The sequence below is a fragment of the Mustela putorius genome, unplaced genomic scaffold (genome assembly GCF_011764305.1).
Source record: "Mustela putorius furo isolate JIRA1106 unplaced genomic scaffold, ASM1176430v1.1 tig00003853_pilon_pilon_pilon, whole genome shotgun sequence".
Lineage (NCBI taxonomy): Eukaryota > Metazoa > Chordata > Mammalia > Carnivora > Mustelidae > Mustela > Mustela putorius.
Window position 1 is genome coordinate 17340748 of NW_025422005.1, and position 140514 is coordinate 17481261.

Here is a 140514-nt window from a genome sequence, read left to right on the forward strand (position 1 = left end):
GAACAAATTCTTATTATTTGATGGCATATGAAAAGTCCAGAAGGTAAAATTATAAGAGTTCCCAACTCTGTTAAGATCAGCAGGAAATAACCCAAAAAATGTTAACAGGTGGTGTGTGAATTGGGAATGCTTTCAGCTCTAAGGAACTGAAAATCTGACTTATAGTGCCTTAAATACAGAGGGGTTTAGTTTTCTCTGATAAGTTGTCTAGAGGTTTGAGGGAGTGCCATTGGCAGCTTGGTGATATTAGGTATGGCATCTCGCAATGCTGTTTTCTTTATGATCACAAGATGATTGCCTCAGCTCCAGGCATCATGTCCACATCTGAGATAGGAAGGAAGAAGAGGAGTAGCACGGTGCTCTAGGTACCTCTAGAGCCTACCGAGGTGCCCCAGCAGATTTCTGCTTAAGTCTCTGACCAGAATTGGGTCCTGTGGCTGTCTCCATCTACAGGGGAGCCTGGAAAAGGGAATATTTAGCCTCCCAGTTTCCAGAGTAGAGGCTGCAGCAGGGAAGGAGTAGGAATATCTGTTATGTTAGTTAATAAACAATGTCTTCTACTCTGCTTATTTCTGGGTGGTGGGCTTATGAACATTTTTGCTTTTCTTCTTGGTTCTTTTCTGTGTTGTCCAATATATCTGCAACCCACATTTATAATTTCTATAATTGAAAAAAGATATTTCCATTCTTGCAAGCACAGATACAACAGTTATTCTTTTAGAAATTCCTTGTGAAGTTGGGGGCTTCTGTCTCTGGAAGCATCTGTATTGTCATCAGTCACAAATGTGCAGAAACAAGTGCTGAACTCTGTGGGAGCCAGACTGACTCATCTGTCTTCCCCCCGCCCCTGCCCCCACTTAGGCACTGTGCTAGTTCCTTGGACAACCTCCCTTTACCCAATTCTCACAACAGCCACCTTTTCCAGAAGAGATACAGGAAGGTTGCATAATTAAGTCACACACAGAATAAAGCAAAGCCAAGTCTGTGCTGGTGGCACCAACTTTAATTTTGTATATTCCTTCCATGCAGCAAGCTCAGTAAAGATTGTGTTGAATGAATGCAGAGTAGATGAGTCATTTGGATGTACAATTTTTTTTTTTGGATGTAATGGATTTCATAAAAATTTCTAAAAACTATGCTCCTCAAAGAATACCACTAAATAAATGACTATCCAAGCTACAGACAGGAAAATATATTTTGCGAAACATCATACAGATGGGTATGCAATTTTTTAAAACTACAGCTATTACTTGATAATGATTTCTTGTAGTGTATCTGTGTTAGCACTAATTTTAATCAGTGCGATCGAAAAATAACAGACTGTGCTAGATTGCCTGCAAGAAAAGAACTCAGCTCTCTTGTCTGTGTCTAATATCCTTGACTAATATCTGGATAAAAAAAGCTTACTATGACTCCAGATGAATGGTAGTAGAACTGCCTGTACCCACCGAGCTTGATGAATCATCAAGATTTTGCTAACTTTTTCATTTATCTCCCTCACTTCTACTTAAAAAAAAAAAAGAAAGAAAGAAAGAAAAGAAATCCCCCAAACCAAAGAAACCCAATAAACTGGAGTATTTTAAAGCAAGCCCAGAGACTGATTTCATCATGAACATTTCTGTAATTGGAATAAAAAGGCTTTTGAGTGGCCTCGTGTTTCTTTCTTTAGATCTGCTCACATAGGAAGCAGTGACGTGCGTGTGGGCCGGCTCCATGACCTGAAAGAGGCCCAGGAGTGGAGGGCACGTTCCTTCCAGGCTCTGCAATTTGTTTTGCTCCCAACCCAGGGCCCTTCTTTGCTGAAACTCCTCTGGCCTCAAGATTTATCCTTTTTTTTTTTTTCAAATGCTCTAAGTAAAAACTATCTGGCTTCCTCTAGCTAGAGACATCTGGGGAGTGTTACTTCTGAAAGTATTTTTGGCATGAAAACGTCACCCAAGTTGCTGGAAGTGATTTGGAAATTTTAAGGTATTGAAAACATCTGACTAGTGTGGTAGCTAAGGCCGAGTGGCTAGAGGTTAATTATTACACTGGCTGGTCATTTCCCATTAGGATTCTTGCTCCCTGTGCTGTGTGTTTCTTCTTAGGTCTTAAGGCTTTAGGTCAAGGATTCTCCCCAGGCTGGTACGCGGAAAGTGACAGAACAGGTACCTGTAGGAGACGAGTGGCTTGGGGGTCTGATAAAGGGGGGAAGGCACTGCCATTGTTCCCCTAACCCTGCCTGGCTCCCTGGAAGTCCAGCATGTTGGGAGATCCACAGAGGGATCCTGGGGAATGCTTGGCTCCTGTGTTCACTGATGGGCTCCACCAGATAAGAGATGCAAGGTTCTGCCTCTCTGAGTCCCACACAAGGTACCGGGGATCAGGCTAGACCAGCTGAGATGTTTCCCAGGATGAACCATTATAAGAAGAACACAAGGAGCGAGTGGGAATTGCAGCTAAGGAGGAAGCACTGGGGTCCAGCAAGCAGGTGCTGAGAATAGCCTAGGCCGGGGGATGGGGGGGCAGGAGGCCATTGGGGGCAGGAGGCTGGGAAGGGGAGAAGAAGGCAAAGGTGAAGTCCAGTGGTTTGGACATTGCTTGGGGGTGGCGTGGTAGAGCAAAACATCCTCTGAACCAGGACCCAGGGATTCTTGTTCTTATCTTGACTCTGCCACTTACCATTTGGGCACTCAACAACTCAGTGATGCTGTTGCATTTGATCAGAGGAGAATGCTGCCTAACCTTTGAAGTGTTGTATGCACGTGACCATCATGACCTCTGCCTACCTGCTCCTTGGGTGGAGACAATCTCGTGGAGGAGATGCGAAAGTGCTTTGTGTTACAATGAAGTACATACATGAGCACATGAGCCTCATGGGAATTAGCAGGAAGAGCACGGTTACTGTGCTTCCTGATTTCTTGGAAATGTGTGCCATTCTGCAGTGACTCATGAAAGAAGCCACATCTTCTCTGAGATGCCAAGTACAAGAGTGGGGCAGGGGCTTGGATACAGCCTTCTTTTTCACCAGTTAGGAGATGAGCAAAGCAAAAGAGAGTGAGGTTCGGGGAGGTAATAAAACTCTTAGGTCAGCTAGAAGGGCCTTCAGAAATCATCTTTCAGCCTTCTTGTTTTATAGATGGGAGTGAGCCGCAGAGAAAGGAAAAGAATTGCCTAAGAGCACACAGCGAGGTGTGGCTTCAACCCTAGGCATGTGTGTTTTCCAGATCTGCACCATTCCCATGCTTGTTCCCAGTCAGGGACAGTCATGTTCCCCCAACACCCTTTGCTGAACAGCAGGTCTGGCTCCCCCAGGCAGCCTGGAATGGGAGCCGCGGGGCATGTAAGTTAACCTGCCACGCTGCCCTCATGTGTAGTGGGCACATGGAGGAGGCATTCATTTCATCCTCGAGGTTAGAAGCCATTTTAGAAATCAGAGGCGGGGGTTATCTCCTGGTGGTGGGAGTATTGATGATTTTTATTTTATCCTTTATAATGTTCAGGATTTTCCAAAATATTACAACAAACATTTATAATTTTATAAACCCCACTCCCTCCAAATCTTATTATTTTTTAAAAAGATTTTATTTATTTATTTGATAGAGATAACAAGTAGGCAGAGGCAGGCAGAGAGAAGGAGGGAGAAGCAGGCTCCCACCGAGCAGAGAGCCTGACGTGGGGCTTGATCCCAGGACCCTGGGATCATGACCTGAGCCAAAGTCAGAGGCTTAACCCACTGAGCCACCCAGGCGCCCCGTCCCTCCAAATCTTATTTTGAAAAAGAAGGAAGTGGGACGGCTGTGACATGCCCCAGGTCTGGATTGAGGTCCGCTGGGCAAGGCCAACCATATCTGTCACACCAGTATCTGCTCCCCGAGCTGGGAGACGTCCTGAAGTCGTCTACCTCTCCAGCCTGGCACACAAGGCCAGCCAGGTAGCATCTCCCCACCTCCCGAAATGTCCTCCTCCCAACACCACTGCCAAACTGAACTCGTTCATCAGGGTCCAACACAGTTCTGCTAGGTCCGTGAAGGTGTTTTAAAGCCCTCCCTCCCCCGCTGGGACGAGCATCTTTCTCCCTCCTCTGACCACTAGTGGCACTTTCTTTGGATCCATTTTGTCGTCCTTATCTGCCTTGTCCTGGAGTCTTTTGTACCCAGGTCTGTCTCTCCTGCTGGGCTGAAGCCTCGAGGGTTGGGCCTGCATATCATCTTTCTTTCTGCTTCCACGGATCTCCCCAGCCTGACACTGGGGCTCAGATCAATGTTTGCTGAACTGCAGCGAATTGAAAATATGGCCACCCAGTGGTTTACAGCAGGGCTCCTCACCCTCAGTGCCCCTGCCCTTTGGGGTCCGATAATCCTATGTGATGGGGAGCTATGGTTTAGTAGCGTCCTTGGCCTCTACCTACCCAATGCTAGCAGACACCCCCGGTTGTGACAAGGACATGGCTAAATGTCCCCCCGGAAGACAAAGCGCCTCCTGTTGAGCACCCCTGGATATGGTTGATACAGGGTGTTTCAGAAACAACCCCTTGGGTAGGAATTCCCAGATGAGAAAGGCCAAGGCTCATGTAAAGTTTGGATGGAGAGTCTTGCCCATCCCACAACCCCGAGACCCCCCAGAACCCCGGTAATGTCTTTAATTCTGCGCTTTGGCATGCCCACTCCACTCTCACCTCCCCCACCCCCCTGTCCTGGGTTCCACCCTGTCCCCTTCCCCACTGCTGGCCCCGTGGCCTGTGCCAGGCTGTGACCTACTGGTTGACCCCGCTGGTCCACGCAGACTAGACCACAGGTGGAACCTCGGCCTGCACTCTCTTCTCCAGCACCTTGGCCTCCTCCCCGTGCTTGAACACGCTGATGGTGACCTGCCCCGTCTCAGAACCATACTTATTCTTGACGAAGACACCGTAGCGCCCACTGTCCTCACTGCTGACCCTTTCGATGGTGATGGTGACCTCCGAACCCCTCACTTCCATGCGGTAGCGGTCAAGGAAGGTGACAGGCTGGTCATTCTTCAGCCAAGAGATTTCAGGGGTGGGGTCTCCCGAGATGACACAGGTCAGGCACAGGGTCTGTTAGAAAGGACAGGAAGGGAATGCTCCATCTCACCTCCTTATAATCATACTTGGCATTCACCTTCACTCCCCCAGACAGCTCCCAGTACAGGTTGTTCCTGGTGATAAATTTATTATGTGAGTTCTATTATAGCCCATAAAAGGATAACATTAAAGGGAGAGACGTTTTATTTTAATCCCACATCCTCCATCCTCAAGATTTCTACAGGAATGCTTACTAGTTAGAATTTCCATCATTACCCTAGCAATCATCTGTCCCACACGGGCCTGAATTTTGCTTTATTGCTTTTTGTCGCATATATGCCGTTATGATTTTACCATGCAAATAAGACTATATTGCTTTAGTAAGAAGATTTATGAACGGGGTTTGAAAATTCTCAAACAAGCTCGAACACAGAGCACTACAGTGTAAGGGTCAAACACGCTCTGGAGCTGGGCACTGGCAGACTGACTCTCAGCTCTGTCCCTTCAAGCTGTGTGACCCTAGGAAAGTCTCTTGACCTCTCTGGGTCTCAGTTTGTTCCCCTATAAAGAGTGACTAATGGTAGTACTAATATTGTATTTCCTGTGGCCACCTTGATGATTAAACAGACTACAGTATGTACACACACAGGGAGCAGTGTCTGGTACAAAGTAAGCACCACAGAGACATGATCGATCATTTTCTAGAACACAAGGCTTGCATACTTTCAGGTCAAGAGGGGCTTTTAGGAATCATGTAGTAGAACTCCTATGGGAATGGAAAAGGAAGTTCATAGACAGAAGTCTGTGATGCCCAGGGCCACCTGGAGAGGTGGGGCGAACACCCCCACAGGCCTGACACTAGGCTCAGTGTTTCCTCGTGACCAACAAGGTATGGTCACTCGGCCGGACTCCGGAGAGCCGGCTCTTTCCGCCCTTGAATCCATGGTGCTACTTTGTGCCATGATCTCTGATGGGTACAGAACAGTGGGAGCACAGGGTGGGCCGGCCGGCCACGGGCTAGGGTCGCTCAGTACCTTGTCTTCCATGATGGTGGCTACATCTGGCAGGCCCCTCACCACTTTGGCACGATCTGGAAGGGAAAAGAGAGACTCCAGTGATGAATGGTTTCCTGCCAGCTGCTTCCCAGAATCAGGTTCCACAGAGCTAGGGTTTATTTTTAAGCCACGTTTTCTTTTCTCCCTTTTCATCATTTTGGGTGGAAATCTTTAAATTTGCATTACGTGTTTCCTTGCCTTTCCCAACAGAAGACGGGGGACATACTGCGCTTGCGGTATGGACTTGAAGTGATCCTGGTAATGAATGGTACCTGGAGGGGACAGGGAGGTGCTCCTGCCCTCAAGAGTGGGGAAGGAGGAACTGGCTGGGGACACGTGATGAAGCTCAAGTAGGTGGATTTGGCGGGGGCGTTCCTATTGCTCGGCGGCCAAGCCACGTCCCTCTGGGGTTGGGCCTGTGTCCCAGACCAGGTGAGGCCTCAGTGTCCGCACCGGTCAGAACCAGCTTCAGCTCCGAGGCTGTCCCTTCCCCAGGCCTCATCCAGAGAGCCCGCCCAGCCTCATTTCTGTCTGTGCGGGCCTTTCAGGCCCCTGCTGCTGCCCTTGACCTTGTCCATGAGCCTGCTTGGTCCACACCCACCATCTCCCTGATCCTTGGACCCTTATCCATCCATCATCTGCTGTTGGGCTGCTGCTGCCCATGGCTGCACAGACCCCATGGGGGACCGGGACTTTAGAAGCCTGCCGGGAGGTAAACTCATGGGAAGGTGCCCCAAACCCAGACACGGAAACACCAGAAATATGAGAGGACTTACTCTTCTCAATGATGGCCAAGGCTCTGAAAAACAGAAATGGGTAAGAGGTTTGAGTTCCATTTGTGAAAGATCAGGCCCGCCCCGGGCAGGGGTGAGGGGGTGACGAGGGAAAGGTGGAGCTGGCCCAGGCTCCCAGGAGGGGGTCCTGTACCCACCTCATGCCATACCCTCAGGGGCCTATGATTCACCCAAAGGGTACTTACTTCAGTCTCTGGTGCTCAGCCAATGCATCATCAAAAGCTGCCAGAAGGAAAGAGGGGGAGGGGAGGGGAGCGTCAACCCCTCAGCCCCTGTGACCTACAGGAACAGGGCTTCGTGCTCACTGTTCCTCCGCTGCCCTCCCCGTCCTGTGTTCTCTCAGGGCAGTGCCTGGACTGGATGGAGAGACAGGAGTCCCCTTCCCTGCAAAGACTAGGATTCTCTAAATGGGTTTCTCTGCAGACAGATAGGTGGCTGGCTCACCTTGTCCCGAGAGATCCGCTGAGAGTTGCCGGGTGTCCTTCCCTGCGGCTATCTCCAGGGTGTATTTGCCTTTGTCTGAGTCTTTCGGGTCCAGGATGTGGAGCCAGATCTCATCCAGGGTGGTTCCAGCCCTTATCCGGTCACCGCTCTCCAGGCGCTTTTCTCTGAGTATGAGGACAAAGAAATGTGTGACTTGGCTCAGCTCATCATGCTGGCTGGCTGTGGGGCTATAGGCACTCCCTGTCCCAAACCCCTCTCCTGGGGTTTTGTTTCCAGATCTGTGAGCTGGTCAACCATCCATCCATCCTTCCATCATTCATTCGTTGGCTCATTCATTTGTTTGTTCAGCAAATCTGTGGCACATCAGGTAAGTTCCCGTGCTGAGTCTACCTGTGACACGTCCTTCAGGCTCCCGGGTCAGTGCCTACCACCTCCCCCACCCTTGGGGGTCACTTCCCCATCTCTTCCTTCTCATCAGCTTAAACCCTTCCAGCATTTCTTTGAACAATCATCCTTCCCCAGTCCTTAAAAACCATAGAAACTCCCTTCTGTCTTTACTGAAACATCATTCCTAGAGACACTTGGTCCACGTCTTCAGTGTTGGGTCACAGAGGTGACGCCTCTGGTCGCCTCTGGTCTTGGTCACTAGGCTCAGTAACTCTAGTTGGGAAAGGAGCCCTTGGCTTTGGCTCTCACTCATTTGACAAACTTGACCAAGTCAGTCTAGCCTTCTCCATAGGGCAGGTGCCGTGATGTCTGCTCTGCGAGGCTGAGGCATGCAAATGACAAGCAGCCCTGGGAAAAGATGCTCTCAAGCTGTCTGTGCTCACTTAGCTCCTGGCTGAGTCTCTATGGATTACTTATCCATCCTGCCTTCAAGCCCTGACACTCAGTCAGTCGTCAGCCCCACAGGTCCCTCTGCCTGCACCTCTCCCCTCAGCCTGGCTGCCTGAGTTGCCTGGGGCTGAAAGACCCATAGGAGCACCGTGACTCCCCTGACCATCTGGTCTTCCTTTCCTCCCCCAGTTCCCAGATGCTGCTTTTAGATAATCATCCTTCTGTGGTCACGGATGTTCAGGAGAAATGGTTTTACCACCAGGGTTCTGACCTTTGCTGGGGAACCTCCCTTCTCTACCTTTAATTGCTGTTCCCTATCCCCGACTCCCTCTGCGGACAGCACGACTGGTGGGAGACCCTGTGTCTGCCAACCCCTTGGGACTGGGCTCGGGGGCAGATGCCCCCTGTCCTTCCCCACCCTCTACCCCCTGGCCTGCAGGGAAAGGTCAACTTACTTGTGGAACCAGGTGGTTTTCATATACTCGATGTCAAAGTACTTGACCTTACTGAAGATCCGGATCCCCTCCTCGGTCCCTTGGATCTTCAGTGGGGTCGCAGAGAGGGCTGGGGAGGCAAAGGAAAAGGCCAAGGTCCTTTGGGCAGAGCATGCTGGGGCCAGCCAGCTCAGCCCTGCTCTGGGGGTGTGGTGGTGGGGGGAATGTGGCATTGCGAGGAGGCAGGGATTCTTTGAGGTTGGAAACAAAACCCAGGCCCGGTAGCCCAGGCTGGCTGGAGGGGCCCTGGAAGCTGTCTGCCTCAGGACAGGGCTAGCGAAGCAGGGAGTGGGGCTTGCTTACCACCAATCCTGCCCAGCTCAGTGAAGATGGCATCCAGGGCTGGAGGAAGATGGAGAGAATGGTCAGCTGATGTAGGGACCTCCCAGGGATGTGCCTGGGGTGGGTATGTCCCTGGGAAAAGCTGGTGGAACCATGAAGAGCTCAGCACACAGGGGGCACAGCAGGATGACTCCCATGGCTTGGGGGTGGAGGGGGTCTGGGGCACTCACTGATTGATGGGGCAGGGGGCACCATGGAGGGAGGACAAATGGGCCAGGCTGACCATTTTCTTGAGGCTGGGCCAACCAGCCTGATGAGGAGAGTCTGGGGCCCAGTGTGGGGCGGGGGAGTGAACTCTGGCTTTGGCTCACTGTGGTATACTACAGAGAACGAGGGCGTCGGTGTCGCAGACCAGGCCCCTGCCACTGACCAGCTGTGCAGACTTGGGCAGGTCACTTAGGCTTTCTGTTCCCTCCAAGTGATATGGGGATCCCATAAATTTGACCCCACATCTTCTGAGTCCGTGTGATTCCCTGGGTCCCCGTGGCCCATGTCTAACCTCGCCAACTCCTACCTTCCCCTGTGAGGTCCAGAATCGTGTCATCCTCCCCTCGGTCATCAGAAACCGTTGCTCTATAAATTCCCTTGTCCTCTTTGGACAGCTGGAAAGAAAGATGAGAGATTTCATGGTGTCAGCATGGGTTCTGGAAGGAGTACCAACCAGCCTGGACTCCGGGCCTGCTCCTAACTCTGTATGATCTCAGGCAAAATTCCCCCCTTTCTCCTCTCTGGGCCTCAGTTTACCCATTTGGAATGCGTGATTGCTGAGGCTCCTTCTAGCTCCAGAGCTCTTTGAATCCAGGTTTGGGTCGTCTCTGGGCCTCGGGGTGGGGATGAGGGGGAACTGAGGGGAGAAGCAGACACCCCACATGTGGAGTCACAGGCCGCTGCGCCAACCGGAGCATATGATGAGCTCTCCTTGCAGTCACCTGAGCTGGACTCCTCCCTGGGGGTCCCTGGATGGAGGGACCCGGGGACCCCTCTGCCCTTATCCAATAGGAAGTGTGTTATCTTTGGCCCAGGACAAGGGCATCCCCAAATGAAGTCTGAACTACCCCTCGGCCCAGCAAGAACTTGGGTTGGACTTTGAAGCCTCTCCTTCAGGCCTTGGGAAGTGCTCTGTTTCCCTGTCCCCTTCAGGGGGCCCTCCCACCTTGACCGTCTCTACATAGTATGTTTTGAGGCAGAATCCAAGGCAGAGATAGCTCTTAACCTGGGGACAGAAGGGCTGAGCCCCACTAGCCTTCTCTTATGTCTCCTCACCCTTTCCCCAGGGAAGGTTCCAAAGTCCCAGCAGAACCTGGGGGGAGAATGACTGGAGTGACTTCTGAGCCCGCTCTTTAGCCTTGTGTCTTGGTGTGTAAACCCTCGGGGCCTCCATTTACTCATCTGTAGAATGGGGGCATCATCCTTGCCTGGCTATGCACTGTAGTTGCTGTGCGGATCAAAGGAGGTAACCCTTGGAAAGCCAGAAAGTTCTGTGCCAGCTGGACAGACTGTGAGAACAAGCCTCAGTTGCTAGGAAGCACCTACTTGTTGATCATCTCTGTTCAAGGAGCATGTACTGTGGTGACAAAGGCCAAGTCCTGGCTGGGATTTGGGGGGAAAGACCCTGAAATCATTATTTCCTTCCTAGTCAGCAAACCTGTATGTGCTCCAGTCCTCCTGGACACCCTGTGAGGCCACAGAAACCAGCAGCGGGGCAGAAAAGCATGGAATGTTTGAGAAGAAGCCTTGTGCTTCTACTGTAACCAGGCCACCCTCCTCTGGAGGCCAGGAGGAGATCGTGGGCTGGAGAATGGGCCTCCAGCCCTGCTTTGCTCTGCCCAGCCCTGCCCCACAGAGAGAGCCTTCCTGTCCCGAATCCCCAACTGTTGACTGAGGTAGGACCAAACCTTTGAGAGACAGCATTCCTTCTGACCCAATTAATGTTCTAGATGAAAACCAAGGTCACAGAACGACAGTGACCAGCCCCAGGCCACATAGTGGCAGGCCCAGAAATGGAATCCAAATGAAAGGAAAAATCAGTATTACTGTTTCTGACTTTATTTGAAATTTTGCTATTTCTTCCACCATGGGCTTTTTTTTTTTTTTTTTTTTTTGCATTAATTTTGATTAAAAAAAAAAATACTGCCTGAAATATTAACTTGATTACTGAGTTTTCAGTGCCCCCCCCTTACATTTTGTGCTTCAGGTGAGCGCCCCACTTGCCTCCCCCTGGCCCTGCTCCTGACTCTGCCTGCTGCTCTGGGTGCTGCCAGGGGGGGTATGAGCCCTGAAGTGGGAGCTGTACTTTTTTTTTTACCTCCTCGATGCACAGAGTTCCCACTCCAGTCTCTGGGTCGTACTGACCATCCGGTGTCTCTCTCTTCTGGAAGAACCACTGGAAGCGGGTTTCCTTCTTGGTGTTGGTCGCCTGAGGGGCAGTCCATGAAGAGGGCGATCCATGAAGAGAGACTCCCTCATGTTTTCTCACATTTTTAAGTAAAAATGCACCAGCTCTTTTTTTTCCTCCCACAAACCTGACTCTCTCCCACCTCCATACTCACTCTTAGCTGATTCCTTCCTAGATCTCAGCTAGCCCTTCCTCACACCGTATCTCCTCTGCTGGTTCCACATTCTGGATTTTCACTAATGGTGTTCCCTCTACCTTTTGCTCACTTCCCTACTCCATTTGTCCTTGTAAGTCCCGATGCATCTTAAGAAAGCAAGGAAGATGTCACCTCCTCCAAGAGGCCTTCCTTGAAGCACCCCAGAGTGCCTCAATCATGATTAACTGATTTCTTGCACGTGCCTGCATCACAGCAGGAGACATGCTGTTTTCTAAGGATCCTGCCTCAGACCCCTGGGCTCCGAGAGACCCAAGGAGACCCCACTTCTTCATCTTTGTATGTCCAGGGCCTTGGGGAGTGCTTGGGGATTCCCGGAGCACACTCTCCAGCCGTCTGTAGAGGCTGCAGAGTGCTGAGAAGGAGCCCCAGCTTTGTCGCGTTAAAACCATGCTCTAGACTCTTCCCGCTTGGGTGTGGTCTTGAGCTCTTTCTCTACTTGTTTTCGGATCCATGCCCATCTCACAGACGATCGTGAGGCGGATGAATTCCGAGCACTGGGTCTGGGAAGGCTACTAATAAACGTCAGGGAATCCCCCTCAATCTATGGACCCCTCACCTTTCCCAGAGGCCCACGCCCCACAGCACCCCTTGCCCGAGCAGTCAGGAGATCTGGCTGGAGGCTGATCCAAACCACACTAATTCGGCTCCGTGGGCTCTTGCGGGGGTGGGGGGCGTAAATTTTGTTTCCCAGTTAAATGTAGTCTCCCTGGGGCTACTTCTCCTCCGGGTCAGCCAAGCACAGAAACTCTGGAAAGTGGGCAAGGACAGCCACCAGGACGAGCCATACGCGCCCCGCCCTGGGCCAGGGGGCGGGGCTGGAGGCGGGGGCGGGGGGCGGGGATTTGCCTTGCAGGTCAGCAGCACTTGGCAGTCCTCGGTGACCTTCCACTGCAAGGGCTCCACGAAATGCGGACCTGGGAGCGCAGAACAAACATGCCCACCGTCAGGGCGCCACCTGGTGGCCAGGTGGGGGGGCAGCCGGCGGTGGGGTTGGGCAGCTAGTGATTACAGGCCCCTCAGACTCGGCCCCCACCATGGCAGGGACTGCGGCGACGCAAGGGGGGTGCGTAGGGCGCGACATTTACGGAGGTGTTACTCTCAGGGTTGGATCGACTCTCGGGGGTGTCGCTCTCTGTTTTGTTCTTGCACGGGGACAGAAGTGGATTGCATTGCAGTGGCTCCCTCTGGGACCCGGCGGAGCTGAGGGATGGATTAGCCGACCTGCCCCGCACCCAGCAGATCCCCAGCACGGAACACTGGCCTCTTTTGAACTCCCCTACCAGCAATTCTTACCCTGTTTTCTCTTCCAGTCTCTTCTCTGAGCCTCTGCTTTCCTCAGAAGTTTGTCAAAATCTGTGAACACAGAGGAGCGAACTAGCCTGAGTGGGAGGCGCGCAGGTCCGGAGAGGGGCAGCGGGAGGGACAGAAGACCCCAGGCCAGAGAGCAGAGGGCTGAGGTCTGGCGTGTGGGGGTTGGGCAGTGGGCGTGGCTGACCGTCATCCACCAGCGCCAGGGTGATCTGGTTTTTGGCTTTTCCATCCTGGAGCTGGGCGGTGTACGACCCTTTGTCATCCTCCGACAGGTTCTGGATGATCACTTCCACCAGGCCCTTCTCTCGGACAAAATTGATTTTGCGGTTCTGGGGAGAATAAACCCGGAGAATCTTTTTTGCCCTTTTCCTGTCCCAGGGGATTTGTGCTGTGGGGCACAAATCAGAGTGTACTTGGACTTGGGGGGTGGTATGTGCGGAGCGACAAGCCTTCTGAGGCCGGGGCAGGGTCCTGGGAACAACTGTGGGGCCTAGCAGGCACAGGAAAGAGTCTTGGGTGCTTGAGTTAATTGCAATAAATAATAAACCCCTGCCCCCCACAGTGCCACATTCTCTACTTCTTTCTACAAATCCCCCTAAACGAATGAAGGATAATGTGAAAAATGCCTGTGAACTTGCTCCCCAGAATTAACACTCACATTTTGTTGTGTTCTAACAGTTTTAAAAAATTTTATTTTCCACATTTAGGATTGTATTCCCTCTGGATTTATTTGTATGTAGGATTTAAGGGAGGCAGCTAGGTTTATTTTATTCTTCTGTAGGGACAACCAGTAGTCCCAATGCTGTGCATGGCAGACCTCAGACTTGGTCACACATCCTCTACCATGTGCCAAGGTCATGATTAATCTTTATGCAGAACTTTTGGATCAGTATTCTCATTTGCTTCTTCTGATTCTGGGACAAACCCACAACCCACTATCATTGTACAGATACAGAAACTGAGGCACAAAGAGGTGAAGGGCACACAGCCCACAGGAGGTGAGTAGGAGTCCTGAGCTCCTTTTTCTCTTAAGAACCAGTGCCCCTCTCTGTAACGCATATCCTCTGATGGTAACTTTGCCACCCAGAGATGGAATGTGCAAGTAACCAGATGTCATGATTGACTCTCTCCTGAAATCAAAATCGCCATGCTTGTAAAAACATGATTGATTATGGGCAGTTCATGGCTCAATCTAATACAACCTACACACATGATTTCCACCCCCCCCCCCGGAAAGCAATGTAATACCACAACTGTCAAATGAAGAAGAAATAAAAGCCAAATAAAATGTATTTCAATAGTAGCTGCTCAGACATAATCTCACTCATGTGCACTGCTTTATAATGAACTGGTTTGAATGTAAGGGAAGTTAAGTAAAGCAAGAAGGTCAAAGTGATTTTTAGGAGAAGTAGAGGAAAATGAATGAAAAAGCATAAGTAAAGTGGCTTATAGGGAAAAGTCTCTGTTCGGTGTATATTAAAACTGTGCAGGAGCACCTGGGTGGCTCAGTCAATTGAGCGTCTACCTTCCACTCAGGTCATGATCTCAGGGTCCTGGAATCGAGCCCCCCCTCGGGCTCCCTGCTCAGCGGGGAGTCATCTTCTCTCTCTCCCTCTGCCCCTTCCCACAGATTGTGCTCTCTCTCTCAGGTAAAAAATAAAATGTACTCGCTCTCTCTCCCTCTCTCTCTCTGACAAATAAATAAATAAAATCTTTAAAAAAAAATAAAAAAAATAAAATAAAATATTTAAAAAACCCGCAAACTAAAAGCAGAAGTTCTTTGTATTTATATTACCAGATTAGGGTCTAGGCTTGGATAATCATGAGCATGAATGTAGGTTTTTAATCTTAAGAATGTCTGGTAGGACATTCAAAAGTTGTGTGTCGGGGGGCATGCGGATTCTTTATTTGTGGGAGAGTCCCTTGCATTGGCGGGCATCTAGCCAGGAGCCTCCCCCACCACCAAAAGCCAGGTGTCCCCACCCTCACGCCATCCCTAGGACCGCAAAAGCATGTGGCTGTTTCTGAAATGTCCACTAGGGGGCGGTGCTGGGCTGTGGCGAACCACCGCCCCTAGAGGCCACGTCCCGCGCAGCGGAACTTCCCACAAGCAGTCTGAACCCCCAGTTACCGGCGAGCTGAAGATCTCCTTCTCATTGAAGATGAGATGCAGCTCAGCGGCCGGAGATAATTTTTCTACTTCCAGCCACAGCCGCACCTCTCCTTGTTCAAGGATGTCGACGTTCCAGCCCGAGATGAGCTTGATCGCTGGGAGGCAGAGGACACGGAGGGGGTGGGTGGGGGACCGGTCTCCCCTCCGCACTCCCCACCAGCCCCACCTGGAGCACACCCTGGGCATTTAAAGGGCAAAGTGCCTGAGGCATCTGAAGGCCATGCAGCTCATTCATGTTGCACTGATTTATAATGACTTGGTTTGAATTTAAGAGAAGTAAAGCAAGAAGATCAAAAGCTATTTTACACAAGAAGAACGGGGAAGTAGAGGTTTAAATAATCCAAAATCAACTAAGGGGCCAGTGATAATGATTATAAAGAGAGGAAACCCAGTCAGCGCCCTGCCGCCCACGCCTTTCCCTCTCAGGGGGGAGGGGAGGCCCCTAACCCTCCAACCCCATGACTCTCCCATCCTCTGCCCCTCAGCTAGGTTCTGGCTCTCAGCCCCATTCAGCTCTGCTCCGGAGACCCCAGTGGGCCCAGCTTACTTGGGTTTCTGATCTCATGGCTCAACTTCTTCAGCTTGCCCAACTCTGGGACAGGAAGGATCAAGGGGGGAAAAAAACAAACAAGACAAAAACACAGAGAATGAAATGCCTGGGCAGTGGGGTCCATGTGGGTCATCCCAAGAGACTCCCCCCCCTCCCCCGCATCCCGGAGTCACTTGCTACACAGGGGGTGATGGTGAGCGCTGTGGGTCTTGGCCCTCAGGCACTGACCGGGATCGGGGATGTTGCTGTAGGACACCCTGAGATCAAGGGCCACCTCCTCCAAGAAGTGGGTGCCCACCAGGGCCAGGCACCACATTACCTCACTTGTCCTCACACAATGCTGTGGGGCAAGCGCTATTGTCTACCACCATCCCCACTCCAGGCTCACTGGTTCCTGAGCCCCAACGCTCACCCACTGTACTCTGCTGTCCCATCTTGGAGGGCCTGGCCCCCACCCTGAGCACTTCAGTCTACAAGCCTCTAGAGCAGCTTGGTGGCGTGCTGTCTCTTCGCTTACTGCCTCTGTGGGTTAGGTTTGTAGATTTGTCTCTTCTGCTAAGCTGAGCTCTGGACCTCCGGGAGTGTCTGCACATGGCACATAGTAGGTGCTCAATAAATATGTGTTGATGGGGGCTCAGCCATTAAGCGTCTGCCTTGGGCTCGAGTCATGATCCCACAGTACTGGGATTGAGCCCCAGTATCAGGCTCCTTGCTTGGCAGGAAGCCTCCTCCTCCCTCTCCCACTCCCCCTGCTTGTGTTCCCTCTCTCACTGTGTGTCTCTCTCTCTCTGCCAAGTAAATAAATAAAATCTTAAAAAATATATGTGTTGATAGAAGAATTGGCAAGGGTAGAGCCCATACTTCATTTTCCCTTATAAACCCCAGAGTCCTTAGTATGAGTCTGGACTCGTGGCAAGTGAAAACAAAATAAAACAAAACCCAAAAGGTATCCTGTGTGTGGACGGCTTTGGTGTGCCTAGAACATTGTGTTTGAGTAACAAAACTCCCCTTATAGATGAGCAAACTGATGTCCAGAGAGGTGACGTGACTTGCTCAGGATAAGAAAGCCAGAGAACGATGGAACTGGAATTGGACCCTGAGCCTATCTGGCTTCTGCTGCTTCACAGAGTCAGAGGGTCCCCTAAGCAATCAGCAGGGAAGGCCCTGGGTGGTCCCCCAGTGACTCTGGAGACAGCAGAGCGTGAGTCTCATCAGTGCTCAGCACTGGTTTCGGTTCTGCTTAAATCATCAAACGTGGATGACCCTTGGGTTGCAGCATCTACTCTCCGGTTTGCCACAGTCCACACCGCTCCCCGTTGTCATCCTCGCTGCGCAGACCAGCTACCATCTGCAATTTATCCTGATACTGCACTGTTATACTTCTCGGGCTCCAAGAGAAGGGGAAAGGATCCTGGTACCCTTGCTTTTATCGGAAGTAGAAAAAGGAAGGAGAGACCTGAAGGACGTGAACTCCACCAAGCGGGGACTTTTGACTGTTGCGCCCCCCCCCCCGCCCCCGGTGTACTGCCCAGTGCCTAGGACAGTATCTGGCTTAGGGTAGTGCTCAATGAATCCTGGGTAACTGCCTGGCTGGCTGAACGGGTGGGTGAGGGCCTACTTCTCTGGAAATCACTGCTTTATTAATTTTTGTTGCTTCTCGCCGGGCTCTGGGGCCATTTGCGTCTAGGACTCTCAATCAAAGCCTCTCTGGGGAGGGGTAGTAGAACAGAGGCATTACCTTCCTCTGTCAGTGTGTGGCTGGCTGAGATGTCTTCATCAGCATCGGTGACCATGACGGAGTAGGTGCCCAAGTCCTCAAGGCCAGGGTCTTTCAGGATGACCTTGGATCTGGCAGACAGAGGAGAGTAGAGCCTCAGTGAGGCGCCTTGTGCACTGGAGGCCTGGGAGCCGGGGGCCCTGCACCCGAGCCACAGATCCGGCCATGCTAGGCGGCAGGGATGGTTGCCTCCTTGCGTCCCCATGGGGAGCCCGACCCAGGGCAGCTCTGGCTTGGCTCCTTCAGTGGCCCTGTGAGCCAGGCTCTCTTCTTACTGGCTGCACTGCCCAGTCTCTCCCCCTAAACCCCCAGGACTCCAGTCATTGTCTGGACAGGGCTGAAGCCAGAGCGGCTGAGGTTGGGGGAGTGAGACACGGGGCAGCTGACCTCTGGTCCCAGGCCCCTTCTTCTACAGATGAGAGTGCTGGGCCTAGACAACTTTCAGGAGCAAGTCACCATGTGCAAGTGCCCAGGCTAGAAACCAAGGGCTTTGAGCTTCCCTAGAAACACAGGTGCAAAGGCACACAGCATTCCTTGCAGAAGGAGAATCGCTAGCGAATGTTGTTCTTTCTGCCCTTAAATCCACTGTCCCCTCCTTGTTCCCTCAGGTGGTACGTGGCATCCTTGGTGAGGGACCGGGCAGCCCCTGGCAGGTGCGTTATCTGTGAGTCCTGCCAGGTGGTCTCACCCATGAGCTTCTGCAGACTCACCTGCGGACCAGTTAGACCATCCTCTCTCCCCTCACTTACTTGTTAGCCTTCTCCTCGATCTTGACCCTCTGGGGGTCTGGTGGGCCCTTGTAGTCCTTGGACCACTGAAACTCTGCTGAGTCAGGGGCCTCGGGAGCTTCGAAAGCCAAGTAGATAAGGCCTTCTTCATCCACACCAACCTTGATCTCTGGGGCATCTGAGGGCAGGATTCAAGGGTGGGGGCCAGGAGATATTTAGAAGTGACAAACCAGGTCATACACCTTCCATGGCTGCCCATGGCGCTTGAATAAAATACTAATGCCCGTCCCCTTGCCATGGTCTCCAAGGCCTTGTGATCCTCCTCAGGGATGCCCTCCCTGATTGCTCTGGCTAAAGTAAGCCGCACCCCGCCACACCACCCTGTTCATTTCCTTTTTAGCACTTACTAGCCTCTTAGATCATCACTTTCACGTCATTATTTCTCTGCTTCCTGTCCATCCTGCCTCTCCCCCAAGCTTGAGCAGGCCCCTTGCTTTCTCGTCACTGCTGTGTCCCCAGTACAATGTGGATGTCCCCCAAGATTGGTTGAATGAGTGAATAAGTAAAAGAATGGAAAGAGAATGTGCTTTATAGTTTGCAGAGTTGAGTGATTCTGTCATGGACCAGCTGTGTGACTAGATCACTCAAATTCAGAGCTACAAAAAAAATCAGTTCTAAGGTCAGGGCGATGATCCCTCACGCAGGGGCTTGTGGGGAGGGCCAGGGCCGTGTGAGGATCTGCCTTAGCACCTGGTGTGTGTGGTAGGAGAGGACCTCAGGAGTTGTGACTGCAAGAGAGACAAAGCCTCATGGGGCATCTGGAATGCAGCTGGGTATTATTTTAAACATTGAGGAAGAGCTGTGTGAATTTATGAATACGTATGAAAGAAAGGAGAAAGAAGTGCTCATATCTTGGGATCCCAGAGAAAGAAATGGGAGTGGGGCATGGGGCAGAAACAGGCAGGAAGGAAAGTCAGAGCTGGGTGACATGTGGCAGGGGGTAGTGGGACGGGGTCCCCTCCTGCTATAGATCCTTGTGCTCCTCCCGACCCTCCTCTGACCTCCACCCATCCTAGGTGGCACAGCCCGGCCCTATGGGGCTAGCACCTCTGCCCGTTCCTACCTGGCTTGTCTTCCAGACGTATGGGGTCGGTGGGCATGGATGGTTGTCCCAGACCTGCCGAATTCACGGCCTGAACTTGGAACACGTAACTCTTCCCCTGCTGCAAGTCAGAGATCTGGGGGAGGTGGAGGGGTGGGCAAGCGTGAGCACAGAGGACAAAGAAGACCAGACCTTTCTTCAGCCTTGGCCATGGGCTGAAGGGAGCCTTTTCCTCCTGGGACTCAGCAGGGTGCAGGCTGCCCCGGCGTGCACTCCCTGGACCCAGGTCCCAGTCCGTAGTGGGTCCCTGCATGGGGATTGCCTCCCACCCCCGTGGGCCCTGGAATTCTGCCCGCTCAACTCATCACCTGCCTCTCCACAAGGAGACTCTCCCCCTTCCTGTGCCCCAACTCTCCTCCATCCATCACCCCAGAGAGAAGCCGGGGGACCATCTCTGGCATCTTTTTCTGGAGCCCTATACATCTAATCAGTGAGTTCACATTTTATTTTCCTAACATGTCTTGAACGTGACTTCTCTCCGTGGCCCAGCCATGGCCCCGATCGAGGCTTCATTTCTCCTCACCTGATTAGTCCAGCAGTTTCCTAAATGCTGTCCCTGACTCTAGGCCCTTCTTCCCAGTCAGCCTTTCCTTCTGCCAATTTTTCTAAGACGCCGGTCTGTGTTGAAACCTCTCAGTGGCCTTCAGGGTAAAGTTCAGATTTTGTAGTTTAGTCCCTGAAGTCTTCCTAACCAGGCCTTAGCCTCCTGTGTCCTTCCTCTCTGGGGGTCCCCTTTACTCCATGGCTCCCTCCAGGTGCCCGTGTTCATCTCCTGTTTCCCCTTTCGTAGCTCCCTGCCTTTGCCCTGGCCGAGCCCTCTCCCTGGAATGCCCTCCCTTCTTTCTCGGTCTAGCCAACGCCAACTTGTCTTGGCCCGCTCAGCTCAGGCAGATCCGAGGATTCCAGGAAGGGTATCTTATCTTCCTCCATGGAACTCCCAGAATCCCGCTGGACCCCCTCAGTGGTACAGTGCACAGTCTGGTAATTGCCTGTTACCCTAAAGACCAAGATTTATTTAACTCTTTCTGTCTAAGACCTGGTTCCAGGCCAGGCGCTCAGTTGGTGTCAAGAAGCATTTACTACATGACCGAGTGAATGCCGGTCAACGACCCGCACTGCAGAAATGGGCCAAGTAACCAAGGCTCACCCAGCCCTGGCCTGGGCTAACCGATGTGGGAGGCAGAGGGGCCGTCCATCTCACAGGGCTCTCTCGGACCAGCTGCCCCGGGGCTGGCTGATTTAACCACAGGGAGCCTGGCCCCATGGGGCAGAAACCACAGAGTCTCAGAGCATCCCCCTGGCTAAGGCTTGTTTTCCCTGCTTCTGTTTTAGGTGGGTTTACTGTTATTTTTTTGAAATGAAAGGTTCCCCCCCCCAGTATAAAAGACACACACAATTGTTGGGAAAATATTAAAGCAATAAACAACATAAAAAGAAGGGTTATTGCCTCCCTGGCAGTCCCCTTCCCCAGAGATGGCCAGAAATAACAATTTTGTAAAGATCCGTTTAGACATTGAAATGCACATAAGCCGTGAGAAGCGTGGAGTGCACACTGTTTGTTAGTGTGGTCTTGAAAACCCCTCACCCTCCCGCTCGCTGGAAAAACACCTCATCGAAGTGAGCTGGAGAAGACATTTCTCCTTTCCCTAGAGCTCCAGAAAACAAAATCCAGTCCACATCACAGAACTGTCGCCCCTGTTCCTCAAACACAGGGGGGCCGTGAGTCAGGCTGGCTGCAGAGCTGGGCTCTGGGTGTGCTGCAGATGGGGTGGAGGGGGTGGGTGCGCGGGCGGGGCGGCGTCCCCACCCCCTCCCCCAACCCCGAACCCGGAAGTCGGGATTCTCACTGATGGTCTAAAGTGATTTGCGTCCTCTAGGAACACTGCGATCCACACTTATTTTGTTTTCTGGCATGGGCAATTTCTGGGAGTTAGTAGAAGTTAAAGCGACCATCGACCATCGCAGGTGAATAACACCGATGACTCTGCTAAATTTCTTATTTTATCCCAAGAGTTGAGAGTTTCTCATGTAAATTAAGAAATAGCTATCTGCGTAGATGTTTGTTAATGTATGAAATATAGATGTAGTATGTTTTCTAATGTGAGTAGCCTACTTGTATTCTGATTTTTTTCTTAGCCACCTATGATGGATATATTTTCATGTCAAAACATACCTGCAGGGCCAACCCATTGTCCTTAAAATACCATAGTCTTGATACTACTGAGCACAGGATTCCGTCTGAAGGATACACTGATTTATTTAAGCGAAGCCCCTACAGATGGACATTTAAATTGTTTCCAACTTTTACCTTGATAAATAATACTGCAGTGAGTATCTTTGCCCTTAGATCTTTGCCCATTTGCTTAATTCTTTCCCTACAGTCTAATCCCAGAAGCAGAATTCCTTGCTCAAGGGAGATGCATGTCCAGTGCTGACCTACCTGGCTGATGGGAGTTTAGGGAGGAGTCTGCCCAGCCTGGAGCAGGTTAAGACAAGCAGCCATCCAGCCAGCCCGACTGTCAACTTACTGTGTGACCCTGGGTGGGGCCCTTCCCCTCTCTGGTCCTCCGCTGACATTAAGTGAGGGCAGTGATCTCTGAGGGTGATCTCACTCTGATCCTGCCATGTCCAGTGGCAGGGAAGGCTCAGGGTGGAGTTTAGGGGGTGAAGGGGCAGGGACTCACCCTCAGATGGGTGCCAGAGATGAGGTCTGGGGTGACCGGCTTCCATTCTTCAGAGCCTTCCTCTTGGACACTGATGCTGTAGCCCGTGACCGGCCCAGCCCCAGTGTATAGTGGGGGCTCCCACTTTAGCATCAGGGAGGTGGCCCGCACCTCGAACGCCTGCACATCATACGGGGGGCCTGTGGGAGATGGGGCAGAGGAGGAGTGGGCCAGCCAGAGAGGTGGGCAGCGAGCTGGGTGGTCAGTCTCCAACCCTTGTCAGTCTGTCAGTTACAGCCGGGCCGGGAAGTGCCTGTTCTGGGCACGGCAGGGACCTGGCAGGTCTTGGTTTCATGACAAAGCTTGGTCTTAATCTGGGCCTGAGACAGGGTTAACTCTTCAAAACAGGCCCAGCCTCACTTTTTCTAAAGTATCCTTGATCTTCCCTATCCCAGGGGGCCATAATCCTTCTAACACCTTTGCTTTCTCAGTGATCAGTGTAGGGCAAAGATGTGACCTCTCCGGGGTTCGTGCCCCAGCTCCACCTTCTCAGGCTATGGGGACTCTGGACAAGTTATTCGGCCCCTATGTTTCTGTCTCCTCATCTGCAAAGTAGGGATAATAATAGTTCTTAAAATCCAGTGCTGTTATGAGCATTGATGGCAAAACTTGTGGAATCTGTGGTACATGGTAAGTACCCAACAAGTATCAATTGTTCATAATTATTGTCTCAGGCATCCCACATACTAATGATCTGCCCTTCATTTGCAAAAACCAGCAAGAGCTGAACAGAATGATGGAAGGTTGTGATCCTTCCTTCCTAGGGAGGAGGTGAGGGCTCATTTGGGGAAAAGCTAACGGGGTTGTGGGAGTGGTGTGCAGGGTGAGGGTCGCCCTAGCGGTGTGCCCTTGGGGTTTGACATTGGTCTGTGGCCAGAGCAAGAGCTCTGATGGCATGTTGAGCTAGGGGATAATTATTGGTGAGGATACAGAGCCAGTAGATGGCCAAGGTCACGGGTCCTCTAAGGCGCGGTTAAGGCTGTCTGTGTCAGAGGTTATGGGGTCTCTTGGTGGAAAGGGCCAGTGGTCTGAAGTCTGGGACCAACAGAAAGCTCAATGGTGCTCATCTCACTGGTTGGACTTGGGGTGGAGGGTGGGGCAGGGGCAGGTCCTGGACTTCGGCATCTTTGGACCTCTCACCTGGTTGGGGCATCGTCCACTCTTTGCACTCAAACAGGCTACTGGGTGCCGACAGCTCGCCAACCCCTGCCCAGTTTGCTGCCCGGGCACGGAACTCATAGAAGTGGCCTTCACGAAGGTTACTGACCTTGAAGAACAGAGACAGATGGTGAAAACCAGGGCTGGGACCAAAGGGGAAAGAGGTACGGTGGCAGGGGAGACATCAGAGCAGGAGGTTCAGGGGGCCTTAAACGAGGTCAGTTATGTGACTTTGCACTTGAGAATTAGCCAGATTATCAGGCTCAGGGAACCTGAGGCCTCTCTTGGCTTTAGGACCTCCAATAGTGACCTCTGGTCTCCACCTGCCCAGGCCAGTGGCCCCATTCCGGGCTTACCTTGCAGACCCGGGTGGGGATGGGCTGCTGGTTGACTGGGTGCCAGTCCAGCTCCTCTGAGTCATGCTGGTCCAGGAAGTAGCCCAGGATCTTGCCACCTCCACAACGTTTGGGGGGCTTCCACCCAATGACCATATCATTCTTCCCACAGTTCAGGAGCATGAAATCATATGGTGCAGATGGTGTGGCTGTGGGGAGGAAGTAGGTGAGGACTGCTGCTTCCTGGGGGTGGCCGGATGGGGCAGGGGGTCCCCAGGGAGCCCACTTTGCTCAGGTGGGCACTGGATTTGCCAGGGGCATTTGCTGGTAACCTTGACTCTGCTCCCTACAGGACACCTGGGTCCAGAGCTGGTCAGATATCGTCCTATGATCTCAGGCCATTGTCCTTTCTCCCCAAAGGAAAGGGGGAGGTCAGGATCTGCTCTAGATCCCCTCAGAAGACATACGGTCCCTTGGTCTCTGGGTTACACCCTCCAAGATGTGATCTATAAGCCCCTGCTCTCTGCCCAGCCCAGGGCTTCCCCCAAGAGACTTGTAGGCTGCACCTGCCCTTCAGACTTACCCAGAGCCTGCTTGACCCTGATGGGGTCAGTGGCGGGTGAGCTCTCGCCTACCCCAGCCTCGCTGACTGATCTGATGCAAAACTCGTACTCCTTCCCCGTCCTTAGCCCGGGAACTGTAAACCTGGAAGAGACATGGGCGAGCTTTCAGGGAAGGCCAAACAGGTTGCAGACATCCCTGAACTTTCTAGAACAACTTGTGGGATAAGTGGCCCCTAGCAGTGGGATTTAAGGGTTTGCGACTAGCTCTTACCTAAAGATATTGGCCCTTGCCCTCACAGTGGTGTCCGCACTCTAGACAGTGATGTTCTTAAGATTTGAAAGGCTGGAGGAAGGTAATCAAAAGGTACAAACTTCCAGCTCTAAGAGAAATCAGTACTCGAGGTGTCATACACACCACAGCAACCATAGTTAACCCCATTGTGTGATATACGAGAAAGCTGTTAGAGAGTAGATCCTAAAAGTCTTCATTACAAGGAGAAATCATCTCTTTCTTTAAAAAAAAAAAAAAAAAGGAGAGATTTTATTTATTAATTTGAAAGAGGGACCCTTGGGTGGCTCAGTTGGTTAAGCATCTGCCTTCGGCTCAGGTCATGATCCCAGGGTCCTGGGAAAGAGGCCCGCATCAGGCTCCCTGCTCAGCTCTCTCTGGCATATAAATAAATAAAATCATTTTTAAAAATCTAATTTGAGAGAGAGTGAACAAGAGAAAAAATACAAGTGGGGTGAGGGGCAGAGGGAGAAGCAAGCTCCCCACTGAGCAGGGAGCCCGAGGCAGGAATTGATCCCAGGACCCTGGGATCACAACCTGAGCGGGAGGCAGACACTTAACCAACTGAGCCACCTGTATGTCCCTCTTTCTTTCTTTTCTTTTTATTGTATCTATATGAGATGACCGACGTTGACTAAGCCTCTGGTGGTCATTATTTCGTAATATCTGTAAATCAGACCATCATGTTCTCCACCTTGAACTCACACAGTCATGGCCCAGGGAGCCAACCCCAGACCTGTGCCACCTGGCGCATCTCCAGGACTTGGGCTTCGTCCCTGAAACACGACAGTGTCCCTTATTCCGAGTGCTGTGATTCTACAGCCTGGTGTCCTTTCCAAGCCCCCCAAGGAGAACTGTCAACCAGAGACCTACATCCAGATACGTTCTGGTTTAAAGAAAAATATCCCCATCCTGTCCCTTCTTGATGAAACCCAAATGGCAGACCCCTTTCTCTCTTTTCCCTTACCAACAGCGTCCTGCAGCAAATCTGGCCCTACAGGGAGCTTCTCCCAGCCAGGCATCCCTGACGAGACCCGAGGACCGAAATCAAGTGCTGATGGCTGACAGAGAAACCAGTTCCCTGCTCGGGGACACGCACTCCAATGGGGAACATGCCTCAGTAAGACAGACGGAGCACCAAGTGGACAAGGCTCAGGGAGGACCTGAACGAGTGAGGCCAGAAGGTGACGATGACAGCACACATGCACACATCTAGCCACGGCGCCCCCTGTCATCTACGGAAACTCGGGCCTTCGTCATAACACCCCTGTTTTGGACATGAGGATGAAGATGAATGTTGGAATGTTGGGGGGGGGAATCTCGAGGGATCAAACTGTCCCATTTCTTCATTTTACAGGTGGGGAGGGAGGGCCTCCCCCAGAAGGAAAGAGGCGAGCCGAGAGTACACAGCCCGTTAGGAACAGAGTCGGGACAGCCCAGGCCTCCTGAATCAGAGCGCAGAGCTGCCCGTCTGTTACTCATCCATTCAGACGTTCGGATGCTGTCTGAGCACCTCCAGTGAAAGCCTGGTGCTGTGGGGCCGGCCATAGGGCAGGGAACCGGACCCCCACAGCCCTACGGGGCTCCCTTGATGCCTTCACACAGGCAGCACTCCCCGGCGGTGGTGGATGCCTCTTTCCAGGCATGACACGTGTCACCAATGGCATGCACACACGAGTTCTCTAGACATTCCAGAGGACCCTGTGCCCCCTCCCCCCACACCGTGTGTGATAAGTGTCCCAGACAGGCCACTCCCTTCCAGTGACTCCCTCATGGAAGCACACCAAATGCAAGCCGGGGGGAGATGTTCTATTGACAACCTGGTCAAATCTATCCGAATCTGTAAAAACTTTGATGATTCTCCAACTTGGGAACTTTAGCAATAACAAGTTGTGAGTGACCCCTCACAGATGACCATGAGACACCAACGACTTGTGGGGTTCATGGTCCTGTCCCTTTTTCTGGGTCAGATGGTCAAGAGGCTCCTGGCCAAGGGGGACCCAGGTGACTGTGCTCCGGGCTCAGCCAGCCGGCTGATGGAAGGGTGGGGAGAGCCCTCGCCACCCAAGCCCTTGACCCCACAGAGCCTCAAAACGTGAGCCCAGAAGCCTCACGGTTCACTGCCTGCAAGGACCAGGGGCTTGTGAGGCGGGAGCTTCAGCGGGGAGGAGAGTGTGGTGGCTCCATAGAGCGGGGGCTCTATGTCTCCCCCAGGCTTGGGGAGGCAAGTGTCAGTGCAAGAGCCCCAGGCAAGGGAGGGGTGCAGGCAGAGCCTGTGGCCACATCCTCTGCCTCTCTCTGTCTCTAAGCTCCAGGACGGACGAGACTCAGTCCATCTCCTCTAGAGACAGGATGCCCTCAGCCAGTGTGTGCCAAAGACAAGGTCGTCCTGGCCAAGTCCCAGTGTCTCCATGACTAGCTAAGGGAGTCTGGGCAAGTTACTTAAGCACTCTATGCCTCCGTCTGAGAAGAAGAAAGAACAGTGCCCAGCAGCACACTCAGAACGGCAGGTGTGGGCAGTCCCTACGGGAGGGGTGGGGCAAACTCACTTGCGGCCCTGGATGGGCTTGTTGTTCACAGTTTGCCACTCAGATGATCCCGCCTCCCGGGAATAGATGTAATAACCCAGGAGTTCTGGGGCGTCTTTCAAGGGCTCCCAGGTCAGGGATACAGATGTCTGCGTGTCTCGGAACGCTTGAACTTGAGCTGGAGGAGGGAGAGTAGCTAAAAAACAGAAACGTGGGCTGTGTGAGGATGCTGGCCTAACAAACTGGAGAGGAGGGGGGAGTGGGGAAAGGCTGGGAGAACCCCCCCAACCCCTGCAATCCAGGGGGCGGGGACGGGAGGGCAGGCATGACCCAGGAGCCTGGAGGGGGGGGGTGCCCTTCCCGGGCCCTATTAGTCACAAGTCCTCTCCCCTCTCACCTCCAAATATCTCCGCTTCCTCACGAAAGCCTCCATTCATTCATCTTCAGTCTCTGTCCCTTTCTCCTCCCCGGCCACTCTTTTTTGCTTTTTTTGGTGTTTTCCCATTTTTGTATAATAATCTTACTTTTCTCATACAAGTAAACGCTTTTTATTTTTTCTTCCCTTCCCTCCCCTCCCCCCCCTTCTTCTCTTCTTTCTTTTACTGACGTGTACGAGAACTTTGCCCTAAAACTTCTTTGTGCTTCAGAGACTGTGATCACACATTCAGTCATAAACCGCTCATAGGTCAGACCCCGAATTGTGGCTAAATGTTAACTGGGCCAGAATCAAAGGAAAACATCACTTGCTCACCAACCCGTTCGTATTTGCTATGAATGTATATATGCATATGTATATACACACACACATACACAAATACACATGTAATACATATGTATATACGTGCGCACACACATATATTTCCTATATTATTGGAACAGAGCAAATCTAGGCCCAGGCTCCCCTGGGCTTGGTAGTGCTGCAGCTGGGCTCCTTAAAGGGCCAGTCTCAGTCGTGACAGCTGCAGGGAACCTTCTGATCTGATCTTATCAAAACTCAAAGAGCCCCAGAATCCGGAGGCCTCAGGAGAGGGAGGGGCCCCGGAGTGGGGACCAGGACGGAGCTGCACCTGGGAGACTCAGGGATGGAGGTGAGAGCCATAACCAGGCCTTGGGAACAGCACATTTGACAGCCGAGGACAGCAAGGTTTGCGAGTAGGCAATGACTCGCCCAGGTCCACACAGTGTGGCTGCTGAGAGGCATCCGGCCTGGGGAGCTAGAGCTTGGGTGGGACAGCGTTAGACCTGAGGGACACCCCTGCTCACACTTGGCCCCTGCACTGGACCAGCTGGATTCTGCAACATATGAATTGTTGAGCTGGAAAAAAATCCCCGAACTCTCACGAGCTCCCTACCCAGAGAGATGCGATTCCTGGTGTTCTGAAACTTGACAGGCCTGAGATCATGTTGCTTTGCCATTTCAAGATGGGAAGAAGGGGTCAGGGACAGGGAAATGAGCATGGTTTTGTCCCTGCGGGCGATGGGGCCCTGGCCGTGGAGGCTGACAGCCTGGCCTGGCCTGGCCTAGCCCCCATCTCCGGCATCACATCAGTACCTGGCTTCCCCCTCAAGGCGATGGGCTCACTGGGCTCCGAGGGATCGCTCATGCCATACTGGTTTATGGCTCGCACTTTGAAGACATACGACTTCCCTTTCTCCAGATCCAAAAGGGCGAACCTTGGGGATTTCACAGGAGTGTCTGTATGGATGGCCTCCCAGGTGCCACTACCTATGACTGACTGTGACAAAGGAGAGAAAGGCACATTGGTGAAGCAGCTGCCTGGCACTGGGCTCTATGCTGGGGGCTCTCATTCACTTCTGACCCCCGGCCCTGGCTGCCTCTGAACACCGAGCTCTGGACCCTTCTGCCTCTTCCACATCTCTGCCCGGTGCCTACTGAGCACCTCACATCCTCTGTGTCCGGAACTCCACTCTGGATCTTCTCCCCAAATCACCCACATTTGGTTAATGGGACCTTAACCAGTTAAGGTTAAGTGGCTCAGGCCAAAAAAATCCTTGAAGGTATCCTGGAGTCCTTCCCTTTGTCCCTCCAACCCCAAATAGGCTCCATCAACAAATCCATTTGACCCCATCTTCAGAATTCATCCAGAATCCCACCCTGGCTTACCACCCTGATGCCCTTGCTACAACTTTGATCCAAGCCACCATCATCTTTTACCGGAGCTACATCACTCTTTTCTCCAAATGATGGTCAGAAGATCCCTTCACTACACAAGTCAGATCCCTGTCCCCGGCTGCCCACAACCACCATCTCCCTTAGAGCCAAAGCTTCTCTGTGGCCTGACCCTTGCTACCTGTCTGGTCACATTCACTCCCCCTTTGCCCCATGCCTCCCTGCTATTCCCGATGGCGCCAGGCCCAACTCCTGCCTCTGGGCCTTTGCACTTGCTTACCCCTTTTGTCGGGGATGTTCTTCCCTGCAGAAATCTCTGGTGGGCTCCTCCTTTCCTTTAGGTTTTTATTCAAAACTCACCTTCTCAGGGAGAACTCCCAGCCTCTAAACTAAAATGTCAGCCACCCCTTCCCTCAACACTTCAGACCCTTTCCCCCCTTTTAGTCTTTTGCCTTTATGCCTACCACTAGCTAATGTGCTAAGGATCTTCCTGATTTATTTCCTTTACCGTCACACCCCTGACTCGAAGCTCAGCTCCATGAGGCAGGGGTTTGCCTGTTTTATCCACTGCCATGTCCCCAGGGCCGGGAAGAGTCCTGGCACATGGGAGGTGCTCAGTCTATGTTTGGCAGGACCCATAAATGAGAAAAGGAATGAATTTTCATGATAACCTTGAAGGGGGGTATTAATTTCCCCACCAGTGAGAAAACTTGTGCTCAGGGAGTTTAAGTCCCTTGGCTGAAAGTCATGCATCTAATAACTGGTGTATTCGGTATTTAAGCCCAGCTGTGGGTGTCCCAAACCTGTTCACTCTCCCCAGCATAAGGGGCCCAAAAGGTAGCCACAAATCCTGCATCTCTGGGCAGATAGAGGGTGACAAGCTGAGGGCAGTGCAGGTGCCAGGAAAGATCCAGAAGCACTGGGGGAATTCGCTGACCCCGCCGTGCACCCTACCTCCCTACCTGCCATGCTTTCCCCTCCCAAGGCCCACCCACCTGCCAGGAGTCCAGAAATCAGCTTGGCCACACACACACACACACACACACGCACACACACACACAAAACCCCACAATAAAACCAGCAAACATTGCTGAGCACCTCCTGTGTGCCTCTATGTGTGTTCTCTATTCTAAGTCCATAGGTGCCTTACTTGGTCCTTGTATTGGCTCTATGAGGTGTGTATGGTTATTATCTCTCTTTTACAGAAGAGGAAACTGAGGCACAGGGAGACTCCATAACTGGCCCAAGGTCACACAGATTTGAACTCCCTCCCCTCCCTCCCCCCTCCCCCGCCCTGAGTGTGCCAAGAGAGGCCCGGATGAACAACCGGAGGTGGAGACTCCTCCCTGGGACTTTCACTAACTCTGTACTGTCCACCTGCTGTGTGCCAGATCCTGTGCTGGGCACGGTGAGTAATGAGAAGCAAACCTCGTCTCTTCCTCTAGGGGGGTTAGGGCCAAAAATGTGTCCTCGGGGCATGTTTTCAGGCCTGGAGCTGCTGGCCCAGCTGCGTGTGGCGTCTTATTTCATTCTCCATTTGCCGCCGGAGGAAACTGAGGCTCAGGGAGCTCAGGAACCTGGCTTGCACAGCAGAAGCCAGGATTTGAGTTAATCTTAACACCACGCTGTTTTTCACCCTGCCAGCTGCCTCAGCTCCGCTATGAGATCCGCCCTGCATGCACGAGCGGCCCACAGCCCCAGACACCTGCCCCTGCCCCATGTGGGTGGGAACTGCCTCCAGGCAGCCCGCCCCCAACCCCCTGCTATGGGAGGGCTGCCCACTGTGACCCTGGCTCGTGGGTACCCTCCCAACATGGCCTTGGCCAGGAATTCCTGCTGGACCCGATGTGTGGCCTCATGCCAGCCAGACCCGGGGGTGGGGAGGTACCCAGGAAATGGTGGATTGTACTGTTGTCACCATCATCTGTATGTCTTAATTCTGGGCATTTCCACGAACAGCCCCAGGAGCTGTTGCCAGTCACTGGCCACACGGGGCTCAGGTCACTTTGGAAGGTCTGCCCCCATGGAGGGGCAGGTACCTTCCAGGTACAGATTCTCCTCTAGTCTCTGAAAGCCACCCAGGGACACTGTCTGCCGTCTCTCCAGCTGTCCCCCTGCCCATGCCCCCCGATGCCTCCATGCGCCGGCGGTGTCTGCTTTTCAGCCCAGCCTGGGGCTGGGGCCCATGGGGTCTCTGTACCTTCTCCAGAGTGTATGTCAGGGGAGCTCTGCCCCGAGGCCTTGGCTCCTCCCAGCTCAGAACCACGTAGGCTTCACGGATCTCACTGGCGTGGACGTTGGTGGGGGGCGAGGGGATGGTCACAAAGTCTGGAATCAGAGTCATCGAGGAGGAGATGGGGTGGGCCCTCAGAGACCCCTCATTTCATAGACGAGGAACTGGGCCCAGAGAGGGGCAGGAACTTGCTCCTCGTCATCTAGCAGGGCCAGGCAGAGCCAGGGCCACAAGCCTCGTCTCCCGATGTCCTCCCCAGGACTTTCCCCAACATGCCACCTCCTCCACAAGGGGCACGGCAAGACGGGCCGAGGTCACCTGAGGACCCTGGCCTCCTCCAGATGGACCTCACCCGCCCTCGCCTCCCCATAGCCCGCACACAGACACCTTCCGCCTCTCGGCCACTTTGAGTTTCCAGAAACAAAGGAGGCTGACTCACAGCTCGAGTTTCCAGAAACAAAGGAGGCTGACTCACAGCTCGAGGCAGAGTGTCAGGAGTTTCACACATACCTTCAAAATCATCTGTGTTGATTGTGATCTTGTTTCCCAGGTCAAAGGAGATCTCTAGGGTGGAGAACAGAGCACGTTGGGGGAGAAGCAGGGGGTGCAGGGTATGTGGGGGTGGGGCCGGGTCAGGGAGGATCAGAGCAGGACCTGTCCACTCGGGGTGCTGATTCCTCACCCTCTTCCCAGTCCTGGCCTTTGGGCCCCTCATTGTGTGACCTCAGGCAGGTGCTCTCTGAGCCTGCATTTCTCCAGGGTCCAAAGTGGAACACTGCTGTTCTAGACCCTGAGAGATGCCCTGTCTCCTTGCAACAAATGGGGACAGAGGAGAAGTGATGGGCCTGGGGTTGGCTAGCTAGGGTAAGGCGGAGCTGGGAGGCAAACCCAAGTCAGGGTGACCCCTCAAGGCTGAAAGGGTGGTGCCTGCACCACCACCCCCATATCTCTCCCAGCTCAGGGCTCCTGAGGCAGGGCTGTTTTTCTCCTTTAGGGTATCTGAAGAAGGTGCTGTGGTTCCCCCCTCAGATTAGCATCTCCTGTGGACAGATTTGTGTTTCTTCCGTTAGACTAGTTGTCCCTTCCCCCTCAGGCTAGGGGTTCCTAAGGACAGCACTGTGCTTCCTCCCACAACCTAGGAGTGCCTGAGACTGTGTCTCCCTCATCAGACTAGCAGTTCCCGAGGGCTGTGCCTTGTCTCCCCCAACCCCTTGGAATAAGGCTTGGTATGGGGTCTGTGCTACCTGTGTCCTGCATGCAGCGGTCCTCAGAGTGCCCTGATGGATGCTCTAGAATGTTCCTCAGGGCCTCTGCACCCACCTGTCTTTCTCTGGTCTTCATCATGGTCGCGCATGACAACCAGTTCTGATGCCTTGGAGGGGAGGCTGCTGCCTGCTCTCCTGACGGCTCGCACCCGGAACCGATAGCTCTGGCCTTCCAGAAGGCCTTGGATGGGGCACCGACAGGTCCCGCCAGGGGCCTCGTGCCAGGGAACCCACTGCGCAGACTCGCCCTGGCACCTGCAGGAGAGAGGCCCCAGCTTTCAGGCCCTGCCCCCGACTCACACCTGCCGGGTCTGAGCCCCTACCAAGGCCATTCCTTCACCCCAGGCTACCAGTTCGAGTCCTGCTCTCCTCTCAAAACCTCGTGAATGATAGAACTCGGATTTTACCCAAGGGCCGCCCACTCCCTAACTTGGCGTGCGGTCCAGATGGACCCTCCAACTTTGGGCTCTCTGTGCCATCCGGGTACCACTGTCCTCACTTGGTACGCCGGCACGCACTGCCAGCTGGATGGGACAGTGGGCTCGTGGGGTCAGAATCCTGGCCCTACCACTGAAAAGCAATGTGACTTTGGGCAAAGTCATCACCTCATGTGCCTCAGTTTCCTCATCTGTAGAATGGGGCACCACAGAGTCCCCTGCTGCCCTGGACAGGATCGCAAGGACTCCATGAGGTTAGGCACGCAGCTTCAGTACCTGCTGTGAGGCAGGGCATCTGTCACCTCAGACTAGGGCCAGGACCTGGCAGCTTGTGCAGGGGGTGGGATGTTCCGGGCCCTCCCCTCCCCTCCGGGTCAGTGCTGTCCTGTCTCTCTCTGTCACTCAGAGAGGAAGGGAGCCAACATACCTACTCAGGCTCACTTCCAAGCACGTCATGTTTGCCCCTCCCAGGGTCCACACGGCTGACTCCAGTGGTGGAATTCCAGGTACCGGAGGTGACAGATTTGGAGGTGCGGATACCTTTCTCTTGCCCCTATATCATATGACCTGGTCTCCTTCCCGCCCGGTTCTGAGGCTAGGCATGGGGCTCCCTCTATCCTGTGGCCCCCGGAGGCTCTGCCCCTCAAGAGGCTGACTCACAGCTCGATGGAGTAGCTGGTGATGGGGTGGCCCCGGGTGTCGCTGGGTGGGGTCCAAGTCAGAATGAGGCAGTCTCTGTTCACATTCAGGCATCGGACATTCAGAGGGGAACCCGGGGCCCCTGGCTTCTCGGCTGCTGCATCTGAGACCCCGAGTAGGGGGTGGGAGGAGGGGAAGAGGAAGGTTCCTCACTTGGTGTCTCTTTGGCCACAGACCGTCCCACTCCCTCCCAGCAACCACTTCAGGGGAACCCTCCAGGGCTCACTTGTGATCTTATGGTCCTCAAGGACCTGAACAATAGCTTCCTTTTTTTTTCTTTTTTAAGATTTTATTTGTTTACTTGACAGACAGAGATCACAAATAGGCAGAGAGGCAGGCAGAGAGAGAGAGGGGGAAGCAGGCTCCCTGCCCAGCCCTCCTTTTTAACAACAGCATCTGGGAGGCTGTGGGAGTACCAGTCATTAGGGGCCCATTGCACTCTATGCCCCTGAATGATCAGTGTATTGAAACTGAGCCCTGTAGCATCCCTCCATTTTGTGGTTGGGAAAACAGAGTCTCAGAGGAAAAGTGACTTGCTCAAGGTCACCAGCTAATGAAGTGGCAAAGTCAGGATTTGAACCTGAATCAGTTTAAAGACCAAGAGGCAGAACTTACCAGGTACTGGAATCATCCCAGCCCATGCTCAGTGCTCCCTCCACACCTCCCATTAGGTCTGAGACTCAAGCTGTATCTTTTTGGAGGGTCATAGGATGCCAAAGGGATTCTTGGAGACTCTCACTCAACACCCCTATTTATAACAGGGAAACTGAGGCCCCGAGAGGGCAGGGAAACTTGCCGAAGGTGCCACAGCCCATCTGGTTGCTGGGCTCCAGCTACACCTTTTACCCTCCAAGCCCCCACTCACCTCTCACAAACACGTAAGTGCTCTGCTCCTGGAGCCCCAAGGGGGAAGGCACCTGGACTGTGTAGAGCCCCTCATCCTCCTTATAGGCACAGGACACCTTCAGGGATGCCTGGCGGTCTTCATAGAGGATCTGCCGGCGTCCTGAGGATCTCAGTAGTCTCCCTGAGGAGAGGAGGGGTCCAATATGGGCCCTGGCTTCCCCTGGGTACCCTTAGATGGTCTGAGTTGAGGCAGCAGTGTGGCTGGTATGGCTGGTGTGGGTGGTGTGGGTGGTGGGGCTATAGCCTGAGGCTTAGCTGGGGAGTGGGGGAGGGGTTGGTGATCTCCAGGGCTCTGCCAACGTGGCCCCGAACTCTCCTCTGCTGAAGGTTTGGGGAGTGGGGCCAGGTCGGGGGGGGGGGATGGTGGCTCAACATGGGAGTGAGCATTTAGAGAAGTGGTCAAAGGCCCAGGGAGGAGTTGGAGGTGACAAAGTGGAAATGAGAGACGGGCCCTTTTGTGAGGGTCAGCGTCTCTGCATGGGGGTTGGGGGGTCACTGTGGGTGTTGGGGGCTCAGTGGGTGGGGGTTGTAAGCTCAGTGAAGGGAGTGGGGGCTTGCTGAAGGCATGGAGGCTCGGGAAAGGGGTTGGGGGCTCACTGAGGGAGTTGGGGCATCCGTGCGGAAGGGAGAGGGCCTGTTGAGGGGTGTGGGGAGAGTGGGGACTCAGCAGTGTAACCTCAGTGAGAGGGACAGGGACTCGGTGAAGGGGCCTCTGGGGCTCAGGAAGTGGGTCCTGCCCTGAGGCCACACCGAGGCCACACTGTGGGGCCGTCCTGCTCTGTGTTCCCCTCTCCTGTCAGGACCTCCATTCTGGAAGGTCTACACGTTTGGGAAGACATCTCAGCCTTATCACAAATGTCTCTCAGGGCTTGCTGTGGCTTTCCCACTCTTCTGCCTCCCCCGCCTCCCACCCCCTGCCCCCAGCCCCCAGCAGGTGCGGTCTCCCTAGGGGTGTTTGTCGGCCACTGTGCTCCTTGTCCTTTGGCTGCAAGCCTGGTCACAGGTGGGGAAGGAGGGTCAGACATCCTTCCCCTCCCTGGCTATCAGTGGGCAGTGGCTGTGACTGCGCCTTGGCCTCCCCTTGCCTCCCAGATGAAGAGCAGCGTGGTCCCTCTCTGGCTTCCATCTCTGCCCCTGAAGGCTGAGGACCAGGACGGAGTGGGGGGCGGGGCTCACCATCTTGGCGCCACTGGATGTTCTGCTCAGCATCCAACACATCTTCCGAGAATAAGCAGGACAGGGAGAAGGGCTCCTTCTCTCGCGCGAAGACTGGCTTCAGCACTGACGTGAATTCCACGTTGGGGACCAACATCAGTCCTGGGGTGGGAACAGATGTTAGGGCAGCAGTCTTCAGAGGCCACCTAGCCTAGCCTGGGACATTTCCACTCCTCTGAGTCAGGATGCATAGTTTCTGGGGTGCTCTTAGCCAGGAAGGAGGGGCCCTGTCCTGGGAGTGGGTGGAGGTGGGGCCGAGATTTATCTAGGTGGGATCAGATGAGCCAGAAGAGCCGCTATCCAAAGGCCATGCCCTTTTGTCTGTTTGGCTTTGCCTTTCTCACTCAGTTTTGGCTCCTGGATAGCTCGGCAGTTGGGGGCCACTCTGGGGTGCCCGGGGAGCCCCAGAAGCCAGTGGGCAAGTGTGAACAGCTCATAGGCAATGACATGTCTCTGTGGACAATGGTTGGTTAATATTCTGAAGGGGGTTATGGAAGAAGGTATGACAAGGAGCCCAGACACCCTCTTCCCCGAAGGCCGTGGCTCCCTGAGCCTCCTTACTTTTAAAGATCTCCGAATCGAAGCCAGCATCCTTCCCCACGTAAGCTGAAAATCCAAAGCAAATGGAGTTTGAGAAAGTTCAGACCTCATATCCCTATTAGATTAGAGGCAAGGGTTTGGCTGTGGGTTTCCATCCTGGTCTATTGGTGAGTCTCCCTCTGGCCGCTGGAAGTTCCTTCACCCCTCTGGGCCTCTCCTTTCTCGGTAACTTGGGGGCAGTGGCTCCTTGCTCCTGATGGTGGGGTTCTGAATAAGTGAGTTCACATGAACGAAGCCCTCAGCCAGAACCGGGCACACAGTTAGTGCTCAATAAATGGCGATTTCCATCCTCTGCCCAGACCCACTGTCAGGATCATGCAGTCTGCATAGAGGCCAACTCTGGTCTGCATGGGATTTCTGGTGGGGACAGAGAGCAGGGGAAGGGCGGCGCTAAGACTAGGGCCATCTGGGGGCTTATGGGTGATATCCAGAGCGATGTTGACAAAGACCACAGAGCCTAATAATAGCTCTTGTTCACATGGGACATATTAATTCACATATTAACCTCACAGTGCCTTGTCTGTTAGTGCCATTTCATCCTCTTGTACGGATGAAGAAACTGAGGCATAATCCCCCAGCTAGTACCCCAGCAGCCTGAACCCATGTTGGGACTGGTCCCTGGTAAGGCCCTTCCTGAGTGATGCCTGGAGGGGGCTGGGAGGCTGCCCAGAGTCACACAAAGTCAGTGAAAGACTCAGGATTAGAACCCAGACCTCCTGCTTCCCAACCCGGGGCCTTTTACCAGTTGCTATGGAAATGAGAGCAGGGGAGTGATGGTAATGGCTGTGAGTGGATCCCCTTAGGAGGAGGCTGGCTGGAGTCTGAGGGTGGATCCCAGAGTTGCTAGCCTTGATGGAGAGAGGGGCAGGGGTCTGGAAGAAGGGATGGGAAGGATGGGTGGACAGAGGGAGGCAGGGCCCTGATCCTTGACCTTGGGCTTGAATCTAGGCATAGCCTATAAGGGCAGCCCAAATGCCAGAGAGAGCCGGACTGGCGGAGGGGACAGCTGCCTTCCAAGAGCTATTTGGGGAACAGGGCAGTTGGGAGGGAGAGGACTGTGAAGGACAAGGTCTGATGAGAGGCAGGGAGGGGGCTGGATGCCAGCCTGTCTGCTGCCCAGGGAGTGTGTGTAAGTGTGTGTGCGTGCGCGCACGTGTGTGTGTGTGTGTGTGTGTGTGTGTGCAACCTCTCTCTCAGGGGCCCTGAGGACAAGGCAGCAGTTTCCTGGGCCCAGAGACATGGCCTGCTGGCTGTGCTCCGCCCTCCTCATGGTGCGGGGAAGAGAGAATTACGGCTTCCCCAAACCCACTACAGGCCACGCTTTACCTCTACCATCTCTTTTAATTCACCTGAGCACCTGAGCGCAATGGGGGGAGACCCCCTTTACAGACAAGGAAGCTCAGAGAAGTGAAGCGAGGTACCCCAGGCTCACACAGCCGGTCAGCGGCAGAGCCAGAATGCGGACATGGGCCTGGCTGACTCCCGAGTGTCTCCCCGGCCTTGTGCCTCTCAGATGCCCCTGGGAGAACCCCACCAGTCGGGGAGCTGCTCCACTGGGAAATATGCACCAGAACCCAACTGGGGAAGTCAGGTCCAGGGGGGGAGTTGGGAAGGCTCAGCCTTTCTCCCTACGGACCCCCTCAGGAGGGCTGGCAGGACCAGGCCACCCTCCTGGGGGCCATAAGCTGGGTCCTGACCCCCAGCCCAGCCCAATGAAGTGAACACGGCTTTTGGAGATAGTTGTATAGGTTGTGCAATCTCAGGGACTCTCCCTTGTTCTGTAGGCTCCAGGGAAGTGAGTCTTTATGGCTGTCTTGGTCACTCGGTCCCAGGTCCAATAGCCCTGCATCAAGGGCCCTCCCAGGCCTAATACCCCTGCATCAAGGGGCCGTTCTCCAGTCTAAGCGCAGATTCACGTCCTCCTCTGCTCACCCTGGGGGTGCTGCGGGCTAGCCTGACTGGTGGGAATGGGAGTGCTTACTTCGGACAAGGACTTTGGCAAAGGAGGAGGCCTGGCCATAGGCATTCTTCACCTTCACCGTGTATGTGGCTGCGTCCTCCACGGTGCATCTGAAAAGGAGAGAGGAAGGGCCCCCCGAGACTGCTGGGCTCCATGGGAAACTCAAGTCCCCACGTGTGGGTGGGAGAGGCAGGCATTCACATGAAGACTTGGCAGGGGGTGGGGGTGGGGACTTTAGGCTCTGGTTCAGGCCCCAGCTCTGAAATGCTGTGTGCCTTTGGACACACAGGCACTGTGTGCCTTTGCTGTGTGCCACTGCCCTTTGCTGGACCTCAATGTCCTTCTCTGAAGAACTAGGGACACAATACCAGCCTATCCCAACTCAGGTGAAAGAACTGTGAAAATATGATTGTCATTCCCGAGTTGGTAGGATCAGACAGGTTAAGTGACTTGCCCAGAGTCACACAGCACCCAGAATTCAACCCAGCATTAAGGTGACAAGTTCGCTCCCAGGCATAGCCTCCTGCCCTGTCAACACCTCCCAATCAGAGTCCAGGAGCAGGAGCAGGGCACAGACTTAGAGCAGGAGCGGGGCACCCCTGCCAGTCTGTGTCAGAACTGGGCCAGATGCCCAGGTGTGCTCAGTCTCAGTCCTTGGTCTCATCACTAGTCAGGCCAACCCCATCTCATTCCCAGAGCTTGTGCCGGGTCCATTCCAGGGCTACACTGGGGACACAGAGAGTCATTGGGTTGTGGCCATCTGGCTCCATCAGCAAGCAGAGAGGTTCCTTCGAATCCCCACTCTTAACTCGACTGCTTGGGGTGGGAATCTGTCCTGCTTCAAGGACTGGGCCCACCTGCCTCTCCAGGCAACCTTGACCCTGCATGCCTTCCCTGATTGCCCAGCCCACGGCCCCCACCCTCTGTGGTCTCCTATGGTCAGATACTTATGTCCATGTCTCCCCACTTTGCTTCTGGAGGGTAGGATCGATGTCCTGTCCAGATTTGTGGCTCTGAAGCCCAAGTTGGTTGAGAGGAAGGGATTGGTGTATTGGAAGGAACCCAGCGGGAGGGAACGGCCTCAAACTCAGGTCCTGCCTTATACAAGCCATGCAGAACCCTACATCTTTTGGAGCCTGGGTGTCCTTTACTGCACCACGGTCAAGGCTTCCCTGCGGGAATGGTGATGAGCAGCATTAATTGTATATGTGTGTGTGTGTGTGTGTGTGTCCCCTTATACAGGGCTTGGCACTGGCAGGAAGTCAGCACGTGGTGTCTCATGGGAGCCCTAATGTGTGCTCTGGGGATCACTGTGCTCACAGCCCCTAGGGCCTGCACTCCATGCGTGCTGCTTCTGCCTTCATTTTTTTTTTTTTTAAAGTAGGCTCTGCACCCAATGTGGGGCTTGAACTCATGACCCTGAGATTAAGACCTGAGCCAATATCAAGCTCAACTGCTGGAGCCACCCAGAAGCCCCACTCCTTCTCCCTTCAAAACCATGCTTAAGAGTCACTATCTCCTGACAGGCCCATCCAGCTGTCTCCCCTCCAGCTGCCTCTCCTTGCTCCTATGCCTCTGTGTGTGTGTGTGTGTCTGTTTTCTCTCCCCGGCAGGGAGCACCCGCAGCATTCCCAGCTCAGCCTTCAGTCTATCCAGCTGGCCTCTGGCTCTGAATTTCTTCTCGTGTATTCCAGGGCATTGGAATGACATAAGAATATCTGTTAAATACTGATTTCCAGGCCCCATTCCAGAATAAGACCTACTTAACCTGACTCTCTGGAGGCAAGAGGAGGCCCCATGTCATGAATGAGCACCCCAGATTCTTCTGAACACGAGGCTGACTCAGTTAATAAGGATTTGAAGTCTTGCTCGGGCTTCGGGTGGGTGGGGGGTTGGGGCTTGGAGGTCATGGGTCTCTCTAGGGGTCTCACCTTCTAATCTCCAGCGTCAGGAGCCCATAGTTGTTGGTGATTCGGTACTTCCCAGCGGGAAAGAGGCGGGGATCGATTCTCATGTCATTTTTGTACCTGTGGGGACACAAAGGTCTGTGGCAGGCAGCGTGCCTCTGAGGGGACAGGACTCGGAGGCTCTCAGGCCTGGATTCCAACCTCAGCTTTGTGCTGTTCCCTTGTCTATGGGACGCGAGACAGCACCTCTCTGCTCTGAACCTCAGTTGTCCTCATCTGTGAGATGGGAGTAATAAGAGCACTAACTTCATAAGGTTGCAGGGAAAATCAAACGCAGCAAGATACGTAAAGCTTTTCTCTAGTGCCCCGAGCACTGTCCACACTCCGGGGTTCATTTTCCTTCTGGGAAGGGTCGGGGGACAGAGAAGACGGAGCCTATTAGTGGCAGCTGCCCTCTGAGGGGGTTGCCACAGAAGGTGCCCCATTCTTCCTCCCTTGTCAGCCTCTCAGGAGGACGGTTCTTTATCTTGGCGCTCATTAGGGTGCTTTGAGACAGCTTGCCGGGGTTCTGAACAGAAGCCTTTGGAAATTTGTATAAGAAGCTCTTTATTGGTCTCCAGAGACCATTCCCCCTTCCTTCCTTCCTTCCTTCCTCTCTTCTTTCTTTCCTTTTTTTTTTTTTTTAAAGATTTTATTTATTTATTTGACAGGCAGAGATCACAAGTAGGCAGAGAGGCAGGCAGATAGAGAGAGAGGAGGAAGCAGGCTCCTCACTGAGCAGAGACCCCTATGCGGGGCTCGATCCCAGCATGCTGGGATCCTGAACTGAGCTGAAGGCAGAGGCTTTAATCCACTGAGCCACCCAGGTGCCCCTTTCTTTCCTTTTTCTCAAGTTGGCTCCATGCTGGGTGTGGAGCCCAACACAGGGCTTGAACTCACTACCCTGAGATCAAGACCTGAGCTAAGATCAGGAGTCCAGGAGGCAAAACCACCTGAGCCATCCAGGGGCCCCTCCTTCTTACTCTAAAGGAACAGGATTCATCACTGAACCGCCCAGTGTGACACCAACTTCCTGCCCTCTTTTTCTTTTTTTTAAGATTTTAAAAATTTATTTGACAGAGAGAGATCACAAGTAGGCAGAGAGGCAGGCTGCAAGAGAGTGGGGGAAGCAGACCCCTCACTGAGCAGAGAGCCCGATGCAGGGCTCGATCCCCAGACCCCTAGATCACCACTTGTGCCGAAGGCAGAGGCTTAACACACTGAGCCACCCTGGCGCCCTCCTGCTCTCTTTCTACTAGGTGTGGCCATGTGACTAAGACTTGTCACCACAAAGTAAGCACAAGTGCCATGTGGCCGCTACTGATGACCCTTTGCCCCCTTCTGTGTCATAGTTCCCTCCATGTGACGGCAAGAATGTGGCCCAGACGGTGGCCATCTTGCACAAGGAAACCCAGGGCTGTGCCCTCCAGCAGTGAGGGGAGCAGAGTCTGTGAGCATAGTCACACAGCTGCCCCAACCTGTCCAACTCAGGCGCACAGACAAAAGAAAAATAAACTCCCGTCTTATTAAAGCCATTAAGAAAATCTCCGTGCCCAGCCTGCGTCCCAGATCATTCTGGAGTCAGAATTTCTGGGGATGGGGCTCTGTCCACAGCCCCTTGTTGGGGTTTGGAGGCCTAAGGAGTCACAGCTGGTGAGTGAAAGTCTGTGAAGTCTGGGAGGCCTGGGTTCTTGACCCAGCTGGCTGGGTGACCTTGCCCAAGTCAGTCCCCCTCTCTGGGCCTCTGTGTCTATGAGGCTGTTGCGGGCACAGTCAGTCCCAGTGGTGTCTGAGGTCGAAAGGAGGCCACAGCCAAGAGAGGGCGCCCTGGGCTCAGTGCATCTCCTTCCTGGGACTCGGCTCCCCCCCACACCCTGTTTGTGTCCATGGCAACCAAACAGTGCCACACCCACACCCCATCACCACCCCCCTTCCAGGCTGCACCCTCTTCTGAAAGAAGCCCAACTAAGTCTTCTTTGGGGAGGGCAGTGCCGTATCTTGACAACCAATCTTTCTACCTCTCCTAGGCCTGGGGGCCAAAGTCAGTTCCCCCTACCCCCACTTATCAGGAACATTCCAGACACCTCGGCCTGGCCAGCTTCCAACTTTCAAAGGAAAAAGCAGCAGCTGCAGCTCTGGGCAAGGCCTGGACAGCCAGAGACTTCGGTGTTCATCTTGCCTCTCGCTGGGGCCCCGTCTCCCACCTCAAGGCAGCCCCGCGAAGACACAGGCTGTGCAGCTGACCCTACGGGACAGCCAGTCATAAAACAGTGCCCAGATGACTGAGGCGCGGCGTCGGGCCCACAGCCTGGCTCAGAGAGGCCCTCATAACACAGTGAGGTTTTTATTATTTATCTCAATGTTTTTTTCTTCACAGATTTCCGTCTTGGGTTTTACTTTTGAAGGCTGCTGGGCCTGGGAGACTGATACCGATATCATCTAGAATCATGGCCAGGGCCTACCTCTACTACCTTAATGTGTCCAGACTGGGCCTTGCCTGACTTGTCTTGTTGTTGTCCCTGCATTCAGGAAGTGCTCAATAATTGCTGAATGAATGTACTCGCCTGACGAGCTTGGGTGTGCTGGGATCTTCCTTTTGACCAGGGGGAGGGTGTCTGCCAGGAGCTGGTCAGAGCCTGGGGGCCAATGCCAGGACAGTGCATGACCCTGTCCAAACCGACAGCCGACGGTGGAAAACCGGATCCCCAAAACCAGGAGCACCGGGGGCCACCTGTGTTGCTTCTGCTGGAGGGGTGCCTGGCCTTGCTTCTACCACTTACCACAGTCAGCTTCTACCACTTACCACACTCAATTCCCTGTTGTGGCAACACTGCTGGCAGGGTGGACAGGAGTCTCTTCTCTGAGAGGCTCCTCCGGAATGCCTTAGTTGTGGGCCTCAGTGCCAGAACAGCACAGGGCGGGGCGGGGCCACCGGGCAGGACAGCTGAGGCACTGACCCCCTCCTCAACCCAGGCCAGCTGGCAGGAGCAGTTCTCCTACCTAGCCAGCTGCTTGCAGCCAGGGACTGCCTTGGTCCCCATAGAAATCCAGTGCCCAGCACGAATTCCAGCTCCCTGCACCCTTTTGTGATTGCATGTCATCTGGCAAGGACCAGCCCCGAAGCCCGCTTCCTCGATGCCTCTTCTGATTGCTCCTGGCCTAAGTGCTTTCTCTGTCTCTGACTTCTGAAGCATTACATGTGCCTCAAGGAAGAACAACAAGCCCAATTTTCACTTTCGAACTCTCTAGGCTGGTAGCAACACTGACGGTTGGGAGGCAAGAGATCCAAGTTTGAATTCGGACTCAAACTGGCTGTGTGACCTTAGACAAGTCACACTACCTCTCTGACCCAGGGGTGGCCCCAGGGCTCAAAGGAGAAGAAAGTGGTGGGTCAGTAAAAGTGGGTTCAAGGATACAATGTTGCTTTTTTCCTTCATGATCTCCATTGTTTATGTGCTTATCCTCTCTCTCCTACTAGACCATGGCCTTATTCACCCTCAAGATCTGGTTTATGTGTCACCTCCCCTGAGAAGCCTTCCTGGATCCTTGAGAGAGAGGCAGCCACCTCGCTGTCTTCATCTTTACTCTTGTATTCCCAACTGCACCCATGAATGTACTTCTCTGTACAATGACATTTCTCTTTGGGGCTGAGCATTCTTTGAGGGGAGGGTGTGTGGTTCATTTCTATGCCTCAGTGCCCGAGTCTGGGGCTGGGGCCGATCACTCTGCTGGTAGCTATTTGTTGAAATCCTCTCCTTATCCCCCAGCATACCTGCCCCTGGTCTAAGACCCAGGGGGAGCCCCCTAAACAGTGGGAGCCACTTGCCACCTCCCTCCCCCCCCCCCCCCGTCCCCGCGGTCAGATTCTGCTGTGGTTACACTTCCAGGAATGGCGTCTTCTACTTTCCCAGCCCCTCTCAAGCTCTGAGGCTTCCCCGTAAGTGTGGCATTAAATCCTCACCACACGCAGGCTGGGCAGGAGGCCTTCAACCCATTTTACAGAACAGGAGAAAGGAACAGGACCGGAGAGGTTGAGATGTGGCTGGAGTCACACCTTGCGTTTGTAGAGAGAGTAAGGTCTGGACTGGACATAGGGCTCTCACTCCAGGTCTGAGTTCCTCGCTATGGGGCGGGGGCGGGGGCGGGGGGGGGGATGCCCTCCCCGCCTCCTGTTCTGCTCCTCTGCCCCCTGCCTGCTTCCCGCCATCATCTTCCAAGCCTGGAGACGCCCAGCTCAGAGCAGCTGCCTTCTGCCACCAGAGTCCTATTTTTCCAAGGGCTGGCTCCCCAGTGGCCCCGTCTTCCTGCCCCAGGCTGGCCGGGAGGAGGCTAAGAATAACCCATCCTGAGCCTTGGAGCAGCTGCTGCTCTCTCGGGGGAAGGGGGGGGGCGGGCCGAGCTCAGGGTTTGTGGGGTTGCAGCTTTCCTAAGGCAGCAAGAACTTCAGGGGGGGGGAAGTGGGCTCCTGGAAGGAGGTGCTGGGATGTAACGTACACACACTCCGTTAACCCTGCGAGCTCAGAGCCTGGGGGCAGGTGAGGACCCCCTTCTCTCCGGCCGCGGTGGCTTACCAGGTGACCTGGGGTGGAGGCGAAGCCTGGACAGTACAGGTCAGCAGGACCGTGGCGTGCTCCCAGACGGCGTGGGAGCGCAGAGGGATCCAGAACCAGGGCCCCCGGCCGGAACACAGCTCCCTCAGCTCCTTGGCCTCCCGGACCTTCTCCTCTGTCTGGAGGTGGGAGGGATCTGTGACTCCCATGAGCCAGGGGATCACATCTCCCCATCTTTGCTGTCACCGTTCCCCTGCACATGCAGGCTCTGGGAGGGTCAGCTGAGCGGCGAGGTGGCACAGAGGGCAGGGCATGGGCTTTGGAACAGCTGGCTTGGGGGGTCAAGGCCAGATTCTGCCACTTCCCGCCTGTGAGACCATAGGCAAGTCCTCAGTTTCCTTATCTGTAAAATAGGCGTGATAATAATATTCCCCCACCTTCCTGTGGGGTTGTGGTGAGGATTAAGGGAGTTAGAATGTGAAAAATCACGGGCAATGAGAAAGCCCATGTGAGTGTTAGCTATGCTCTCCTGCCCTGGGAGGGGGCACCGAGGGTGGCTTCAGATCCCTGATGTTTGTCAGGAATAGTATTTCCAGAGGTTCTTCTGGGAAGGTCAGTTTACAAGCCCAGTCTGGTTTAAAATCCCCACCTCATCCCTGAGAGTGTATACACCACACACATCTGTTTTACAGGTGAGAAAACTGAGGCTCAGGAGGGGTCAGCTGCTTGCCCCCAGGTCACACAGCAGGAGGGCGGGGACGCCAGCCTTCAGACCCAGTCCTAGACCAGGGCCTGGACTCTTTCCGGGATGTCCAGCCACCCCTTGGGAGGAAGGCAGGTGAGGTGGGTGGCCCGTGATGGGTCGCAGGTCCCCAGACCCCCTCACCCGCTGCCTCAGCGCCTTCCGGTCGCGTCTCTGGCGCAGCAGCCACTGGGTCTGCAGGAAGGCGATCTCCGTCTTCTCCCAGTCGTTGCCGAAGCCCACTCGCTTCTGCCCCCGCTCCTCCAGCTCCACGGCGGAGGTCTGGCGCCTCAGCTGGGACTCCCTGCGCAGCAGAGGCCGGCAGCGGCCGAGGGCCCAGGGTTCGTGGGGGCACCCTGGCCAGGGCCTCCCGGCCTCCCCACGCCAGCCTTGCCAGCTGCACTTGAAGGTTGTTGAGGACAAGAGCAGCTTTTAATCCTCTCTTGCTTCCAAAATACCTGAATGCCCTGCTTTCAGTAGGTGCATAATAAGTACTATGGCTACAGTCCCAAGGCCCTTTCACAAGTCTTTGTTCCTCTTGCCTTCACGACGACCAAGTGGTTAGGAGTAGTCCCCCTATTTTATAGGGCAGGGACTTGCTTCAAGCTGCTAGGACCAGGAACTGGGCCTTCTAACCCAGGTCTCGGCCTCCCAATGCTCTCTGGCAAAGCCCTGTGGTGATGTGTGGCCCCCACCCTCTCCCACAGGGGTGGGTCTCACTACTGCCGGGGACCCACCCAGAGAGTGTTCTAGGCCCCTGTGCTAGATGTAACTCTGGGCAGAGTCTGTAAGTCCAATGTAGGAGCCTAGTAGAGGCAGGGGACTGGCCCTTTCTCAGCCCAGCGCTGTCTGAAAAGGTCACCTGACTTACCGAGATGTCTCTGAGGAGGCCGTCAGAGCCAGGGCGGCTGCGAGGGCGTAGTCTGCAGCGCTGAACTGATACTCTTCCTCACTGCCCGGGGGAAAAGGGAGTTAAGGGCTGGTGCAGGATTGCCTGGAGATCTGGTCCCAGTGTCCCTGAGCTTACGGCAGCATCTACCTAACCTGTCTCAGGACACTAGCAAGCACAGCTTTGCCTCCCCCCTCAGACTGGGACCTCCACAAAGCAGGGCTGTGTCTCCCCCCTCAGACTGGGATCTCCACAAAGCAAGGCTGTGCTTCCCACCTCAGGCTGGATTCTCCAGAAAGAAGGGTCTCCAGATGACAGTGGTGAACTTCTTACCTCAGACTGGCTTATCCGGAAAGCAGGCTATGCCTCCCCACTCAGACTGGGGACCCTTCGGGGTGGGGCAGTGGCCTGGGTGAGGTCCCTGATGATCCCACCTGCTGCGGAAGGTCCTCCTCCGCACTGAGGAACCCATGTGCAGGCTGTGCTGCCGCTCCTCCTTGTGCTCCTCCTCCTGGCGGTGTTCCAGCCGGTGGACCTCCACGGCCTGGGGGGGCCGGGGCTCCCCCACATTTCCAGGGCTGTGGGGCAGAGTCATGGCTGCGAGAGCAACAACCTGCCAGGTGGGGCGCACGGTCATTCTACCAGGCACCTGCCCATCCCTTCCCCACGTGGTCCCGGGCATCCCTGGGAAGTTTGTGGGGTGGGAGTTCTCGCTCCAGGGGGCAGACAGCAGGGAGACCAGGGAGGGGGCAGGGACCTGGCCAACAGGACAGAGACAGGCTTCGCACTCTGAGCCTGGCTAGTGCATCAGTCCTTGCACTCTGCGGCTGCATGAGCAACAGCTCTGCCTTTCCCTGCCTGTGACCTGGGCAAAGTCTTCCCTTTTCTGGGCCTCCACTGATGAGTGATCCAACACTGTGGTGTCCGAGGGCTGCTCTGTGACTCAAGATGGGCGGATGTCCTCACTCTTCCTGCACACGCCCACCCAGCCCTACCTCGGAGCCTTTGCCTGCTCTGGTTGCTGCTCTGGGGGGAGCCTTTCTCCACTTCTGGCTTGCTGAGCCCCACTCAGGCTTTACAGCCCAAGCCAAGAAAGCATACTTCCGTTGGTGCAAGGGTCAGGGGTGGGGACTCTGGGTGTGGTCCCGCTTCTCATTCCAGCTATGGGTGTGTGCCCTTGGGCAAGACTCTGTGACTTAGTTTCCTCATCTGTGAAATGGGTCTACTGACTTTCCGGGGTGGTGGTCAACGTTAGAAGAGTGCTAGGAGCATAGCAAGTGCCATGGAAGCGTTAGATATTAGCATGCTTTTTCGTAGTAACCCTGCCGAAAAACTACCCGCCACCTAGAATTTTTCTCTCCTTTAATCCTTTTTTATGCTTTTTCTGTCTGCACTCCACAGTCTAGCTGTGATTCAGAAAACACCTCCCCTTATGAAATTATTTCTTATTTGTACATCGTCACTCTCCAACAAGACTGTAAGTGAGTTAAAAGTAACAACAGTGAGTGTTTTCAGTGTGCTGGCCCCATTATCTTCCTGTCTTACTGATGAGGAAGGAACGTGCTTGTCCAAGTTCACACAGCTGGTTGAGGTTGGGACTATGAGTGGCACCAGACTCTGAGCTCTTTTGATATCTATGACACATGTCTACTAGAGACCAGGCCTTGACTGTGGCTGGGCACACAGTAGGCCACAGGGCCGTTCTTCTCATAAGGGCATCATGATGGAGGGCTCCCCCTTTGTACTCCTGAGGCTCAGGTCTGGGCCACAGGTGGTACCCAGTCAGGGCTGGGTTCAGTGAGTGTGGAGGGAGCCTCAGGGATCCGGGAGTGACTCCATGAGTGTGGAGAGGCAGGTAGGGAGAGTGGGAGGCCCAGGGACGAGCTGTTTTGGGTTCTTGCACAAAGTTCTTGCCCCAGTCTGGGCCGTGGTGTCACAGCTGGTCTCTGAGGGTCCCTCTGATGCAAAGGCTCTAAGATTCAGACCATAGTCCCTGGAGTGGCTTCCATATCTCCTTCAGGTGGGAGTTCAGGGGGGCAGGCCTCTGACCTGGCGGGTCCTTGACGGGCTTAGACCTGATATTGTCCTTGGCCCCAGTCTCCCTGAAGGTCCTCCTGGCAGTGGTGGAATATGTGTGTGTGTGTGTGTGTGTGTGTGTGTATACCACTTCTCTAAGTCCATAGCATGGGAGATGGGCCCGCTGGCCTCATTAGAGCACCATGGCCCTGTGGGCCTGCTGTGGGGTGTCAGGGGAGACAATCTCCATGGGCATTTACCCTTTTTAGTTCCCAAAAGTATGCTCCCTTTTAGTATCTGGATTACTGCAGTGTTAGTCAGAACCAAAGCCTGCCCCAACTCTCCTTGGTCCTGCAGATGACCTGAGCCGAATGTAAGAGGACTGTCACCCCTTGGGCTTCCCATGTGGCCCCCCCACCCCGAGGAACAGGCTCTGCTCGCTCCCAGAGAATGACTCATTCAGGCTCATTCTGTGCCTCCTTCCTCACAACCCCGGTAAGTGGCCTCGATGGGGAGGCCCCCTCCCCCCACCTTTCCTGGGACACCGTGGCCCTGGCTCCAGCAACTGAGGAACGTTCCCTGGCATCAGCTGCTGGCTCCCTTCCCCGGATGCTCTGTTCCTGATTAGCACCGTGGCGGGGGGGCGGTGACTGGCACCCATCCCTGACCTCCTGGGCCTCCCGCAGCCAGACCCCCCACCCCCAGGTTTAGCAGATGAGCCATCAATTATTTTTAAAGCACTGACTGCTTGGGATCAAACAGCAGTGGGAGTGAAGCAGCATGTGTTCCTGGCGGGGAGGGGTCGGCGGGGTGCGGACCGCAGGGAAGCAGCCCCCTGCCCTCTCCCAGGGGTACAAGGCCTGGGTCATGGGTCCCGCGGCATGGCCTCCCCTTTTCTCCCCAGCCGCCGTCTGCTTTCCCACCAGGCCCTCTCACGGGCACCCCCAGAGACCAGGGGCAAGGAGGCTGAGCCCCTTCCTCAGGAGGGAAAGGGCAGGGCACAGAGGCTGAGTGGCTGGCAGAGCCCGAGGGCAGAAAGCTGGGTCCCAGGGGCCGGCCGTGCTCTGCCAACTTCTGAGTCCAGAATTCTGACCCTGCCGTGGAGTGGCCGAGGCCACCCCTTCCCTCTCTCGGCCTCGGTTTCCTGCCAGTGAGCCTGGGCTGGACGCGTGCCCTCCTGGCCCTGAGAGTCAGGCCTGGAGGGCTTCCTCCCTTTCCCCGCCTGCCTGGTGGGCCAAGCAGGCCTCCGGAGGCCAGGAGTCCGTTAGCTCTGCCGGGCCTGCCAGCTCACCGTGGGCCCGTCCACTCTGCGGGCATTCCCGATCGTCTCTCCAGCAGCTGTCACATCACAGAGGGCTCAGCACAGATGACGGAGGGCCACACAGAACAGTGAGGGGACGCGGGTCGCCACAGTCCCCTCCGATTGTCACTTGAGGGTGCTACCTAAGCACGCGTGAACTTTTTCTTCCCAGATCCCTCAGGTTCCTTTCCCAACACACACACACACACACACACACACACACACACACACACACCTTACTTCCCAATGGAAAGCTGAGGGGCTCACTTTCTGAAGGTGTCCCTGCCCACCCCTGATCCCTGGAGGGGACTCACAGAGGCAGCTGCGCCCGCTCAGGCGTCTCTGGGGAGACGATTCCAGAGGATGAGCCGGACCTTGGTTTCTTCTTGCCCTGGGCTCAGCAGGGACGGGGAGAAGAATGTGATCCTGGAGCCTGCGTGGGCCTTAAATATAGCAGCGCTGAGACAGTTGATGACAATGGATGGGAACTATGGGGAGGGGGGGCAGAGAGGAGGGGCTGTCCCTCCAGGCCAGCCCCGCTCAGGCGGCAGCAACAGGTGGAGCCCTCCCCGCCCCCACCCCAGCCTCCACACAGGGCTCTTTCCCTCAGCGGGATTCCTTCTGCCCAATTCTAGAGCCCACCCTCCCACCTCCAGCCCCAACTGAAGTAGAGGGAGGGTTAGAGCTCAGGCCCGGTTAGAGCTCAGGCCCAGTTGGAGGGAAGGCAGCTACGGGGGGGTCTTCCCCACTGCTGGGGTTCTGACTGGCGCCTTGGGGCAGACACCCAGCGTCTCTAATCTGACCCCCCCGTGAGCAGTGGAACTCTTCGTCAAGACAGTGGAAAGAATGTGACCTAAAACCAGTGCTCAGTGCTGGTACCGTATCACTGGTCAACATGGAAGCAGCTTGCTTCTCTCGCCAGGCCCTGTGTCGCGTGGGGTGTGTCCCCGGCAGGGGCCTCTTCCTTCACGGGCGGCATTTCTCGGGGTTCCCGAGCGGCCACTTGGTCTTCCCAGACTTTGCCACAGCCCCTCCAGAGCCTCAGTTCTTTCTCCCACCTTCGTTCACGCCTGCCCTTTGCAGGCAGAGGAGAGCAACATCCATGGTGTGCAGGAAGCTTTCATTTAGGTGGGGAGACAGGCAGGAATGGAGGCGGGGGGGGGCGATCAGGAAGGTACCCCTGAGCCAGGCCTTGGGGATTGACCAGGTTTGAGGAAGGGGGTGTCAGCTCTGGTCCAGAGAGCACAACTCGCCTCCCTGGCTTCCTCCTGGGGCCGGAAACACCATCGCTCTTTCTAGCGTCTCAGGGACTGCTCTCCAGAACCGGGGGCTGGGGGTGGTGGGAGGAGCGAGAGGGAGAGGGAGAAAGCGAGAGAATTCGAGGGAGCGCTTCAGCTAAAATCTTAATCTCCTGCCCTATTTGAAACCCTCTTTCTAAGCTCTCTTGCTTCTCCCCCTTCCTCCCTGGCGGCAGTATTAAAGGCCTCTTCTGGGGAGAACAGTTGGTGTCTGTCTTCCTTCTTGTATGGAGCCGACCTCTAAAGGACTTTCCAAGACCCAGGTGTATACACTGTCCGTGAGGTGTGAGTGTGAATCTGCACATACAGCAGGGCGGTGTGGGCTTCCAAAGCAGCAGGAGACGGACGTTTAAACTGGTCCTGTGACTGCCTGCCCCCCAAGGCAGCCTGGTGGAGGGGCCACCGCTACTAGCCGTAGGACCTTGGGTGAGTCACTTCAACCTTTCTGCCCCTGTTATCTGTACAGTGGGCTCCACGATGCTGGTCTTCCAGGGAGATTGAGAAGATTGGATTAGGGCACGTGATTGCCTGGCTCCCTGGAGACACTGGCTAGATGCGAACGCCACTGATGATTCCGTAGCTCTAGAAATGCTGAGAGCCTACCCTCCTTCTGTGTGTGGGATTCCCATTCAGCCCAGTGATGCCCTCCTTCCTCCCTGGGGCAGCACTTGGGGAAGGTCCGGATGTGTCTTCAGGAGCACACAGCCGACCCCTCAGGTCACAGGGTCGAGCAGCGGTGAGACTTGGAATTCTACAAACCTCGGTTGAAATCCCAGCCTCTGGCCCCTGTGCTCCCTAATGGAGGGACCCTGGCCTCCTATCTGGGCCAACTTAGTTTCTTTGTTGGTGAGTTCGAGGTAAGAACAGCGCCCACCCTACCACTAGCCCCTTCATATATGCTTGCTGAAGAACGAATGAATGAATGAATGAATACCTGTCTTGCAGAAGGGTAGTGAGATTCAACTGAGGTTAAGATGTATAAATTGCCGGGTACAGTAGCTGTCTCCTCGTGGTAGAACCCCTCAATATCTCCTTCTTTCTCCCCTTTCCTTCTCTTCTTCTCCCTTTTATTGCCTTCCCTGGAAGGATGAGCATTAAGGACAGTTGTTCAAATTCACGTACCCAACGCCTTGACCTTCTAAGCCACTATTTCAGTTGCCAGCCTTCCTTTCCCCCTGCTTCTCCCCTCTCCCTCTTTCTGTCCCTCTCCCCACTCAGTTAATTCTGCTTATGGTTCTTCTCTGACTTACAGGTCAAAATGTATCATCCCTCTGCCACTTCCTCCTGAGCGTGGGAAAGGAAAGTGGCCTTGAGCAGCCTAGGGGCTGAGCGTGGGGGCCAGGGTCTCAGGGCTGTGACCCACCAGCCACAGCAAGTGAGGACATTCCTGCCTCTGCTGATTGATTCTGTCTCACTTTCTGGAACGTAGGCTGGGGACAGCCACAGGGGACCAGACTTGGCGGTGACGCATGGGCATGGCCTCCTTGTTCAGGCTGATGCTCGGAGCTGGGAGGGGCACAGAGAGACCCAGCCTCTGGGACCCGGGAGGAGCTCTAGTCTCATGGGCCCTATCGTCTGAGTGGGAACTCGGGCAAGCCCTGTATGTGCCCGGGGCCAGGGGCGTGGGAGGGCAGTGGTCTGCAGACTTCACAGGTGGACATACCCACCCCGAGTAGCCTCGCCTCGCACCCCCATCCAGGGGCTGGAATAAGGGCCACTTCTGGGAGGTGATTTGAAGCAATCCACAGGGAAACTGTTGGTATGAGGACCTTGTTCCCTCCACTTGCCTGAGAGGCATCACCAAAGGTGTTTATTAGAAATACGGATTCCCCAGGAGCCATTGATTTAGCGGGTCTGGGTGGGGCTGGGGTAGCTGCGTTTTTCATATGCTCCCAGGGGATTCTCACGATGTGGCAAGTTTAGGACACCAATGTGTGCAAGTAACTTTTCTAAGCCACATTTTCCCTCACAAAATATCAATAACGCAAAGTTCCATGGCAGTTTACCGGGAAGATGAGTGAACCCCTAAGTGACATGGCTAAGTTCTTCCTTCTTCCTTTTTTAAAGATTTTATTTATTTATTTGACAGAAAGAGATCACATGTAGGCAGAGAGTAAGGGGGGGAAGCAGGCTCCCTGCTGAGCAGAGAGCCTGATGTGGGGCTAGATCCCAGGACCCTGGGATCATGACCAGAGCCGAAGGCAGAGGCTTAACCCACTGAGCCACCCAGGTTCCCTGAGTTCCTCCTTGCTCGCAGTCCTGCTAGCGGCCGCCACATCTGTTTACTCCTGCGAAGACTCCCTCGGCAGGGCTAGGTGCGGCAAGGCTATGCAGATTCCTGGTAATGGGGTCAGGTCCTAGGACACTCGGGGATGCCAATGCCTCTGCCCAGAGGGGCTTCAGGCCCTTTGCCTTCTAGCTGCTTCCAGCCCTATCTGCCAGCCTGGGCTGCCTGCTTGGGAGGCTCACAGGGCTCAGAGCCATTCCTCTCTCCCCTTAGCACTCAGGCTCCACCCTCAGAAAGTCATGGAGTAGCTGGGACATCTGTCACCCCGAGGACCTTAGAGAGCTCCTCAGCCCTTTTATGGCCTTAAAAATAGATCTATCTCTGTGACTCCCTGTCCCACTTACCTGGTGAGAACAGTCCAGCTGTTAAGTTGTTTTTCATTACTGAAGACAGTCAACCTTTGGCCAAGTAGACTTGTTTGCAGTGTGGGGGAGGGGAATAATCATGGGGCCACCTTAGCGGCTGCTGAGAGAGCAGTCGAGGTGGTCAGGAGGGTGGCCCACCCCTCTGTTATGGAGATATTGGATCTAGACCCGTGACCCTGAAGAGATGTTAAAAATTAATAACGAGCAGATAAGAGCACCACCAGCTGGTGCTGTGTTGTGTGTGGGGTGGGGGGTGAGGAAGAGGAGGGAGACACATCTGGGTGCAGAGAACGGAGGACATTGTATACTCGGGAAGGTCATGCTGAGGCAACAGACGTTGATCTTGTTTCTCAGAAATGTTCAGAAGAGGTTTCGGGACAACAGGGTGTCAACAGGTCCTGACTCCTTAAGGACCCCATTGGGGCCGCCTTCCTTGCGCCCCCTCCATCTCATCTCCGAGAATCCACACTAGTGTGGGAAGCTCCTTTCTTGTGAGGAGGACGGGAACACTGGGTTTGAGTTCCAGCGGTGTCGGTGTCCCGGCTTCAGTGGGAGGCCCCTAGCTGGGTCCCTTCTCTCTGGACCTTGGTTATCTCATCCTAGGGTCATCTGGGAGGTGAATGACACAAAGGACATGTCAGCACGCTGTAAGCACAAGCAAGAGGCCATTTCCTTATGGGAGAGCGGCCACAGGGGCAGAAAGGCAATTGAGCGAGCACCGAGTACCGAGCACTGAGCACCAAGTACTGACCACCAAGTACCGAGCACCAAGTACTTATCACCAAGCACCAAGCACCGAGCACCTCACTGCCTCTGCTGAAGTGTGGGGAAGGAGATCTTCAGGGAATGCCACCGCAATCCCAAACAACTTCCCCCTGCAACCTCAGAGAGAAGGCTCCATTTGTCTTTGAACCTTGTTTCCAGAAGGCCCTGCCGTCCTTCCACCTCCCCCAGGTAGTCTAGCCCCTCTGGCCTGGCCTCGAGCAATCCTGAGAAAATCAGGATAATTTGAGCCCACGAGAAAATGCCCCATGTGAAGCCACCCTGAGCTGGGGGAGTGGGTCACTCACCGTGCGGCCCGATTACAAAAAATCACAAGGGGACGTAGCTACATTGATTGGGCACTGCCCATAGGCCAGGCCCCATGAAGTACTTTATAGACATTGTTAACGTCATCCTCACCACAACCCCGTGGAGTCGGTCTTACGATCCCCATTTTACAGGTGAAGAAACTGAGGTTTTGAGCAGTGATTCATTTGCTTGAAGTCACACAGCTGCTAAGTGGTAAGGTGGAAATTTGAACCCAGATGAGCTGAACCCAAGGCTGAGTTTTCAAAGTCTTGAAGTGTGTACTCTTTCTTGGGGTTTGTGTGCCCCCCAGCCCCATTCCTTACCAGTCCTGCTCTCCGGAGAGGGTCTACAGCTTCTGCAGGCTGGAAAGGCCTGTGTGTTCTCCCTCACGGGCAGACCTGATTTTCCCCTGGGGTAGAGCCTCTGGCAGAAAAGCCAAGTTGAGACAGTGGATTTTCAACAGCAGCTTGGTGGGGACTGAACCCCAGGCTGCACCCCTCCCTGGAGTCTTGCCATCGTGCTATCATGGGCCAAGTTCTGGTTTGGCCCAGCCTGCTGTGGGGTGTCCTTTCCGGGCTCCGTTTCTCAGGAAGAGGTAGAGATCTCACTTTCTGTCGAACTAGCTTATGAAACTGGCTGGGAGTGGGGTGGAGAACTTCGTGTCCAGTCTCTTAGGAGCCGGCGGCGCTGTATCTCCGTGAGGTCTCCGTGCATTAACACTCAGCACTCTGATGGTCCCCTCCTGCCCCGCGGAGCTCATCTGCACGTGCTGCACACTCAGAATCCTCCGGCCGGAGTCCTTAATCATGCCGCTTTGCTCCGACGTCTCCCTCAGCCATGGCAGGGGCCCCGGGTCCCTCTTTCCTCTGGTTCTTTCAAGAGAATTCCCCTGAGGGAAGGCTGCAGAGCACATGGCAAGGTTGGGGTGGGTGTGATGGCTGACGATGTGAGCTTGGGTGGGGACAAGGAGGAAGCCCCAACCTGCCCTGTTCTCTGATCAGGCCTCCCACTGCACGGTCAGGGCCAGGTCTCTAAAGAGAGAGTCCAGTTCTGTGGGTGGCTCCAGGTCTAAGGCCTGAGAGGCTGGGCTCTGGGTCTCCATCCCAGACTCAGGACCCTCGTCCTTGGGACACACGAGGGACTCCAACAGGCTCCAGGGACTTGGTTCCTGGTCTGTGGGGGAACATGGGAGGGAAGGAGTGTGCAAAGGGAGGGAGACCGGGTGGCCCTCGATCTGGACAGAGGCGAGAAGGGGGAGCTGGCCCTTTAGGTATGATGGTGTCCCCGGTTCCCCTTTATGTAGTACCCTGGGGTCAGGTGCTCTGTCCGTGTGAGCTCCCAGAGGCTGGTGGAAGAAATTTGCTTCTTGGGGGTCCTTTATATCCAAGGAGGTCACCCCCTGCAGAGAAAGGCCATCTGGGATATGGGTTCCAGCTGGTGCCTTTTTCTGGAGCTGACCTTTAGTCCTGCGGTGTTGGGGACTAGAGGGTGTCACGGGTGGGGAGTCTCTACCAGAGCCTTCCCCGCAGGTCCCATAGGAAGGCCAGCAGTCTGGAGCGGTCTGAGGGGTGTAGGAGGGAGTCTGAACCTCAGCCATGGCCTGTGCAGCGTAGCATGGAGTTTTAGCTTCGGGGGTTACTTGGGGCGCATAGGACGGGGGCTTGACTTCAGGGGCCGCCTGGGGTGCGTAGGACAGTGAGGACAGCGTCTGCTGAGGTGGCACTCCAGAGGCCCGGAGAACGGAGACGTCTGGCTGCCCAAGATAGGCGATCTCAGACACACTGTGCCGTGGTGGGGCTCCTGGGGGCTCCCTGGGCCCAGAGATCTTGACTTGGGAGTACTGGACGGGCTGGGCCAGACTGCTGGGGCTGCTCAGGTCAAAGACGGGGATCAGCACGTGCTCCTGGATGAACCGCAGAGGCTGGAAGGTTAGTACTCGCTGGACGTTCTGTGTGGGGACAACAACAGTCCACCCATTAGGGTGCGTTCTAAGATCCCTGAGGGGCCGCGGGTGGTTGGATCCTCCATGGGGAGGCAAGGGGGGGTTGCTGTAGTCCCCTGTGGGGACTTTTCAAAATGCACATGCCGCACATCCGGTTGGTTTCCCAGAGACTCCTCTCAGTTCTGGGCCTCCCTAAAGGTGGAGGCCGTCCCTTCTAATGATCTAGGAAGTAGGAGACTCAGATTGGAGGTTGCCTTGGGGTACACTCTCAAGGTGGTGGCCCACACAGCTCCTCACTCACCGGTCCCTAAAAGCTTGATGGAAGGGGCCAGTTGTGAAAGGACAGCAGATAAGGGGAGGCTGGAAGAGTTCTACAGGAGATAGCTCATGTGGGCTTTGACATTGAGCGAAATGCCCTCAGGCTCCCCTGTCCCTCACATGATAACCAAGAACCAGCTCCTAAGGCCCCAGACCTATCAGATCGGGCCTCTGCGGCAGCCGACCTCCTACTTCAGTAGAGAGCCAGCGCGTCCGCCATACTGGGGCTGCCAGTGGGACTTGGGGCTTAGTCCACACAGGGATTCCCTCAGCCCCTCGAAGAGGTAGAAGCTCTCACAGGTCCCACGTTCCCTGCTTGACACGGGTGCTTTCAAGACAAGTGGGTTTCTACTCCAAGCCCGCTAGTTCTGATCACCCACCCTTCTCCAATACACCCTGCTGGGCCATGTCTTCACCCACTTTAGGTTGGAGAGGAGAAACGAGGCCTAATTTTCTGCCCTGTGTGCTTATTCCTGCCCTTGAGGGAGAGCCAGGGGTCCCTGGGCCTGTGTCGTCTGCTGGTTTGGGGATCTGCCCCCCTTCCCACCCCGGGACCTCTTTTGCCCCAGGTGCAACTGCTCACCAGGGAGTTGGGAGGCGGAGGCGGCTTGGAGACGTATCTGTAGCTCAGGTAACAGAGCCCCGCGACGACGAAGCCCATGGAGAAGAGGATGGTGCCCGAGAGGGAGTACGTCCACGTCCGATCTGGGGGAGCACAGGGGCCAGAGCAGGGAGACTGAGTCCTGTGTGGGTGCTGGGGGCTGGGTGCTTTTCCTCCCTGCCCTCTCTGGCCAGGCTTGGGAAGGCCTCTCCTGCCCCCAGGGTGTGCGGGGCTAGGTCAGGCGCACGAGGCTAGGTCAGGCGCACGAGGAAAGGGCCGCGTACTAGATGTCTAAATACCCAGAATTTATAAATCGTATTCGTATACTCAGGAACATGTGTGTATTCTCCTGCCCTGACAAATACACTTTTGATCACAATCTGGAAAGCCAGGTTTGAGTTTTGAATTCTTGGACTCCTTGGGGTCCTGTGCTGAACTGTGGAGGGACAGAGAGAGCCTGCCATGGTCCCCTGGCCCACCTTGGCCCCATCCCTCCCTGCCAGGGGTCTCGTGCACGTGGATGTGGACTCCTCTGCCCACACGGCCAAGTTCATCCATTCCCCTCAATATGGAGCTGCCTGTTGGCCGCCTTTTGGGCTGAGGTTCTGCACATCAACAGAGGATCTCCTCCCTGGAGGAGGGATGCAAGGAACAGATCCGTTAGACTGGACAGAGGCTCAGGGCATTTGTTCAGGGGATCTTGGGGTTCCAGGAACCCAGAGTGTGACCTAGAAGGGAGGTCCCAGGCTCTATTGGGACCTGTGCCTTTTGACCTTCAGACTCCTCTTCATCTTGTGGGGCAGGCCATCACCAGAGGAAGGCCAGAGTGGAGCTTTCTAAACAGTCCTCTTTTGCCTGGGTCTGAGGTCAGCGTGGTCTCCCTGCAGGGGGCTCTTGGCCGTGGCAATGGGAGGGGCCTGCCCTCCTCGCCCCGCTGCAGAGGTACAGGGTGGGGGCGGGTGTTAGGGAAAACCCAGCCCTGCTTCTCAAGGGGAAGCAGAAGGACGACTGAGGGCTTCAGTGTGGAGCCTTCTCCCTGTGGTCCCGCATCTCCGGGATGGCCACAGCCGGTTCTCAGTGTGACACACTTCCTGCCCCCGTGGGACTGGCCGGGGCCATGGGGTCAGGAAGCTATAACTGGGTTTTTGTTAAAACTAGTGACTTGTGTTCTCCAGGGGTTTGGTCTCTCCAGGCCACCCTCCTTTCATTCCTTCCGGTGGCTTCGGCGTGGGGTGCTGGTCACCAGCTGCCAGTGACCTTGGCAATTGCTGTGAACCCTGGGAATCGCCGGAGCTTCCACTTCCAGCTCCTTCCCAGCCCATGAGGCTCGGCCTCCCTGGGTCAGCTTCTCACTTCAGTGACGTCCTGTCCCCCGTCACATAATACTCCCGTTGCTACTCCAGGGAGAAGACACAGCCAGAAAGTCTCTACGTGACATGCCTAATGGTATGGGAAAACGAGTGCTGCTCTGGCGGGGTAGGACAGGGACTCGGACCACTCCCATGTGCCATTTCACCCATGAGAAGGCAGGAAGAAGTAATGGAAACAGCTCTGGAGTGTGTGGTGTCACAGATCTGGTTCAGCCACTGTAGGCTGAGAAGCCTTCTCTCTGCTGTATGACCCTCTCTGGTCTACTCTGTATTAAAAAGAGTAGCCAGTAGTTATGGAGCTCTTAACTGTTTGCACTGTGTGGTGTGCTTTACCTATGATATCCCACCAAACAGAGAGGGCCAGAGATGCTCTCTTCTTAGGGATGATGAAGCTGAGTGTCAGAGAGGCTGAGTGACTTGACCAAGGTCACACAATTACCCGTGGGAACCAGGCTTGTCGTGTACACCTACAAAGCTCTCCTCACAGGCACTGCACAAGGATGCCTTAGTTGCCTAATCTGTAAGAACTGGATTCGGGGTGAGAGTCCTTTCCAGTTTCAAGATACTGGGATGTTACTCCATGACATGTCTAGGAGTAGACAGACATCCCAAGAGGGAAAGTGAGAATTCTGGACTCCGGGCATAAGAACAGACCACAGGCTATGGAGTCAAGGGCAGGATATATCACTCTGAAGTGGAAAGAAGAGGAATAAATGTGCGGTAGAGAGGTCTAGCTGTGAACAAAATTGCAAGGTGTGGATTCAAGATCAGATAAACTAACTGGGTTCATTGAACAGCTGTGTGGTTACTGGTGAGTCTTTCAGCCTCTCTGAGCCAGAGTTACTCCTCTTGGGGAAGAAGCTACCCAATCTACGGGGTTCTGATAAAAATTCAATGGGACAATATATGTGGAACATTTAACACAGTGTCTGGCAATGGAGTGGGTACTTAATAAACGGTAGGAACTGTTATTCACATACTTTATTTTTAAGGATGATGTGTCTTCTCTATGTCAGCAAGAACTAGCCAGTAAGAAATGTGATTTATATGAAAGCAGCTACAGTCTTAGGGGAAAAAAAAAGTATCACATCAAGAGCTAGATCACGTAAGAACAAAAGGATAAGCGTGGAGTGGTCTTCAGTTTGTCAGAAAGCAGGGTTGGGGGACAGGCGGGGTCAGGAATGGGCAAGATTTTTCTGGTTCCTCCAGGGGAGAGGTTCACAAATCATATACAGGCTCCCAGCGTGGTGCCTGCAAAGTCAGTTTCCTTTTCCAGTTCTGCTCTTGCCAATTTCTATTCTGGTCTCTGGTGGCTCTTTCCCCAGGAAGAGCATGCCTCGTGCAAGTGGCCAGTGCTGGCTGCTCTACCCGGCACCTCTTCCCCTGAAAATTCATGTACTGGACTCAGCTGCAGAAGTCAGTCTCTTGTGAGCTCTTGGAGCGACTGTTGCGTTGAGTTTCTGAACAATACCAGGGACCAGAACCTATGCAATGATGATTCTACCAAGCAGCACTTGACCCTAGGACTCTGCCTCTAGCAGGCACCCCGTCTCTGTTCATCAAAACTGAAATCGCCTACTGACATCATTACTCTGAAGCTGATGACTAAGGAGGAGACTCTTTTTTCCAAATCCACCCGACCCACTACTATCACTTTCATCTTCTAAACTTGTAGCTCTGAGCATTACAACATTTCTATCTCTGTGAACATGAACGCTAATAAAAATATCATATGCTGCTGAACGATGAGAGTCGAGTTTCAGTGTGCTAGAGGAAGGGAGCATGGGGCACCATCTCCCTGAGCCGATGGCTCAAAACGATTTCGACGGTAGTGCCTAGTTCTATCCTTCGCCACCTGCATGTCCTTGGGCAAGTTACTTAACCACTCTGAACCTTGGCTCCCTCAGTAAAACAAAGCAATAATCACAGCCGTCTTGTTACTGGTTCATAAGGATTGCACTTAGTGGTGCCTGGTCCCTGGTTAACCTTGCAGAAATGTTAGTTCTCGGGGTGCCTGGGGGGCTCAGTCGGTTAAGTGCCTGCCTTAGGCTCGGGTCGTGATCTTGGGGTCCTGGAATCGAGCTCCACGTTGGGCTCTCTGCTAGATGGGGAATCTGCTTCTCCTTCTCCTTCTGTGCTTTCTCCCTCTTTCTCTCTTTCTCAAATAAATGAATAAGATCTTAAAAAAAAAAAAAAGAAAAGAAATGCTAGTTCTCATCACTATTACTACTCTTTGACTTTGGAAGATACTGAGGGAACTTTTCTCTGCTTTCCCTTCTGCAGATTATTTCCTAGGATATCTCACCTGGGTTAATATTAAGCAAATTTGTTCTGCCAGGGTACACAGAAAGCTGGCCAGGGACAGGAAACCCAGTGGGCTGGAGGGCGGGGATTAAACGTGTTTAATGATAACCCATCAGCTAACTCAATAACGGATTAACGAAGACTGAATTTGGTAACACAGTAATAATCCTGCAGTTGTGTGAACACTGCCAAACCTCACCTGGGTTACAGGGAAAGGGAGCACAGGGCGGACATTGAATTCAAGAGTCCCGCCTCCCTCTGGTTTCCACTGAACTTACCTGGCAGTGTCTTCACTCGGCACACGTAGGGGGCGCTCTCTTTGGACCAGTTTGGAACAAAAATCATGGTGGTCCCAAGGAACTCTGTGTCAGGGGTCAGGCCAGTGAACTCGTAGTCTCTCTGCTTCCCTCCAAGGTGCTGAATTAGACAGAGAACCCAGAGTGACTCCTAGTCATCAGTCTCCACTTGGAGCCCAAGTCAGCCTGCGCACACGTCTGCCTGGGTCACTGTGCTCAATACAGTGGTGCCACCAGCTACCCAAACCAAAAACTGGTGGGTCATTCCATAATGCTCTGTTCCTATTTCCCTACCTTCTGCGCCATTACCATCACCATCATCACCATAACTACCACCATCACCGCCAACATCATTATCCCTCCTTCTTCTAGCTCTTCTCCTCCTCTTCCTTCTTTATCAAACATCAAAAAACCCTGACTATCCATCCCTCTCTTGCCTTCTTCATCGCTTCTGCCTTAACTGGGCCTCACCATCTTGAGTCTGGACTCCAGCAGTGGCTTCCTCACTGGTCACCTGTCTCTGGTTTTGCCCCCGTCCACCTCCATATGCATCCGAGTGCCAAAGTGATATTTCTAAAAGAATATTATCATTTCAATGTTAATTCCAATGTTCCCCTATTTAAGTCTTTTGATGATTTGGCCCATATCATGAGATAAAACCCCGGTCCCTGTCTCCCTGTCCACTTCTCTCTCTCCATGGCCCACCTGGCCTATGGGCTCCACCAAAGCCGACCACCCATTGTTCCTGCTGCATCTTGCCCGTTGAAGAGCCCTTGCTCCTTTGCTCCTTTACAGTTGCTCCTTCTGCTGGTGCTGTTTTTTTTTTTTTTTTTTTTTTTTTTTTTTTTTTTTTTTTTTAATTCTCGCCTTCTGTGTGTCTCTAAACTCTTGACCTTGAACTCCTCCCTTGGCTGCCTTGTTCCATCATTCTGGTACTCATCCTACTTCTCTCTTAGGTCTCAGCGCCTCAATTCTGTTGTTCTGTACGATTTACTCTTCATCCAGTTTTTTCTTTCTCCACTTACTCTCTCACTGAATGATCTTATCTGGCCGCATGGCTCCTGAGATCACCAATGTGTAGAAAACTCCCAAACTTAGCAAGAGCTGTCAGGTTGGACGTGTACTTCGAGCTCACTGCTGGATGGCACCCTGCAGGCATGTCTAACTCAGCATGTCCAAACGTGCTGATGTCTTCTAGAAGTCTGGGTCCTGCCCCTTCCCAAACCTCAGACCTGCACCTGTGTGTGATTCCTTAGCTCTATTCATAGCATCTATCTTGTTCCAGTATTCAAGGCCCAGAACTTGAAGCCATTTATGGCAAAGCCCCCTTCACATCTCTTCTATCTAATTGGCCTTAAGTGACCCATAAACCTTCCTTTAAAGGGCCAGGAGTTGTGCTCTTGGACGTTCAAAAACTAAGAATTTTCTTCTTTGTTGTTTTGCATTTTAGGTACATCTTCACCTTTCTGGGCACATGGAAGCCAGGGTTTAGGGTTATTTTTATTTTTATTTTTTGAGGGTGATGTAAGTGGGTGAAGTACAGAAATAGATTTCATGACTTATTGTTTTGTGTCACTCATATGGTTGAAAGGGCACACATTAAAGATCGTGTGACACAATCCAGCAGAGTTGCGATGGCCCAAAATTCCTCCTTTCCCAGATGTTGTACTGCCTCTGGCGTGCTTCAGGCCCAGTGATTTCCAGCCCCTACTATTGCAGTGGGCCCTAACTTTCTACTCTGATCTCTCTTTCATTTTCACATTTGATCTCTCTTCTTTCTGCTCCCAGTAATTTATAGCTTCTTTGGATCAACCCTCCCTAAAGCAACAACTATAAACTCTGGCCAAAATAAAAACCACCTGTCAACACTGGAGAATAAGCAAAAGCAGACAGATATTGGAGAAAGGAGGCAGGGAAAGTCATTGGGTGAATTTCACGTCTTTTAGCTTGAAAGCAGGCCTTCACCTTGTGGGAAGGTTTAAACCTAAATAGAAACCTTGTAATCTTACTGGTTTTAAAAGTAAGAAGACAGAGTTCTGGGCAATCCTAACAGCTAGAAAGTGAGGCGAGAGACCATAGATAGGAGAGATCCATAGAGAGGGAGGCCCAAGTTCTAAGTATAAAATTGGCCCAGAGCCCAGCCTGGGCCCTAAAACAAGTAGGGTAAACTCCAAGAAGCCCAGGTAAAGGTGAAAGAATGGGACCGAGATTTTGGAGTTTGAAGTTCAGCCAAATTACCTGCTAAAGCAAAACAAAATGAAACAAATCAATAATCTTCAGAGGAATAGAACAGAATCCAGAGTCCCTCAACTATACCATTCACAACACCCAGGCTACATTCCAAAATTGTTAAACATGCAAAGTAAGAGAAAACCTAATCCACACTCAGGAGAGAAGATAATTAATGGTGACCTAGTCCAAGATGACCAAAGTATTGGAATTAGCACACAATGATTTTCTCTTTCACTGTTTTTAAGGTTTTATTTATTTATTTATTTATTTGAGAGAAAACAAGATTGAGAAAGCGCAAGCAGGGGCATGGGCAGAAGGAAGGGCAGAGGGAGAGGGAGCAGGGAGCCTCATGAGGGGGCTTGATCCCAGGACCATAGATCATGACCTGAGACAAAAGCAGATGCTTAACTGGTTAACTAACTGAGCCACCCAGGCACTCCCAGACAATGACATCCTAGCAGCTAGTATAAATATATACTAGTGTAGTATACTACTAGTAGTATAAATATAGCATACATAGTATATACTATATATATACTATATAGTATATATAGTATAGTATAATATACTACTAGTAGTATAAATATAGTATATAGTATATATAATATATGGTATATATAGTATAGTATATAGTATATATAGTATAGTATACTTGTAATAGTATAAACATAGTATATAGTATATGTAGTATAAATATAATATATTTATTTATATAAATATAGCATTTATATGTATAAATGCTATATTTATAAATATAGTATAAATATAAATATATTTATATTTATAGTATATAAATATATAAATATAGTATATAATTATAGTATAGTATATAAATATATATAGTATACTATATATAGTATATATATAATATAGTATAGTATATAAATATACTATATATTTATATGCTATAAATATATAGTATAGTATACTAGTAATAGTATAAATAGTATAAATATGCTCAAGGAAGTGAAGGAAATTGTGCTTAGGAAGGAAAATGACTAGGAAATCTCACTAGAAGGTAGAAACCATGAAAATTGGTAACGTTAGAACTGAAAAATATAATATCTAAATAAAAATCCTACTTGAATGGTCTTAATAACAGATTGGAGTTGAGAGAGGAGTCAGAGCACTTGAAAACAGTTTAATAGCATAAGAAGAGTTAGCGGTGATGGTCACACCATGGAGCTGTTCACTTTCAAAGGGAGGATTTTGTGGGATGTGAGTTATATCTCAAAATAAAAAAGGGCAGAGATGTCAGAATACTGTCTTCAAGAGATACACTTTAAATATAAGACACAGTTAGAGCGACAACACAGGGAGGAAAAAAGATATGGCCAGCAGGGGTGCTTGGGTGGCTCAGTGGGTTAAGCGTTTGCCTTTGGCTCAGGTCATGATCTCAGGGTCCTGGGATTGAGCCCCACACCGGGCTCCCTGCTCTGCAGGAAACTTGCTTCTCCCTCTTCTTCTGCCCTTCCCCACTGCTTGTGTGTGCTCTCCCTCAAATAAATAAATAAACAAACAAATAAATAAATAAATAGAATCTTTAAAAAAAAAGACACACCAAGCAGATTGTGAATGAGAGAGGCTGGAGTGACTCTATGAATCACAGGTATTCATATAACAAGTGGACTTCACTACAAAGAATAGCGCTGGAGGGAAAAAAAGGACATTTTGCAATGACAAAAGGGTCGATTTATCAGGAGGCTCTAACAATCAGAAATGTGCATGTGTTAAAGAACAATGTTTCAAAACTATTTCAAAAGGCATGAAGCAAGTCTGCACAGAATTAGGGGGAAAAGAGACCAATCTACAGTGCTAGCTGGAGATTTTTTTTTAAAGATTTTATTTATTTGACAGAGAGAGATCACAAGTAGGCAGAGAGGCAAGCAGAGAGAGAGAGAGAGAGAGAGAGAGGAGGAATCAGGCTCCCTGCCTACCAGAGAGCCCAATGTGGGACTCGATCCCATGACCCTGAGATCATGACCTGAGCTGAAGGCAGAGGCTTAACCCACTGAGCCACCCAGGCAGCCCCGCTAGCTGGAGATTTTTAACTCTCCGCAATGAAAAGAATGATAGGTCTTCTCCAAATCAGGAAAGACACAGAAGACCCGAGTCACACGATTAGCCACCTTTATGGAACAGATATTTACAGAGCGCTCCGCCAGACAATTGCAAGACACACATTCTTTCCAGGTGCACGTGAAACGCTCACCAAATGGGCCAGATGCTGCGCCATAAAGAAGAGCCACAAACAAACCGAGTGTGTTCTCTGACCACAAACTGAATTAAGTTGTCAGTAAGATATTCACTGCAGCCCAAATATTTACTAAGAGGTAGTGTGATAAGGTCTTGTCCTGCTCAGTAATCTCTAGTTGCTCCCCTGACTACTGCCATGGATAGAACTTCCTCTGTCCCCCACCCCAGACCTCTGCCTCCCAGCCTGTCCGCCCAGGCTTACCTCCCTTGCCTCCCCTACGCCAGGTCTCCAGCGTCAGGGTGGGTAAGAAGCACTCCAGCTGCCAGCTAAAACCTCAGACCCTAGAGGTGCTGTTGCAGAATTGCATTGAGTAGACTAGAGGAAGGCCCAGGCCCCTGCATTTTAAATAAATATTGCTGGAGATTCTGATGCCCTTTGGGGCCAGGTTTTGAGAAACTGGTCTGCATGTCTCCATGCTCCAGCCAGGCTGGGCAGTTTTGTGCTTTCCAGGAAGCTTTCAGGTTTTCCTGCTTCTTTCTCTCTGATCCTGGTGGGGCAGTCTAGGGCAGGGAGGGAAAAATGTAGGCTGTGGACCATGCTGAATCTGAATTTTGACTAAGCTATCATTTGCTGACCAATCTTGAGCAAGTGCCTTAACCTCTCTGAGCCTCTGCTGTCTCATTCAGAAGACGGAGAAGGTAGCCCCTACCTCACAGGGTTGTGGTGAGGGATAAATGTTAGAGTAAGCATGTATTATTGACTGCCTCAAAAGTTGGTATTGGCACCAGAAAGTTTTTCTGGAAGTTTTTCCAGAACTTTTGGGCTGCCATCTCCCCTCCCACCTCCCTGCCCCTGCTCCACTGCACACAAATCTTTATTTTCCTCTATCTATAGCTATTTAAAATCTTATTTAACTCCTTTCCCATCTACTAGATTATAAATCTCTTGGGAATATTCATGCAACGGAATTATGGACCCTGGCGCATGCTAAGGAGAAAATACATGTGTTCTGGATTCAAAAGAAATACCTCATCTATTATTTGACCATTTATGCCCCTGCCTTCCAACTTTCATTGTTGGTGATCTTAAGACTCTGCCTGTATCTAGTTCCTGCCAGTGGAGGAAAACCAGCAAAAAGAACTGCAACAGTAGAAATAGATTTCAGCATTTTCCAAAGTGGACATCTGAAGATGTGAGTAGAGGCTGCTCTCCAGAATATTATAAGGCATTAGAAAAAAAAAGTTAAAAAAATTATGCAAAATAAAAGGAGTTTCTCTGGTCAAGAAATTTGAGAGAAGTCGTATTCAATGAAATGACACTAGAGTCTTGGCTTTGCAGGACTTGTCAGAGACTTAAGCAGGATCTTGCCTGTGTGATCTACAAGAGGGAGGGCTGTGTTTTGGAAAATGTTAATTTATATAAAACATCTCCTTTCTACCTGAAGCCATGCAGATCTAATTGACGGAGAAATGAGTTCCCAGGGAGGGATGGACCATATATATTTACCATTTGGTAGGTGTGGTTGACCTGGAGCTCTAAACGGTAGAACAGGTCAGGGAAGATGTCCTCCAGGGTGAGCTGGTGGCCATCCCCTGCTCGGATAGGTGTGGAGGTGGGATGGATGATCATCTGGATGGATCTCACCTTGGGGATACAGGTCACATCGGGTGGCTTGATGGTAGCTGGAAAAGGGAGAGAGAAAAACAAAAAGAAAAGGCTGGAATTAGCCAGGGGTTTCTGAGGTTGCCCTGGACCAGGGGACATGACTGACTGCCTCCCCTCTCCACCCACCCCAACCCCAGCTATGCTTCTGAAAATAGCAGCTAGACAAATAGGTGAGAAGAGTAAAGTGCTTCTAGCAACTGGTGTTTGGGTTTAAGGCTGGCAAAGGGGTGCCCAGAAGTGAATGGGAAGAACCCAGGGAGAGAGGCACTGGCCTCCTAGATTAGCCATGCCCCTGTCCCTGCCTCCACAATCCCTACCTTGAGTCTGCTCAGAGCACCCTTTCCCTTGGTCTATTGGCAATGATAGCTTTGGGGACTGACGGTTCAGCAACATAAACTAAGTAATGTTCGGGGCACCCCAAATTATTGATTTGGTCTCAAAGGCCAGGCCTGAGACTTCAGTCTCTCTCAAGATGTGATCTTCCAAATAACCAAATAACCTTTACTAGTTTATAGACCCTCTTAGGAATTTGATGAATGATAGAGACCTTCTCTCCCCCAAAATGTACCTATACAAAAATTTGACTTGATTTTGGGGATTCGTGAGCCGTATTCCCCTTGAAGTGAATTTATAAAATTCCCTCAAGGGCGCATTGATCTCCGAGATGGATGATATTGGAGCTAGAAGGATGTTCACTTCAGTTTTGTTACAAAATTGAAAAACTGAGTTAAAGTCCTCAAAAAGGGAATTGAGGACATAAATTAAGATAATCTCCACAGAACAGATCATTTTGCAGCCGTGAAATGTCAGGTTGCAGAAAAGTACTTAATGACGTGGGCGAATGTTCCTGAGGGGCGTTGTATGAAAACCCCCCAACCAACCAGGTCATCAAAGAGTAGAGACTGCTGCTAGCAGCTATGGTGATGTTTTAGTGTTCACATTATTTTGGGCTTCTTTCTTTTTTCTTTGTGCATTTCTATATTTTCCAGATTTTCTACGACAAATATGTATTAATTGAATAAGCCAAGAAAAAAAAATAACTTGTTTAATTTTCTTTTTTCTTTTCTTGGAAAGCCACCTGGCTGTGAAGTCCCTTAGTGAACACCACCACCTGCTCAATTTGCGTGGGGAGTTTGGTGACTCATATTCATTCATTCATCAGTTATGTTGTGGGCCCTGGTCCATGCCAGACCCTACGCGAAGGACCGAGAACGTGGGATTCCACTGCCTCCGAGGCAGGTGGGATACAGGCGGGCAGATGCCATGTCTGCAGATGGGGATGGGAGCTATGAAGACAACATACAGCTGACCATGACAGAGAGTAGCAGGGGGTGACATAGTGAAATGAGGTCATTGGGGCTGAGAGTGGGGATGCCTACTTAGGAGGTGATGTGGAAACCCGGACCAAGACTAAGGATTAGAAGAGTCAGGGCCAGAGTAGGGCACTGAGTTAGGAGCCCTTGTCTGGAGTCGAGAGGCCAGAGGAAGGCGATCTGACCTTGGGAGGCCAGGATGGAGCTGGAGAAAGACGGCTGACTGTGCACAGATGCTCTCTAGTTGGGACGACCTTCTCTAAAAGCCACATCTCAAACTGTCCCCTGCCCTTCGGGGCCTCCCCCTGCCCCTCCCCTGCAGTGAGGGGTGCCCACTCACTCTGTTGCAGCGAGGTGAACCGGTCGGTCATCTTGGTGACTGACCGACCTCCCGCGCTGATGGCAGTTACCCGGGCGTAGTAGGGCTCCATGAAGTTGCCGGTTTCCATGGTCAGGTTGCAGAATTTCCTGGTGATCCGCTGGCAGCTCTCCTTCACCAGCCACTTTCTCTCCCCATACCTGTAGGCACGGGAGGGGCCGGAGCACACCTTGAATGATTGGACCTGGCACCAGGCCTGTGGTTTATTAATAATGATAATGATATCTAATATTTACTTAGCACATTCTATGTCCCAGGCCCCTTCTGTGACTGATCTGTTAGTCCTCACAATGATCCCGTGAGGTTCAGACATGGTTCTCCCTCCTTTTCGAATAAGGACGCTGAGGTTTAAAGAGGTAAAAATCGGGACCGGTGTGGATTTGAACCCAGCCAGTCTGAATTCACATTTTGGGCTCATCGTTACCATAAGCCTTTGAGGCAGGCACTATTATCCCTGTTTTATGGATGAGGGAACTGGGGCTGGGAAGTGACTTGCCACAGGACGAAATGGCAGGATCAGCGATGGAACCCAGGTTTGTAGACCCCTGAGCCCATGCCAACCTCCTCCTCTGTGTAGGAAGGGAGACGAGAAGGAGGAGGGGCATGGGCTTGAGGGGGTGGACACGACTCTTTGTTGACCTAGTCTCCCGGATAACAACAAAACAATTTCATTACCTGCCAGGCACAAGCCCTCATGCCTATCTTGTTTACTACGTGACGATCCTATGATGGAGGTCCTCTTGCTAGGCTTACTTTATGGGTGGGGAAACTGAGGCTAGGCGAGATTACCGCATTGCCCCAGGTTATAAAGGCCAGAGCTGGCAGGTAAGCCTGGGCAGTCTGACTCCAGAACCTGTCCTTTTAACCATTATTTTATCCTCCCTTTGTAAAAGAAACCACAAAGGAGCAAAGCTCTGTCTGGCAGGGTCTGGTTCGGGCTGTGTCCCATCATTCCGGGGTGGCGGGGGTGGGGAGAAGGGAAACATAGGGCAGAGGGGGATTTTCTTGGAATGGTTGGCTTCAGAGCAGAATCTGAAGAGGTTGTGCGGAGAGGGAAGCTTACGTTTTATACTCCACGCTGTAGACCAAGTCTGGGGCGCTCTCCAACCCGCTGTCCCACGTCAGGATGTTTTCGAAGTTGCTGGACTGGAATTTTACGTGCTGAAGAAGATCTGAGGTGTTCTCAGCAGTGTGAGCTGCGGGAAGTGGGAGCAGGGTGAGCAGACGGGCACGACGATCCTGCCCCCAGCCCGCCAGCAAGCCCTCCGACGAGGAGGGCGGGACCAGCACCCACCAAGGACTCTGGGGCTGACCATCTCTGTCTTCCTTTGCTTCTTAAAATTTTTATTGAGCTACAATTCGCAGCCCATAAAACCCACCATTTTAAAGCTTGCATTTCAGGGGTTTCTGAAATGCACATATATTTCTGAATATTCACGAAGCTGTGAAACCATTACCACTATCTAATTCCAGACCATTGTCCTCACCCTAAAAAGGACCCCTGTGTCCATTAGGAGTCTGTCTCTCTTCTTTCCCTCCTCCCAGCCTGAAAGCAACCACTAAGCTGCTTTCTGGGTCTACGGATCTTCCTATTCTGGACTTTTTAGACTATTTGTATGAAAAGTGTCTTTTCTGTCTGGCTCCTTTTTTGTTTTCGAGATTTCTTCATGTAGCGGCGCGTCAGCCCTTACTTCCTTTTCATGACTGAATAGTACCCCGCTGTGTGGCTCTTCTGCAATTTGTTTATCCGTTCATCAGCTGAGGGACATTGGGGCTGTTTCTACTTTTTCCGCTATTATGAACAATGCTGCCGTAAACGTTCATGTGCAAGTTTTTAAGTGGCCCTATGTTTTCGGTTCTGCCAGGTGTAGAGCTCAGAGTGGAACTCCCGGGTCGGATGGTAATTCTGTCTGACTCTGTGAAGAACTGCCCAGAGCTTCACACTCTTTTCCAGAGCGGCTGCAGCCCCTGTGTCCCCCTGTGTCCCCGCCGGCCTCGTGTGAGCGCTGCGTCTACTCCACGCCCCTGACCACACCTGGAGTTGTCTGTCCTTCCCTTCTGAGCACACCTGAGGCGGGTGCCCTCCCCCACGGGATACTGGAAAGACGCTCAACTACACATTGACCCGTCAATGAAACACCAAAGAATGACTTTCCCCGAGTCAGTAATTCCAAGCAAGGCTGGAGAGGACATTTGTGAGCTCCTGCCTCTCCGTGGGCTGAACCAGTCCCTGCCCATCCTGCCCAGGGAGGAAGGCAGAGCACAGACTTGACCGGGGGAGGGGGGCTGACGGAGCCACAAGGGAGGGGCCACTGCCCATGTAGCGATCTTGAACGATAAATGAGAGACTTCACTTATGAAACTATTCTCTCAGCCTTCCTGGCGTGGTCTGTGGAAAGGAAGAGGGGTTGCAGGAAAATGGCGGCCAGAGCCGGCAGTTGGCTCTGAGCATGCTCAGAAGGGCCTGGGTGGCTGGGGTGGGAAATAAGCAGGTGCGGACCTGGTTGGGTCCCCAGTTGCGTCAAGGCCTTGGGGCCTTGAGTGCCTATGTGTTTTTGATGTGTGTTTGCCTCGCTCCACCCCGGACATAATCATGACCACCAACAGGGCCACTCCAAGCCTACATACAATGTCTTGCAAGAGGGGTCCATGGGCTTAGGAGGCCCCTGGGGATGGGGAAGAGTGTTTGGACAGCCCAACCCTGCTGTGTATCCACTGGTTAAATCTAAGGCCACATTCCTCTTTGAATCTGAGCTGGTCAGCCCCAAGAGCTATAGAAACCTTTGTGTTTCAGGTTTCCTGGAACTCCCAGAACAGGGCATAGGGACAGGGGGAGGACATGTCTTACTGCCTCTAGCCAAAGTGATGGCTATGCTACTGAGCCCTGAAGTGTGGCTGACTTCTTGTTTGGTTTTGAGTCTGGGCAGAATTGGGGTCTGTTCTGGATTCAGGGCTCTGTCTTAAGATGAGGGAGAGAGTCCACCTGAGGTCAGAACTGAATGGTGGCTTCCAGTGGGGGTGATAAAATTAGGGCAGGAGAGAGGGAGGGTGGGATTTGAGAGAAGGCTAGGGTCTATCTGAGGCCGGGCTTAACTACCGCTAAGTGGTGGGGTGGTGGGGTAGGGGCAGCACTGGGAAGGTTGCTGGTTGGGGTCAGTATCCTGGCGGGCTAGTTGTGGTGGGAGAGCCTGGAGGGCGGGGCTGGGACATGCTCAGGAGGTAAGGGGCCCAGGCTGGAAGAGGTTGGCATCATTTTCCAAGAGGGGACTGAAGTTGACTTCCAGAAATGGAGTAGGTGAACCTTGGCTGGACTCTTCTTTAGGGGGGCATTGAGGGCTAACAAGATCTTTCCCTTGGGGCACATGTGTGGCTCAGTTGGTTAAGCATCTGGCTCTTGATTTCGGCTCAGTTCATGATCTCAGTGTCGTGGGATCAAGACCTGCATCGGGTTCTGTGCTTGGTGCAGAATCTGATTCAGATTCTCTTTCTCCCTCTGTCCCCCTGCTCCCTGAGCTTAAGTGTTCTCTCTCTAAGAAATAAATAAATTCTTAAAAAAAAAAAGAGAGAGATTTCTCCCTCTCCTGCCCTGCCCATTCTCCCCCTGCCCCAAGCTATCATGTATTCCTCAGCCTGCGTTGTTTCTGTACTTCCTGGATGAAAGTCTACATTGTGAAATCCTTAGGGACACATGTGTTGTCTAGAAACTGACAGACTGGTAGCTTCTATGAAAGGAAGTTTCCACATTCATTTGGAAAAACAATTTTATGCCAACAAGTTAGGAAGATAAGGAAAAACAAACAAAATAATCCAAAATATTCTCTAATCAGCCTGAGAATGCCAGGGCTGAGTGGAGATCTGGGGCCCCGAGAACCTTCTTATCTTGTAACAACTCCTAAAGTTGCTGCCCCTTGGTCCCCATCCACAAGGATCCAGAGCCTCTAAGATTTCCAACCAGAATGGAGTCTTTGGGGGAATACAGCGAGTCTTCCTCACTCATCAAGGGACCAGTGCGTTGGGAATGCCAACGCACTGGATGCCGGAGTGGAACAGATTTGAAGGACCCAGACAGCAGCGGGAAACACTGAGATCCCACCAGCTGACAAAAGCTGACAAAAAGGACAGCAGAAGAGAGGGCTGAGAAGCTCCGGCCCCTATGGGCTTCATCCTGCCCTTGAGCTAGAAGGGACCTTGCAAGGGCCAGCTCTCCCGACTCTTCAGACAATACGTTCACTTCCTGAGAAAGTTCCCCAAATTTTATTAAACGTCTTGGGGAGCAGAGAGCCAATCTGGGATCTCATGTATCTGTCTGAAAGTTCTCTACAGTGTTAAATCAAGAAATCCATTTTATTGGATTTGAAAACTATGCGCTTTTGTCCTGTTTTCAAAAGGGCCCTGATGTTTTTAAGATCTTTTAATGCAGCAGCAGAATTTAGTGATTCATCAGCTGCTTATAATACCCAGTGCTCATTACTTCAAGTGCCCTCATTTATGCCCATCCCCCCAGTTACCCCATCCCCCACTCACCTTCCCGCCAGCACCCCTCAGTTTGTTTCCTAGAGTTAATGCTCTTTTATTTATTTATTTATTTTAAAGATTTTTATTTATGTATTCGAGAGAGCAAAAGCGAGCACAAGTGGAGGAGGAAGGGGCCAAGGGAGAAGCAGGCTCCCTGCTGAGCGGAGAGCCCGACATGGGGCTCTATTCCAGGACCCTGTAATCATGACCTGAGCTGAAGGCAGACGCTTAACCGACTGAGCCACCCAGGTGCCCCAGTTAATGCTCTTTTAAATCTAGTATGAGGGGTCAGAAGAGGCCCCCATGGGTGGTGGAGAGAAAAAAGGGCGCCGTCAAGTTTTGCCCATCTGGCCTTCTCCCCCCTGCCTTTGTTGGGCCAGTGTCGACCAGAAGCAGAAGAAGGGATGGTATAACTATCAGAAGTATTCCAGGGGTCCAAGGATGTCTGCCTCCCTCAAGCCAATTCTCCATCCACCGAGGTGAGGGCTTCCGGCACCCCAGTTCTGACAGTTGGCTGCCTCCCCAAGTCTTGAGGTTAGTTGAGTCTCTGGAAGAAGCCAGATCTGAGGGACCCTCTCATCCTCCCCAATACCCTGAGGTGTTCCCCAGTTCTCCGGGGAAGCTTGTCCCCCAGGGAAGGGCTGGTGGAGAAACTGAAACTGGCTGTCTGGAGCTGTGTGTGTGTGTGTGTGTGTGTGTGTGTGTGTATGGAACCCTGGTTAACCATCTTGGGTGTCGGGGGAGTTCTGACACAGGGCAATGGGCACTCACCAGCCAGGGATCCCGCGGCCAGGATGGTCAGTAGCGTCCTCATGGGGCCGGGCTCAGAGCCCTCTTTTGGCCTTGGCTCTGGGCTGAGGCCAGATGGAGGGCTGAGAGGCTTTGCCGCCTTGGCAGCACTGGGCTCCACCTGGCCACGCCACAGGGGCGGGGAAAGGAGGGGGAGGTGGGGCCTGAGCAGGGGGAGCGAGGTACAAAGGTGTCTGGTCTGTGTGCTGCTTTGGAATTCCAAGTCCTGGGCAGGATCCAAGGGAGTTCCCCTTCCTACATGCAGAAGACAGTAACAGTGACAGGCCAGCTCGTTTATCTGGTCTGGTGACTGAGTCTACCCAAGACTCTTCAGTGCTTTATCAGGAAGCTCAGAGGCAAAAAAAAAAAAAAAAAAAAAAAAAGCAAAAATTTGACGCCGTGTTTCAAAAACCTGCAAGATGCATGTGACTTTTGTCTCTGTGATATTATTGTTAGGAATTTTTCCTGAGGACAATAACTGGAGCAGGCAAGGGCACAGAAAATACATTCCAGAATGTTCCTTGTTAGCAAAGGAAAAGCTGTGGCTGCCTGGCTTTGTTCTGGCAGGAGGAGATGGAGGATGTTTGCTGCTCCTCCTTGTGCCTCATAGCAAAGCAGTTTCCCCATGTGGGGTGATGGCCTACGGCTTTTGGATGTGGTAGGCTGTAATATCCTGCAATCTGCATTTAAATTTTTCTTTTGTGTGTTGTAAATGTTTTCTTTCTATCAGCTTTGAGTCTTTGGTAAAGTGTGTTTGACAAAATAGCCAAATCTGAGCTGTGCTTTGGGGGAACGAAGGTAGGACTTGTGGTAGCCATTTCCTGTAATTTCAGAAAACGATAAGAATGTGGGAACATTAAGGCATCATTTCTAATAGTAAATAGGAAAAAAAAAAAAAAAAGGAAGAGCCTCTATGTCAAACACTAGAGGGTTGGCTAAATGAATAATGGTTTGTCCACCCAATGCAAGATGAGTATAGTGTTGCATCTGAATAGCACTGGAGAAAATATTAGGGGGCCAAAGATTCCCCATATTTTGTTAAATGAGAGGAAGCATGGCATACACTATGTACAGTACAAGCATGGTTAAAACACACATACACATAGGGGCGCCTGAGGGGCTCAGTCTGCTAAGCGTCTGCCTTCGGTTCGGATCATGATCCCCATGATCCCCAGGTCCTGGGCTTGAGCCCTGCATTGGGCTCGCCACTCAGTGGGAAGTCAGCTTCTCCCTTTTCCTCTGATCCTACACAAACCCCACCTGTACTCTCTCGTAGATAAATAAATAAATAGAAGAATAATAAAGTCTTTAAAAACTACCCGCATACACACATACAGAAAAAAGTCTTAAATGTTAGGATTATAAAAGGAAAATATAAGTGCAATTATTTCTGGGAGGTGGATTAGTAGAACAATAGGTGGTTCTTACTTTCTTTCCATAGCACAGTTGCATTTTCTAAAGTTCCTCGAGGCAATATATGGTTTTATATATTTAAGAAAGCACCATTATTGAGAAAAAAAAGGCATAAGGGAAGTGCCATTGTTTAGACTGATCCAACCATCTGCAATTTCATTTTCTCTTTCTCGGAGAGACCATCTCTTCTTCAAACATGTATGGGAAGGAAATCTTTCATGGAAGATGTTATTGACACTTCAGCTCAGCAAAGCTTGACCCTAAAGAACTTCTAGTGCTCTCAACCTGCACTGTGGGATGATCTAGTATTATTCTACAGGTGTACCAAGATTCAAAACAAAAAGGAAAGACTCAAACTAAAAGAAAGCTTAGACATCAGCACCAACTTTGAAAAATCCTAACCCCAAATCTCAATCTTACTCCTAAGGCCCAACCACTAATGGTAACCCTAATCCTAAAACCAACCCTAACCCTAACCCTAACCATAAAACTAACCCTAAACCTAACTCTAACTCAGTTTAAAACTAAAAAAGACAGACTAAAAGATGGCAACATCTTTGAAAAAACCTAACCCTAACCCTAACCCTAACCCTAACCCAGTTTAAAACTAAAAATGACAGACTCAAAGTTATGGCAAGCAGAGACATCAGAAACATTATTGAAAAAACCGAACCCTAACCAAACCCTAACACTAACCCGAACTGTAAACCTTACGCTAACCCTCATTCCAGACACTAACCCTAACCTTAACACTAATCCTAACCATTAAACCCACCTCAAATCTATCCTGAACCCCTAACCCTAACTTGAATGCTAACCCCAAGATATAACCTAACCCCAACCCTAACCCTGACTCCTAAACCTAACCCCATCCTGAAGTCTAACCCATAAACCTAACCACAAACCTAACACTAACCTCTAACACTAAACCTAACCCTAACCCAGTTTAAAACTAAAAAGGATAGACTCAAAGCAAGGGCAAGCAGAAACATCAGAAACACCTTCAGTAATACCTAACCCTAACACTAATCCTAACCCTCACCCCTAACACTAAAGCAAACCTCAACACTAGTCCTAACCATTAAACCCCAACACTATTGGGAACCACAAAACAAACTCCAGTGCTATAACTAACACCTAACTATAACCCAAACACTAACCCTAACCCCTAAACAAAACCCCAACCCAAAACCGTACCCATAAAACTAATCCCAAACCTAACCCTGACCTCTAACAATAACTGAACCCTAACCCACTTGAAAACTAAAAAGGACAGACTCAAAGAGAGGGTAAGCTGAGACATCAGCACCATCTTTGAAAACTCCTAACCCTAATCCGCATTTCTAACACTAACTCTAACCTCAACACTAGCCTTAACCCTTAAGCCCAACCCCAACCTTATCCGGAAACCCTAACCCTAACCCAACCCTAACCCTAACCCTCAACCTTAACCCTAACCCTTAACCCTAACCGTAACCGGTTGCATGAAGAGTCTAGCCCCCCCCTCCTTTTATGTAACTACCTCCAAACAGGAAAACCAGAGCAGCAGTGGGGGTACACATAAGGGGTACACATAAAGACATAGCGCTTAGTGTGGTAGTGTGGTTGACCCTGTGATGGGCTTCTCTTGGTTGTTGGGACTATTCAGTGAATGGCTGTGACCACTGCTAGATGTTCCATAATGATTCCATTCTCTGGTCTTTAAAATGCAATGGTTCTCAAAAGCACCCCTTGTATTTCTCGGTACCCTACAGGTGGCTGAATATAGAGCAGTTTTCCAACACTGAATTGACTTGTACAGCAGCAGATTCGCCCTGCTCATTCTCTCTGTTTCAGATTGCCAGAAGAATGCATTTATTTGCTTTCTGATGAATTTCTCCAATGCACTTTACATCATCTTGACTGTGAGCCTTTGTCCAAGCTGTACTGTTGCCTGGAATCCCCTTTCCACCCCACTTTCCCTACCTAATTCCTCTTTATTCTTCAGACCTCTTCTCAAACTCACTTCCTCCAGAAAGACGTCCTGGTTTGAGCCTCTCCCTAGGTTGGGTTTGGAGCCCCAGCTCTGTGCTCCACTGGCTTCCTGAATCTTACCCATCCTCATGTGTATCACACATTGTGTTTGTGTTCCCTGTTGCTGACTTTGGGGACAAAAGGTGTAACTTGGTCTCCTTGATACCTCAGCATCTGCCATGAGCTGGCAGAAAGCAAGTGCCTGGTCATACTTGCTGAATGGATGACTGTTTGGGGGAGCGGGCCAGTACAGGTGGTGGGACACCCCTAAACTGTGGAAAAAGCACATCCTAAAATGACAAATACTCGGGAATGTGACTTGCTTCTTTCCCTTCCTTTAACACCCAGGGATGTCAGAACCTGTTTTGCAGAAGCAAGAACACCAGAGGGCAGTGGGGTGTGTGCTGGGGGAGGGGAGAGTGTCCCTGGATGCTGACTCTGCAGGGAGAGAGCCTGAAAGGGGTCCCTGATGGTTCAAAGATGGTGAGAGCGAGGGGCTAAGCCCTGGCAGCCCCAGTCCTCTTCTTAGAGAAGAGCTGGAGAATCAGACTCACTCTGGGGTCCCGCCCCAAGCCTGAGCTGTGTCAATCAGGGACATTGACTTAGTGTTCCAGGTCGGGAGCCTGGATCTGCTCCCCAGCCTGCACCTGACTCCAGGTGACCTTGGTGGGTTTTGTCTCCTCTCTGGGCCTCAGTTTCTTTGTTTATAAAGGAGGCTGGGTCTAGAAATCCTCTAAGGGTCCTTGGAGTTTGAGTGGTCACTTTGGGATTGGAAACTTCCCCTGACATCCCAGAGTTCCCCTCATGGCCACTGTCAGTGACACAAACGCCAATTCATCTCAGCCTTCATTGACTCTACTTAGCGTTTCAGCTTGCTCTCAGAATGAGGAATTCCTGAAGCTTATTACATGCTTAGAAGAACACGTTTCTTCATCAAAACATTAAGGAGATCTGTGTCTCATGTTAGAATTGGGTGTCCAGCTTCCTGTGTGCCCCGGGAGCCAGGAAGTGAATAGAACATGGGCTGTGGGCACATAGACCCAGGTTCGAATCCCCACTCTGCCACTAAACCTGAGGTGTGCAGGTAGCTTAATCTCTGACCCCCAGGTTTCTCATCTGCAAAAGGGAAGGGGAAGTCTTTTCAGTGTTGTTGGGAGGATTGAACATGCCTGTGTCTCTGGACAGTCTCTGAGGAGGTGCTCTCTTGGGAGTCTCCTGTTGCAAAACGAGGAACTAAAGACCAAGGGAGGGCCTTTAAAAACCTTTGCAACAACCCGGACTCCTGGGCGTCTGGGCATAGAGTTGGGTGGAGTGATAAATGTTCTCTTAGGAGTCTGAGTTTTCCGTAGTTTCTGAGGCCAAATTCCAAGGGATGGGAGAAGCCAGGGCATTGATCCTACAGATAAGGCATTGTGGCTGGAGGGGTGGGGGGCATTCCACGACAGGTCTGGAGCTCAGAGATAGAAATTGGGGTGCGGGGAGTCTGAGCCCCTACTGGAATCTGGTTGCTGAGATGTCTCCATAGCGCCCAGAGAAGCTGAGGCTTTCTGTGGGGTCGGCTTTGTTTTGCCAGAATGGATAGGACTTGCCCTGGAGGCATCGACCCTTGGACAGGGGCCTCGCACCACCTGCTGGTGGTTTTTCCCACCACAGCAGGGTACCCCGAGATGGTCTTACCTTGAGATCCCTGCCTCGTCCTCCTCATCCACTTAGAGAGGCAATGAAGGGGGGTAAAAAAAAAACCTCTGCATTCCGTATCATCACATGCCAAGAGGTGGGGCTGCCTGGGCTGGAATGGGTCCAGGCACCAAGCAGGATTTCTTGAGTAGTGGACTTGAGGATCTGACTCACTCATTTAGAGAAAGTCTTTTTTTTTTTTTTTAACGCCCACCCCCCCAATTCTCATCCTGTTAACCCTACTTGGTGCACACAGTGAATGAACCCAAGGAAGCTGCAAGCAAATAGCCATTCGATCAGGTCCCAGATGATGGGAAATAAGAAGTTACAATTAGGGGGTGAAGGTACTGTGTTGTCTCCCGTGTCTGCTCCCTTCCTCACCATTTCACGCATCGAGCAGCATGGATCCCCGGCTCCCCTCCCGTCAGAGCAGAAGCTGGGCTGAGGGAGGACGGTTATTCACTTGCGACAAGAATTTAAGATGTGGGATGGTGTCATCTACTATGCAAAGCTCTGGCTACCTTATGTGGAACTGAGCCACAGCCAGCCCCTACTGACTCCCGTTCATAGGTCAATTCACTTGTTCATTCCTTCATTAATTTATTCAACACCAAGCCCCCACCCCTTGCCAGGTGCTAGTGCCAGGAGGAAAACCCTACCTTCCCTCAAGGAGTTCTTAGGATGTGACACCTGCTACCTTAACCCTCCCCTCTCCCAGCTCCAGGAACCCATGTGATCCAGCAGCCCTGCTAACCCACCACTGGCTGCCAGGTGGGCAGCAAACAGTCCAAGTGTCCCTCCAAAGGCGGCCTGGCATCCGAGGGCAGGCTGGGAGGTAACTGGGGATCACTTGGAGAGGAACTTCTGCCCTGTGTTCTGGAAAGGACCTACTGCACATCCATTTAAGGGTCAGATGCTCCGACCTGATCACGAGCTGTAACATGCATGGTCTGGTCCCTTTGTGAGTTGGCAAGGATATTCGGTTATAAGGAACTGGCAACCCAGGGAGCTGACTTAAAACTATGGTGCTGGGAAGCTGGGGACAGGGTAGCAGCTGGGCCTCAGGAATGGACGGGATCCAGGGTTTATCACTTCTCATCTCGGCAGGCCCCCGGGCTGCCTCGTTCTTGTTTCTGCTGCACTCTGTGCTCTCCTGCTCCTCAGAGAGGGAAATGGGGTCATAGCAGGCTGGAACTTATCCTGTTCTAGATCCAGGCAGCCAAGACTTCTGAATTCCATGGAGAGAGACTTGTTGGATAGGTTCAGCTTGGGTCTAGCACCAGCCCAGGCCACGGTAGGTGATAGCAATCTGCAGGCACCATGCTGGTCAGTTACCAAGCGGTCCTGGGAGAGTTGCTGGAATCCAGGAGCTTCTTCTCAGCAGACATCTACTGGAATGAGTTCAGGTTTGCCAAGCTGGCCGCAGAAGACGTTCTGTATCCTTCCCCAGACCATCGTTGCAATAGGGTGAGATGCCAGAGTCATGGGCACAGCGTGGGCTTCACTGTAGCTGGTGACCTGGGTGTTCTTCCCCCGACCTCGAGGTACTCATCTTTCTCACGCACTCAGCTCAATGGATTCCAACAGCACAGATCAAGGACTTGCAGCGGGGAGTGGCCCTCTGCATATGACTGACAGGGTTGGGGGATACATTCCCCAGCTCCTGCTCCTGGACGAACAAATCTGGGGAGTCCCACACTGAACCCCTAAAGCCCTGCTTTAGGCGGGGACTGAGCCCCAGCTGCCTAAAGCAGTGATATGTTTGTTTATGTACCTGGACAGGCTGTCTTCCCTCCCTGCCTGGCTTCCCACTCCCCTGTTGGTGCTTTCTGGAATCCCAGCACTGCTTTATATGTCCACATCCCGGTCTCTGGGTCTGTGGCTGGGGACCCAAGGCAAGACCCTTGTGGTCTAAGAGCTAGATGAATGGGGAGGAGCTTTCAAGAAATAAGACCACACACATCTCTCCATGCAATCCTGCCATTTTCTCTAAAAATAGAGCTTTTTATTTAGAACAGTTTAGGGTAAATGCCCAAGACCATTAAGAAATTATTTAAATACGATATCAACACAGAACAAAATTAGACATGGATACAAATACCTAAAAACAGTGCATAATCTCAGGGCACTAAAGAATCACAGTGTGGCTTTAGCCTAGGGTATCCCCCACCAATCCATCCAGCTGGCCCCAGAGCTCATGCTAGGCATCCCCTACCGGGTGCAGGAGAGGGCTCTGTAAACAGTTAAGGGCTGAGCGCACCTGACAAATTATAACATTAAACATTGCGCTCTTTCCTAAGGCTTCCCGTGGCTTTTTGTTAATGACTTAATGATGATAGAAGAGCTGGCATTGAGAATTACTAAAAAACTCAGCCTCTCTCAGAAATGAAATTTTGAAAGCAATGCTTAAAAAAATAACAAGGTTTAAGAAAAGAGATAGAGTGGTTCCTTCACAGAGATCTAAGACAATAGTCATGAGAGCTTTTAGTTTTTTGAAATTACTTCCATGCAGCAGCTCAGCTGGGTCCCAGACGCCCTTCTTCTTCTCTGTGCTTAGGGACGCGGACAAGCCTCAGCTCCCGCGGACATACACACATGTGTGTCTGCCTGTGTGCGTGTGTGTGCATGGATGTGTGAGTCCCAGCCGTGGTGAAGGCCTCTTGCCAGCTTTGTGCTCCTGGAAATCCTTGCTGAGGATCCCCGCACTTTGTTGACATGGCAAGGGCACACGGGTTGACCTAGTTGGCCAGAGACCAGACATCTCACCCTTATGAACATGCATAGTGAGTTGACATTTGTTTGAAACAAAAGACAGGTATTCAATTAAAAAAGTGGTTTGCTGGGGACCTGGGTGGCTCAGCGGTAAAGCATCTGCCTTTGGCTCAGGTCATGATCCTGGAGTCCCAGCATCGAATCCCACATGGGGCTCCCTGCTCCATGGGGAGTCTGCTTCTCCCTCTGCCCCTCAGCTTACTTGCGCTCTTTCTCTCAAATAAATACATAAAATCTTTAAAAAAAAAAGTGGTTTGCTGACTTCTTAGGCCATGGAACCCCCTAAACACCCTCACATGGAATGCCATGGGGGTACATTAGGGCTCAGGGAGGCCGCTCTGGTTGAAGTGAGGGATCCTATGGCCCATGGTTCCCCCTATGACTGGGACTCCCTCCATGAAACCCAGAACTGTTTGGGAACATGGCTTGAGAAGCCCTGGAGGATGCCCTGGAGCAGATGCTCTTTTCTCGATCTTTCATTTAACGGTCAACTTTCATATTGCCTTCCAAACAACACAGCTCCATGGGGAAAATGGCTATAAGACGCCTTCTTCGGAAATGGAGAAATGTAAGTCCTGGCAGTTAAATGGTGGGGCCAAAGTCACAGAACCATGATAGTTCCAAGCCCAGCCACAAAATGACAAAAATCGTGGTCCCTGTGGGTACAGACTCAGCTCTGCTTGCCCATATGCTGGTGGGGATGGGTACCCAAGGCAGTGGCTTGAGAACACCCAGCACCACCCCCCAGGTAAGGAGAGTCCCCTTGTAGGGGCGCTGACCATACCGACTCCATCTTTGGCCCTCCGTCTTGTTCACGTTCGCTCCATGACCTCTCTTGAGGTTATATGTTCTGGGCTCTTGGAGATTCATATACATACTTTAGAAATGCCCACCAGGGCCAGGATGAGGGTGGGAGGCTTGTTTTGGCCTCCCATGAATATTTTAGAGATAACATAGATTTCCCCCTTCCTGACGTACAGGTGATGCCAGAGGATCTAATGATAAATTAGCTGTCAAGGAGGTGTGCTCCAGCCCTCTGCGTGTGCAAACCCTCTGATCTCACCACAAAGCCCTTCTGAATGTCCCCTGGCTCTATTATACCTGTGGACTGAGGCCTGGATTTTGCACACAGTAACTATGCCTCTGCATGGATTACCCTCCACCCAATCCCCCCGTCAGTGAGTTACCCTGAATAAAACTGTGCATAAACTCTATGCAGCGGCCTCCTTCATCTCCTGGTCTCGAAGTGCCCTTTCAGTTTGGGGGATGCTTTACTGCTTCTTCCTCACCTTTAACATACTCGCTGCTAGAAGATGTTGGATTCTTCTAGCATCTTCTAGAATCTTCTAGCAACTTCTACAACTAGAAGGGAAAATGGGACTTCTTTATAATTAAGAAGTCTGACTAAAGTGCTGTCAAAGACAGGGATCACAGCCCAGGAGTCCAATTCTCTGCCGGGTTGCGACCGCAACCCCAACAAAGCAGAACCCTGGAAGGTGATCATTTGGTTCTTTCTTTTCCGGGAAAGGGGAGAAGGGTCAGGGTCCCTCTTGGCTGGGCTCTGGCTTCTGAGAGTGCAGTTTCCTGACCACGAGGAGAGAGGAAGTTAGGGTAGAAGGCAGGAGGTAGATCGGAGGTGAGACCCGCTAAAAGGTGAATGTTAGTTGCTCAGAGTTTAGGGGTCACAGGTGGGAGGTGCCCAGGAGTCTTCTCAGAGCCTGGGAGGATGGAGAAGCCCACCAGCCACCATGCAGAGAGTACCAGCGATGTGCCAGGCACCATACTACACGTCTCTCTCTTGGGACCCTCAGCAACGGGTGAGAAAACCCAGGTAGAGTGAAGGAAGGTGGGTTACCCAAGGTCCCATGACTGGTAAACGTCAGAGCTGGGATTTGAATCCAGGTCATCTGATCATAAAAGGTATGCAATTCCATGAGTCAGAGGCTGGGATTTGAATAATGACTACCCTCTCCCTTCCTCTCCAACATCCTCTGCTTACTAGATCTTTCTTTACTGGGGCCCACCCAAGACAATGCATGAACTAGGAGGCCGAGACCTGCGGGTGGGGGAGCTCGGCAGGTGCCAGAGAAAGCCATGACAGTGACAAAGATGTGCTCCCATTTCCCTCCCCCCAGATCCAGGTGGCCCCATGTGGTGTCAGGACAGCCTCTGGTGTCCACTGTGACCTGACTTGACCAGTTTCATGCTATTCAGGGATGATTCTCCTAACTGGCCTGTCACTCCAAAGGCAGTGGGGGTGATACGAACACCCAACCAACCTCTGACCTCAGCCCATTCTTGTCTCCACCCCTCCCGCAGCTCAGCCCAAAGCTGGTGAGTCAAAGACGATGCAGTGGCTTCTTACTGCTCAAGGCAATTGACGACAACCCTGGGGTTTCCAAAATGCTTCAAGAGCCCTCCATGTCCTCAGCAGTGATGCTCCCAGACTCTCAAGTCTCAGTGGCATCTCGGTCCTAGGAAAGCTCAGTGGCACCAGATGTGGTGGGGGGCGGAGCTGGGGAATGGCTCACCTGGCCATGTAATGTCCCAGGGTCCGACCTCTGACCTCAGTCTTCTGTAGGCGCCCGGCCCCCCAGCTGCCAGGACTGTCATCCTCAATTTCTGATTCCCTTCCTCCTCCATCTTCACTTTCTTCTTCGTCGTCCTCCTCCTCCTCTTCCTCTTCAGGGTTGCTGTCCCAGCAAAAGGTCAGTGTGCGGAGAGAAACTGGGGGCTCCCCAGGGAGCAGATCCAGCCCTGGTGATAAAGAGCCCCAGCTGGCCCAGGAGGAGAGGTCATCTTTCCGGGGATCTTCCAGGAAACTCAAGTCCTTGGAGAATTCAGGCAGTGGGAGGGTCTCCTGACACCCATCCCCACCTGGCCGTTGGCCTGGCATCTTCTTGGCCAAATAGCAAGAGGACTCAGACTCATCCCAGGGGGAGGAGCCCCCCGCGCTGGCCCAGCTTCTGTCTGAAGCATCGGTAGCAGACCAGCCTTCGACCTGGACAGGAGGGCTCCAGGTGTCCCCTGCCTCAGAGTTTCCCGGGATCTGGTGCTCCTGCCCTAGGAAGGAGGGTGGTTCAAGGTAGGGCTGAAAGTTGACATTGGCATCTGCGTCCTCCTCATTGTCCTCCTCCTCAGCACTGTTCTTCTCTGGTCTGGCCTGGATGGTGGCTGGGGTCCTGACTCTGGGGCTTGGCTGGACCCTTCCGGTCAGTTCCTTTTGGGGACAGAGGGTCAAGGTATCCAGGGGCTCAGGACCACTGGGATGAAGGGTTGCCACGGGGTATCTGTTTCCAGAAAAGTCCTGATTTGGGGAGGGGAGAAAAGAACAGAAAATCGGGCTTTCCTGAAGGATGGGTTCTCCTGACAACAGACCCAGAGACAAGGAGTCAAATGTAAGTAGTTCTTTTGGGAAGTGATCCCAGGAAACACCAGTAAGGGAAAATTCACTAAGGCTGGGGGAGAGCCACCAAGAGAGGCTGTTGTCAGGCAAGTTACCCCTAGGGGGCAGCTGGAAGCCAGGGCAGCCCATGTAACTCAGGGCACCATCAGGTGAAGGGTGGGAAGAGTGACAGTGATGTTGGTTCCCCAGCCAGCCACGTGCACGGGCGCAGTGGACACCAGAGGCCAGAGGAAGCCCCCCAGGGCAGGTGCTGGCTGCTGGAAGCTGAGTGGTGACTTTCCATGTGATGAGCAGATGGAGGGGTGTGGCAGAGCACAGAGATGTCTAACACACAGCTTGTAGTTCAGATGGGTTTTCCCTGCAGGTCCCAGAGCTAGGGACTTTGAAAACACTTCTGGGCGGCAGGTACCCAAAATCTATCCTCAAAGCCATCCTGACCCCAGGGCCCACTGAGCTGCACCTACAGCCTAGCCAGCCTCACCAAGCCCTCATTTGAACAAGTCAGACCCTTCTGACCTCTTCAGGCTTTCCCCTGCCCCATCTTCTAAGGGAGTGACTCGGCAGACAAGTGAGGAGATTCCGGGGTCAGCCTGGGCAAGACACGCCCTTGGTTAAACTGTGAACTCAGTGCTGGGATCCTTTTAAGATTTCCCCTTCTGGCACCACCCTCTCTCCTTCCCACTTCTGGGCATCCCTCCTGAGTCCCAAGGCTGGGGTTTCTACTCTCAGCACTTGACAAATCTATAGCAGAGAGGATTTCACTATGGGGACTTAAGTCTCCCTCCCAGGTATATTTGCCATTTGAATTTGCTGCCAAAGGAATGAATTACTAATGGTGGAAATTTAGACGTGAAGATAGGAGATTTTTGCAGTCTGGACTGATATTCTATCTGACTCATGTCTTTAAGTGCAGCCCCATTTCCTTATTCTTCAACAACCCTCCCCCTCTGTTGCACACGCCCAGTCTTGCCATACCAGGGCCCATGGCATCTTTGCCCGCTGAAACCAGGGGTTCTCTCTGAAGCTCTTCCAGATCACAAAGCCTATGGCAATGACCAACAGCAGGGGAAGCAGAAGTGGTAGCAGCACCAGGAATGCCCAGTTGGCTCCTAAGTGAGGAAAAATAAGAACTACAGAAACTGGGTGGCTCAGTCGGTTGAGCATATGACTCTTGGTTTTGGCTCAGGTAGTGACCATCTCAGAGGATCATCTCATGGGATTGTGCTCAGGAGGGAGTCTGTTAAAAGATTCTCTCCCCCTTTCCTCCCCCTGCCAGTTTGTGCACGTGTGTGCACACGCACGCTCTCTCTCTCAAATAGATAAATCATTAAAAAAAAAAAAAAAAAAGAACTGCAGAAACAATGACCATGGCTCCTATCTCTAACTGTATGTGTGCTGCAGGCTTCACATGCATTATCTTGTGTAATTCTCATAAGAGTAAACCCGTCCTACAGACTATGGAAACTAAGATTCAGAGAGGTGATGTAAGCTACCCAAAGACACACAGTGAGTGCAGTGGAGCTGGGATTCTAATCGAGGGGAGTCTATTTCCGGACTTAACGGACTTAACCCTCTTAACCACCATGGGATGGAGATAATATGTCCCGGGGTGGGGGGGCGGGGAAGTCCTCACCTCTGTATCACTCGGCACTCACCGGGGGCATCCAGGAAGAAGCAGGTGGGCTTGGAGAACTCGCTGTATTTAGGATCACCAAAGGTGTAGATGGTCCTGGCGCTGAAGCAGTAGTGGCCGCTGGCGGCCGGCTGCAGGGGGATCTGCACTGGCTGGCCATGGGGGGTGACTGGGAATCGCGTCTGTTTGGAGAGATAGCAGGGGCTGTGGGCAGACCTGCTGTGAGGACAGGACAGGGGTGGGGAGGATACACCTGGGATCCCTGCCTCTTCTTTCCCTGCATTACAGTCTAATCATGAGGAGGCAACATTAGCTGGTGTCTTCTCCACTGAGTCTTAAAGTAGAGAAGGTGAGCACTCAAAATCGCCCTGTCCCTCAGGGTCATCTTTGTGGGCATCCCCCTGCCCGCAGGGACTGTAGGTCCCCATTTTGGAGGCCAGATTCCTCAGGCTTCCTGCCCTCAGGGCCTCCCAATGTATCCCGGGGGGTAGGGAGCATCTCGGTCATTCGGCCATTACGGACCCAGAAAACTCCAGGGCTGCCCTGCCCAGTCCAGCAGCCCCTGGTCCAAACTGAAATGAGCTCTGAGTGTAAAATCCACATCGGCTTTCAAAGACTCTGCAAAAGGCATGTGAACCTGTCAGGAACTTTTATATTATTTACATGTTGAAATGATAACATTTTATTGGATGAGATGAAATATATTATTAAAATTAAATGAACTTGTTTCTTTTACATAATTTAATGAGGAACATTTAACATGACACCCGTGGCTCCCACTATATTTTTACCCAAGGGTCCTGGAGACAGGGACCGTGTCAGAAGATCTAGGGTCCAGAATATATGAGCAAGTGGTCAGGAGTGTGAATGTTGGGGGGTTCCATGAAAGAAAGAAAGAATAAAAGAAAAGGGGTCAGTAAACTATAGCCCATGGGTCAAATCTGGCCTACCATCTTTTTTTTTCCCCTGCACATCGCATTTCCCTGGACCACAACTATGCCCATTTATCGACTCGTCGTCTGTGGCTGCTGTCCTGTGTTACAGGTAGAGTCCACTAGCTGGACAGACCACGTGACCCTCAAAATAAGAAAATATTTGCTATGTGGCCCTTTACGGAAGATGTTTGCCAACCCCTGCCATCAAGCAATGCACACAGACACACACACACACGTGCGTACATGAGAAACCAAGTCTGAAGCTGTATATTTGTGGTAGTCTCTGGACACTTGTAGGTTCCTTCCAAGAACGTATCTGTGTTTTCTGATTTTTTTGTTGGTGATGAAACCAGTGGCTTGGCAAGCAGGCCTCCTAGGGCCTATCATATTTCAATAAGCTTTCATTGGACAAAAAGGGTTTCATAACTTAAAAAATATATATTGGATAGAAAACGGGTGTGCTGTTACTACCTATAATGTGCATGGGCAGGACATCTTATATTTGCCTTCTTAGGTGGAGAAGGGCGGCTGCGGGGTGGGGGGATGGTGCACAGGCCAATCAGGGCCTGACTACAGAGTCAGGGGTGACTGCCAGGAGTGAGAGGTATGTGGGGAGGGCTTCCTGGAGGAGGTGTGCAAAAAGTAGGCAGGCAGGGTGAGAGGTACTGGGGTTTGGTGGGGCAGTGGGGGAAGGAGGTCCAGCCTGGGGGGCAGGAAAGGGGCTTTTTACCTTGTTCTGGATTCCTTCCTTCCAGAAATCCACCTCATACTTCAGATCCGGTCGGGGCATGCAGTGGGGCAGCTCATAAGTGGCATTGATGCTCAGGACCTCCTCTGTCCGAGTGACTACCAGGGTGGGTGGGGCTGGCTCCACTGGCAGAAATGGAACAGGACCTGTCAGTATCCATCCCCCTGCCTCCAGGCAGGCCTGCCCCTCCCCCACCCCCTGCCCCTACCCCCCAACTCAGAGAACACTCCTGAAAAGGCAAAGTGGCTCTGGTGTTTGTTAAGCACCTACTATGCCTCAAGAGCCTTAAAGTCATTTTATTTCAGCTTTGCAGTGACCCTGGGAGGGAGGCATCACTATTCTCAACATTCGGAAGGGCAAACTGTGAAATGAACAGGCCAGGCTCACAGCTCACCTGCCTGGAATCCTGCTGCCCCCCGCACCTGGGTGCCTGCCCGTACCACGGGTCTGTCAGAATCCTGTCCCCTGGCACTTCCTACGGTTGCTGACACATCACCACAAAGAGGGTGGCTTAACACAACACACATGTGTTACTTCCCAGTTCTGTAGGTCAGAGTCCGGGGACACTGATACCAGATGAAGCCCTGAACAGGAAGCTGGAGGGAACGGGGATCTTGACCTCCAGGAGTTGGAGGAAATTAGGAGGCAATGAAATATGCAACTATCAAAACTCAAGGGAGTGAGTGACCAGGGCCCCAGCCGAGGCTGGCGAAAGTCAGGAAGGCTCATTCCGGCTTGGGGGCGTGCTGTGGGAGAGTCAGGAGAGCTTCGGGGAGGAGGAGGAGGCAAACACACAATTAATAATAATAAAAAAGTAACCTGTATCTTTCCTTCCACCCGGCTCGCTTCTCCCTGCCCCCCAACTACTGGTTCGTCCTTGGCTCTTCTAGCCTGCCGGGCTGCCTGCACGCCTGTCTTACCAACCAACACTCCCTTCTTTCTTCCTGTTCCTTTAGCCTGTCTTCCTGCCTTCAGGCTAGCCAGCCCCCTGCCTCCCTGCCCCTCCTCCTCCCTACCCTCCCATTCTTCTTGTTCCTTCTTGTCCTTGTTTCCTTCCTTCCTCCTTTGCTTCCCCTTTCCTCCTGTCCTTCCGCCTCTTCCCTCTTCCCATCCCCCTATCTACCCACATTTCCATTCTTCCGCCTTTCCTTCCTGTCCTCCGGCTTCCCATCCACGCGTGATTCCTTTCCAGGTAGCCTGTGTCTTTCCAGGCAGCCTTCTTCCTCCCTTCTCTGCTGTAACCTCCCGCTCGCCCTCCCTTCTCCCCTTCTTATCCACGTACCCAGCCAGCTTCTCTCGTTCCCAGGTTAGCTCCTCCTCTCTACTATCCCTCCCCGCCACCTTTCATTCAAGCCCTTTCTCCTCTCTCCCCAAGCCATATTCTGCTCTCACATATTTTGAGAAGACGGGGCAGCCAGTTACAGATCTCAGCTCCGTGAGGCTGTTCTCTGCATATTTCTCTTCTTCTTACTACCCCTCCTCACTCTTGGTCTGGTGCAGTACCATGACCAAGATTTTAGAAAGATCCAGATCCTCATTCCATCTGTAGCCCTCATGAGCCGTGTATTCTGGCAAGTTCCTTAGCTTTTGTGAATCGGACTTTATTATTATTTTTTTTTAATGGGTTGATGAAAAGGAACCCCACAGGTTTGTCATTAGGATTAGAAATAAAATACACTGGGAAGAGAAAAGTACTCTCCTGGCTCAGTGTTAACACTGGCCATTTCTGAATATGGCGCCCGTGGGGGATGCTTTCCTCTATTTTTCTCTCCTCTCCCCCGCTCCAATTTCTACAGTGCACAGAAGTTACTTTTGAAGCTGGAATGTGAAATTTGCTTCTTTTTTTTAAAAAAGACTTTGTTTATTTATTTGAGACAGAGAGCACAAGTGGTGTTGGGGTGCGGTGTGGAGGGGTAGTGGGAGAGAGAAGCAGACTCCCTAGCCCGATGCAGGGATCGACGTCAAGACCCCAAGATCATGACCTGAGCCGAATGAAGATGCCTAACTGGCTGGGCCATCCAGGTGCCCCCCCAAAATTGTTTCTTAAAGAGAATTTGAACATAAAAAATAAAAATAAATATATAAAATGCCTCGCGTAGTTCATGACTAAGGTTGTGCTGGCTAGAAGATAAAGAGCATCGCTAGAAAGAGGTGTAAATGGAATTGCGGGTGCTGGCAGAAGTCCCCTAAGCCACCGCCACGAAGCCAGGCTACGTGTGGCTGTCCTTGCTTTGGGGACGTGGGAGAGGGTGGCCAGGACAGCAGTGCCACTTAGCCAAAGTTCCTGGACAGGGAGTCTCCCACCAGGTCCCTTAACCACAGACTTACCTTCAAAAAGGTAATCCAGGTACTTGGACTCCACCATGGGGGACCTGGCGTTGGCAGAAGCCGCCCATACGCGCCCCTTGAACTTGTTGTACAGGTCCTGCTTCTCCAGGCACATCAAAGAACACACCAGCTCTTTGGTTCCTTTGCACTTTTGCACTTTTCTCCACCGTCTGGGGGTTGCAGCGCTGAGGGAGGAGACAGGGGAGTTTGGGCTGTGGACTCAGCCTCTGGGTTGAGAAGGCTTAGGGAACAAGTGCTCCCTTGTCCCTCCATCTGCCCGACTGTCCACCTGTCTGCCTGTCCTACTAGCCGGCTGTGGGCTGGGACAGAATGAGAACAGTCTAGTTAGGAGCTCAGGCTCTGGGAGAAGTGGGTGCTGGGATCCTGGCTCCATCCTTCATTAGCTCTGGGGTCTCAGCAGGTCATCCCCCCCATCCTCCTGCCTCCACAGGTCCACGTGGTAGCCACTACTGTCAGTGCTAACAACCGGTTTCCGCATTCTTCATTCAGGCCTTTCAGGCCACCTGTTCTGTGCCAGGCATCGCGCTGGGTGCTGTGTGGCTGTCAGAGGGGACACGCAAGTCTGCGATGCCAACCTTCAGACTTCACCGGGGTCCGAAGAAGGGACTTGCATACTGGGCATTATTCTTGGGGAACTTACAAGGCCTGACAGGTCCTGCCCTCGGGAACTTCCATTCTGGTGGGAAGGGGAGAAAGACAATCATCCCACCAGTGAGGTGAACCCAGGAGTGGGTAAAGGCAGCGGGAATGGGGAATGGGGGAGGACTGCTTTCCAAAGGTAGGCCAGGAAAGTCGTTTTGAGGCCTTGATAGCAAGTAAGTCAGGGTAGGCCCGCAGGAAGGCATGGCAAAAGCAGAGCCTGCAGTGGGAAGGAGTCTGACCTGTCCAGAAGAAAGCAAGGAGGCCAGCGTGGCGGCAGGCCAGTGGGCAAGGGAGGGAGATGTGCGCACAGGCTGGAGAGGTGGGGGGAGGGGCGGATGGGTAGATTAGGTGGGACCTCTGCATCCTGGTAAGGAGCTTGGATTTTATTCCAAGTGTGCGAGGGAGTCACTGGGAAGTTCTGAATAGGGGACCTGAGATGATCTAATTTCTGTTTTTAAAAGATCACTCTTGGGGCACCTGGGTGGCTCAGTTGGTTGAGCATCTGACTCTTGGTTTCGGCTTAGGTCACAATCTCAGGGTTGTGAGATCAAGCCTCACATGGGGCTCTGTGCTGAGTGGGGAGTCAATGTGAGATTCTCTTCCTCTCCCACCCCCTTTCCCCCTCCCCCACTGGCTTTGTGGGCACACATGCTCTCTCCCTCTGTCAAATAAGTAAATCAATCTTAAAAAAAAAATCACTCTGATAAAGCAGCTGGGAGGCTGCAGCAGTGGTCTAAGGGAGAAGGAAGGTGAGGTTGGCGACAAGGGGCTGGACTGGGGATATGTTCTGGAGGTAAAGTCGGTAGGACCTGCTCATGGATTGGATGTGGAACACGTGGAGAGGAGAATCCAGTCATTTCTGGGTTTGGGCACTGAGCAATACATGAATGGAGGAGGCTGAGATGGGTATGGCAAAGTGAACAGAGTTTTGGGGAAGAATTCCTCTGTTTTGTTTCTTGGTGGAGCTATAGTGTAAACATTAATAATAATAATTAAAACAACCCTGGTGTAGTTATATTAATATGAAACCAAATATAGATTTCAAAGTTCACAGAAATATGAAAGATGAGAAGAACCACCACCAAATGAGAAATTATTTCATTTCTCAGGAAGATATAAAAATTCTCTCTTATCTACCTGCTAAACAACTACATACACTATACAGCAAAAACAGACAAAACTGTAGGATGAAACAGAAAATCCACAATCATCGGGCGCCTGGGTGGCTCAGTTGGTTAAGCAACTGCCTTCGGCTCAGGTCATGGTCCCAGAGCCCTGGGGTTGAGTCCCACATCAGGCTCCCAGTTCCATGGGGAGTCTGCTTCTCCCTCTGACCTCCCCTCTCATGCTCTCTCTCATTCTCTTTCTCTCTCTCAAAATAAATAAATAAAAAATATTAAAAAAAAAAAAAAAGAAAATCCACAATCATCATGAGAGATTTTCAATACACCTCACTCAGTAATTGATGACTGAACAAAGAAAAATAAGCAGTATGTAAAATACACAAAAAAGCAAGTGTAATTATCAAAGTTGGTCTCATGAACATAAATAGAACTGAACTAGTTGAGCCACATGTGAAACAAAATATGAACAAAAATGTTAGCACATAGTTCCCTTGGTTTAGGGACCATCCTTATGACTGCATTTAATCTTAATTACCTCGTGAAAGGCCTCATCTCCAAATACACTCATGTCAGGGGGTTAGGGCTTCAGCACACGAATATGCTGGCATACGACTCAGTCCATGTCAGGGCTGTTATGACTTAAACTGGTATGAATGCTCATGTACAAGTCTTTGTATGGATGTAGCTTTTCATTTCTCATAAATAAAGCGTTAGGAGTAGAATCTGGGAGATTTGGCAACTGAAGGTGAAACATGACAAGAAACTGTCAAGCTGATTTCCAAAGCCCCTGTACATTTCCACCAACAATGCAAGAATTCCATTTCCTCCACATGCTTGCCAACATTTAGTACTGTCAATCCCTTTCATTTTAAGCCTTCTAGTTGGTGTGTGGTAGTGTTTCATTGTACCTTTGATTCACATTTCCCGGATGACTAAGGCTATTGACCATCTTCTTATGTACTTTTTGGCCACTTGAGTATCTTCCTTTGTGAAATGACAATTCAAGTCTTTTTGGGCGATCTGTCTTCTTATTAATAAGGCACAGGAATTCTTTATCTGTTTTGGATACTAGTCCTTTTCCAGTGTGTGTGTGTGTGTGTGTGTGTGTGTGTGTATATATATATATATATATATATATATATATATATATATATATATATGGTGAATCTTTTTTTTAAAAGTAGCTGGCTTTTTCATTTTCTTCAGGCTTTTTTTTTTTTAACAGTAAAAGTTTTAAATGTGATGAAATCCAGTTTATTAGGTATTACTGACTTAATTGAATTCCCCCCAAATCATATGCTGAGGCCCTAACCGCCCCCCCACCATGACTGTATAGGCCCTTGGAGATAGGGCCTTTTAAGAGGTAATGAGGAATAAATGTGGTCATAAGGGTGGGGCCCTAAACCAATAGGACTTTAAGGACTTTCTCTTCCTTTAAGGAAGAGAAAGGGATACCAGGCACGCTCTCACACAGAGAAAAGGCCACATGAGGACAGAGAGTGAAGGCGACCATCTGCAAGCCAAGGAGAGAGACCTCAGGAGAAAGCAAACCTGCGGACACCTTGATCTTGGACTTCTAGCCTCTGGAAGTGTGAGAAGTACGAGTCTGTTGTTCAAACCCCCAGGCTATGGTATTTTGTCTTGGGAGCTCTGGCAGACTAAGACAGATTTTGGTATCATAAATAGGGTACTAATGTAAGAATAGCAAAAAATGTGGAAGTGGCTCTGCAACTGGGGAATGTCTAGAAGTGGGAAGAATTTTCAGGTGCCTGCTAGAAATTTCCAGAGTGCCCTGAAGAGACTGTTGGTAGGGATAGGGAGTCAAAGGCGGTTCTAGGAAGAACTTGGATGCAAAGGAAGAACGTCTTACTGGAAACTGGGGGAAAGGTGATCCTTGTTACAGAGTGGCAAAGACATTGGCTGAATTGCGTTTTGGTGTTTTGTGGGAAATAGAAGTTAAAAGTGATGAACACAGCAGGGAGCCTTCTTCTCCCCCACCCCCCCTTGCCTCTCTGCCTCCTTGTAATCTCTTTCTCTGTCAAATAAATAAATAAAATCTTAAAAAAAAATAAAAATAAACATAAAAGAACTTGGGACCGAACTTGAAAGGATTTTTCACTGCCTCCAAATGGGATAATTCAAGTTTTAATGCATAGACAAGTTGCATTAGATTGAGACCATCAGCTACGTTTAAGTACTAGAGTTCATAATGATAAGAAACCAAATCAATCACCTTTGGGAGATGACAGAGAACCAATTCATGACCTTGGAAACTTGCACAAAAAAATGAAACATTTGTCCTGTCTTACCTATCTGAAAGGTACACTGAATGTCAAATACTCTAAGAGAGGAAGCATCTTTTTGTAAAATAATTCCACCTAATAAGTGAAAAAAAAAATTGTACAATTAGAATATCATCATTTAAGAATCCTCACAGGTGTTCAAAAAGTGTAAAAGAGAAGGACAGTATCACAAAGGTCCGGAGGATGGACTTTGACCTCTAATCAGCCCTTCCTGGCTCCACTATTCTCAGAGGTGTGACTGAGGAAACCATGCTCTGGGCGCCCCCGTTTTCTGCCCTGCAGACCGCAGGTGCCACACCCCTCCTCACAGGGCTGTGTGAGAGTAACTTCGGTTAATGTGTGGACACAGTGCCTGACACACGACAAGCACACAGTTCCTGTTAGGTGTTTCCTGCCTCCTGATACACCCCTGTACAGTTCTCTCTTTTGAGAGCTTGCTGGCAATCTGCCCTTTTCCAAGCTAGGCTTCCCACCCTCTTACTCACATCTGGAGGGACTACGACAGAACAGGAAGCACGTAAGCTTTGGGGTCAGACAGGCTGGGGTTTATTCTTCTGGCTCCATCCCTGGTTCCCTCAGGCAGATGATAGCCCCTCTCTGAGCTCAGGTTCCTGGTCTCTAAAATTGGGGGAAGTGCAGGGCTCAGTCGGTTAAGTGTCCGACTCTTGATTTCCGCTCGGGCCCTGATCTCAGGGTCCTGGGTTGAACCCCCCTGTCGGGCTCTGTGCTCCCTCTGTTCCTCCCCCTACTTGCACTCTCTCTCTCACAAATAAATAAAATAAAATCTTGAAAAAAATAAAATAAAACGGGGGAAGTGCAGACCTGCCTGGGTATATAGGGAGGAGGAAGTGAAACATTCATGCGAGACATTAGAACTCAGCCTGGCACAGGTGGGTCCTGCATACTCGGCACGCACCTCCCCTTCCTGCTTCACCCTCCTCACCTGGCCTTGAGGAGTCCTCCTGACTACCTGCTTTCATCATCTTACTCTCTTACTAAAGAACATCAAGTGATTGCTATCTATGTGCAAAGATCAGCAAATCTGCTTCCATGTTCGGATTTCTCTGGATTCGTTATGGTTGCCTGGAATGCCAGGCTGAGAAGGATCTCAAGGCTCTGTAGGGAAAAGCATGATCCTCTGGGATGCCCACCACAGACTCTGCAGGAGATATGTCTGTCCTCCCTTTTCAGCTGGAACAACTCCAAGCTCCTCATTCAGGCCCTGGAGAATGCCACCACTGGGTCCCTGGAGCTCTACTCAAGCCCTGTTCCAACTCTTCTCAAAGATCCTCCCGAGCTACCCTACGACCCAGCAATTGCACTACTGGGTATGTACCTTAAAGATACAAATGTAGTGATCCGAAGGGGCATGCGCACCCCAATGTTTACAGCAGCAATGTCCACAATAGACAAACTATGGAAAGAACTAAGATGTCCATCAACAGATGAGTGGATAAAGAAGATATGGTATATATATACAATGGAATACTATGCAGCCATCAAAAGAAATGAAATCTTGCCATTTGCAACAACGTGGATGGAGCCGGAGAATATTATGCCAAGCGAAATAAGTCAATCAGAGAAAGACAATTATCATATGATCTCTCTGATATGAGGAATTTGAGAGGCATGGTGGAGGTCATGGGGGGAAGGGAGGGAAAAAATGAAACAAGATGGGACCGGGGAGGGAGACAAATTATAAGAGACTCTTAATCTCAGGAAACAAACTGAGGGTTGCTGGGGGATGGGGGATGGAAGAATAGGCTGGCTGGGTGATGGACATTCGGGAGGGTATGTGTTATGGTTAGTGTCATGAATTGTGTAAGCCTGACGATTCACAGACCTGCACCCCTGAAGCAAATAATACATTATATGTTAATTTAAAAAAAATAAAAAAGTAAAAAAAGAGCCCCAGTAGGCCCAACACCTGTGCACTGTCCTCTAATCAGCATCATTCCCCTACCTCCAGACCTTTATCAATGCACTCTCCAAACACCTGCCACAAGCTGTCTCCCGTGGGACACAGAACCAGGAAGCTGATGACACCGAATGCAGGTGTCCCAGACAAGCCCCTCCAGCCTCTGCCCACCTCCTCAGGCTCCCCAAACACCCCACACCTACCTTTGATAGGCCACAAAATAGGTCACATTCTGGGAGTAGCCAGGCCCTGGGAGCCATGTCAGGTACACACCGAAGTCCCGGGAGAGCAGCGTCACGTTCTGGGGAGGGGGGAGAAGGGGCTTCCCTGTGGGAGAGAAAGAAGTCATGAAGCCTAGAGCTCCTGACCGTCTTGATACGGGCCATCTGGAGCTGATGAGCAGTGTGGTGGGCAGTCACATGCTCAGTGAGTTTGAGAAGCAGGCGTCATCTGGGGTAGCTAAAACATGGGAGACATGAAGTAAGCTGGGCACCCAGGGCCAGGATTCCGATCACAGCCATGCCACTAACTGCCTGTACCGCAGCCCCTTCCCCTCCCTAAGCCTCCGCGGCCCATCTGGCACCTGAGGGTTTCAGTGGAAGACCTCCAACAGGAACCATCTAATATCTACCGGATTTGCTGGACTCCAGGAGGGAACAGCCTTGAGGGTCACAGGAGCAGACGCTCAGTTCTTAGCCATGTCCCCGGAGCTTGCCTGCCTCGGTCCCTGACCGTGAGAAGATGAACAAAAAGTATTTGTTGAATGAATGTGAAATTTTGTGAAATTTGGGTCATTCCAAAGGCCCCCCAACTGGTCTCCTTGTTTCCAACATTGTCTCTTCAGTCCATTCTCCATAGAGCAGCAAGGGCTAATATGAAAGTCGGATCATGTCGCTCTTCTGCTTTAAACCCTCTAATGGCTCTCACTTCATTCAAGGCTAAATCAAAAGCCTTTATAACCCTACCCCCACCCCCAAGACCTACCTAATCCCACTCACTGCTCTCCCTGTGCTCCCTGCTCCCAGCCACACAGGCCTTTCTGCTGTTTCTAGAGCATCCTAGGCATGCTCCCCTTCTAGGCCTTTCCATGAAATGTTCCCTCTGCCTAGACTAGTCCCCCTCCCTGGATCTCTGTCAGGCTCATGCCTTTGCTTCCTTCACATCTTGGCTTAGATGTCACCATCTCAGTGACCTGGTCCCTATGTCCCCTCCTTGACATGTCTTCCCCACTGCTAACCCTTACCTCCTGAAATATACACCTGATTACGCCTCTCCCCAGTTCCATGTCCTTCCTTGGTCCTTAGGAGAAAGTCCATGCTCCTTACTGAAATACTTGACAGGCCATCTTGTCGACCTCTCCCTGATAGCTCCCCAGCAGGCTCACCAGGCTGAAGCCAATCTTGGTTCCCGTCATTCTCAAACAACTACATTCTCTTGGGTGACTTCGAACCCAGGAGTCTTTGACAGCCTGGTGTTCACCATTTACATTTTTTTTCTTTACCATCTAATCTTTTAAAGATTTGATTCAAATGTCAATTCCCTGACATCTCTAAGAAGTAGTAGTGAGGGCGATGGGGATGATGGTGGTGACGGTAGCAGTTAATGTGTATTGTGTCCTAACCATTTTCTTTCAATCCTCCCCACTTCCCTAGGAGGTAGGCACTAACCGTGATCAACACAGTAGAGTTGAGGGAAACAGAAGACTTGTCGGGTAATAAGTTATAGAATCAGAATCCAAAGCCAGACCTAGTCAACTCCAAATCCTGAGCTGTTGACCACACTTCCTTCCTGAGGGTCTCATGGGGCCTTGTTCAACTTTATCCTTCCAGCATCTCTGAACCGCTACTGGCCAATGACATCTGTGGACCACTGTGTGCCAGAAGTCTCAAAGAGGAATAGAATTCCATTCTTGCCCTTTAGGAGCTCATGGATCCTATGAGAATTCAGTTCCCTGAAGTATACACACAGGTCACACAGGGTGTATTTATGTGTATTTAAGATGTGTAAATTAAATGTGTATTAATGATGGAAATCCATACTGGTTACAGAATGGCATGGTGGGGGGGATGGGGAGGGGGCAGGTCTACGGATGGCTCTTGCCTCAGCTCCCTACCCCTGGCCCTTTTAACCCAAATATGGGCTAAAATATGGGTTAAATACAGCTTCCACCTCATCCTGTGATCCCCACTTGGAACTGGATCACTGGAGTGCAGATGCTGTCACTGTTCCCAGCTTTCTAGCAGGTGAGCTGCAAAGGCCAAAGTCTGTGGATTATACATTATCTTGTGGCAGCACACGCCCAGAGCAGAAACAGCAGCTAGAGTGGTTATGGGCTACTGAGCCCTGGAAGGGTGGGAGGCACTGGTTTGACACTTTCTGCACAAAACCTCTTCCGTCCTTAGGACAAACCACCCTATGGGGTGGATGTCACTCTGCTTCCGTTCAGGGGACTAGACTCAGAAACAGATGGTAAATAATTTGCCTGAGGCTACGCAGCCAGTTTATGTGGGGGTCAAGATTTGAACCTGGATCTGACTGTGCTTTACCCTCAACATCACAAACAGCGGTTTGTGTTGGGTACATTAAATATTTCCCAGGTAAAAGTGTAGTTAGATCCAGATAGGAAAACTATTGAAGTTGACAGTGAATCAGGGGGACAGACAATCCCTCCCCACCCCCACATACACACAGAGGCACTGTCCTTTACCAGTTGCAATGACAGCCCCTGCTGTGGACGTGCTTGGGGCTGGGGCATCCATGAGCTGACCCAGGTGGACCGGTGGTCTTCCTCCTGCTGCCCACCCTACGGCCAGAGCCGGCCATGCTTGCTTCAGCTTCAGGCTTCTCTTCCTGAGCTTTCTTTCTTGGGTAACTCCCCTCATTGCTCTGAGCCTCAGTTTCCCCATTTGAAAAGGGAGAGAACAGTCCCTACCTCATAGGATGGTGGGGTTGTGCCACTTAAGTAGGGGAATAGAAGTTGCTCAAGAAACGTTGGCTTTTGATATTAGCATTAGATGATACCCAAGGGCCCTTCTTGCTCTTAAAAGGTTAGCCTGAGACCAGGAAGTCCAAGACTGGGGGCTCTATTGGACCTTCTCCTGACTGGTTGGGGTTTGGTGATTGGGTCCCAGCCTAGGGTATTTTGTACCCTGCCTCCTTATTTACCAGTGGGAGTCCACAAAAGAAGGTGGCTTGTTAGAGTAACAACAGCGCACAGATTCCGCTCAGTCTGGGCGCTTCTGAAACCGTCTGGCCCGAAGAAGGGAAGGGGACTACGAGGGAGGGCAGGACTTCCCCTAATAGCGAGGATCCAGTCTCATATTAATGCAGGGGACGGTGCCTTTAGGAAACCTTAAGCAGCACTTTATAAAACAGCGCGGCTGCTTTTCCAACTGCCACTGTCTTTCCCTGTGCACCTAAAGCGGAATTGGCATTAGGAAACTGGCTCAGTTTCCTACGGGAAAGGAATTTCAAAGCCTTGGGTCTGTTTCGTCCCAAGTCCAAATTCAGAAGACTACGGGAGGTGCGTGGGCGGGGACGATCGCACCAGCGCGGCTGGCTGCGGCCCCGTCCCTCCCTCCCGGAGCTCCGCCACCCGGGGTGGGCGCCCCGCGCTGCCCCGCGGCCCCCGCCCGCCCGCCCCGCGGCGCCCGCGCTTACCTAGAGTGGACTGCAGCAGGCCCAGCAGCAGGGGGACCCACGGCCCGGCCCCCGCCAGGCCGGCTCCAGCGCTGCCTGCTTGGCAAGGCCAGGTCTGACCTCCCGGAGCCTCCGGGCTCACCGGCCCGCAGGTAGCCGCGGCCAGCAGCCACTGGGAGGCCGATTCGCGGGTCCGGGGCGGGGCCGGACGGGGGCTTTCCCCGGGGTAGTCCCGCAGCCGCGAACGAGGCTGACGGCGGGCTCCGCGCGCCGCCTCCGCTCCATGACCGCTGTGGCTCCTCTGTGCCGGCACTGCCCTTTGTTCAGCCGGATCAGGGCGCTGGGGGTGGGGGTGGGGGTATCGGTAAATCCGTACGTGGAGGGAGGGCAGGGAAGGAGAAGGGGTTATTATCAATAGCCGCAGTTCGGAGCTCCAGTTAGGAGTTCCAGTATGGGCTTTCAAAGAGGACTAAGAGAAGTGTTCAGAGCCAGTTTAACGACACAGCCCCAGACACCGCTGGCGGTGTCGGAGCGAGGTCTATGCACCAGATACTAAGCCAAGCCCTTCCCACGCACTGTCTACTTTAATCCCTCTGAAAATCTGGTGGGTCGGTCCTGTTACCGTGTGTATCCTTCACACCGGGAGTGGCAGCCTCCAGAGCTAAGGGACTCGTTCTGGGGGGTGGCGGCGGGGGGGGGGGGGGAGGCGGGAGCCTCCCACCCCAGAGCCCTGGTGTGTTACCCCGCACCCCAACAATAATCGTCTCCGAGCAAGAATGAGCCTCTACTGTCATTAAAAGAATGTTGCCCAGGGATATGTAATGACTTGGGGATGTTTCCAACATACTCAGTAGCAGAAAAGCAAGAAGCCAAATACGGTCCCCGTTAACAAAACTGTGTGTCCCATGGGGCGCCTGGGTGGCTCAGTGGGTTGAGCGGCTGCCTTCCCCTCAAAGTCAGAATCCCAGGGTCCTGGGATTGAGTCCAGAGTGGGGCTCCCTGCTTGGCGGGGAGCCTGCTTCTCCCTCTCCCTCTGCCTGTTGCTCTTCTTGCTTGTGCTCTCTGCCAAATAAATAAACAAAATCTTAAAAAAAAAAAAAATCTGTATGTCCATAGGCATGGATAACAGATCAAGGATCTATTCCAGCATGTTTGTGGTTGTTAATTTCTGGGTGATGAAGAGATATATATCATATATATATATTTAAATTTCTTCTTTCTGCTCATGTTTGGTTTCTAAGTTTTTCAATAATTTATCTGTATTGCTTTTCCAGTCAGATTCTGAAAGGAATTATTGTTCTCCTTTATTAAATGTTCTTTTTTTTTTCTTGTCACCACTCTCCAAGGAAGTCTGGCCTCCATTTTACAGCTGAGGACACGGCCATTCTGAGGCCCAGAGGGCTGACGCACGTGCTGGATTCTGGGTTCAGGCCCAGGCCCGACTCCACCACCAAAGCACCTCTCGATAACTTGCTTTGTCATCTCTGGGGATCTGTGTGTATACGACAGGGCGACCGTGGGTCAGCTGTGACCATGCCCATGAACAAGGAACAGACACAGAGCAAAGAGAATCCTGGGCTCATCTCCGTGCGGGATGCTGGCTCTCAGCTTGTAGCCCAGCAGTTCTTGGTTGAAAGAACGCATTTTCACCGAATTTGGTGCACCTCAAAGTTGCCTTGATTTTGTCTTGGGTGAAAACATTCAGAAAGTTGTGGACGGTTCTGAGATAGGCCTCATGACTTCAGCTCAGTCGGCAGTTTTTTTTGTTTGTTTGTTTTAAAGATTTTATTTATTAATTTAACAGACAGAGATCACAAGTAGGCAGAGAGGCAGGCAAAGAGAGAGGAGAGAGGGAGGAAGCAGGCTCCCTGCTGAGCAGAGAGCCCGATGTGGGGGTTGATCCCAGGACCATGAGATCATGACCTGAGCCAATGGCAGAGGTTTAACCCACTGAGCCACCCAGGTGCACCCTCCCCCACTTTTTTTAAGCAGTCAGCACTTCTTCACAGGGGCTCACAGGGACCATATTTGGACCTCAAAGGCAAGGAAGATGAAAGGACCCCTATGTATCTTTGAATCTCCTTTTGAGTCAGAGCCTGGGTCTTCCACCAATGAGCTGCCAATGAGCTACGGTTTTTAGGCCCCAAATCCCACTTGGCAGTGGGGACAGGGCCATGGAGAAACATCTCCATCTGCCACTTGTTCCACCCACTTGGCTTGTCCGATCCTGGCACCTGTTCTTTCGACAAAACCTGTCACATGCTTGATCTCCCCTGTTTCCCACCCCCCACATCAGGTTAGGAAATCGTGTGTCTGGATGCCTCGCTGTATCAACATGAAAGGACATTTGGAGACCACAAAGGTCAAGCTCATTGCAGCTCTTGAAACCTTCAGAGAAGTCCTCTTGGTTGTGGGCCAGAAAATCTCAGCCAGTGACCACAACCTAGCCTCCACAAAGGTCCTCACTGTGCTGCTTCGGCTTCTTCCTTTTCTTTCTTTTTTTTTTTTTTTTAAAGATTTTATTTATTTAACCGACACAGATCACAAGTAGGTAGAGAGGCAGGTGGGGGGGCAGGCTCCTTGCTGAGCAGAGAGCGTGATGTGGGGGGGGGGTGGGGGGGGGCTGATCCCAGGACCCTGAGATCATGACCTGAGCCGAAGGCAGAGGCTTAGCCACTCAGGCACCCCCTGCTCCGGTTTCTTTCCACTCTCTCAAATACTGAGAATGAGGCCATTCTGGAATAAAATGAGCGTATTTCTACTCTCTTTTTCGATCTCTTTATCGAAAACAGCCCTTGATAGCATTAATGTTTATTTGAATCCTTGTTACACAGCAAGTGCTACAGTTTACATATATTATAGTATTTGATCCTCACAACCACCCCACCGATGTGGGTGTTAGGATCCCTTTGCACACATGAAACTCTGGGAGGTTCCACTGCTTACCCAAGGTCACACAGCTGATTAGTGACGAGGCTGGAATTTGGACCTCGGTCTGGCTGTCCTCAAAGCCTGGGGTTTGAACTTCTGCTATTCCTCCTCCAGATGGTTAAGGGCAGACAAAAATAAAATTCCCCAAGCTTGATCACTTCCTGATTTGCACAGATCACAGCATTAAACTCTCATGAGTGCTAGGATGTCGGCTCCCTCTTTGGATTAGAATCTCAGATAGAAGCAGCGGTGGGAAGGTGGAAATTGGGAAATGTTTCACAGCTGGGTCTCGGTGGGCAGGAGGAAGCCCTGCTTGGTAGCGTATGTGGAGGTGTGACTACGTCCTCCACAGTCCATTTCAGTGCGAGGTCACTGAACAGAGTTGTGAAGAAATGCTCCCAGCTGGTTATGTAAGCCTGCTTTTCCACAGGTGAAAGAACTATCACCGAGATTCTCCGCATTTAGAACAAAGCGCATCCCAAACCCTAAGTGGCTTTTGGGGTGTCTGGTCCACAGCCTGGGGCTCAGGATCTCTTCCACAAAGTCAAAGTTTACAACATGGCCTCCACCTCCCCTTTGAACGTTTCCTCCAGTTCTCCAGGCTCCAGCCTCACAGGGAGTCCTGCCGGTTTCTCTCCCTTCCTCCCTCCCTCTCGCTCCCTCCCTTCCTCTCACACTTTCTCTTTCTCTTTCTCCTTCCCTCCCCCCCTCACCTCCCAGCCTTTTCCCTTTCCAGGTTTTTCCCCCCCACTAGCCCTCCAGCCAACTCCTATTCCTGCTTCCAGTCTCCACTCCGATGTCACTTTCTCAGGGTGCTTTTCCTCACCTCCTGACTTTGATTTGTTCCCAGTCCCCACATATGTCTCCTTTGTAGTATTTAACCACCATTTCAGAGAAATCATTTTCATGCTTTTAATCTCTCTCTCTCTCTTCCTGAATCCTCATCCTCAGAGCCTGGCCCATGATACGTAAGAGCAAAAGACCTTCAACATCTGGAGCTCAAACAATTCTGTACACCCTAGACAACTCAGCCTCATTCCTGTCTCCTAGCTGGCGCTTGGTCGCCACTCACTAAATGTTTACCAAGCTAAACTTGACATTGACTCATACTTAAAAAGACCTCAATATCTCTTCTGCAAGTATGACTTCGCGGTCATGCCTCCCTCCATAGGTGAGATTTTATAATCAAGCCTCTTCCACTGACTCTGAGAATAAAGTGTATAAAACTGCACTGCACTACGGTTCACAGCCTCTCCCTCTCCTGTCTGGGCCAACAAGGGGTCCAGCAAGACTGGATGGATAAACACTGGGAAAGGCAGATGAAAGTCAAGAACCAAATGGGGCTTAGACATTTGAAGAAGAAAGGAACAGCTGCTGCAAAAGTGAGATGTATAAAGGGAGAAAGGGAGAAAATAGATTTTGGAACTTTTTGTTCTGTTAGGCCTGGAATCCTGTGGCATCCCCCCACCCCCCACCCCTCCCCAAGGGAATAAAGATTTTAAATGTCTCTAAACTCCGGGGCAGTTTTGTTAGTTAGTTAGTTTTTTTAAAAAAGATTTTATTTATTTATTTGACAGATCACAAGTAGGCAGAGAGGCAGGCAGAGAGAGAGGAAGGGAAGCAAGCTCCCTGCTGAGCAGAGAGCCCAATGCGGGGTGGGGGGGGGGAGAGGTGGGCGTGGTGGGGGGGCTCGATCCCAGAGGCCGAAAGCAGAGGCTTTAATCCACTGAGCCACCCAGGTGCCCCTTGTTAGTTAGTTTTAAAGTAATCTCCATCCCAACATGGGACTCAAACTGAGATCAAGAGTTTCATGCTCAACCCACCTGAGCCAGCCAAGGACCCTCTATTGTTCTGAGTGTTGTCCCTCCCCCTCCCCTTTTTTTCTTTCTCTCTCTCCCTCTTGTTCTTTCTCTCTCTCCTCCTTCCTTCAAGATTTTATCTTGAGAGACAGTGAGAGGGCGGCTGAAGCAGAGAGAGAAGCAGGCTACCCCTGGAGCAGGGAGCCAGGTAGAACTTCATCCCAAGACCCCGGGATCAAAACTTGAGCCGAAGGCAGACGCTTAATCCACTGAGCCACCCACGCGCCCTTGAGTGTTGTTTTTCTTATTATTTTTTAAAAAGATTTTATTTATTTATTTGACAGAGAGAGAGAGAGAGATCACAAGTAGGCAGAGAGGCAGGCAGAGAGAGAGGAGGAAGCAGGCTCCCCACCCGGCAGAGAGCCCGGTATGGGGCTTGATTCCAGGACTCTGGGATCATGACCTTAGCCGAAGGCAGAGGCTTAACCCACTGAGCCACCCAGGCGCCCCTCTTATTATTATTTTTTAATGAAATGCTGGGCGAGGCAGGCTCCAACACCTGGAGGCCCCTTTTTACATGGCATATTTAAGACTTCTACCAGTAGCAAGAACCGAAACCCCAGAACCGCCCAAGCAAAAAACCAATTCTACAAACTCACCTGACGGGTAAATTCAAGAATAGGCGTGGCTACGGGACGTCTCTAGCAGAAAAAGAGTCTGATTGGCCTGGCTTGGATTACATGGCACTCCCTGAACCAGTCAGCGTGGTCAGGGAGGAAAGGATGCTGTAGTTGGCCAGTCTGGATAATGTGCCCTCCCCTGGGGCGGGAGGGGTGAATAGAGCATCCTGATTGACAGTTCTTCCTGCCAAATGCCGCAGAGGAAGTGCGAATCCTGTCTACTACAGTGGGTTACATACAAGGAGACTTTAGAGCTCACCCCCGCCAGCTTCTTTCTCTGCCCTGAGAGTCTCTCCTCTCCAATATCATGGAAAGATGGGCATCCATGTGCTGCTTGAGGTCTTCCACTGATGAGCTCTCATCATCCTTTGGAGCCACAAATGCTGGTTCTGATGCATTTCAGTTAGGAACGTCTCCCGTCGATTGACCTACTTCCTTGTAACGACCCCCAATAGCCCAGCTCTTCATTTGGGAGCATCACAGAATAATACGAAATCCTCCCCTGCATGTCAACCTTCCAGATGTTACGTTTCCTGGATTCTTGTTACCAGGTGGCGTAAGGGGGATCACCAGTTTCTCGAGGATAAAAGACCAGCCTGGAAATCAGGAGGCCTGAGCTCCAGCCCTCACTCTGCCTTTAACACGGAGTAGCGGCCACCCTCGGAGTAATTGTGCACTGTTCCCATTTTACAGATGAGGAGACTGTAGCCCCCCCAGATTCGTATGTTGAAACCCTAACCCCCAAAACAATCGTATTCTGAGATGGAGCCTTTGGGAGTCGAGAGAGTGGAGCCCCCATGAATGGGATTAGTGCCTTCAGAAGAAAAGACACAAGAGATGATTATTTTTTTCTCTGGCATGGGATACAAGGAGAAAACATCTGCCATCTCTAAACTAGGAAGAGTGCTCTCAGCAGGAACAGAACTGGCTGACACCTTGATCTTACCCTTCCCACCTTCCAGAACTGTGAGAAATAAATGTTTAAGCCACCTGGTCTATGGCATTCTATTACAACAGCCCCAACGGAGACAGATATTGTAGTAAAGGAGGTTAAGAGACATGTCCAAAGTCACACAACGAGAAATGGGGAAGGTGGAATTTGCATCCAGGACCACATCACTCCAAAGCTTCTGTTCTTTATCACTTTATGGCCTCAAGCAAGTTAACTCATTTGTCTGTGCCCCACTTTCCTCCTTCACAATTTGGGAACTTCAGTGTGTATTAGAATGAATCACCACAGATCACTGGGGCTCATCCCCAGTGTCCCTGGATTCAGTGTTTCTAGGATGAGACCTGAGGATTTGCATTTTAACAACTTCCCAGGGGCTGCTGGTCTGGGTCCCACACTTTGAGAACTACCGGTAGTAATGGATTCCAGCTCTAACATACCGGGATGTGGGGTGGGGGTGGGGATAGGGTAAGATTTTACCTTTCCACTTAGCTTGAGCTTAGGTTACTATTGAATGGTGTGTGTGTGTGTGTGTGTGTGTGTGTGTGTGTGTGTCAGAGAAAGAATGTGTGTGTGCGTGCATATGCACCCAAGTGAGCAGGGAGCAGAAATCGGGCTTCACAGTAAGGCTAATTCAAGGAAATTTCAAGAAATAGGTAAAATGGATGCCTGGGGTGACTCAGGGGTTTAAGCCTTTGCCTTTGGCTCAGGTCATGATTCCAGAGTCCTGGGATTGATTCCCCCATTGGGCTCCCTGCTCAGTGAGGAGTCTGCTTCTCTGCCCCTCACCTGGCTCATGTGCTTTTCTTCTCTCCCACTCACTTTCTCTCTCTAGGTAAATAAATAAAATCTTTAAAAAAAAGGGGGGGAGAAAAAAAGAAAAAAAGAAATAGTTTAAATAGGTGGGGATAAGGAAGAGTAGATGCCAGGTCAGATTTGAAGGGAAGCAGAAGGAACAGTCTCAGAGTCCTATAATTTTTGTAGTTATAATAATTCCACTACCTGAACACCTACTATGTGCTAAATGCTTTCGCTACTTTAGCTCATCCAACTCTTACAGCCAGTCTGCAAGGTTAAGCCTCAATAGTGAAGCTTTGCCGGAGAGAAACAGATTCAGAGAGGATAAGAAATAGGGCCAATGGGAAGGTCATAGGAGGAAAGGCTGACAGTGTCTCAAAAAGTTAACCCTTGAGTTACCATATGGCTCAGCAATTCTGCTGCTGGGCATAGCCCCAAGAGAATGGAAAACATGTCTGCTTAAAAACTGGACACGAGGGTCTCCTGGGTGGCTCAGTCATTGACCGTCTGCCTTGGGCTCAGGTCAACGTCCCAGGGTCCTGGGATTGAGACCCTCCTCCGGCTCCCTGCTCAGCAGGAAGCCTGCTTCTCCCTCTCCCACTCCCCCTGCTTGTGTTCCCTCTCTCGCTGTGTCTCTGTCTGTCAAATAAATAAATAAAATCTTAAAAGAAAACCTACAGGAGTGATCATAACAACGTTATTCATAATAGCCCCAAAGAGGAAGTAAGCCCACTGTCCCTCAGCGAATGAGAGGATAAACGAAGTGTGGTAGGTCCCCGCACCGGACAACTATTTAGCAGTAACAGGCAGGAAGGACTGACATGGGCTGTCTCATGAGTAAACTTTGAAACCACTGTGCTGAGTGGCCGAAGTCAGACACAAGGGGCCACATATTGTATCATTCCATTGATATGAAATGCCCAAAATGGGCAAATCTACAGCGACAGGAAAGCCAAATCCTGGTTGCCAGGGGCGGGGCGGGGGGAGGCGGGGGGGGGGGGGGGGGGGGGGGGGGGGGAGAACTTAGGGAAGTGGCTGCTCCTATGGCCTTTCTTTTCCCCGATGATGAAAATGTTCTGGGATTAGATGGAGGTGATAGTGGCATGACTCTGACTCTATTAAACATTGCGCACTTCAAAAAGGCGAATTCTGTGGTAGGTGAATGACAGCTCGATTAAAGAGAGGGGGTTGCTAAGGGCACAGACAGAAGGGTGGAGCTGGGATTTGAACCCAGGGGCATATGGCAGCCTGGAAAGAGCCTATGATTACCGCCTTGGCACAGCCCTTCACCTGGGGCAAGCCACCTCCTTCTTCCCCACCGGCCTCAGCCATCCCTGAAGTTCCCTCAGGCCCTGATGGGAGGAGGACACGGGGGAGGCGCTGCCACCAGAGCGGGGGCGGGGGCGCCTGGGGGCGTTGGGGAGGGCAGGGCGGGGCTCACCTGGAACCCTTCTCACTTTCCAGTAAGAACAGCCCGGCTCTTTCCAAACCTGCCTCTGTCTGCTCCTTCCAGGCCTGGGAAGGCCCCCGGGCGCTTGACAGCGGTTCCCAGGTGTGCTGACCGCCGGGCGTGCAGGGACCGCGGGGCACCTGCCGGGACCGGGCCCAGCGCCCCAGGCCCGCCCGCACCTTCTGGGAAAGCGGGGGCGGCTACAGGCCTGTGCACCTCAGCGCCCCAGCCTCAGCCCCTGCCGGATTCATCCATCTCGGTGGGGTTCTTCTCGCCTGTTCTTGAGGGCCTTCAGGGGCCACAGCCTCCTGGGGAGCTCCTGCCTTCCTCCTCTATGTCTTTCTCTTACCTGTTTCTTTTTAATAATGAATTTTTGATGACACAAGCAATAAATTAATAGGCTTTCCTCTTCACACGTTTAAAGAGCACAGATTCACGGTCTCCCATCTATGGTCACACCCAAACCACAGGTCACTGCCATTATCAGTTTGGGGGGGGCGGTGGGGGGGTGGATTTTCCAAGTGTTTTTCTACCGACCCATGGAAAACAGACAATAGTGTGCATCTGTCTGTGTGGTTTTATGTAAGTAGTTTTATACTCTAACATTCTGTAACTTGCTTCTGGCATTTTTCACTCCACAAAACTCCATGGAGAACTTCCTACATTGGATACATAGTACATGGAGACTTTTTTTTTCCGCCGTTCAAACTATTCCACATATTTTCTTTGCCCCTCCTGCAGTTGATCGATATGTAGAATGGTTTTAATTTTTCAAGAAGACAAAAAAACCTCAATGATCACCCCTGTGTACACTTAGGTGGGTGTTTTTCTGGGGTAGACAATACTGAGGTGTGGGTCTGCTGGGTCAAAGGATACATTTTAAAAATGTCACAGGTAGGGGCACCTGAGTGGCTCAGTGGGTTAAGCCTGGGATCCTGGCTTAACCCAGGATCCCGGGATTGAGCCCCACATCAGGCTCTCTGCTCGTCAGGGAGCCTGTTTCCACCAGCACCCTGCCCCCCACCCCCCACCACCTGCCTCTCTGCCTACTTGTGATCTCTGTCTGTCAAATAAATAAAATCTTTAAAAAAAAAAAAAAAAAGTCACAGATACTGTGAATTGCTCCGCACAGCGGCTAGACCAATCTAACCCCTACCAGTAGCCTACATGAGGATATCCTTTTCCCAACATCCTCACCAACCTTTCATCTCCTCAAAACTTGTTGCCAATGTTTTCTTACTATTGCGCTAATTTGCATTTCTGTGGGCGTTTCCTGAAAGTTCCAGGTTGCTGGTTTGTGGAAAGAACTCAGGAATTGGGAGAAAGTGGTCTGAATCCCAGACACACCCTGTCACCATCTGCTGTGTGATCTTGGGCATGTTTAGTCACTTCTCTGGCCCTGGGCACACTCATCTATGTGAACTCTCTGCAGCCCATTTTCCTCTCTGCCTGAGAATCTTGGTTGTTATCTTGGCTTCTCTGCCTCCCTCTCTCTGAGATCTGAGTTTTCTTCGTCCCCAGGACACCTCTTCTGTCCCTGCTGCCACCACCCTCTCCCCTGCTGGGACCCAGACGTGCTTGGGTAAGGCACTGGGTCTAGAAGCCTCCTGCCGGAATGCACACATGGGCCCATTAGTAGCGTTTAGGAGGGGACGTTCTGGCCAGCTCTCAGCAGTTAACAAGGGCCGGGCACCAGGTGGGAAGGGCTGTGTTTATGTATTTTTTTTTCTTTATAAAACTTCACTTTAGAAAAATGAAACCCGCTGTGCAGAAATTTAAAAGATTGTAAAGAAAATAAAAATAAAATTTAATTCTGCTTTCCAGAGACTCATTGGTACAATTCGTGTGTCTCTTTCTGATAGATGTGTAGTACCTGGATAGTATTTTATATGCAGTTTTGTACTAATTTTTCATTTAGCAGTATATAAGGAGCATGTGTTTTAAAATCTTGACTTTCTTTTTTTGTTGTTGTTGTTAATGACTGCTTTCAGATAAGCTGTACCAACTGGGGTTCCCATGGGGTGTGGATGGGTAAGCTTCGGAAGAAGCAACATGACCCTCACCCATCTGGATGCACACTCTTGTCTTTAAGAGGCAAAGGGAGGGAGGGAGGTCAGAGAGTCCCAGGAACCTCCGTCATCTTCAAAGCCTGTCCCCCACCCACAAGCTTTCTTAGATAATCAACTACATTTCCTAGAAGTGAACCCCAGGGGGCACCACACACCAAAGAAAAGTGATCAAAACTGAGCCATTGCATTGGTTGGACATTTCCTCAGCTACTTCAAAGCAGAGAACACCATCTCTCCTGGGCTTCTCGACCTCTTCCTTACCTGACCATCTTCCCTTCTTCATCGTGTGTGTGTGTGTGTGTGTGTGTGTGTGTGTGTAATTTTCATATGTGCCCATAGGAGATTCTGGGAGTTAGATGGGTCAAGGAGCACCCGACGTCATGATAAGGGCCCTGAATTGCAGCTTCCCTGGTGTGCATTTTTGGGCCAAATACATCACTGTTCTGGGCCTCAGTGTTTCTCATCTGTCAAATGGGAGTGACAATTCCTTGCCCCTTTTTACTATGCGTGTAGGTGTGTGTAACTTTTTTAAGATTTTATTTATTTGACAGACAGAGATCACAAGTAGGCAGAGAAGCAGGCGGGTGGGGGTGGGGGGGAAGCAGGCTCCTCACTGAGCAGAGAGCCCAATGCGGGGCTCAATCCCAAGACTCCGGGATCACGACCTGAGCTGAAGGCAGAGGCTTTAACCCACTGAGCCACCCAGGTGCCCCTAGGTGTGTGTAACTTATGCAAAGTACTTTGAAAACCAAGAAGGCCTAAGGACTCTGCCTGGAGTGTGGAGATCAAGCTCACAGGTTAGGGATGCCTGTAGCATGATGGGGTAGATGGCGGCCATGTCAGTCCACGAGAGATGATGTTGGCCGCTGGGGAGAGGATGAACAGTTGTTGGATTCTGGATATATTTTGCGGGTAGAACCAATGAGATTTGTTGGAAGATTGGATGTGGGGTATGGGGGGTAACAGGCTCAAGGATGATACCGAGGCTTCTGGCTGAGCAAACAGAGACCAGGGATGCCATGTGCCTGGATGGGGCAGGTGGTGGCAAGATGGCTCTGAAGGTGCCAAGCAAGGGTTTGAATTTGGACTTGATAAGACTGAGATGTTTTTTAGTCACTGAGTGAACGAGTAAAGACAAAGGTCAGAGGATTGGGCTTTGGTCTCTTTCTCAGAGAACCTAAAGCTCACACTGGCCCGTAGGTTGGACTAGTTCAGAGACAAAAACAGTCCTCATGTACACGTGGCCACATCCATGGTGGCGCCCCGACAGACATCATTAATTCATTGGGGCACTCAGAATCCTCAACAGAGGTCGAAGCAGCCACCACCAACTGAATGGAGGTGACAACAGATGAAAGATCCCTGTTATCCTTGGACTTGAGAGGAAGCCCAAGAAGACAGTTAAAACCATGGGCTTTTGAGTCAGAGGGACCTGGGCGGGAAAGCTAATCTTGTTACAAATGAATCTGAGACCTCAGAAAAAAATAATGTGTTTGTCCTGCTTCAATCTCCTCATCTGGGGTTAGTAAGAGTTCCTATCTCTTAGGGTCACCGGGGACATTAAATGAGATAATCCAGCAAAATGACTTAGCACAGTTCCTGGGACACAGTGAGCTCTTAGTAAAAGCAGCAGCAGCACGAATAGCTGCTGAACTGTGTTATTTCAGCTTGAACATTCCAGAATGTATCTCCCTTAACTTGCTGTTCCTCAGGTCTGGGACGAAGACAGTGTGATGCTGGGACCGTCCAGCAGGAGGCACTGTTGACATTTACATCTCTGTTGCCCACAGCGTTTCAGGAAGTGGGGAGCAATTCTGCCTGGAGTAATGACCTCCAGTGATTGTTCTGGTAGCTGCCGACACCCCAAACTCAGCTTCTTTCACAGGGCCTGGTCCCATCTCAGACACTGTTGCTAGCTAGCCTCTTCCTACAAACTCAAAGGAAAACACTGAACCCGGCATTCCAGGCCCCGAGCCTCCCACTGTCCAGCTTACCAGCTGCTACGGATTTCCCTAAAGTGATCAGGCATGTGTCTTTTGGACACTTGGCATGTTGTGCCCGTTTGGAATTTGGGTCCCACAGCCGCTCTTCCCCCTCAGCTCTGTGAAGTAAAGCCCTTGTCCCGATTCCTCGTCTGCAGAACAGGAAAGAGATGGAGGTGGGGTCTGCTAACCCCGCTGTGCAGATGGAACCAAAGGAAGGCACATGCTTCACAACACACCCCAGCTCAGGTCACGGGCAAGCTAAAGGGAAACCAGAACCTGGGTGTCCCCAGCCTCAGGCGTGGGTGAGTCACTCGCCACCCAGACCGCATTCATTGTTAGACTCAGGCACTCATTTGGCATGGGCTGAGCACCTGTGACTTGCCAGGCCCCGTGCCAGGGCTGGGCCAGCCCAAAATGGAGTAAGGCCCTGTGCCGGGCCCCCGGAGGGCGAGGCAGCGCTCCGATGGGTGATAACAGTGCCGAGCTAAGGTGCCGTAATGGAAGGAGGGGTGCGGTCAGGGGCTTTCTGGACGCCTGTGGTAACCCTTGAAACCACAGCCTGCCTGAAGCAGGTGTCTTTTACAAAGGATGCATCTTTCCGTACACACAATGTCCAACACGGACTCCTCCGCAGCCTCCACCTCCTTTCTTGGTTTTGTACACGGGAGATGCTGGGACGTCCCACTTGGTAAACCGTGGCGTGCCTTGGCCACCCTCCCTCCGTCCTGCAGGAGAAATCTGCGATCTCTGGCATGTATTCGCTCCAGAAAGAACTACCAGTAGGTCTTCAGCTGTCGCCGTAAACAAACAAGAAAACAAAAATCAGGCTGCTTCTTGGGTGCTCCGGGCCACAGTGACACGCGAGGTGATTTTCGGTGGAAGACAGCGTGGGGTCAGCCAGCAGCTGGCCCAGGAACAGCACATGGGCCCGCTGGGGTGGGCGGTAGTTATTGTACAGGTTGATAAAAATAACCTCTCTTTTTTCTGCACACACACAAATAACACATGAGCTGTACAGAAATTAGGAATTAGACATTGTAGATATAACAAAAAAAGCAAATGTGTCCCTGTTACACCGCCTCCCTCAGAAATGGTCAGCCACCGGAAATGCCTTGGGAACGTGCCCACAGACACACACCTTTCCTTTTTCTTTAATAGGATGAGTTCATACTCTGCGTGTACATACTCTGTGTTCATACTCTGTGTATACATCACATAGAAATGTATATAAATATATGTGTGTATAAATGTATTTAGAACATTTTTTTTTAAAGATTTTATTTCTTTGTCAGAGAGAGAGAGAGAGAGAGAGATCAAGAGAGAGAGCACAAGCAGGGGGAGTGGCAGGGAGAGCCGGCAGAGGGAGAAGCAGGCACCCTGTTGCATAAGGAGCCCAATGTGGGACCTGATCCCAGGACCCTGGGATCATGACCTGAGCCGAAGGCAGACGCTTGAATGACTGAGCCACCCAGGCATCCCTAAACCCCGTTTCGTATTGAATAATATATTCTGAGTAAAAATAGCTAACGTTTATAGAGACTGTATGTCAGGCACAGCGCTCAGCCCTTCGCGTGCAGGATCTCATTCAGTCAACCCCCTGAGGTAGATGGTTGCTGTCCCCATTTTACAGATGGGAAAGCCAAAAGGTCAAGGGCCCTCTCTCGCCTAAGGGGCAGTGAGAGAAAGAGTGGAGCCCCGGCCCAGGAAGCAGCAGCCCCCAGGCTCTGGTCCAGCCTCTCCCTGGTTCAGGGCATCAGCTTTGTCATCTGAGGAGTCAGGGGGCTGGGCCAGAACAACCTTCTCCACTGGGGCGGGGGCGGCAGATTCCTTTTCCCACTGACAGAGCCACCTCCTCCAGGACCTCGTTCGGTCCGCCTTCTGAGGAGGACAGGAATCGCTAATGCCCATTGAACTGCAAGCCAGACTGTTCTAAGCGGTTCATTGGACAAAGCAGGGGTTGTTTGCATCCCTCTTTCCAGGTGAGGAAACTGAGGCACTGAGTGCTCAAGTCTTTTGCTGAATGTCACTCCATGAGTGAGGGGCAGAGTCGCCAGGCAAACCCAGACTCACTCAGTGCCGAGCCTGTGTCCTCTAGCTCTCCAGTGCTGTGTCACATTCTGACTCAGGAAACGCATGTATGTCAATATTTACCTGGGAGAAAAGTTGCACGAGCTGAAGACATAGCATGACATATTCTCAAATATGATTTCTTCGAGTCTATTTTGGAAAATTTCCGGCCGTAGCAACTATATTGCTTTCAAGGCTCATACTAGCTTATGACCTGCGGGTTGGAAATCATCGCTCCTGCCCTTCCTGCTCTGCCCCAGGGAAGTCCTTTGTAACGTGTGCGGAGCCTCTCCTTTTTTTTTTTAAATTTATTTTTTATTTTCAGCATAACTGTCTTCATTATTTTTGCAGAGCCTCTCCTTTTGATTCTAGGAAGTAGCCAACCCAGGCACTGTGATCCCATTTCAGAGAGGAGGAAACTGAGGACCAGAGCTGGGGCTGGGGCAGGTTCTGTTGGGGTCACTGAGGGAGAACTGGGATTTCTGTTCTAGAACCGGGCTGAGGACAAACTCTGCGCAGTCATCCTTCTGCAGAAGACTCTCCAGTCTACACTGTGCTTTGACTAAACGCCACTCTTCAGGCTGTCACATACATCATAGCACAAAAGTTCACGGGCATGGGGGTGTTAAGAGCTCTCTTGCTATAGATAAAGAAGCTAAGGCTCAGAGAGGTCGAGTGACTTGGCCAGGCCCACCCAGCCTGTAAGAAGGCAGGTCCAGTCTCGGTCCACATTGTGTTCCCAGAACCAAGCTCGGGGCCTGAAACGTCACAGGTGCTGAGTAAACATGTCTGTCCATCCGGCGTCCATCCGTCCCTCTGCCATTGCGCTGTGATTTCCTCATTAGCCCCCTCCCTGGGAAGCATGGTCCTGGGACTGGACAGGCTCCAGGGTAGTTTGGGGCCTGCTCGGGTTCTGCCTGGGCAAGGGTCCCTGGGGTGGGTACTCTTTGCTGAGTTTCGGTTCCAGGTCCCTGCACGCCAGCTGGGCCCTGCCCTGTCAGCTGAGAGGGCGGGAGGGATCTAGACCGCTCCCCTGGGCCAGGGTGGAGCCTGGCCAGCGCCTGTGCTCCCGGGGCCTCTCCCACCGCTTGCCACTCCTGGCTCAGGCCCCTATTGGGGCCCCAGATCTCTGCTCCTACCTCCAGCCTGAGTTGGCTTCTCATTCCTGGGGGCTCCCTCCCTTAGCAACAGGCAGCGGATTCCTGCGTCTCTGCTGGGGAAGTGGTTGGGGGTAAGAGAGTTAAGCCTCGGGGCTGAGGTCATGGTTCCCCGGGTGGAAAAGGACAGACACAGAGCCTTACACTCTGTTCATTTTGGAAGGGGCATTGTCCTTGCCCCAGAGAAAGGAGGTAGGGACCCTGGAGTCTTAATGTCAACCCTCTCTTCCCTGAGCAGGAAAGGATCTGATCCCCAGCAGGAAGCCCAAAGCTGACTCAGGAGAAGGTTCTGGACCTGGGAGGGGAGGAAGGGAAGGATGAAGGGCTAGAAGCCAGGGCAGAGAGCCAACAGCTGGCTTTGACAAGGCACCACATGGTTCAGAGGGTGCCAAGTGTTCCAGGGGTGTGGCATTTTCACCTCCACCCTCCTCCCTGCCCATCTGGGCCCCACCCCTCCCAAAGAGCTGGCTCACCACCCCCTTTCTCCAGGAAGCCTTCCTGGATTGATTCTATCCTGCATTGCCGGGAGGGAAGGCAGTGAGACTGAGACCCACCTTGGTGTAAACTCACAGTCCAGTCGTGAGCCTCCACGTAACAAACCAGTACCCACATTGCAGGAGGCCCCGCCTGTCTTCCATCTCATGCTCAGATGTCGGGTGCCTCTTTGGAAATGAGTGTCAGCACGAGTTTGCAGATGAAATACGCGCGCGTTTGTGTGTGTGCGTGCGTGCGTGCGCACGCATTACTTGATATTCCTATTTTGTTTTTTTGCCAGGAACAGTAGATGTTCCCAAAGGGAATTCCAATGGATGCCTATTAATGTTAGCCCACCCACCTGACCCTCCCACCGGAACAAGGGAGTCTTGCGGTCAAATACATTGGGGTCTATGGGATTATGTGGTGCCAGTTTCCCACGGTTTCCCAAATTTATGTGACCTCACAGCTTTCTTTTACGGTGGAGCATCTCATGGGCCTAGACTGCTACTGAGTACCCTTTGGGAATGCTGGGACCCAGAATATTCTAGAAAGGGCAGACCCCCCTTAGCAATAACTTATAACACAACGTACTTCCATAGGCTGAGGGCTAACTTTATGTGCTAAGCCTTTCCATGCTAGATCTCAGCAAATTCTCAAAACGGTGAGATGATTCTGAAAGGAAGGATATCTAGGTTATTGGGCGTGTTAATGCATGAGAATCTCCCAAACCGTGGGTCTTACATTACCTGGAGTGATGTTCAAAATATCAACCCACATGACATAGGCATTGGCCAATATGCAGGCATGCCTTGCTTTATTGTAATTTGTAGATTTTTCATTTTTAAAATTTTATTTATTTATTCATTTAGTTATTTATTTTCAAATTGAAGGTTTGTGGCAACCCTCATTGAGCAAGTCGATTTTCATTGCTATTTTCCTGACAACTTTTGCTCACTGCGTGCCCCTGTGTCACATTTTGGTAATTCTAAAAATATTTCAAGCTTTTTCTTTATTATTATGTGTGTTAGGGGGAACTGCAATTAGTCATTATAACTCGCTGAAGATCAGATGATGGGTAACAGTGTTTAGCAGTAAGATATTTTTTAAAGATATGCACGTTGTTGTTATAGATAGAAGGTTGTTGCAACCCTTAATGGACCATAGGATAGTATAAACAGAACTTCTACGTGCACTTGGGAACCCCCCACATTCACTGGACTGGCTTTATTGTGGTGTTTGGAACAGGACCTGCAGTATCTTGGACGTGTGTCCGTCTAGATGTAGTAAGATCCCCTGGTGAGCTGGGCTTGAGTCCTTTGCTCGCTGAACTGTGGGAAGTCCGACCTGGAAGACTGGAGGGTAGGAGACAGGATCTCTCCAGTGCTGAGCGGGGGTGGTTAGAGGCTTTGTGGGGTGAGGGGCAGGGAGGAGGATTGGGGACGACAGCTGCTTACCTGTCAGATTGGGAGCCTCTTGCTATTTTTGACGACTTTGTGGATTCTCCTACACCGAGTGTAGGCCCTGAATGGACCACAATAAACACCCTTCCCGTCTGCGGGAAGGAACCAGAGTGCTGACCACTGCCCAGGATCACGTTTTGGTTTTATTTGCAAACTTGAGGAACAGCCTCTGGTAAAGGTCCAAATATCGACTTTGAAATCAGGAAGTTCTGAGTGTAAATCCCAACTCAAACACTAACTTGCAGCATGTCTTTGGGCAAGCCATTTGCTCTCTCTAAATCTCAGTTTCTTTATCTGTGAAATGGGGATAACCATACAGTTGGTCTCACTGGGTTGTTATGAGGCTCAAACGAGAAAACACGTGTCAGGCGCAGCCCTGGCCTCTGGTAAGCCCCCCACAAAGGGGAGTCCTCAACAATAAGGGCAGTGCTGTTGATTATTATCAAAAAGACCATGGGTTATTCAGCCTTCTTTTGAGGAAGACAATACAGGTTTGGGACTTTCTGTGCACAAAATCCAGCATTTTTTCTGGACATTGTCAGACATTAATTAGAACAGTGAAACTGGGAACCCATCATGAGAAATATAACCCGGAGCAGCTTCCCGTTGCCGATGGATGTGTTTCTGCCACCTGCCTTCCTGCGCAGGACTCCTATTGGGAAATCCCAGCGGAAGTACATTCAGCCAATCAGAATTTAGCAACGCCCTCTTCCTGGACAGGACATCCAATTAAAGTCAGCCAAGCCCAGAGCTCTACTTACCAACCAGTCAGAACTCAGTAATTACCTAGTATCCAGCTCTTTAGTTGTTACCCAGTGAGAACCCAGCAATTTCCTGATCCCGTGCGGATTGCTCCGTAAGAACCTGGATCTGTCTCAGGCTGGCCAGGCGCGCTCAAAGAGCTGCTGGTCTGTTGGTTTGATGTCCACCAGAGCTGAGTTATTATGGTGAATTAAGAGAGCTCTTTAAAAGACTTAGAGGCCGTGTAAAATAGTAAATCACAATCAAATTTAAAGTAAATTTAAATTAAGACTAACATTATTTATGTTGTTTATAAGAAATATTATTTGTTTTTATTATTTTATTAAGAAAAACTGTTGGTAAACGGCTGGGCTTTCTGTGGGAAGTTCTCTGGAAAAGATGTGACCAGAATAGTAAATTGGAAACATAATGCCAGATGACAAAAATAGGCACTGCTCTTCATGGGTGACTTTCGCCGAGGCCCTCACCAGCCAGGAGCTGCCTCTGTCCCACGGGTGGCTTTGACCAGTACCTTCTCAGTAAAAATGGCCTTGGCTGCTAGTGAATGGGCTGGCTGCCCACTGCCCACCAGTCAGTCCAGGGAGGCCTGTGTCTCCTGTCCAGAACAGCAGGGCCTGTGAGCTGGTCTCCCGGAAATGGGGGCCGGGCTGCCCAGCGTTGCCACCCACTGGCCAGAGTGGTCGGTTGGGGTGATTCCCAGAGGAGGGGTACGCAGAGCATGCCCCTGGCTAATGGACCCAGCATGCTTGTCCTTGCCCAGGTGGGGCCTGGTTAATTACTGACCAGAGAAAGAAGGTGACGGAATCCTGGGTGTAAACACCGGCCTTTCAACAGTCCAGGGCCCTTGCAGCCTGGAGGCCGGTTTCTGGGCCCACCATACAAAGAGGTGCATTCACCACTATGGTAAGAGGGAGTTGGTTCAGTTCTCTGGAGGGTTCGTTCAGACCCTGGGATGGAAGCCCTGGGGAGCCCCAGGGTTTCTTCTGTGGGGCTAGGATGAGAAGCTGCACCTGCCCATCTCGGTGGCCTTGAGGTGTGATCCAGCTGCTGGGGCAGAGGGTTGAGTGCTTGGGCAGTGAACGAGGGGCAACATGGGTGGCCGAGCCCTCTCTGTGCTTGCAAGGCTCCCTGGATAAGTCACTTTCCCTCTTTGACCTCAGTTAGATGTAGATGCTGGAGGATGTGATTGCCAGGGTCCCTCAGCCTGCTTCTCAGCCCTGCCCTCCCTGTCTGGCACTGCCCAGTTCCTTTCTCTGTCCCTCCACCAATAGTCTCTCCCTCAACCAGACCCATGTCTGCCCTGACTTCGGAACACAGTATGTGCAAGTTCCTACTCCTGTCTCAGCTCCATCTGCTTTTGCTAGGATGTGTGCACTAGACTCTCAGTTGTCTTCCCACTTTCACCCTGCTACACCGCAATTTTTCTTCTTATAATAGTCAGAGTGCCTTTTTAAAATACAAATCTCCTTCTGTCATTATCCCCATCTCTCCCCTGAAAAATCCCTTTAAGGTCACACTGCCCTTAGGATAGAGACAGGATCCTTCCCATGCCCTATAGGGCCCCACAGGATCTGGCCTCTGCCTACCTTGCCTGCTCCTTCTGCGCATGTGCTCCCCTCAGTCTCTGCAGCCACATCAGTTCTCTTTGGGTCCCCTGCATTCTCTGCGTTCTTTCCTACCTCAGGACCTTTGCATGAGCTGTTTCCTCTACCTGGAATGCCCTTTCCAGCCCTCATTCCACACCTCCACCTATTTAACTCCTGCTTATTCTTTCTCAACCCAAGTGGCACTTCCTCAGGGAAACCCACCCTGACCCACCACCAGACTAGGCGCTCAGAGGATGCCCCCCCCCCCAATACACTCCTCGATACTGGTGAGTGCACATTTATGTGATTATCCTTCTCCTTGGGGGCAAGGGCCACGCCCATGCTCCCACCCCAAACCCCAGCACAACGTCTGGTCACTCAGTAGAGTTTTGTTGAGTTTTTTTTAATTTAACACATACTTGTTCATAAAATATTGACCCATATAATACGTCATTATTTGACCCTTGTTTGCAAAGTAAGCAGGGCATGGAGTATCATAATCTTTTTAGAGTAGAGGAAACTGAGACTTTGAGGAGCAAGTTGCTTTGTCTAAGATCGTTGAGTAAGGGGAACAACCAGGGTGTACGATTCAAACCCAGCTCTCCCACTGACACTTTTTGCACCTGACCTCTTTCTCCTGGGACCCCAACCCTTCCTTTACCATCTGCTGAAAACTACTTTTCTATCATTTGTTGTTTTGTATCTACTGCTAAATCTTCCATCTGACTTTCTAGGGTTCTGGAAATAAGTGTCACAGGCAAGTTTAAAGGTAGACCGGGCCTTGCAGGGGAGGGTTAGGTCCTTGGGTACCCAGGAGAGAACAGGAGTCCAGAGTAGTCCCCTGCAAAGCTGACTCATCCCTGAGGAACAAAAGGATCCTGAGCACCGGCAGTGTGTTGGCCACTGTTCTCAGTGCTGAGCACACAGCGGGGGGAAAAAGACTCAGTCCCTGATCTCCAGTTGCCAGCATTCTACTGGGGAAAGATAATAAATAAATCTGACAATTTCCAAATATGGTATGTATTACAAAGAAAAAATAAGGGAAAAGGAAGAGAGAGTAATTGTCCATGGTGGTCATAGAGGGCCTCTCTGAGGAGATGACATTTGAACTGAGACCTGGATGATGGGAAGGAGGGACTCACAGGACGTTCTCAGGGGTAGAACATTCCAGGAAGAGGAGACAGTTAACACAGAAGGCCCAGACAGCGGGCCTAGGTGCCTGGTGCACAGTGAGCAAGGGGGATTGGGGGGGCTAGTGCAGAAGGAGAGGGGGAGCAGCGACCAGTCACAGGGGATCTTGAGGTCACGGTGAGAAAAATGACTTTTAGTCCTAATGTGATGGGAAGCCAGCTGCAAGTTCTGAGTGGGAGAGTCCTACAAGCTGATGCACGTTTGTAAAATACCGCTCTGTCCACCACGTGCAGATGGACTGTGGCAGGTGGGCAGGGCGGCTGGTGGGAAGCGGCTGGTCATGCCGACCAGGCTGCAGGGTGGTGAGAAGTTATTGGGTCGGGTAAATCTCCATAGCAGACCCACAGGAGGTGCCGATGGGGTGTGAGGGATAGAGAGGAAGCCAGGATGACTCCTGGGTTTGGGATCTGGGCAACATTTATTTATTTATTGGTTGGGGGGAGAGGGGGAGTGCCAGTGCACACGAGGTAGGGGGAGGAGCTGAGGGAGAGGGAGAGAGAGAATCTCAAGCAGGCTCCATCTCACAACCCTGAGATCATGACCTGAGCCAAAATCAAGAGTCTGACACTTAATCCACTGAGCCACTCAGGGGCCCCTGGATTTGAGCAACTTTTAATGTGCTGGGAAGCCTGGGGGTGAGCAGGGATGGGGGAGGGGTGATGATCCGAGTTAAGTATGGGGACATGTTAAGTTTGAGATGTCAACGAGACATCCCAATGGCCCAATGGAGTGGACAAGTGGATTTAGGAAGCCTGGGATGGGGGTCATCCGTGTAGAAATGCAACCAAGGAGGTCACCTGCCTCCTGCCTCCCATGCTCTTCCCGCCATCTGTCTCTCTGTCCCGCTCTTTCTTGCTGCCTCGGTGGCTCCCCTCTAGGAGCAGGCTGCAGAGGCGGGCCTCTGGGGTGATACCGAGCCCCGCCCTCCACTTTCTCCGCCCACCCTGGCCCCGTGCCCTCGTTCCCTCAACAAACAGCCCCAGGCCTCCCAGGCCGCTGTATTTCAGAAAAGCGTTCCAGTTTGGCAAAGCAAATATAGCCGAGGAGAAAGGCAACACCTTGCAAAACAGCATCAGGCCCCCAAAGGAGATTTTCTTGGCCTTGCCTTTAACTTTCTCACCTGGCCGCAAGCCAAGAATGTGTCCTGTGTTTTCTTCCTTGGTCCCTCCCCACCCGCCCACCCCATCCCTGGTGTCTGCAGTTCCCAGAGTGTTAATCTCCCATCGCAGGAGTGGGAGACCTCAGAAATGGCCCCAGGGCTGCACAGTCAGGCACAGCTGGCCTGGGCCATCCTCCTCCCTCCCACCGAGCCCTGGGCTTCCCGTGGAATGGTGGGAAGGAGTGTGGGCTCTGGAGTGGAACCACCAGGATCGAAGTCCGAGCTTGGCAGCTGTGTGACCTCAGGCAAGTTACTTCCCTCTCTGTGCCTCAGTCTCCTAGGATGGTAAGAGTAATGAGTTACTCATACGTGTAAGGGTTAGAAGGGTGTTTGGACATAGTCAGGGGTCAATAAGTAATTCTGAGTAGGTTGATCTTCCTGGGCTTGGTCAAGATAAAGAACACAGGTCCTGGAGGGGCACCGCCGGCCTTCAGGTGCCAGCGCCAGGACTTGTCACTTCTCCCCTGGGTGCCTCGTCTTTCTCTGTAGCAGAACCATCCTCGAAACCTGGTCAGGCTCGTGGAGGAGCTGTGGTGCGGCCCTTACCGGCACCTGGCACTGGGGTCTGCGTGCTCTGTGGCTGCGGACAGGGGGGAAAGCAGGGTGCTTCCGTCCCCCAGCTCCCCACAGTCAGTGCAGGCCCCTCACCTCCACGGGCCAGGCTGTGATTCACTGCCTAGCAGGGTTCCTGCTGCCTCTGGGAATGCCACCAGGATGGCCCCACGGAATGAGAGCCTCACTTCTGTGGCTTAGCACGCTGCCGTCATTGGAACACAGCTAGTGCGGGAAGGCTTTACCATGTGGTCTTGGGTCATGTGAGGACCTCGGCGCGAAGATGTTAATGAGCTGTTTTCCTGAGGGGATATGGGAAGGGAAAGCGTGCTTTCCCATCATGCCTCTCTTCCAGGCTCAGACCCACAGGCCGTGCTGGTGCCTGCGGGAAGGGCTTCTGGCTTCTGTACCTGGCCTGCCTGCCTGGCACCACCCACCTCTCACCACACAGGTCCTGCACAACCCCAAGGCCTTTCCCCACCTTCTTGAGCTTTCTGGCCCCAGGGCCTTTGCTCACGCTAGTCCCGTACCAGAGTCACATCCCTCTCCTCTGTCCCCGTTCACACTGCTCCTCGCTTCTCTCGGATGATCTCTGACTGAGTTTCTGAGCCTCAGCACACCCCACGGTGGGGGGGGGGGCGTCGAGATTTGTGGTAGAGATAGTCCTGCACACTGCAGGCTGTTTATCAGCACCCCTGGCTTCTACTCACTAGAAGTCAGTGGCGTCTCCCCAGCTGTGACAGCCAAAAACGCCTCCAGATGTCGCTAAATGTCCCCCAGGGTGTTGCAGAGTTGGGAACCAGTGGTGTATATTATAAGCCAAGAGTCTGGGGTTGGCTGGGGCCTTGGCTTTCCACCCTGGCTCTGCTCCTGCTCACTGTGGGGCCGGGCCAGAGCTGCATGGGCCTCGATGTGCTCAACTGCACGATGGGCACAAGAAAGCCTGTCTTGAAGATGACATTTTAAAACCATCCCAGTTGGGGCGCCTGGGTGACTCAGTGGGTTAAAGCCTCTGCCTTTGGCTCAGGTCATGACCTCAGGGTCCTGGGATCGAGCCCCGCATCAGGCTCTCTGCTCAGTGGGGAGCCTGCTCCCCCCTCCCCTCTGCCTGCCTCTCTGCCTACTTGTGATCTCTGTCTGTCAAATAAGTAAATAAAATCTTAAAAATAAAATAAAATAAAACTACCCCAGTAATAGGTGTCTGAAACATTGAAGCTAAAATTCCGGAGACAACAATGCCATTTGACTTGGGCTACATTCCTCTTCCCAGGCTCCTCTTTTCAGGGACCAGCACCCCTGTCTTTACCCCCACTTCAAGCAGGCCCCAAACTCTGGAGTCGTCTTTGATTTCAACAGCCCACACTACCCATTGGCAAATGCTTTCAGTACCTCCCAAACCACCCCAAAGAAGCCCTTCACCCCACTTCCACTCTGTGCCGCAAACTCCCCTGCGGACACTACAGCAGCCTCCTCCTTCCCTGGTTCCCTGGTCTCCCCATTCTGCCCCTCCTGGTCTAGAATCCGCGGTCCACACGGCAGCTCGAGGGGCCTCCTTACGACAGACTCAGTCAAACTTGAGTCGGTCACAGTCGCTGCCCTGCCCCTGCCCCTCCTCAGCCTTACCCAGCAGGCCCCATCCGCACTGGCCTCTTCCTCAAAGTTGTGACCACCTTGCCACTGGCCTCCAGCCTCAGCGCTCACCTGGCGGGTGTCTCCACTCTAGTCACATTCCTGCTCCCGTGGGGTCCTCGCGGGTGGGTGGGCCCTGCCCGACTCCCCCCTACAACATCCTCCCCAACCCCTGTTACTCTCAGCCCCTTTATCCCACTTTATTCTTCCGTGGCCTTTATCATGATCGAAACTCTGCTCTTTATTTGTTTACAGTCTTGCCTTATTCATAGCCTTCCCCAACCAGAATGGTCAGCTTCTTGGGAGAGGGGCCTGGTCCTGCCTGCCACGTGTCCTCACGGCCACAGACTGGCATCTGGTAAATGCTCAGTGAATACGGAAATCCAGCCGTAAGGGGTCGTCCGTCTTTAAAACACAGTTCAAATGTCGTCCAGCCCCCCTCCTTTCCCCAGATGGAAGCCCTCTTTCCCTCCTCTGGGCGTCCGAAGCATCTGTATCTCTTTCCCTGGCTGAGTCCCTTGGCCCTGATTTTCCCAGCTGCGCAGTGAGCTTCAAGAGAGCAGTGACCCGAGCCCACTTATTTCCGTTCTGCATAGAGCTTGGCACGAGGAAGGTTCTGCATAAATACAGAGAGGGACCTTGGTTGCCTAAGGAGGGCTCAGAAGGGCTATGTGGTTTGCTGATCGTTTCAGAAGCTTGGCAGAAAAATGTCACATGCCCTGCTACAGCCGATTAGAGATGGCAGCAAATTCTGCGACACTACGGAGAGGCAGGGCTTAAGTTCCCTTGAACCTGGGTGGACCCATGACAGCTCTGACCAACAGACTAGAGCAGAAGCGATGCCCTTCCAGGTCCTGGATCGGGCCTTGAGAGCCTATTGCTTCTATGTGCTGTCACCGGGAGCCTGGAGCTGTCACAGGGGGTGGGGGGCAGCTCTAACGACATTGGCTGGAGAAATCCAGCATGGAGGCCCCGAGACCCTGAGACCCTGAGGAGGAGGAGCGCCGCCCAGCTGAGCCCAGCCTCACTGCCACCCCCACAGAACTGCCTGGAATGTGGGTGAAGCTTCAAAGGAGCCCAGCCAAGCTGAGCAATGTGAGACAGGCATCTAGAACGACATCGTTGGCCTGCTGACCCCTGCCCGGATGCCCAGCCCACAGGAGCATGAGATGCAATGAAATGTTTGTTTTAAATCACCAGCTTTGTAATCGGTTATCAGGACACATGTCAGCTGTATGGAAGGCAACTGCCCAGGCAAGAGTCTGAAGCTATGACGGGTGGAAAGGTTCTGGGATCTGTGAGCGAGGTCTGCCGTCAGTATCGGAGGGGAGACGGGGCCTTACCTGGGGCTGCCTTTGCCACAGTCGCAGCGAATTGTGTCAAATGCAGTAAGACGTGATCTGATTTTGCCCTCACAGGTAGGGCTTAGCCTCCCCATTCTATAGATGAAGAGACTGAGGAACAGAGTGATTACAAAGCTTGCCCAAAGTTACTCAGCTCACGGTGGGCAGAGTAGCTTCTGTGGCTCCAAAGTCCACCCTTTTCTCACTTAACAAGGCAAGAACACAAAACCCTCCCCTGGTGGAGGTGTTCAAACCTCCCCTCCGTCCTGATCGATGGCTGACTCCTCGCCCTGCCTTCTGTTTTTTTGCCAACCCTCAGCCCTTGGCTCTGGGGCTGGAGACAGCTGGCACGAGGCCAGCATCCCCAGGGCCCCAGATCTGCTGGGTTTCCCCTCTGTCATGGGAGGCTGGCACTTAGGTATCTCTCAAGGGTGGAACAAGGCGCGTTTGTAAAGGGCTTAACCAAATACCCGTTTCAGAGCTCCGAGAGCCCAGCAAAGCCAAGCGCTCCCTGCAAGGTTCTTAGAGCTGGCCACACTTTCTTGGGGGAGTTGGAAGCCTTGGGTGGGGAGACGGGGGCGGAGTGGAGGCTGCGAGCTCAGGTCCTGCTCCACCCCTTCCTGGACGTGTGATCTTGATCAAGGGACTTAGTTTTTCATTTGTCCCGTGAGGAGTATTAAACCTCCCTTGCATGGTAATTCTGAAGATAAAAGGATTTAATGTTAGTAAATTTCTAGAACAATGCTTGGCATGCACTGGGGCTTATTAAATATTTCTTGATGAATTAATGAAATGTTGGATAACTCTTCGTGACCCGGAGGGGTGTACTCAGGTCTGGATTCCATGCTGGGATCCTTCCTGTGCTTGGCATACAGTAGGCGCCTAATATGTATTTGCTGAAAAAATTCTTCCAAGTCCAACCTCAGGTAGTCATTTCTAGGGACAATAAAAAAAATGATATAATACATTCCAAAGCAGACAGAATTTATTCGGGTGACGGTAATCCTTCTGCTCTCCAGACCCCATATCAGGCAGTCATATCTGTGAACCAGGAAGTAAGTAAAAATAAAAAGGCCTCTGGACACACGGAATAGGCAATATAAAGTTCATACATCAATACCTATGACTTTTCTCCCGGAAGTACCCTCTGATCCTCATTTTTAACCTAGTTACTCTTGGTTTACAAACAAATCCATCAGGTACCCCATGGTGGTTTCAAGCCCACCCCAGACTGGAGATGGAGAAGCTCCCAAAGATGGAGAAGTGCTCGGGCAGGAATGATTCCAATGGGAAATTGGGCTTCACATCCATACAGTAGAATGATAATAAAATTCAGTACAACCCCATGGTAATGTGAATTCTAGTGAACCAGCATTGGGCAATGGGCTCCTGGTGCCACAGAAGTTAAGACCTGCTAGCCCCGCGGGCTGCTCTAACTTTGCAACACACACTCTTGCGTTTTGTGTGATTAGAATCTTCAGGCTCCACTTCTGCTGTATGGCCGGTTTTATGAGCTGACAATGTTACTTTCGGAGGACTTCATGTAGGCCAGGAGTTTCTGTGCACTTCCTCTCTTGATCCCCACAACCAGCCCATGAGATAGGTGTTATTATCCCCTTCTGGACATTTCTCAGCCTTGCCACTGTTGACATTTGGGGACAGATCACTCTTGTGCGTTGTAGGAGGTGAAGTGTCTCCCTGGTCCCTAATGGTTGGATGCTGGGAACACCCCCACATCTGAGTTGTGATGAACACAGATGTCTCCAGACAATGCCCGGTGCCCAGACCTGAGCCACCCTCAGCTGAGAACCTGTTAGAAGCCTAGAAAAACTGAGGGTGGCAGACAGTGAAGGTTGTCCAAAGTCACACAACTGGGGAGTGCTGAGCCGGGATTTGTGCCCGAGTTCATGAGCTCTGAGCTCCTAAGATGATGCCCCACAGGGACTGTTGTGAGGCTCAAATGGGATTATGTTCTGGAATAAAGGTCACAACTTGCTGTTCTGAAGCCTCTAGGAAGGGCTCCTTGAGGATGACCTTTGTTCTCGGGGATAAATTCCCCTGAACTTCACCCTTGACCTTCCTGACTCTTTCCCCTTCTGCCTTTCCTTGAGGGTTTCTTCCCAGTGTCCTCTCTATAAGGTGGAGGTAGCAAGGAAGGGTCCCTATCTGGGACCTTGGACTCCATTTTTGATAGGCTCCTGGTTTCTTCAAAGAGTCATTTCCTAGGAAGAAGTAACACTGCCCCTACTTTCCCCCAGTCTGGGTTGATAGGGTTATTACCTGAGCTGGTTGCCTTGTCGAGGGCACAAGTCAAGGATGGCAGTTAGGTTGGATGGAGCCCAACAACCCCAGTGCATTTGGTGGGGCACTGTGTTGAGAAGAATTCTGAGGTCATATCTGGGCTTAGTAGGGAAGAGCATTGTGCTGGATACTGGGCACAAGGGGTAGGGGTGTACTGAACCATTTCTGTCCCTGTCTTAGGCCTAGAGGGAGCTGATTCTCCCAGGCATGTCCTGGATCAGGAAGACAGGCTCTAGAAGGCAGACCTCTGACAAAAGGATGGAACAACTGTGTCCCTCTGGGCCTCGTTCCCTTTGATGAGGATGTGAAGGAGTCTGGGCATTCTAGGTGGGGGGCCTTCTTGGGGGAAGCAGGTAGAGAGGGCACCTCTTACACACGGAGGTAGACAGGGAGCTGGGCCTTTGCTGAGTTCACTGGATTGAGTGCTGAGGGTGTGTGGCGTGTGACACCAAAAACTTCACTGTGTGACCATCTGTGCTTCTTTCCCTCATATCTTCCCTGGCCTTAGTAGTGTCTTGTTTAAAGAGTCTCAGCTGTGCTCTGGGGAATGAAGGTCAAAATTTCAAGGTCAAACTTGAAGCCGACTACCGAAGAGAGCACTGTGCTCCTCTCCCCAGGACAGCAGGGATCCGTGGGAGGCCCCCAAAGAGAAGGCAGATCTCGAAGGACAAGGTTTGGAACTGCCATGCTCAGCTGCTCACTTTGGAGGCTGTGGCTTTGGATGACAGATTCCTTATAAAACGCTTGTATTTTTCCTTATAATGACAGATTGCTTATAAACAGATGACAGATTCCTTATAAAACACTGCTCCCCAAGGCTAGGGCCTCGACCAGGTCTTGAGCTGGAGGGATCTGGGAAGAACGCACCAGCTGAGCCACCCAGGCGCCCCTAGAGTCAGATCTTTTATTTCAAACTGTGAAATGATAAATTTTCAAAACAGTGGAAAGCATGAACTTTTCTGGATGTGAATTGATTCATTCAATAAATATTTATTGAGCACATCTGTATGACTGGTACTGTATCAGAACAGGCAGAAATCCTGGCCTTCATGTAGGTGACACTGGTGAGAGAGACAATAAGGAGCAAGAAAGAAAAGGAGAGGACATGTTAGACAGTGATAAGTGCTAAGGAGGAAAAATAAAGTGGGAAAGAATAGGGGAAGGGGGAAGTAAAATTTTAAATAGGATGGCCAGTGGATATGGGAAGATGAATACTGAGTCCAGTGTTGAAGGAAATGAGGCTGCCAGGCACAGGTGATCAAGGAAGAGCATTCCAGGCTGAGTGAACAGCAAGTGCAAAGGCCCTGAGGTGGAGGCTTGTGTGCTTATTATGAGGAATCTCTAGGAGCAGAAGCATCATGATAAGGGGAGACAGAGAGGAGAGTGGTACCAAGAAGTGACAGGCCCAGGCCACGTAGGATGTACAGGGCATGGTAACGAATCTGAATTTTCCTCTCAGTACAGAGGCCATGCCACATGATGTTAATGGTGGTTTTCTCTGGAGAGTAGAATTTTAAATAATTTGTCTTTACTTTTTTTGTTGTATGTGTGTGTGTTTGCTTGTTAATACAATGAAGATATATTGCTTTTAAAATAAGAAAAAGGCCACATACCTTTCTAGCTTTAAAACATATGTTTTTAAAATATAAAAACATATGTTTTTTGCTGAGTTTTGCCACATATCTTTCTAGCTTTAAAACATATGTTTAGGGACGCCTGGGTGGCTCAGTTGGTTAAGCAGCAGCCTTCGGCTCAGGTCATGATCCCAGGGTCCTGGAATCGAGTCCCACATCAGGCTCCTTGCTCGGCAGGGAGCCTGCTTCTCCCTCTGCCTCTGCCTGCCTCTCTGTCTGCCTGTGCTCGCTCGCTCTCTCTCCCTCTGTCTCTGACAAATAAATAAAATTTTTAAAAATAAATAAATAAATAAAACATATGTTTTAAAAACATTAAAAACACATGTTTTTGCTGAGTTTGCATTCCTCCCTGCCCCCCTATATTTTAAGGCAATTCTTAAGCACATCACAACATTGGATTGGGTTTGTCTTTTGGAAGATATTTTTCCTAGAAGTAAAAAGCACCTGAAAACTTTTATGGAATGAAAAAAAAAAAATCATTGTACTGAAAACACGAAGTAGAATACATTTATAGAGTGGGAAATAATGTTTTCTTTCACTCCAGTGATTGCGGACATCGCCAGTGGAAGGAGCACTGAGCAGGGTGTGGGGTGCTGGTGACAGCGGGGGCGGGGGTCAGGCAGCATGAAGGGCACGGCTAGAAGCTGACGTCCCCTGCCGCCTTTTTCCCTGTGCTAGGTCTCGTAACCACCTGGCTCAGTGTTGTCCTCTATAAAAGGGAATAGTAGGGGCTCTGGGGTGGCTCGGTGGGTTAAGGCCTCTGCCTTCGGCTCAGGTCATGATCCCAGGGTCCTGGGATCGAGCCCCGCGTCGGGCTCTCTGCTTGGCAGGGAGCCTGCTTCTCTTCCTCTCTCTCTGCCTGCCTCTCTGCCTACTTGTGATCTCTGTCTGTCAAATAAATAAATAAAATCTTTAAAAAAAAAAAGGGAATAGTAATTATGCCCATGTTAGCGCAGGAAATGAGCTGTTCAAGGCACGTTAAACAAGAGAGATTTAACATGGGGAATTAGAAGCTTACAGAATCACTGGAAGAGAACCAGCCCTAGGCTGGGTCTCTGGGAACCATGTCCAGGCGCCACTGAAGAGGTACTTCAACTCTGAGGTCAGGCTCAAGACACACCCCTAACTGCTAATCACCCCTCAGGAAGGCACATCCAGAAGCCACTGTTGCAACTTCCTCTTGGCACCTGTGTTTAAAGGGCACCAGAATCTGCTGCAGAAAAATGTCCTGTTTCCCTGCTGGGCAGCAGAACAACTAAAAAGGAAAAGGTTGGGGGTGGGGGGGTTCTGCCTCTCCTCCACCTACAAACATCTCACTAGGGCATCTAATTGGCAGAATAACTCCAAGCCAGAACCCTAGGTGCAAGGGAGTCTGGGAAATGTAGTTTTTTACTTTCTAACATTCTCACCAAGATAGTCTGGGTCCTTGGGGAGCAGAAGCAGGGGCAGAATTAAACATGCAAGGATCCTACTAGGGATGCTGCCTGAGTGAGAGAAAATAGGTAGGGAGCCGGGCAAGACTGGGAGACTGCAAAGCAAGTCTGACTCCAAGTGTGGGGGAAATGGAGAAAAGGTTGCATGGGAGCATGTAAGGAAGTTTTGGCAAAGTCAATGTCGATAAAATACTCCGTGTCGGGTGCACCTGGGTGCCTCAGTGGGTTAAGCCTCTGCCTTCAGCTCAGGTCATGATCTCCAGGTTCTGGGATCGAGCCCCACATCGGCTCCCTGCTCAGCGGAGAGTCTGCTTCTCCCTCGCCCTCTGCCTTTCCCCATGCTTGTGCTCTCTCTCTCTCTCAAATAAATAAATAAAATCTTTTAAAAAAATAAACAAAAATAAATAAATAAATAAATAACAGAAATAATGTTTTCCAAATAAGAAAAAAAAAAAACAACATAGCCAGAAGAGTGATGTTGTTTTCAGATTTGTGCAGACTCTTCAGTGTCTGTCTTCTTGTGACCACAACTGCATTCAGCCTGTTGCAATACCACGTGTCATGGACCAGCTGGAAAAATCCAGAGCACGAGTTTTGTTAGAGAATGAGAATGAAAAATACAAAGAATGTCTCAATATTATTAGGAAAATTGTTTTGACCTGTGAACCCCCCCAAGGTATCTCTGGGACCCCAGGGAATACACCTGTGGAGAATGGCTGCTGTCAGAAGACCCTCCAAGACTATTTCCAGAAAAAACCATTGTGTTTTGGGTGTGAACACATCTGGCCCCACTGTCCCCCGTGGGAGGGCAGCTGGGGGTTGGGGGGAGGGGGAGGAATTGGTGAAAAGCCAAATGTGGTACCTGAGCTCCCCCCTTCTCCTCACTCCCAAGCTCACTCTGTCAGCCCCTAGACAAACGTGACAATTTCTAAGGACAGATCTCACATTTCACCTCCGTGAGAAAACAACAGGCCAGACAAGTGGGAATAAAAGGAAAGAGGAGAAAAGGGTGGGGGAGGTGGGCTTCACTGGCTGTTCTGAGAAGGAGGAGGGGGCACCCCCCGCTGCTTTGGGGTCCCGTGGCCCTGGGTATGCGTGGATGGCCTACACCTTGGCCTTGCCCATGAGCCCAGCCCTGGCAGCAGCAAGCAAGGTGGCCTGCCTTGTCTCTGAGTCACCCACCTGAGTTTCACAGTGCAAGATAGGCTAATTTTCTCCAAGGAGCAAGGGAGCCCCAGCCTCTGAGGCCCAGGAGGGGTGAGCCAGGGTGTTGCCTCTTCTCTCAGAAAGAGCCTTGAATCCAGGTCAGGAAACCAGCCACTCATGAGGCCTGGCTCCCTGTGTCCCCCTCTGGGTGGGCCCTTCATTGTCCCCACAGCCCGGAGGGGTGGAGAGTTCCAGCTGCCACTCCATGTTGGCTGAGGAAACAGGGCATTTATGGAGCACCTACTGTGTGCATCAGGCTCTGAGCTAATTCCTTGCAGTGCATTTTCCATTTAACCCTGGCCACACCTGCGTCAAGGGGATTGTTACTATCCCCCTTTATCTGTGTGCACAGCAAGGCCCAAGGAGGAAATGACTTATCTATGGTCCAGGGAGACTAGAATTGGAATTGGGTCTTGGTTGGTCGGGATCCACAGCCCAGACTCATAACTTTTCTCCTATAAATTGTTGTGCTAAGAGTCAGGCGTTTATTAATGTACCAGATTACGAGGGCCCACTCTGAGCCCCATGCTAGATGCCCAAGATACAGACAGTAAAACCCACTTCCTGCCTTCCTCCCTGCTCTCCATGTGGTGGGAAGGCGCTTCGGGGAAGGGAGAGCAGGGCAAGGACACAGGCGATTATACCAGATTGTACCTAGCGCTGTGATGAGGTTAGCCGGGTGCAAGGGAGCCCCGGAAGCCCCTGACTCAGACAGGGGAGAGGGTAGGCAAGGCCAGATTCCTGGAGGAGATGATCGATGCAGAAGCTAGAGAGAAGTTGGGGGTTGCCAAACAAGGGGGAGGAAGAGCATCCCAGCTGGAGGACTGGCACGTTAGGGGCACACACCCAGTGACCCTACTCTCCCTTTGGACTCGTTACTGGGACATTGCTTCCAGCTGGGAGTTCCAGAGCTCTCAGATTTCTACCACAAGCCCTCTACCCTGTTTACATTCTATTTCTGGGAGAGAATCAGCCGGTGCTCTTACGTGGGAGTAACAGTAGTTCCCGCCCCTGCATGGAAGCCAGGGACGGTGGTGGTGGATGGGGACTCAAGGTGGCTCCAGGCGGGGAGGGGAGGGAGAAGGGTTTGGAAGTGGGGATGCAGGAGGTCAAGCTGCTCTTAGAAATTGGTATTTGTGTGCTGAGTATGCTTTTCATGCTGGACACAAACCTAGACGCCAGACATAAAGTACCTCGCTGAAATTTTACAGTTGGGAACCCCGGGATGAATCCTTTCACTGAAGACCTTATGCAATTCTACACCCACGTGGTACAAGAGAAATCCTAAGAAAGGGGTCTCGTGTTTTGCTTTACCAACCAAAGCCCAAACCCTGTGGCTGTGACGTGTAGAGGTTACAATTTGCTTGCTTGGCCTACTGTGAAATGATATATGTTGGATGACTTTTTCTTTTTCTTGCCTTTAAAAAAAAAAAAAAGATTTTATTTATTTATTTGACAGTGAGAGACAACAGTGAGAGAGAGAACACAAGCAGGGGGAGTGGGAGAGGGAGAAGCAGGCTTCCTACCAAACAGGAAGCCTGATGCGGGGCTCGATCCCAGGACTTCAGGATCATGACCTGAGCCGAAGGCAGAAGCTCAGTGACTGAGTGTCATGGACACTCAGAGCAGAGGAGCTTGGGAGAAATAGTGAGGCTGGAATTGGAGCTCAGACACTCTGGTGTCCCAAATCCCAGGTCCTCACCCAGTTTCTCTGATGCCAGAAAAATCCATGAATCTGGGAAGGCCCCCTCTAACCCTTCAGTAGGTCTGAGCCTGGCTTAGCCGAACTCTGGATGGCTGGGTCTTTCAACTCTTTCTCAACCCTGCGGGGAGCACAGCGAGAGAGAGGGAGTAAAGTGTCCAGATTGTGTGTTTAAGGTTTTCCCAAGTGACTCAGGGGCTGGGCCTCAAAAGGGAGTCAGCCCGGCATGCCTGGACAAGCCCCCGTCCTGGTTCCCCTCTTTACCCAAACAAGCTGATGAGTGTGGGGCCCCTTGGGGCCGAGCGGGGCTGTAAGGGGGCCTGGGGGTGGGGGGTTGGTGCCAGTTGTGGGAATAGAATGAAAAGGTCTTAAAACTGATCACTGGGAGGGAAGTGATTTCTTGCTTCAAAATAACTTCAAAATAGGAACTCCTGATAAAACCAAAGAAGAAAGCGTAAAGCCCCCAATCCCATCCTTAGGGCATAAACACTGTTCCTACTTTGGGCGTGGTTCCCTCCGGGGCTTGGTGTGTACACCTATCTCTATACATATTTATATTTATAATAATAAATGTATTCATAATAACATTTTATTATTGCCAAAACAACGTGTCTTCACTGTAGAACACTTAGTAGAAATGAAGACAAGAAGGTAAAAAACAATGTTCTCAAAAAGGATGACTTTCTAGGTTTTTCCTGTTTTCTTGTGAATTATTTTATAATGAATACATTAATACAAATCATCACAGCACTCCCGCCTAGTGGAGTCTTCAGTGTGGAGGTGGGCTCCCTGAAATTATTTCTCCAGACGAACAGAACTTAAAGCTAAAGCAAAGGCATGGATTTTAACCTCTTTTATGCGGCTGACCCTCTTGAGAGTCCCGTAAGAGCTGCAGACACGCGAAAGCAGACACACAAAAATGCACATGGGAAACGTTTTCCTAAAATATCAAGGGGTCCCCAGACTCCCTGAAACCCTTACATAGGAGCCATGGGCCCCAGGCTCCAACTCCCCCCACCCCACCCCTGAATTATTAAGTGAAGAAGGGCTTCTGATTCCAGAGCCCAGAGGAAAGTCACACCCAGCACCCCCCACCCCCCACTCCTGCCCAGGCTCTCCTTTTTCATCTGAATATTTTTATGGGGGGTGGTGCAGTGCAGTTGGTGGTGTAGAAGGGGGCTTCTACTGGTTTAATATTTCACTCTTTGAAAAAAATGTCATTGTCCTCATTTTGTTTTGCTTCTAAATACTTAAGTTTTTAAAAAATTTTGATGTGATTTCCAACATACAGAAAAGTAGTGTGGGTAATACAAGGAACTACCATACACTCTGTATTGTTTTGTTACCAAAAAAACACATGCCAGTGGTAACACGTTGAAGTGTGTGGGGAGAAAAGTTAATAGGCTTCCTTTTCCCCTCCCAACACGCAGAATGTAAACCTGCCCTAAGCCCCTGGGAACATACGTACATACATATGTGTGTATGTATGTACATGAATATGATCCTTTTGTTTTAAAAAAATTCCCTTATTTTATAGATACAGAATAGCTTCTATGTCTGAGATTTATGTTTTCTGTTCATTGAAACTAAATGCAGGGGCTCCTGGCTGGCTGGCAGTAAGCGAGCAGCTCTTTATCTCGGGTTTGTGGGTTTGAGCCCCACTTGCATATGGAGATTATGTTAAAAAAAAAATATATATATATAGTGAGACAGAGAGAGAGAGAGAGAACATGAAGGAAAATGAAAAGATAAGCAGAAAATCAAGGGGATGGTTGAGCAGCTTCCAAGGCGCATGCGTAGGGGTCTGGGGGTGGTCGGGAACACAACTTTCCACAGCTTGTGTCTTTCACTTAATATTCTTTCTGACATCCTCTAGGTTGAGGATCCTGTTAGCACTCCATACTTTTTCATTTTGTCGTTGAGCGGTACTTTCTTCAACCCATCCCCTGTAAGTACACATCCAGGTTGTTTCTGATTTGCGGCAGTGGATAACCATCCCGATGTAATAGTCCTCCTTTTATGTCTTTAACCCGGGTATACCTATACCTAGACCGTAGAAAACTTTTGTGCGAATCAGCAAAAGGTGCCTCTCCAGGCAGACCTGGGCCTGTAACAAGGCACTCACTTGGCTTGGCAAGTAGAGTGTACACTGGATTCCAGCCCCACATGCCCCTCAACCTGCTGTCCTTGTGCAGTGAACAACCTGCACCTCTGTACGTAGTAGGATCACCTTGCACACTCATTTTTCTTCGTGTAGGAGGGATCTCTGAAAGTAAGACTGGTTGGACAAAGGGTGTATGTGCGGTTTTTTTTTTTTTTTAAAGATTTTATTTCTTTTTTTGACAGACAGAGATCACAAGTAGGCGGAGAGGCAGGCAGAGAGATAGGAGGAAGCAGGATCCCTGCTGAGCAGAGAGCCTGATGTGGGGCTTGATCCCAGGACCCTGGGATCATGACCTGAGCTGAAGGCAGAGGCTTTAACCCACTGAGCCACCCAGGTGCAGTTTTAACTGTAAAAGAGTCTGCTAGATTCATGTGTGTGTGCACCTGCATGTGTGCTTACAAAGTTAGTATCATATTATATTTGTTATAACATATTTATATGAACTGTAGCATATTTCAGTCCTAACATATTTTGATTGCCTTTTCTGTCACTACCAATTCTATGTTTGCACCTTGATTTTTTCAAACACTTTTTGAGGTGTAACTGATGTAGTATAAATTATATTTTGGGGGGGCAGCAGAAAAGTCTTTATTAGAAAATTCTCACCCTGGGGCACCTGGGTGGCCAGGTCATGATCATGGTCATGGGATTCAGCCCCATGCTGGGCTCCACACTCAATGGAGAGTCTGCTTGGAGATTTGGGGATTCCTTCTCCTCTCCCTCTGTCTATGTACACATTGTCTCTCTCTCTCTCCCTCACTCTAAAATAAATAAATAAATCTTAAAAATAAATAGGCCAATAAAAAATGTAAAGCTTTGTAAGTTTTGTATATGGATGCACTCTTCAAACCATAACCAAAATCAAGACAATGAACCTATCCATTACCCCGAAAAGCCCCTTTGAAATCCACTCCCACCCCTTCCTGCACAATCCCTAATCCCCCAGGCAGCTACTGCTTTGCATTCCTCATCATAGATTAGATTATCCTTCCTACCATTGTAAAAAAAAATGAAATTACACAGTATGTATTCTCTTTTGTCTAACTTCTTTCACTCAGCCAAATTATTTTGCAATTCACCATGTTGTTGCATGTATCCATAGCTCATTCATTCATAGGGCAAAGGAGTGTTCCATTGCATGGCTGGACCTCCCTGAATAGTTTACCTACTCACCCGTTAATGGACTTTTGGGTTGTTTCACATATGGGCCTCTGACAAATAATACTGGTGTGACAATTTATGCCCAAATCTTAGTATGGATGTAGATTTTTGTTTTTCTTGGGGAGAAACCTAAGAGTAGAATGGCTAGATCATATGGCTGGTGTGGGTTCAGCTTTTTAAGGAAATTCCCAACTGTTTTCCAGATTGGTTATACTATTTTACCTTCCTACCAGTAAGAATTCCAGTTACTAATGGATGAAGGACCTCAATGTGAGAAAGGAATCCATCAAAATCCTTGAGGAGAACACAGGCAGCAACCTCTTCGACCTCAGCCGCAGCAACATCTTCCTAGGAACATCGCCAAAGGCAAGGGAAGCAAGGGCAAAAAGGAACTATTGGGATTTCATCACGATCAAAAGCTTTTGCACAGCAAAGGAAACAGTTAACAAAATCAAAAGACAACTGACAGAATGGGAGAAGATATTTGCAGACAACATATCAGATAAAGGACTAGTGTCCAAAATCTATAAAGAACTTAGCAAACTCAACACCCAAAGAACAAATAATCCAATCAAGAAATGGGCACAGGACATGAACAGACATTTCTGCAAAGAAGACATCCAGATGGCCAACAGACACATGAAAAAGTGCTCCATATCACTCGGCATCAGGGAAATACAAATCAAAACCACAATGAGATATCACCTCACACCAGTCAGAATGGCTAAAATCAACAAGTCAGGAAATGACAGATGCTGGCGAGGATGTGGAGAAAGGGGAACCCTCCTACACTGTTGGTGGGAATGCAAGCTGGTGCAACCACTCTGGAAAACAGCATGGAGGTTCCTCAAAGTGTTGAAAATAGAACTGCCCTATGACCCAGCAATTGCACTATTGGGTATTTACTCTAAAGATACAAACGTAGTGATCCGAAGGGGCACGTGCACCCGAATGTTTATAGCAGCAATGTCCACAATAGCCAAACTATGGAAAGAACCTAGATGTCCATCAACAGATGAATGGATCAAGAAGATGTGGTATATATACACAATGGAATACTATGCAGCCATCAAAAGAAATGAAATCTTGCCATTTGCGACAACATGGATGGAACTAGAGCGTATCATGCTTAGTGAAATAAGTCAAGCAGAGAAAGACAACTATCATATGATCTCCCTGATATGAGGAAGTGGTGATGCAACATGGGGGCTTAAGTGGGTAGGAGAAGAATCAATGAAACAAGATGGGATTGGGAGGGAGACAAACCATAAGTGACTCTTAATCTCATAAAACAAACTGAGGTTTGCTGGGGGAAGGAGGTTGGGAGAAGGGGGGTGGGGTTATGGACATTGGGGAGGGTATGTGCTTTGGTGAGTGTTGTGAAGTGTGTAAACCTGGCGATTCACAGACCTGTACCCCTGGGGATAAAAATATATGTTTATAAAAAATTAAAAAATTAAAAAAAAAAAAAGAATTCCAGTTACTCCATGTGCTCATCAACATGATATAGCTGGTCTTTTTAATTTTTACAATTTTATGGGGAGCAATTTTTTCATGCTCACTTTCTA

General features: G+C 51.4%; 3 protein-coding genes and 1 pseudogene across 7 annotated transcripts; all 4 read right to left on the reverse strand.

The window, feature by feature from the left end:
* Positions 1-3674: 3674 nt before the first annotated feature.
* On the reverse strand, positions 3675-50304 carry MYOM3 (myomesin 3). Of its 4 annotated transcripts, XM_004741177.3 has the most exons (38): positions 50102-50304; positions 49779-49825; positions 46906-47084; positions 46454-46534; positions 45727-45886; positions 44862-45019; positions 40276-40371; positions 38366-38454; positions 36346-36390; positions 35746-35886; positions 34529-34690; positions 33625-33766; positions 32583-32782; positions 31773-31826; positions 31230-31357; positions 28451-28634; positions 26920-27094; positions 24102-24223; positions 23540-23727; positions 23166-23292; positions 21987-22165; positions 19264-19378; positions 18162-18318; positions 17374-17483; positions 15633-15677; positions 15044-15180; positions 13097-13241; positions 12895-12954; positions 12448-12515; positions 11295-11405; positions 9504-9591; positions 8951-8989; positions 8609-8717; positions 7317-7480; positions 7058-7094; positions 6855-6877; positions 6058-6113; positions 3675-5056 (listed from the first exon to the last, which is right to left on the reverse strand). In XM_004741177.3, the coding sequence occupies exons 3-38, from the start codon at positions 47064-47066 to the stop codon at positions 4766-4768; spliced, it is 4347 nt and encodes a 1448-aa protein (XP_004741234.1). In that variant the 5' UTR covers positions 47067-47084; positions 49779-49825; positions 50102-50304; the 3' UTR covers positions 3675-4765. The 4 variants fall into 4 exon arrangements, with proteins under 4 accessions (XP_004741234.1, XP_044919890.1, XP_004741233.1 ...); XM_045063955.1 differs by lacking the exon at positions 49779-49825 and having other exon boundaries at positions 46906-47049; positions 50102-50303; XM_004741176.3 differs by lacking the exon at positions 49779-49825 and having other exon boundaries at positions 50102-50303.
* Positions 50305-54054: 3750 nt separating this feature from the next.
* On the reverse strand, positions 54055-74920 carry IL22RA1 (interleukin 22 receptor subunit alpha 1). 2 transcript variants are annotated; one of them, XR_198620.3, is made up of 8 exons: positions 74712-74920; positions 70489-70621; positions 69387-69565; positions 67575-67750; positions 61622-61760; positions 57652-57773; positions 55132-56756; positions 54055-54346 (listed from the first exon to the last, which is right to left on the reverse strand). XR_198620.3 is itself a non-coding variant. In XM_004741175.3 (7 exons), exons 1-7 carry the CDS (start codon positions 74752-74754, stop codon positions 55806-55808), a joined length of 1743 nt encoding a protein of 580 aa, XP_004741232.1. In that variant the 5' UTR covers positions 74755-74920; the 3' UTR covers positions 54847-55805. The 2 variants fall into 2 exon arrangements, 1 of the variants encoding a protein (XP_004741232.1); XM_004741175.3 differs by lacking the exon at positions 54055-54346 and having other exon boundaries at positions 54847-56756.
* A 6878-nt stretch (positions 74921-81798) lies between these two features.
* On the reverse strand, positions 81799-109790 carry IFNLR1 (interferon lambda receptor 1). Its single transcript, XM_045064936.1, has 8 exons — positions 109728-109790; positions 101323-101770; positions 97866-97989; positions 91655-91839; positions 89309-89451; positions 87666-87825; positions 86986-87119; positions 81799-85911 (listed from the first exon to the last, which is right to left on the reverse strand). The coding sequence occupies exons 1-8, from the start codon at positions 109788-109790 to the stop codon at positions 85132-85134; spliced, it is 2037 nt and encodes a 678-aa protein (XP_044920871.1). The 3' UTR covers positions 81799-85131.
* Positions 109791-109803: 13 nt separating this feature from the next.
* The window catches only part of LOC101679810, a 33644-nt pseudogene continuing 2933 nt past the window's right edge, over positions 109804-140514 (reverse strand).

What these genes read in the sequence shown, in the direction of transcription:
- IFNLR1 (XM_045064936.1), bottom strand. Translation starts at nt 109,790, where the DNA reads ATGGCTGAGGCCGGTGGGGAAGAAGGAGGTGGCTTGCCCCAGGTGAAG. An exon ending in CCTGCTGCAGTCCACTCTAG is followed by an intron (nt 97,990 to 101,322) that starts GTAAGCGCGGGC and finishes TCTCTCCCACAG; the next exon opens with GGAAGCCCCTTCTCCCCCCT. An exon ending in CTTCTTCCTGGATGCCCCCG is followed by an intron (nt 87,120 to 87,665) that starts GTGAGTGCCGAG and finishes TTCCTCACTTAG; the next exon opens with GAGCCAACTGGGCATTCCTG.
- IL22RA1 (XM_004741175.3), bottom strand. Translation starts at nt 74,754, where the DNA reads ATGAGGACGCTACTGACCATCCTGGCCGCGGGATCCCTGGCTG. An exon ending in GGCCGCGGGATCCCTGGCTG is followed by an intron (nt 70,622 to 74,711) that starts GTGAGTGCCCAT and finishes CACTTCCCGCAG; the next exon opens with CTCACACTGCTGAGAACACC. An exon ending in GTTCACCTCGCTGCAACAGA is followed by an intron (nt 67,751 to 69,386) that starts GTGAGTGGGCAC and finishes TCCCTTTTCCAG; the next exon opens with CTACCATCAAGCCACCCGAT.
- MYOM3 (XM_004741177.3), bottom strand. Translation starts at nt 47,066, where the DNA reads ATGACTCTGCCCCACAGCCCTGGAAATGTGGGGGAGCCCCGGCCCCCC. An exon ending in CAGGGTCAAGCAGGCTCTGG is followed by an intron (nt 23,728 to 24,101) that starts GTAAGTCTGAAG and finishes TCCTCCCCACAG; the next exon opens with CCACACCATCTGCACCATAT. An exon ending in CCACACACTGACAGAGGAAG is followed by an intron (nt 15,678 to 17,373) that starts GTAATGCCTCTG and finishes TTCCTGTCCCAG; the next exon opens with AGTTGGGCAAGCTGAAGAAG.